This window comes from Antechinus flavipes, chromosome 5 (genome assembly GCF_016432865.1).
Source record: "Antechinus flavipes isolate AdamAnt ecotype Samford, QLD, Australia chromosome 5, AdamAnt_v2, whole genome shotgun sequence".
NCBI lineage: Eukaryota > Metazoa > Chordata > Mammalia > Dasyuromorphia > Dasyuridae > Antechinus > Antechinus flavipes.
In genome coordinates, this window is record NC_067402.1 from 128,116,765 (window position 1) to 128,241,750 (window position 124,986).

Consider the following 124,986-nt stretch of genomic DNA (forward strand, 5'->3'; position numbering starts at 1 on the left):
ACTAATATTGAAAATAAATGTCCCTGGTGGATATTGAAAATAGACATTTTTCCTTAGTCTTCTCTATCTAACTCATTCTTATTTTGTCCATATCTCTTGTCTCTGAATTCTTCAATATCCCTCCTAAAATGTGGCATCCAAAAATAAATACAATACTCTGGACAGGGTTCCATTAGGCTAGAGTTGAATGGAACTATTATACTCTATGATTTAAACACTATTATTCTATTTCTATAGGCTTAAGATATGTTTAAATCTTTTAACTAAAGCTGATATATCTTTCTCCAATCAATTGCTGGAATCCCCTCCCTCCCCCTTAATGACAGCGTCAATGTGGCTATTTAAAATTCTGCAGAAGCTGGGTATAAACCAGGTCTTTATAGCCAAAGTCAGTTCTCCCTTTCCAGTGCCACGATGTCTGTCTGTACAATTCCTCTTCTGAAGGTAGTAAAAAGGAAGGGAGAATCGGAAGAGGAACCTAGAGTGGATTTGCCCCAGGGGGTCCATCAGCCCCCTCCCTTTTCAATTTGGATGTCTTTGGTTTCATAGAATCATTTTTAAATTTTTCAATAATATTTTGTTTTTCCAAATACTTATAAAGACAGTTTCACCATTCATTGTTGTGTTCCACATTTTGTGTTCCGAATTTTCTTCCCTCCTTTTCCTCTCCCCTTCCCAGGACTGCAAGCAACCTGATATTGGTTAAATATAGACTTCAAGAAATTATTAAGAGTTGCAAGAGACTTGGGGTTTAAGCTAGTAAAAAGTCTTCATTTACAGAAAAAACCGAGACTCAGAGAGGAAATACTTTGTCCTTAATCAGAAAAGTTAGCAACAGAGCCGGTTGCAATATTTGAATCCCGGCCCTGGACTTCACCTACTCTCGCGACTTGGAGCTGTGGACTCCTGGTGCTGAGAGCTAACGGACCAGGTATATGTGCACTCACCCGTTCGTGACTTTACAGTTGGGTCCACTCTCGTGGCCCCAATCGGACAAACGCAGGCAGAGTTCAGCTCCGCCTCTCGGAGGTACCAGGGATGCAGCCCGCTCTAAGTTTCAATAGGTTATAACTATGGCTCTCTCGCAGGTCCCTGAACCTCCAGCAGCCAGTTATAGAAATTTCCCCCTTTAAATCTGGAGCGGAGCCTAGACCTCGGAGAAGGTTAAGGGGACTAAGAGAGGACTCCCCCGCGAGTTCTTCTGACGGTCCCCAAGTCTGTCCCTACGATGAGGAAATTTTTCAGCTTCCGCAGCAGGAAAGGATACTCTCGCACCTCCGCCATCCCGCGGAGAGACTGCGGGGTCTCAGAGTCCGACACCAACGCAGGATACCTTATCCGGGACAAGGATCTCAGAAAGCTCCACAAAGCTGCCTCGGTCGGCGATGTGGCAAAGGTCCAGCAGTTGCTACTGGTTGGGAAGCACGATGTGAACGGTTTGGATAAAATGAAGCGGTAAGAACAGGAGTTGGGGGATGGGGGAGAGAAGAGAAGCCCCTAACCCCCACAGAGAGGAGCCAAGACACCGCCCCCCCCCACAATCCCTGCGTGAGTGGTTATGTGGGTCCTCTCTCCCTTTGCCCTCTGTTCATCGAGCTAACCTTTGGAAAACCAATCTTCCTCAGCACCTGGGACAGGATCAGTCAGGTTTTGCACCCTGGAGATCGGGATAGCAAGTCCTGAAACTTGGATCACTTCCCAATTCCTGCCTGTCCATTTTTAATGAATGGGGAGCTCCTTCACCTTAATTTTAGCCCAAGTCCAACCAATTTATTTTTAATCCGTAGAGACATGGGAGCAAATACCATTCTGTTGAAATGTGGGACTAACCTTAACGGTAGTTGAGGTGTTTTCTTGGCAAAATTAATGGAATGGTTTGCCATTTCCTTCTCTAGCTGATTTTTATAGATAAGGAAATTGAGGCAAACATAAGTTATGTGCCCATGGTCACATAACTTTTAAGTATCTGAGGTCAAATTTGAATTCAGGAAGATGTGGGAGCAGGTATTGTCCCTGAATTCTCGGTGTTCAGTCAGACAGGGGACTTAATCAGCAAAGGAGACTGAAAAGGAGAGGAACTGATGCTTAGGAGGAGAACCAGGAGAGAGCAGTGTTACAAAACCTGAAGAGCAGGCAATATCTTAAGGAGAAAAAGGTGACAGTTTCAAAGGTTGAAAATTAAGAAAAGACCATTAGATTTGGTAATTAAGAGACCATTAGTATCTTTAAAAAATTTGGAAGCCAGACTGTAAAGTGTTAAAAGAAAATGACAAGAGAGAAAGTGGAGACACTTTTTGTCCTGGCATTTATCTACAAAAGACAGGAGAAAATCAGAACTCAGATACTTAGCATTTCCTAGCTGTGTAACCCTGGGTAAATCACTTTACCCCAATTACCTCAGGGAGAAAAAAAGACAGAAGAGATGTGGGGTGATAGTGGGGATGGATTGATCAGGTAAAGATTCTTTGGAGAATGGTGGAGAAGACATGGACATGTTTGTAAGCAAGCAGGGAAATAGCTAGGATACAGATAAAGAGTGAAATTAAATGAGAATAGGAATGAGAATGGGGACAATTTGTTGGAGGAGATAAGATAGGATGCTATCACTTATAAATGTAAAGGCATCATTGGCAAAGGGAAGGGCTACCTCTTTATGTTAGGATAGATGAAGAAAAAGATAATGGCAGAAGGCATTTAGATGATATGAGGTGAGAGGAGAAAGGGAAACCTTAGGTAATGGCCTCAGTTTTTTCTATAAAATATGAGGCAAGATTTTTTAGCTGAGAAGGTGCAGAGTAAACTATGGAAGGGAAGCAAAAGTTTGGAAGAACTGCTAGGATAAGTGGGGTAGTGAATTGTTTAGGGAGATGTAAAACGAAAGGATTGCCTTGCTTCAGTGAGAGCCCAAATGAGATTATGTAACATAAATCTGTAGTTCACCTAGTAAACAGTTACATGATTTTTTCTACTTTTATTTAGCAGCATGTGTATAATAGCATAGGCAGCAGATGCAAGAGTGAGTCAATGCTGAGTACACAATTGGCAATATAATAAGGGATGACTGAACTAGTGTTTAACAAACATATTGAATGATTCACCAATGAGTCAAGATGGGGAAAGGAGAGAAGTGTATCTTGTGCAGAAATGATGGCCTTTATTTAAAGGCCATAGTCCAGATGAAAAAGAATTTCAGTTTGCAAGGCAAAGGAAGAGGTGGAATGATAACAGATTGTGAATAGGATAAGAGAAATTTAGAATTTGAAAGTATGGTAGTACTGCATTTCTGAGCAATCAAAGGTATAGCTATTTTTGTATCAGGCTGGATGGGATGAAGAATTAGATCATATGAAATGACAAAGTTAAAGTTAATTGTGAAGCAAGGATGGTTAAGGGAGTATTGATATATATGTTGAAGAAGTATGCTTTGGAAAGGACAGTGAAAATGTAAAATAATGTGGGTGAAAACAACTATGTATAAATAATATACATATAAGCTCAGAGGGAAGGCACTAGTTTTAAGGAAGATGGAGAAAGGCTTTTTATAAAAGACAAGACTTTAGCTGAGCCTTGAAGGAAGCCAGATGGAAGTGAAGAGCATTCCAGGCATGGAGATAGTCAGTGAAGACACTTAGTGTCAGGAGATGAAGTACTATGTATAAAGAGCTCTTAGTCAACAAATATTTATTGTCTATTATATAACTGACACTGTGCTAAGAGCTGGGTATACAAAGAATGATCAGAGAGGTCCCTGCTGTGAACACACTCACATTCCAATGGGGAAGGCAACATGAAAACGGTTTAATACAAACATGATACTACAAACAGGATAAACTAAAAAATAATCAACAAAGGAAGACATCAGCATTAAGGGAGATCGGAGAAATCTTGTAGAAAGTAGGATTTTAGCTGAGATTTCAATAAGCCAAATAGGACAAGAGATGGAGAGGAGAAAGGAGAAATTTCCAAGGAGAAGGAATGGCATGCTAATATGAGCAAACAGTCATTGTCTTCTTCCTGCTTATTCTCTCAAACCAAACTACTGAAAATAATAGGCCAATCTCTTGTGTCCAATATAAAGTAGGAGATTCTAATACTCATAGAAAATGCAATTCATTCTACAATTTTCTCAAACTCTTTTATATCTACAGCACTACCAAATGACATATATTAAAAGGAGTATCATCTCTTCAACTTATTTTTTTCTTTTAAATCTAATAAGAACTCCCATCCCCCATATTAATCCTAAATTCTTGAAAAGAAATTATTTATCTTTATTTTCAATTTAAAATAAAAATTTAGAAGATGATTTCCATATAAAGACAAGTAAAAAAACAGATAGAAGTAATCACTATAATGTAAGGAGACTGATTTATAGAATTAGCTTCATTACTCTCTCAGCATACTAATTTAGGTGTCCAGTTAAATTTATATGATAATTTTTCATGGAATATAGACTGGATGTGTGTTTTCATTGATAATAAGGAATTCCTTTTACCACTCCAGGTCAGAATCTTCTCCACAATTTAGAATCTTAGAAAATTGTTTAGATCAGTGAGAAGTCAAATGACTTGCCCAGTGTCATAAACAGTCAGAATGTGTCAGAACTAGCACTTGAACCAAGTAGTCTTCAAACTGCCAGGACAGCTGTCTATCCACCATGTTGTGCTGTCTCTCTTGAGTTTATTAAATAATATACAATAGGACTTTTAAATATTAGTCATAGAAATTGTACATAGGGAATTCCAAATTTTTTTAAGGACATGTATGTTTTATTTTGTTAAATACTGAAAATCTGTGAAATCCTGGCTGGAAATTTGATGGTTTGACGTACATTATTCTCCACTTGTCCAAACTGAATTTTATATCATTTCTTAATTTGTGAAATTATACAAGTAATTATGTATGTTTTTAGAAGCAATGGAACCCTGTCTTGATGTATATTTATTTTCATGTCATTTCTAATATCTGTCATTAGTTTGGGAAATTAAAAGTGGCAGGCTATATTTTGAATGTTGCTTAATATTTTTACTTATCCAAAATCAAAAAAAAAAAAAAAGGCATAGGCATGTTACTTGTACACATATGTCCATGTATCAGTAAACTCATAGTAGGAGTGGATAGTGAGAACAGGCTTATAGGTTAAAGTAGCTAAGGTACTGGCTCACTGAAATGTTTGAAAACAAAGGCCTTCATGAATGATTGACCTTACTGACCACCTTCTAAAGCATATGCTGTGATTTGCAGATTAATTAGGTTCAGGACATATAGTCATATAATGTTTTTTTATATGATTATTCAAAATCATTTAAATATAGTAATGATAATGAAAATGAGTGTAGGTAACCCTTGGCTTAAAATCCAACTGTTTACTAAAACTAAATTCTACCGCCAATCAGTATGACAATTAAAAAAAAAAAATGAGGTTTACATGCTTTTAAATGTGTTCAATCAGAAATCAGAAAACCCTCACCAGTTGAGCCTACTAGTATGTCAAGTATTTAATTATCCTCTAATTTTAAGATTAATTGTACTTATTATATAGACACACTCAAAAATGATTGAAACATTGAAAAGAACATTGAATTTGTAAGCATCAACTACATGTAAATTCAGTGAAAACTGTCTTTAAGACTTTTCTCTTCTCTACCTTTATGGTTGTTCTCCCTGAAAATGCACAGCAACTAAGTTGCCCTTCCACCATGGTGTAACTCAACAAGCAAGATAGCTAACCCAATATTTTTCTCTTTTCCTCTAATATGAACATTTTCTGATGCTTTGTTTCCTTTCTGATTTCTTTCACTATTCATAACTTAGTCTCCTGCTTAAGCAATTTCACACATGTACATAAACCCATTTTAAAAATTCCTTTCCCTCTTTCTACCAACTCCTTCCAAGGAATATTGCTCTTTCACCCTCTCTATTTTTCTTATCCATTTATTGAGTAAAAAAATCTACCTTAATCATAACTGATAAGAATAAAGTACACTGGATTGAGAAAGAGAAAATATAAATTGAACTGAATTTTTTTAAAGTTCTCTCCATAATCTCCATAATAAAAGGCTTCATTTCATCTCTCCCAGAAAGAATCAAATAGGACTGAACAACAAAGATGATCTTTGAGATTTATCCATCAATAAAAAATTCATCTTCCTTTATTATCTTAATTAGATTGGTTTGTGGAAAGCAGACAGACCAGGCTTTTACTGCAAACCTTTCCAGCATGGTAGAACTACCAATATATACACCTTGCTGGAATAACCTTTAGCAAGAGAGAGCCACTTCCACTGTACAATGCAGCATTGCAGTAAGGCTTCAATGGAGAATGCACACATATATATATATACATGCACTTGTATAAATATGGAATATGTAAATGAGAGCTAGCTGCTTTACTAAATTGTTTCATAATTGTGAATGCTCTTAGTGGGAAAAAGTGATTAGACTTAACAGGTAGGTCTGGTAATGCACACCCATAATCCGAGTTACCAGTGAGGCTGGCAGACCACTTGAACTCATGGGTTCTGAGTTGCAGTGGGCTGTGCCAGTAGGATGTCTACACTAAGTCAGATATCAATATGGTAAGTTCCAAGGTATAAGAGGCCAGCAAGTTGCGTAAGGAGAGGTGAATAAGCTGAGATAAGAACCTGAGCAAAGTTCTCATTGCCAAGCTGTAGTGAAACTTAATCTATCTGGTGGATTTTTTTTCTCTCTCTGACAAAATCATATCCAGCAACGAGAGTGAATGCACATTTTGTATTTCTTTAGGTTGATGAGAGAGGCCAGTTTTACTTAGTTTGACAATGAATTACAGTTTGGGAATAATAATAATGCATATAATGTTAAAAATTAAACTAACATTGACACATATTTGATTGTTGTAGTACAGATTGAACAATCACATTGCTCTCATTTCCATAGGACCCCTCTCCACCTGGCCTGTGCTAAAGGATATCCAGATGTTGTGTCTGCCTTGTTAGAGGGAAACTGCAAACTAGACTTGTATGACAATGAAAATCGAACACCTTTAATTAAGGTATGCATTAGTGAACCATGCTGGTCAATGAAATGTATTTTGATTTCTCTCTTTGACTAAGAAAATATGCTTTATCTGGAATTATGCCCAAAAAGTTATCAAACTGTGCATACCCTTTGATCCAGCAGTGTTTCTACTGGGCTTATACTCCAAAGAGATACTAAAGAAGGGAAAGGGACCTGTATGTGCCAATATATTTGTGGCAGCCCTGTTCGTAGTGGCTAGAAACTGGATGCCCATCAATTGGAGAATGGCTGGGTAAATTGTGGCATATGAATGTTATGGAATATTATTGTTCTGTAAGAAATGACCAGCAGGATGAATACAGAGAGGACTGGCGAGACTTACAGGAACTGATGCTGAGTGAAATGAGCAGAACCAGGAGATCATTATATACCTCAACAATGATACTGTATGAGGATGTATTCTGTTGGAAATGGTTTTCTTCAACAAAGATATCTAGCTCAGTTTCAGTTGATCAAGGATGAACAGAAGCAGCTACACCCAAAGAAAGAACACTGGGAAATGAATGTAAACTGCTTGCATTTTTGTTTTTCTTCCCAGGTTATTTTTACCTTCTGAATCCAATTCTTCCTGTGCAACAAGAGAACTGTTCGGTACTGCACACATATATTGTATCTAAGATATACTGCGACATATTTAACATGTATAAGACTGCTTGCCATCTAGGGGAGGGGGTGGAGGGAGGGAGGGAAAAAGTCGGAACAGAAGTGAGTGCAAGGGATAATATTGTAAAGAAATTTTTTTTCAAAATAAAAAATATAAATAAAAAGAAAAGAAAAGAAAATATGCTTTACTAACTTATTTAAATATTACTAATGGTATTTTAATATACTAAATTTTATATTAAAGAATTATCTCTTTGTCTATATTATCCTGACAGGCAGTACAGTGTCAGCAAGAGGAGTGTACAACAATCCTGCTTGAACATGGTGCGGATGTTAATCGTGGGGAGTTAAACAACAACACTGCACTTCACTATGCTGCTTCTGGTCAGAACAAAGCCATAGCAGCACAGCTGCTTAAACATAAAGGTGATATTGAAGCAAAAAACAAGGTAGAAGCCCACCTCTTGTATAATAATTTATGAGCTAAAATATATAATCAGATAGTGTCCAATTCATATATTATTCATTTATTCATAGACTTTTTTTAATGAAAATAACTTAAAATGATTCTGTAATCAAAATTTATCTTTGGAATTTTCTAATGCAACTTGGAGGGATAAAGAAAGGGAAAGGGGGGCAAAACTCAAGAAGAGATTTGATTCACATTGGAACTCCTAATGAGGAAAATCACTTTACTGATTTAAACCAGTGTCTGTTGTTATATAATTTAATCTTAAGAGTAGGCATTCTTAACCTGGAGTTCATATGTTAGTTAAAAGAGAATAGTAACTTTATAGTTATTTCAACATAATTGGCTTTGTTTGTATTCTATATATTTTAGGCATTTAAAAACATTCTGGAAAATGGTCCATGACACAAAAAAAAACCTTGTTTTAGGGAGTGTCTTGGAATACATCCCTGGGTCACTCAGCCAGTATATGTGGCAGCAGTGGGCCTTCAATCTAGGTCTTATTAACTTTGAAGCTACCTTTCTATCTATTCTATCACATCTATCTCGCTAGACTCTTCTTTGCATAATATATAGTAGGTCTGCTCCCCAGAATGCAATAGTTCTGCCAGATATTGCCTTCAATGCTTTTCTACATATAGACCTTTACTTATGATAATACAATGTTAACTTGTCCTGAAAAAAATGCCATAATTTTTAAAAAATCTTTTTTAAAAAAATGTATCCTAAGTATAATTACACACAGATTTTCATAAGAATAAAGTCTTAAGTTTATATGGGTTGAAGTTTTTTCTTAGTCCTAATGATTACCCATCATTGTCTTTCTAGAAGTACTTAATTCTTGATCACTGCCACTTGAGAGTGAGGGGAAAACATATTTCTTATTAGGATAATTGGGAAGAGAGGGAAAATGTCAGGTAAATTACTCTCTTTTAGGTTTAATCTCCTCAAGGCAAGACTTTCTTTAGTTTTGGAGATTCAGTAAAGGGGAGTAGGTAAAGAGAACTGGTCATCTTTAAAACCGACAAGGGTATAGCTTTTGCTTAACAGAGTTCTGAGGAAATAAGGTTGGCTACATGTAGACAATAATTGATCATGAAACAGAGATGACAAGAAAGGAGATACCCTAATAATAAGGACATAATATGAAACAGTCTCCTATAAATCAGGGATTTCTATCTTCTGATTACAGATTAATAGCCAGAAGGAATTTGAGATACCTGGTTTCATTCTATCATTTTATATATATGAAAACTAAGGCTCAAAGAGGTGATATAATTTGCTTTATGATCACCTAGGGATTAACTAACAAAGAGAAGCAAGATTTATGCGCTAGGCTTCTCTTAAAGTTCCATTGTACCATGCTTTCTTAATTTGTCATTAGCAAATTCACAAGATATTCACAAAATGTCTTAAGTTAAATTAAGTATGTATACAATTCTTGCATACTGTAAAAATATCTTTATGATGATTTTGCAGAATGGTTATACACCGCTTTTGCTTGCAATTACAGAAGATAATCATGATATGGTAGATTTTTTCTTAAAGAATGGAGCAAGTGTGAATACCTCGGATACAGCTAAAAGGTATAGTAATTAAAGTTAAAAATTAAAAAAAGTTTCTAGAGAATAAGAACAACTTAAATCATTGGCTACTGAGTGGGAACAACAATTAAAATTGATCATTGCAAAAAAGATGAAAAATATCTTCAAATATCAATTGTGAAAAGAAAAAAATGAGGGGGCGGAGCCAAGATGGCGGAGCAGGCACAAACGACTCTCTAAGCTCCTCTCATTACTCTCATAACCAACTATTTAATCCAGCCTCAAAAATAACTCTTCACTGCTTAAATTCATGAAGATTAGAAGCACTGCATCTTACCAGCCAAAATTAATTTGGAAGATCGCCAGGAAAGGTTTGTCCTGAGGGGACAGGAACAGACTAGCACAGGCAGCGAGAGGCTGGCGTCCTGAGCAGGGTGGGGTGATCTCTGTGGCTAGAGAAGATATAAAGACGACTCTGCTATAGGCTAACTGCTCTGCCTTGATTACAAAGCAGTAAACTGGCAGAGAAATTAAAGCCTAAAACAGAGGGAACTCTAAAAAACACCAGAACCTAACGAGATCTGGCTGTAACCCCTCAAATCTGGAAGTGACTCAGGCAGACTGTAAGGCAGCCCTGCAGCCAGGTCCTGCAGTTCGGGGCTTTTCCGGGGACAGTTACAAATCTGCATGGCAGTGGGGCACAGCCTGGACAGCCTCTAATCGGCAGAGTGGGGGGCTCGCCCTGGACAGCCTCTGATCTGCAGAGTGGGGGGCTCAGCCTGGGGCAATAGAACCCCCCCAGCTGACTGCCCTTCCCGGGCAGATAACTTCCAGTCCCAGCAAATCCATTCACTGCTCAGCTGCTAATACCCATAGCCCCAGGGCAGGCTTTGGCTTGGGGCAGTGAAACTCTCACTGCTAAGTGTCTAGCCCCAGGGCAGTTGTTACCTCACACAGCCTGGGTTCTTTGAAAGGCACATTCCTAGTTGGGCCCTGCAGGCCTGAGTTACTTTCGGGTGGGGAACTCTTTCCCAGAGCACTCCAGTACCTCGCTGCTTTTTGTAGCTGGCTGGCAGGACAGCTACACGTCCATATACCTTTCACTGCTCTGCAGAGGAAGCTGGTAACCTCCTGGCTCTGAAGGCAGACCTTACAGGCTTTAACAAAATGAGTAAAAAAATCAAAAGAACGATTGATAGTTTCTACACAGAAAGAGAACAGCTTTTCAACCTGAAGAGACTAATAGCAGACAGTCTCCAGACGATTGTCGGTCTCCAATACAAAAGACTCTCCTAGAAGAGACTATTAAAAACCTCAAAAGAGAGCTAGAAGAGAAATGGGGAAAGGCACATAACTCACTAAAAGAAAAATTTGATAAAGTGGAAAAAGAAAACAACTTCCTGAAATGTGAATTGGAAAAGGTAAAAAACTCCCAAGAAGTGCCAGGAAACAGAGTTTGCAAATTGGAAAAAGAAAATGACTCACTAAAAAAAAAAAAAAAAAAAAAAAAAATTAGTGAAATGGAAAAAAATTCCATAGAGCAAATAACTCAATTGGATATATACAAAAAGAAGTAAAAAAAAAAAGCTAACGAAGAAAATAACTCACTAAAAATTAGAACTAAACAAATAGATATGACTGATTCATTGAGACATCAAGAATCAATCAAGCAAAACAAAACAAAAAAAAAAATGAAAGATTGGAAAAAAATGTCAAATATTTACTTGGAAAAACAACAGACCTGGAAAATAGATCCAGGAGAGATAACCTGAGGATCATCGGACTACCAGAAAATTATGATGAAAAAAAGAGCCTAGATAACTATTTTACAGGAAATCATCAAAGAGAACTGCCCAGAAGTAATAGAACCGGAAGAGAAAATAGGCGTTGAAAGAATTCATAGAACACCTTCTGAAAAAGATCCTAAAATAAAGACTCCAAGGAATATTGTGGCCAAACTTCAGAATTTCCAGACTAAAGAAAAAAATTAAAGCAGCCAGGAAAAAACAGTTCAAATACCGAGATGCCACAATAAGGGTCACGCAATATCTGGCTGCCTCAACATTAAAGGATCGAAGGGCCTGGAATCAGATATTCTGAAAGGCAAAAGAACTTGGAATGCAGCCAAGAATAAACTACCCAGCTAAGCTGAGTATTTTTTTCCACAGAAGAAGATGGACATTTAATGAAATAGAAGAATTCTATCTGTTTCTAAGGAAAAAACCAGACTTAAACAAAAAATTTGATCTCCAACAACAGGAATCAAGTAGAAAAAGGTAAAAGGAATTCTTGAGAACTGTATTTCTGTTGTAAATATACATAAAAACCATATGTATAATTTGATTTTACCGATATAACATAAAAAAGAGAAGTAGAAATGGAAAGGGGATAGTGTCAGAAAAAGGGAAGAAGGGAGATAAAAAGAGGGAAACTACATGCGACAATGAGGCAAAGGTAACCTATCATATATGAGGGAACTTAGAGAGGGGGAGGAACATTGTGTGAATTCTACTCTCATCAGAATTGGCTCAAAGAAGAAACAATTGACATATTTGTTTTACAGAGATTCTTCTCTCACTTCATTAAAAAGTGGGAGAGGAAAAGGGAGAAGGAAAAAGAGTAACAAGGGAAGGGTACAAGAAAGATGAAGGGATTCAAAGAGAAGAGGGAGGGATACTAAAGAGGGAGAGCTGTGCGATGTTAGCGGGAACAATAAGTTTAATACTAGGAAAGAAGGGAAGGAGGGCAAGAAAAAGAAAAGTATAATCTGGGGATATTAGGATGGCAGGAAATGCAGAATTGGTTATTTTAACCGCAAATGTGAATGGGATGAAGTCACCCATAAAGAGGAGGCGGATAGCAGACTGGATCAAAAGTCAGAACCCTACAATCTGTTGTTTACAGGAATCACATTTAAAACAGGGATATACATACAGAGTAAAGATAAAAGGCTGGAGCAGAATCTATTATGCTTCAGGTGAAGTCAAAAAAGCAGGGGTAGCCATCCTTACCTCAGATGAAGCAAAAGCAAAGATTGATCTAATTAAAAGAGATAAGGAAGGAAACTATATCTTGCTTAAGGGTACTATAGACAATGAAGCAATATCAGTATTAAACATATATGCACCAAGTGGTATAGCATCTAACTTCCTTAAAGAGAAGTTAAGAGAGTTGCGAGAAGAAATAGAGCAAAACTATAATAGTGGGAGATCTCAATCTTGCACTCTCAGATTTAGATAAATAAAATCACAAAACAAATAAAGAAATTAAAGAGGTAAATAGAATATTTTTCTAATATTAGGTATGCTAGATCTCTGGAGAAAACTGAATGGTGACAGAAAGGAGTATACTTTCTTCTCAGCAGTTCATGGAACCTACACAAAAATTGACCATATATTAGGACATAAAGACCTCAAAATTAAATGCAGGAAGGCAGAAATAGTAAATGCTTTGTTTTCAGATCACAATGCAATAAAAACTACATTCAACAAAAAGTTAGGTGTAAATAGACCAAAAAGTAATTGGAAATTAAATAATCTCATCTTAAAGAATGATTGGGTAAAACAGCAAATTATAGACACAATTAATAATTTCACTCAAGATAATGACAATGATGAGACATCATATCAAAATTTATGGGATACTGCCAAAGCAGCAATATCCTTAATAGTAAAATCCTTAGAGGCTTACTTGAATAAAATAGAAAAAGAGAAGATCAATGAATTGGGCCTGGAACTTAAAAAGTTAGAAAAAGACCAAATTAAAAACCCCTAATCAATTACTAAACTTGAAATTCTAAAATTAAAAGGAGAAATTAATAATATAGAAAGTAAAAAAAAAAAACTATTGAACTAATAAATAAAACTAAAAGTTGGTTTTATGAAAAAACCAATAAAATTGATAAGCCTTTGGTAAATCTGATTAGAAAAAGGAGAGCAGGAAATCAAATTGGCAGTCTTAAAAATGAAAAAGGAGAACTTACCACTGATGAAGAGGCAATTGAAATAATAAGGGGTTACTTTGCCCAACTTTATGCCAATAAATTTGATAACCTAAGTGAAATGGATGACTATCTCCAAAAATATAGACTTCCCAGATTATCAGAGGAGTAAGCAAATTGCTTAAATAGTCCCATTTCAGAAAAAGAAATAGAACAACCTATTAATCAACTCCCTAAAAAAAAATCCCCGGGACCAGATGGATTTACATGTGAATTCTACCAAACATTCAAAGAACAATTAGCCCCAATGCTTTATAAATTATTTGAAAAAATAGGGAATGAAGGAGTCCTACCAAACTCCTTTTATGACACAGACATGGTACTGATCCCTAAACCAGGTAGGTTGAAAACAGAGAAAGAAAATTATAGACCAATCTCCCTAATGAATATTGATGCTAAAATCTTAAATAAAATATTAGCAAAAAGATTACAGAAAATCATTCCCAGGATAATACATCATGATCAAGTAGGATTTATACCAGGAATGCAGGGCTGGTTCAATATTAGGAAATCTATCAATATAATTGGCCATATTAATAATCAAATTAACAAAAACCATATGATCATCTCAATAGATGCAGAAAAAGCATTTGATAAGTCCAACATCCATTCCTATTAAAAACTCTTGAGAGTATAGGAATAAATGGACTTTTCCTTAAAATAATCAGTAGCATCTATTTAAAACCAGCAGTAAGCATCATATGTAACGGGGACAAACTGCAACCATTCCCAATAAGATCAGGAGTAAAACAAGGTTGCCCATTATCACCGTTACTATTTAATATTGTATTAAAAATACTAGCTTTGGCAATAAGAGTTGAGAAAGAGATTAAAGGAATAAGAATAGGCAATGAGGAAACCAAATTATCACTCTTTGCTGATGATATGATGGTATACTTAGAGAACCCCAGAGATTCTACCAAAAAGTTATTAGAAACAATTCACACCTTCAGCAAAGTTGCAGGATATAAAATAAACCCACATAAGTCATCAGCATCCTTATATATCACTAAGAAACCCAACAGTTAAGAGTTACAAAAAGAAATTCCATTTAAAGTAACTACTGATTGTATAAAATATTTAGGAATCTATCTGCCAAGGGAAAATCAGAAACTTTATGAGCTGTGTAATTTCTCAAATGAGATCCAGTTGGATCTCCTTTTCCCAGTAATTTTGAGACCAGTGCTTAATTGTTCTTAAGTGATTATGAAGACAGTATGTGTGTGTGTGTATGTCTATACATATAAATACATCTACAAAGCTATAGATACACCAACCAGATGGGGAATCTAGAAAATATTTTTCATCCACTTTTTCAGAGTGGATTCTTAGACCAGTGTCTTTTTACTAAGTTTGGATTTCATCAAGGAGCCTTTTTCATGTTCCATGATTTGATGTAGTTTGCACAATGTCATAGAAAAATAGGAGCATTTGGAAATTTTTGTCACCATGTACAATCTCTATACTATTTGGACTCTGTGAAGGACATCCTGCTTAACACTGGCAAACAATCTGAGGTGAGCATATGTCTCACTATATCTAGTTTAATGTTGATACTTACTAAACAATGTTGATACTTACTGAACAAAATTATCCCTTTGGATGGCATGTGTCACAGAATCTTGTATGATTTTAATATTTACATGGGAAAATCTTGTTTGACATCATCCAAAAAAGGCCATAGAACTGACACAATCTGAACATTCAGAAATGGCTGGTTATCATTGTTGGAATAATTACATAATTAGTTATCTATGTTCATTCATATTACTAGCTAGAATAAGGGTCAAAATTAATACAAATGAGAATAAAGGATAAAGATGAAAAAAGTGATTATAATAACTATAGCCTGTATGGGAAATGGACATTTCAATCATCCAGTTAACAGGCATAAGCACTGTTATTTACTGAGCACTCTACTAGACACTGTACATATATAATTTCTCATAAGTTTAATTAATACAAAACATTGTCTCAAAGAGGAGGCCAAAATATCCCAGAAGGCATATCAGTTGGAAATGTGATCTCTACTACAAAGAAAGCTATTGTGCCTAAGATTAACTCAAGCTTATAACATAATACAATTTGTTTTGGTTTTGGTTTTGGTGAGGCATTTGGGGTTAAGTGACTTGCCCAGGGTCACACAGCTAGGAAGTATTAAGTGTCTGAGACTAGATTTGAGCTAAGGTCCTCCTGAATTCAATTGAATTGGTGCTCTATCCACTGCACCAACTAGCCGCCCCCAATATAATAAAATTTATTAAAAATTAGGGAATAAGATAAAAGATTAAGACTAGTGCCATTTCATGGAAGAATTAAAAAGCAGTTGAGAAAAGAATTATGATTGCATTTTTAATGCACATTGCTTTATGAATCATTTGGGGAGAAAGATAGTAGAACAAAAGGGGAAAACCATGCAAGAGGAGGAAAAAAAAAGTGAGCAAAGCATGTGTTAATTTACATTCAATCTCCACAATTATTTTTTCTGAATACAGATGGTGTTTTGTATCCAAAGTCTATAGGGAATGCCTTGGATCACTGAACCACTGAGAAGAACCAAGTCTTATATAGCTGATTATCACACCTTCTTACTGTTATTGTGTACAATGTATTCCTGGTTCTGCTTGTTTTACTCAGCATCAGTTCATGTAACTCTTTCTAGGCCTTTCTAAAATCAGCTTGTTCATCCTCTTTTATAGAACAATAACATTCCATTACCTTCTATACCAGAACTTGTTTCGCCATTCCCCAATTGATGGGCATCTACTCATTTTCCAGTTCTTTTTGCTACCACAAAAAGAACTGCTACAAACACTTTTGCATGTCGGTCCTTGTCGGGGGCCCTGGACCTGGACCTCCTGAAGTGAGTTGAGGACTCCTTTGTGCCAGGACTCACCCTAACCCAGGATTCCTTGATTACCACGCTGAAGTGGTGGAACCTGACCCGTGGCAGGAGAGGCACAAAAAGGATGGGCTCCTCCTTCGGGGAGGGATTGGGGAGGAGTCCCTGCCCCTCTAGATGAATTACAGGTGGAGAGAAAAGGACTATAAAAGGAATGGACTCGGGATGGATTGCGGGAGACACCGCTGACTTGTAACATCAATAAACATCGTTGCGTCTATCCACCTCTGCTCCTCTGTCTGGTATTTCCCTCCTCCCGTCTCCACGAGGAGGGCCGGAGACGTCCGAAGCCCCGTCCAGCTCGGGGAAGCTGGAAGAGGCAGTCTCTGGTAAGGTTCCCAGTGACTAGGTCTCGGCCCCTGACAGGTCCTTTTCTCTCCTTTTTGATTTTCTTAGGATACTCAATAGTGGCACTGCTAGATGAAAGAGTATACACAATTTAAAAATCCTTTGGGCAAAGTCCAAATTACTCTCGAGAATAGTTTGATCATTTCAAACTCCATCAACAATGCATCAATGTCACAGTTTTCCCACATCCCCTCCAACATTTTTCATTATCTTTCATGTCTCTTAGCCAATCTGAAAGGTGTGAGGTGACACCTAATCAGTAGTGATTTAGAGCATTTTTTCTTATGATCAAAGATAACTTTAATTTCATCTAAAAACTGTTCATATCCTTTGGCCATTTATCAATTGGAGAATGACTTTTATTATAAATTTAATACAGTTCTTTATATATTTTAGAAATGAGACTTTTATCAAAAACAATAGCTGTAAAAAATTTTCCCACATTTGTACTTCCCTTAAATTTTGTTTCTGTTGGTTTTATTTGTGCAAAACTTTTTTAATTTAATGCAATAGAAATTGTCCATTTTGTCTTTCATAATGTTCTCTAGTTTATTTGGTCACAAATTCCTCCTTTCTCCAAAGATCTGATAGATAAATTTTCTCTTGCTCTCTTAATTTGCTTATGGTATCACCCTTTATGCTTAAATCATATATTCATTTTGACCTTCTTTTGGTATGGGGTCTGAGATGTAGGTCTATGCTAAGTTTCTATTATTTTCCAGTTTTCCCACCAATTTTTGTCAAATAGTTCTTCAAAAGCTCAAGAATTTCAAGGGAAATAATGAAAAAAATACAAATGAAGGTAGTTTAGCTGTGCCAGACCTAAAACTGTATTATAAAGCAGAGGTCATCAATATAATTTTGGTACTGGCTAATAAATAGAGTAGTCCATTAGTGGAATAGGTTAGGTTCACATGATATAATAGTCAATGATTATAGTAATTTAGTGTTTGATAAATCCAAAGACCCCAGCTTCTTAGATAATAACTCACTATTTGACAAAAATTGCTGAGAATATTGAAAATTAGGATAGCAGAAATAAGGCTTTGACCCATATCTAGCTATACCAAAATAAGGTCAAAATGGGTTCATGATTTAGACATAAAGAGTGATGCTATAAGCAAATTAGCAGAACAAAGGATAGTCTACCTTTCAGATCTGTGGAGAAGGAAGGAATTTGTGGCCAAAGAAGAACTAGAGTACATTATGGAATGCAAATAATTATGATGACATAAAGTTAAAAAGAGTCTGTACAAACAAAACCAATGCAGACAAGATTAGAAGGGTAGCAATAAAATGGGAAAATGTTTTTACATTTAAGGTATAATAAAGACCTCATTTCTAAAATTCTAGAACTGACTCAAATTTATAAGAATTCAAGCCATTCTCCAATTGATAAGTGGTCAAAGAATATGAACAGACAATTTTCAGATGAAGAAATTAAAACCATTTCTACTCATATGAAAAGGTGCTCTAAATCACTAATGATCAGAGAAATGCAAATTAAGATAATTCTGAGGTGCTACTACCTGTCTCTCAGATTGGCTAAGATGACAGGAAATGATAATAGTGAAGGTTGGAGGGATGTGGATATGGAAAAACTGGGACACGAATACATTGTTGGTGGAGTTGTAAACTGACCCAACCATTCTGGAGAGCAATTTGGAACATGCCCAAAGGGCTCTCAAACTGTGCATACTCTTTAATCCAGAAGTCTCAATACTGGGCCTGTATCCCAAAGAGATCATAAAAAAGGGGAAAGGACACATGTGCAAAAATGTTTGTAGCAATCCTTTTTTTAGTGGCAAGAAACTGGAAATTGAGTGGCTGCTCCTAAGTTGGAGAATAACTGAATAAGTTATGGTATATGAATATTATGGAATATTATTGTTTATGAGAAACAATTAGCAGGATGATTTCAGAAATTAGAGAGATTTGAATGAATTGAAGCTAAGTGAAATGAGTAGAACCAGGAGAACACTGGACATAACAGCAAGATTATATGATGATCAACTCTGACAGATGTGGCTCTTTTCAATAGTGAGATGATTCAGGCCAGTTTCAATGGTCTTGTAATGAAGAGAGCCATTTGTACGCAGAGAGAAGACTGTGGGCACTGAATGTGGATTACAATATAGCATTTTTATTTTTTGTCATCGTTGTTTGCTTGAATTTTGTTTTCTTTCTCATTTTTTTCCTACTTAATCTGATTTTTATCTGGGGCATAATTGTGGAAATATGTATGGAAGAATTGCATGTATTTAATATGTATTGGATTCCTTTCTGTCTAGGGGAGAGAGTGGGAGAAAAGGTAGGAAAAAAATTTGGAACACAAGGTTTTGCCAGGATGAATGCTGAAAATTATGCATATATTTCGAAAATTTGAAAAAATATATTTTAATAATTTTTTTAAAATAGTGAGTTTTTAGCCTAGAAGCTGGAATTTGGAGATTTATCAAATACTAGATTACTAAAGGCCTTGATTATTGTGTCATGTGTATCTAATCTATTCCACTGATCTACCACTCTATTTCTTAGCCAATACCAAATGGTTTTGATGACTGTTACTTCATAATACAGTTTTAGGTTTGGTACTGCTAAGCCACCACCTTTTGTATTTTTTTCATTAATTCCCTTGATATTCTTGACCTTTTATTCTTCCAGATAAATTTTGTTATGACTTTTTCTAGTTCTATAAAATAATATTTTGGCAGTTTGATTCGAATGGCACTGAACAGTAGACCAATTTAGGTAGAATTGTCATTTTTATTATAATAACTTGGCCTACTCATGAACAATTGATATTTTTCCAATTGTTTAGATCTGTCTTTGTGTGCAAAATGTTTTGTAATTGTGTTCATATAGTTCCTGAGTTTGTCTTGGTGTAGGGCAAAATAGCTCCTAATTATTGTTTTAATTTCTTTTTAGTGGTGGTAAATTCATCCTTTTCATTTTTGATGCTAGCTATTTGTTTTTTTCTTTATTTTTTTAAATCAAATTAACCAAAGGTTTATCTATTTTGTTTTTTCATAAAAGCACCTCTTAATTTTATTATTTCAATAGTTTTCTTAGTTTTAATTTTATTAATCTCAAGGAGAAAATAATTATGCCTGTAGATTGTTTGACATGAATCTGAGAACATTTGTTTCTTGCCTTTTGGGCATAGCTCCAAATTGCTCTCCAGAATGGTTGGATCAATGTTCACAACTCTACCAACAGCGCATTAATGTCCCAGTTTTCCTGCATACTCACCAATATTTATCATTTTCCTTTTTTGACATATTTGTCCATCTGATAGGTGTGAAGTGATACTTCAAAATTGTTTTAAATTATATTTCTCTGATCAAAAGTGATTTAGAGTATTTCTTCATATGTCTATAGAGAGCTTTGATTTCTTCATCTGAAAACTTACTATACACTATAAATTGGGACCTGTTTTATATTCTCATAAATATGACTTATTTCTCTATATATTTGAGGAGTAAGACCTTTATCATAAACATTTGATATTTTCCAGCTTTCCTTCTAATCTTTGTTGCACTGGTTTTGTTTATGTAAGAGCTTTATATTATCAAAATTATATATTTTACATTTCATGATGCTTTCTATCTCTTGTTTGTTCATTAATACTTCCCTTCCTCATAGATCTGACAGGTAAACTATTTCTTATTCTTCTAATTTGTATATGGTAGTACCTTTCAAAAAAAATTGGGCATCCATTTTGACAGCATGTCAAGAAAAATCTAATTAAATGTGACATTTAAATTCTTAAATATGAATTGTTTCTTTGTTATTCTAGAACAGCAGTCATGATTGCTGTCAGTCAAAAACCAAGTGGCATAGTCAGTCTTCTTCTTCGATATGATGTTGATCTCTCTTGTCAAGATACAAGTGGATGGACAGCTGAGCAGTATGCTAATGTTAGTGGTTATCCTATGTGAGTACTAAATTAATTATTATTTTTATACAATTTAATCTAAAATAACTTTTCCTCCATACAATTGAAAATGGAGATTTCATAATTACATAATAAGGACCTGATAAGCACACTGGCACCCCAGCTCTGAGAAGTGCCACATGTTTCAACATGATCCAGGATAAACTGGCAACTTCCAGAGATCTGACCTTCACATGTTTCATACTTAAGGGTAAAAAGAAGAAATCAGGCAAATGACAAAGTTAGGTTATTGAAGTTCAGTAGGAAAGAATAGACAGGATACAAGGCAGAGTCACATAATGCAAGATCAGAATTTTCAGAAGTACCAATGATGATATTAGCTGCCATAGTGTTTTTACATACATTTTATTATTACATCTTCACAAAAGTTCTATGACTAGTAACAATAATATCTGATTTAAATAGGCAGTAATTTTTTATTATAGCTTTTTATTTACAAAATATACGCATGGGTAATTTTTCAGCATTGACAATTGTAAGACCTTTTGTTCCAACTTTTCCCCTCCTTCCTCCCACCCCTTCCCCTAGATGGCAGGTTGACCAATACATGTTAAATATGTTAAAAGTATAAGTTAAATACAATATATGCATACATATTTATACAGTTATTTTGCTATACAAAAAGAATCGGACTTTGAAATAGTGTACAATTGGCCTGTGAAGGAAATCAAAAATGTAGATGGACAAAAATAGAGATATTGGGAATTCTGTGTAATGGTTGATAGTCATCTCCCAGAGTTCTTTTGCTGGTTCAATCCATTACTGTTCTATTGAAATTGATTTGGTTATTCTCATTGTTGAAGAGAACCACATCCATCAGAATTGATCATTGTATAGCCTTGTTGTTGAAGTATATAATGATCTCCTGGTCCTGCTCATTTCACTCAGCATCAGTTCATGTAAGTCTCTCCAGTAGGCAGTAATTTTTTGTAATTTTCTTTTTAACCTTTGTTGATACCACTCAATTATAATAGACCTAAAGTTAGTTTTAGGGAAAATCACATTATGCCTTGGATTCCTTAATGAGTAATAATTAAGAAGAATCATAAATGTTGATGGTCAGAATTTGAATTTACAAAGAGGTAGTTTGGTATAGGGGTAAAGGTGTTGGAGTCAGATGACCTGAGAAGAGACCATACCTCTCACTATATATGTAACCTTGGATGTCTGTAACCTTTCTTTTGACCTATATAGATCTTTTCATATCTAAGTCTACAATTCTATAAAACTGTGACTCAGAAGACAAGTGCATTACATCTAGATTGAGTGGTTAGTTTTGCTGTACAGACCTTATTAAAACAAACATTAATCTAATTATTTAAATTTGAGATATACAAAGATTTGGTGCCTATAATTTTTATCTTGGCTTATATAGACTTATCTTTTATATTTTATTTTATATACAGTCATCGCCAACTAATTAATCAATATGCAATACAGAAGGAATATAATCAGCACCTTTCATCCCAAATCAGTTGTTCACCGAGGGCTACTGGTACTAGATTTACTTTGGGTGGACTTGCCCTGGACAAAGAAGGTAGGGCTGACAAACCCAAAGAAATAGTTAATTTAAAAGATAATGAAAGAGCAAGTTTAAGATTCATATATGTGCTATTTTTTCTATTACCATTTTATACTTTAAAGGGCTAGAAGTTGGTTTAATTTTAGTTAGTTACTCAAATATCCTTACATTCTGAAATTACCCCCCACCAAAAAAAAAAAAAATGTGTTCAAGGAAGATATCAGAATGTAGACACTGACTTTATGAATATATAGTAATCTATGACATTTCCTATACAAGACAAAATCCTAGTTTATGTATAAATAAAAGGTTAAAAAAAACTTTGTTTCCTGGAACCAACATCTTGCTTTCTTGACATTATTTCTTTGGCAGATATTAATTGTGAATAATCCCAATTTTGTTTTTTAAAATTGAGTTTTCTGATACTTTAACAAATTATTATTTTCTGGAACTGAACATTCCCCAGTTCTAATGGTTACTTTGATATTTTAATTTGCAGTTATGGGGGGAAAGCCAAAGTTTATCTAAAACATTGGATTCCAAAAGTCCTTTTTTTCCTGCCCTCTGAAAATTGATAATTAAATTTGCTTGTTGCCAATAAGTAAAATATAGCCTTCTCATCTGAGTCAGTGTTGTAGTGTATACATAAGACAGGCAGGATTTAGGAACAGATGTTCTAGTCCAGCCTCTACCATTAACTAACTCTTTCATCTCTTTGAATCTCAGTTTCCTCTTATTTCTATTTACAAAGTAAAGCATTTGAAATGCCCTCTCACATTCTATGTAGTCTAAAACATTGTAAAAATGATTAGAATATAGTTACAGAAACTTGGAATTGGAAATTACTTTAGAGGTAATCCAATCCAAATACCATCACTTGAGAAAATTCATTATTAACAGCAGGTTTACTTCTGTCTTTGCAAAGAATATGTACTTCTCATAGTTCTGTTTTGTTTTGGGTCTTATTTTTATTTAAGACATTATTTTGCAGTGGGAAAAGGACAAGCTTTGGGGTTAGAAAATCCTGGAATTCCTTAGAATATCATTTAGTGTATGAACTTTTTGTTTATCTCTAAGAAGGAATTCAATTAGATGATTTCTAAGCCTTTTAATTCTAAATTATATACTATGAAATCATTCTTTAATTTGACAGGCAGTGATTACTTATTATATGATAGCTAATGTTTTAAAATCTAATATTTACATAAATTTTAGACAGTATCATGTTAAAATCTATGGAGATGTAACCTATGTCTTTTCTGCCCAACTTAAGTAGAGAACTGTGTAGTTCCTCGGAGAATATGAAAAACCTGCACAACCAATTTTGGATATTAAAGGCAATTCAAAGGATTATCACTTTTAAGGGTTGGAGAAGACAGGAAAATAAAATGTTCTTAATTATTATCAAAGTTCATAGCTAAAGTGACTTATATTTACTTGTACTTAATTAAGCTTACTTTACCCTATTATAAATAATAGTAAATAATCAAATTTATACCATCCTTAATTTCCTGCATATCTATATTACACTGATAATTTATATCTATAATAACTTTGTAAAGGTGATTATAAATTCTCTGGAAATTAAATTTTATTCAATGTAGTTTGAGTAAAATGCATTTTAGATAAGTTTTTTGATAACTGTTAATTTAGATCTATATGTGTGTGTAGCAATTCATTATTTTTAAGCATTTCATTTAAAAGAACAGTTCATTTCTCAAGAAATGGGAAAACATGCCAGATAAAAAAATTTGTCTTTTATAGCAAAGATAAATTCTCTTAACAGTATTGATAATCATATCCCAATGGTTATGGGAAGAAAAAGAGGCCATCTTACTTGTACTGCTTGGACAAATTGATTTTTATCTTTTGCCCTGCTCTTTCTATAATAGCACATAATGACTTTCTTTGTACAAAAGCATTTACTAAAGAAGTAGTGTTTTTTAGTATTATGCTGTTAGATAAGGAACCAGACTGGAAGTAAATAAAGAGAACATTTTCGGTAGTGGAATAAATTGTATGGACAGTGATTATGTGTCTTTGAAGAGGGAACCCAATTGGTAGATTGATACATAAACTTTTGAAATGAGGAAGTAAAACACAGTGAGTGAAAAGAGAAAATGCCTTGATTCTGTCTAATTAAGGATTTAATAAAATCTATTACCTCCTTATGTACTTTCACAAATAGTAATAAAGAGAAAGAGAGAGAGAGAGAGAGAGAGAGAGAGAGAGAGAGAGAGAGAGAGAGAGAGAGAGAGAGAGAGAGAGAGAGAGAGAGAGAGAGAGAGAGAGAAGAAAAAGATTGTATTAGCAATTCCTACATTCCTTTTAGAATAAAATTGCTTGGCTTCATTTTTTTTTTTTTCTGATTTCATTGTTTCATCTATCCTTTTCATGCCTGTTCTTAAATAGATAAAAAAATGGAGAAATCTCCAGTGCAGAAATCGGGAGGAAAAATTTCAGGGAAAGGTACTGTGTGAAATAAATAAAAATATTTATGCAAATAATAATTAAACTACTCTAGTTGCTGCTCTAATTAGAATTTTATTTTTGATGTTTTTACTATTTTTGTTTAATTTAGACATTATACAGAACAAAATGAGATATGATCTATTATATTGATGTTTTCTTTATGGTATGCCATTAGAAAGTAGTATATAATTTATGAACTTGATAAGGTTTGAATATTTTATTAAGAATAATTAAGAGATGATTTCAGGGAAGAGGGAAATAGTAGTAGAAACTGTTTAGCATTTCTACTATTTTTGAAAAATAACGTTGAGTTTGAACTTTTTATCTAAAATATAAAGATCTTCATTTGAAATTTTTGATTTTAAAACTATTTTGTAGTGGTCATTTTTTGATGTTACCAATCATTGATTTTAGTTAATTTTATTCATGTTTATATTGACATATTGATTATGTTATATTGAACATATTCCTATTATAGGTACACTCCATGTTATATATAAAAAGATAATTAATTAGTTTTGCCAGCTATCTTATTCTGTGTGTGTGTGTATGTGTGTGTGTGTGTGTATGTGTGTGTGTAGTTCAAGTTAATTGCTTATATATACTACAAAAAGAAAAGAATATTACTTAGCTATTACTATGATCTTAATAAAATTTTCAGTGTGCCCATGTAATTGATAACTATACTGAAGTTTTGTTTCAGTCATTCTATAGTAGATTAACTACTTTCTAATTATTAAAACAAACAAAAAAAAAAGTATGAGATTCTAAATCATGGGACTTAAGTTGCTTGAGATTCTTTCCCACAAGAGACTCTGGAGAAGTAGTGATGTACAAGCCCACAAAGCATGAAAATTCTTCTTTGCTTTATTATGTGAATTTCACTTCACCACACAGTATAAAACTGCCTTTCTGAATCATGTTTATGATATGAAATGAGACTGGAAACAAGTCTCTCTAGCTTTGAGAGGCTTAGAGCTTTTATGCTTTTAAAAAACACCAGAGTGAGATCTTTTCTGATTATATCTAACTAACTAGGGAAGAGAACTGTATACTTTGTTCTGTGTTAATTTAGCTGACTTCTGACCTTCCTCCCTTTGGGAAAGGGTTTAGGAATACTTTTTTTAGTGATACTTTTATCCTGCACAATAAAGCATAACATTTTTAGCTTAATTACATTTTAATAGAAACAATATTTGTCACTCATTAAGTAGTTACTAAGTATCCCCAGGTTTATTATGTTCTATACTGAAATGCACTGAAGCTTTATTCTAAAATTCATCAAGTGCAGATAGTGAACACTCTTGTAGGTGCTAGCCAGTGGGAAAGACTGTATAGAGGGTTGGTTTGTACAATAAGTCATGGGCTTAAAACCCACTTCAATACATTCTGACTGGTTGATTTTTACACAAGTTGCTTAATCTTTCAGTTCCTCAAGTCACAAACTCACTAAGACTATAATTTGCAGAGAAATTGCTTGTATCAATGGAGGTAATTTTTGTCACTGAGTTCCATACAATTGAAATTGAAATTGTATCTTATATCTAGTTGAACATAATTAGTTCAAAAGAAATCTGGCAGCATCTTGTTGGACAGATTGGAGAAAGTAAAGTTTGGAGAATAGTTAGGAATCAAATAATAAAATAATGTACCCACTGAAATGAACAAATGATCACCTCTTAGTTGTTTCTTTTAGACCAGTGTGATGGTTGATAGAAAAAAAAAGTGCTTATTTCATGTTCATCTAACTAACTTTAGACTAGATTTGGAAGGAGAAAGTCAGAAAAAATAATAGATGTGCATCATAGATCATATGTTTTTAATTTTGTTTTTAGCTTCCCTCCCCAGGAAGGCTTGTAAAGACAAAATATATTGGTTTGCAACTCATCAATCCCTTTCTTTTAGGGATTGTAGAGGTCTGTACATTCTTTCTGGATCACTTGCTTATTAGAAGAGCTAGAAGTATGTTATGTCATACTAAACACAGAGCATTCTCTGGATCTGCCCTGATTTACAGAATAGACCAAACAGGTCCTGCCATGTGGTGGTGGTACTATATCTCCAAACATTCCATCTATGAGGAGTGTAACGAGAAAGGTAAAACAAAAAAGGCTTTTCTCAATGTACCTACATAAAAAGCCCAGATTAATCATGTTATGTCAGCTTATTCCTTCTATTTATGATATCTGCTAGTAATGTTATGCTCTCAGTGTGCAGAAGCCGGTAGATGAAATGGTTAATGTAAACAAATCAGAAACAGATATCTAATACTTTAAGAAGATCTCTTTCCACCCATAAAACCTTGATACTTAAGACATTTATCTATATTATAAGTCATTGTCACATTCCACCAGACACATTGTAACCAAGTTTCACAAATTATACTTTTCATATTTATATTCATAATTTCATTTATTGATATTTATGTTTTAATTGTATTTTACTTCTTTCTACAATAGAGGAGAGAAGTTTTGCTGAGGAATCTCTAAGCAGGTATGTTTCATAGCAGTTTGAGATTTCTTTTAATTAATTGATCCTCATCGCCCATTCTCTAAAAAGTTTTTCTATCCAAAGCAAAGTAGATTCTCATGCTCCCCAAAATGACATATCTTCAGTTTAACCAATTCCCACTATCATATAAATCTATGTTTTTACTTTAATATCTTGAACAGAATTAGGTTTACTAAATATCTGATATATACACACACACACACACACACAGACACACATAATAATTATAAAGTAATTATAAATACAAAGCAAAGGTTGTACAAATAAACAAACATGTACACATGTTTATGTGTTTTTATGTGTGCATATGTACACACACATATAATATACAAATAATAAACAAATTAGAGTTCACATCATTCCCTCCTCTTTCAATTCTTAAAGAAATCTTTTTGAAAGGTCAAATCCAGAGATAACAAGTAGAAGATAGATGTTGAATACAGTAGCTTGTAGAGAAGAAGTATAACAGGAACCAGAAAGAAACGCAGGTCAATATTTAGTTGCCCTATAGTACTACCAGGTGGTATTGGTGACCAGGCTGCAACAGTGAGCATCAGTACAGGTTAGCTCACTTTGGCATTATCATGTAGAGTACAAAATAATTCTAGCTTGCTCTTTATTAGGGCTCATCAAATACCGGGTAGTATTTTGCTAGAGTCTATTTACTTCATTATCTTGTTCCCCTTCTTAAACAACTAGGTCCCACAGTCTTTTGGAATATGGGGCAATTATCTCATCTTCTAAAGCTGTTTCCTGCTGGGAATGGAATAGATCTGAGTCTGCCTTACAGAGTCTCATTTGGAGGGGTGGGTGAACTTCAGGATCCAGGAGAAGCTGGTCGAATCAGGATCAAGATTCCTGAAGTTGGTCCACATTCAGTATTCAGTGCTAGTCATTTGAAGGTGAATTGACCAAAGCCCAGAAGAAATAATTCAAGTAGGGGTTTAGGCATGATATCATTAAAAAGGTGTTAAGCATTGGGTAGAGAAGATAATTGACTAAGGGGTCTCTGATAGAAGACATTTCTTTTGATAGGCTAGTCTTCAGAAATGTTTAGGGAAGACTCATCTTAGAAAGCATATGCTTTAGCCTGACCAAAAAATTATGCAGAGAGGGGAAGAGAGAGAACACTAAAAGCAGAGCATTCATCCTTGAGATGTTAAAGGAGTCAAGAAGTATGAGAGAAATCATTTGACCTGAAGAGAGTTAAGATTAATTTTCTCTACCTTCTATAAAGGAGGATAACAGGCAAAGTGAAAATAATTTAAGTGCCTTAGCCATAGTTTGGGTTATTTGTGATGTGAAAGCTAGGACACTGTCACTCTAACTGGGACACTTAAAAATCTCTTTTAGTAGAGACTTGACTAACTGCAGGAAAAGACTTCAACTTAGTTGGCAAAGGTGTCAACAAAAGAAACCCCTAAGTAATGTGAAAGGTAGAGGAGACGAACCTTCAGAATTCATTTGGGCACAAATTGGACAGTTCTGACAATTCTGTCTAATAATTTTTTCTAGTTTGTGATCAGTGAAAATAATTTCAAAGGGGACTGAAAGGTCTTCGATGAAGTTTGGTGTAGGTTTAAGAGAAGTTTCCACTGTCTTGCCTCTGGGATTAGAATGTGGCTTGAAGGTATTTGGAATGACTGAGATGGGAAAAAGAGTATATTCTATGAAACATAAGAACTGGAGAGCTGGGGGAGTAAGGAGGCCAGTGTAATAGGTTGGCCAGTAGCCCCTCTCTTTTGGCTTGGTCTGTAAATTGTTCATTTAAAAAAATGTTTCTAGCACAGGATACACAGATATTATTCCCACAATAGCAATAAATTTAAATAAAATTGAAATTTCCATTGATATAACACAAAATATTCCATAAGTTATATCTTCTAAGGAAGCCAATTACATTAAAATTCTCTTTATCCAAACCATACCAAAGATGTTTCGGGTTTAGTTTTAATAATCAATTGAATAACAATTGGATCTCACAAACGGTTATATCAGTAGCCTATTGTTCTTAAATCATTCAGAAACATTTCAGGACCTTATTTCATACATACATATACATGCACATACACATATAATATATATACACATATACATATACCAATACACACAAATAAATATGCATATACATATTCATATGTGTATGGAGGGAGGGGTATCCCTATAACAGTTCAGGATCAAATGAATTCAAAACTTCAGACAATGTCAGTTACTGCCTCAGGAGATTTTATCTCAAATAAGAGTTTCAGATTTGGTTCTAAATAACAATTGACTATAATCTTATACTGTTAGCAGAAACTTATTTTGATATCTAAGTAGATTATCTTAAGTCCAACATAACAGAAGTGTTTTTACTTTATAAAATGTTCAATAGCAAATAAACAAAGACATAAGATGTAGAATATAAAAATTCAAAAGTATATTAAAAACAAATGTACAGTTGTTAACCATGTTCAAAGGGACTTATCACTTTTCTTTTTCTTTAAACTCTACCTGTTATAAAAAGATTATTAGAAATAATTTCTATATAATAAACAGACATGTAAATTCTCACTAAATTCATTTCTTTTGTGGGAATTTCATCACCCATACCAAGCTTTTTTCCTATCCTGCATGATAGTTTAAAGAAACCTTACTAGTTTATAAATTAGGGAATTTAGCAGGAACCCAGAAAGAGCTGTACCTACCATTCCAGCCTGTGGGGCTAACATGCATTTTCTTTTCTTTCACCTCTAGCACCCCCTTTCCTCCTCACCACGGGAGGAAAAAGATACTCTCAAATCCCAAGGCAAAGGGATCTAAAAAAATCTTAGCAAAACCCATCTAGATAAGGTTTTCACCTTAAACCTTCCTTTCTATATACCATAATTTAGGTTTAAAATTGTGACAATACTTTCAAACAACTTAGTTAACAATCATACAATTTCCAATTACCAATTTTAGATTTTATCATCAAAAAAATGACTGCCAATAACTTAATTGACTATTATGACAATGTTAAAATTTTTGTGATTGGTGAATTGTGACTTCCTCCTAAAATTTCCTAAAAACCAAATGAGACAGTCTTCCTAGAGTTGTCCATTCAGTAGATCCAAACGAGTAGGCACCTAGTGAAACATTAGTTTCCAAAGAGCATCTTGCAGAATTTCTGGGCTTCCTAAGGAGACTTATTAAATCAGAGTAACCTTACTTGTGTCTATGATAAAGCCATATGGGTTTGACACTTTATGAAAAAGTATCAGAGGAATGAAGTACTCAATTACCAGGAGAAAGAGTGATTCAAAATGTCATAAATTCACATGGCATTTCTCAAACCCACGAAGGATGCCATTTATTAATGTGAAACAGCTTTTGGGCTATATCAAATAAGAATAAGCTAGGCTAAATCATATATGATTAAGCATGATGGTTTCAGTGACATGGCTTTTTAAAGGCAGAGTAGGAGGGAAGTGAGGGCCAGGTCTAGGGATTAAGGGAGGAATTAGGAAGTTAAGGAGGGGAGTGGAAGGGGCCCGGGCTAGAAAAGACAAGCATGCACATTGTGAATAGTTGCACTAAGCATAACAAAGTGGATTGAGTCTGTAGTAGATATGCTAACCAGATCTTTTGAATGCAATTATGGTTGATAATGGGAATAGGATAGTCTTGTTTCTACATTTATATTATTCCTGATAATCTGGACTGAATGAGTTCTTTGAGTTCATATTAATGAGATTGTGTGAAAAAGCAAGAGAAGGATCTGAACTCAAGAAGGAATTTGAAAAGGATTTGGAAGTCTTTAAAATTTTGCAAAAGGTTAGAGATTGAAAGTTAATAAATCCAGGAGGCCTTAAAAAAATGAAGTGAGTTGAGATAGAGAAAGACTCCATCTAAAGGAGGAAAAAGTGAGATCAAAGAGAAGGATTTGAAGAGATGGAGGACATAACAAGAGATGGGAAGGTTATGAGAAGGAGGAGGAGATGGAATCAAAGCGAAAAGAATTTAAAAGATCAAATAACTAAAATTGCAAGTTTAAGGAGAAGGAAAAGGAAATTAAGTGTGTCTTTCAAAGAATTAAGAAATTAAAAAGAAGGAAAAAGCTGCCTGAGAAAAGATGTTAGGTTAGTGAATAGGGAAGGATTCTGGAAGTAGAGATAAACAGTGTTCAGTTTCCCCTTTTGTCACATAATCCATTTGTGATCCCAAGCGGGTCATCAAATCCTGAGTATCCCCAGGGAATTCTCTGACACAGAACAGTTGCCAAACCTCATTATTTCCTCTGGAAGTTCTTGGCATCAATGGATTACAATACTCCAAGCTTCTTGAATTCTAAACCCTTCCTTCCTCCAATCACTTCCCCTCCATATGAATAGATAAATCTGGAGTTGACCTTCCTAAAAGCAGATTACTACAGCAATTGTAGAAAAATAATGCTAACAGCAAAGAAAGACTAATAATTTTACCATTTGCATGTATGGAGAACAAGTAAATTTTTTAGTGACCTAAAATTGACTTCTGATTTTGTGATTCATGGAAGATTTCTATAATGAGGTAAGTCTTAAATTAGGTCCTGAAGGGAAGCGGTATTCATGGATTTGTATTAGATATTCAGATGGACATTCCAAACCAAAAAGTTATCATGAATGTTTAATTTATAAATTGTTTCTATTCTCTTTCTCTCTCTCTCTCTCTCTCTCATATATATATATATATAAAATCTGATTCTTCAGTGATTATATCTAGGAAGAATTGCACTTGTATTAAATACTTTTATGAGATTGGAATATATGACCTACCCACCTATCTGAATGGCAGCTACTCAAAGCAGTGGATAGAGAGAGCCCTGGCCTTGGAAGCAGGAAGACTTATCTTTATTAGTTCTACTCTGGCTCAGACACTTACTAGCTTAGTCCTGTTTGCCTCAGTTTCCTCATATGTAAAATGAGCTGGGGAAAGAAATGGCAAACCATTCTGATGAGGTTCGGTGCAGGGCTGAGAGTTATAGGAACCCCTTCTGATCAGCACAGGGCCCTCATAAAAGAATTTATGAACCCAAAAAGTTAGACTGGCAAAAAATTTATTGTTGGCCTTTGCTAGGAAGAGGAAGACTGACTCCCTCAGTGGCAAGGTAAAGTTCCTAGCAGAGAAATTCCGACAAAGAGAAGTAGTCCTGTTAGGGAAATAGGTGAGAGAGATAAAGAGGGATTAATACTGAGAGAGAATGCCTTCTCAGGGGACAGGGGATCCTCGCAGGTAGTTATGTCAAGGGAGGTCCCTTGGTCTGGCATGATTCCAGCTTTGGGCCTCTGCAAGGTCCTGTTAGGGAAATGAAGGCTGACACTGAGAAGAGAATGCTTTCTCAGGGGGCAGAGGGTCCTCGCAGGCAGCTTTACCAAGTTGAGAAGAGAGGTTCCTTGGCATGGCATGTTCCTGTTTTTAGGTCCTCTGTGAAGAATTGAGCTCTCAAATAACTATTTTATCTTGATTGAGAGCTGGAGGCAGTTTGAATTGAAATCAGACTGCAATCTTCCAATTGAATAGATTTTCAATTGAATGAGTATCCCTGGACTAATCTTCAATTCAATAAAGGGTGTAATCAATGGGGGGTGTGCTGGTCTTCTCCAGGATAACAGAATGAAATCACTTTATCTTGATTCCCTGAGGCAGGACTCTCCCAGAATTCAAGGAGTTTTTCCCCTTCAAGGAGTTCTCAAGCATTTATCCCAAAGTCAGGACAGTTTAGGGTTCCCCCCCAAAGTCAGAGATAGTTTCAGGGTTCCTCCCATCAATTCCACTTTTGCCAAGAAAACACCAAATAGGGTCACAGCCAAAAACTTACAAAATAATCAATAAAAAATACAACTCAAATCTAGAGTTGAAATTTCTAAAGGGTAACTTCAAGAAAAAAAGAGACTCAGTGAAAATATTCATAAGACTCTAATAAGGAAGACACAGAGAATGACATGCAACAGAAAAATTGCAAGGTTTTAGTGATTCTATGATTACCCCTTGTGTTCATTTTTCAACTTTGGAGTATAAAAAAATAAGAAAGATTATTTTGCAGGATAGGCTCATAACTTCTACAGAAATATTTTCTTCTTTGACAAATTGAATCTTGGAGTAGGAATAGTTGACATACCCTGCTCTAAAGTCATTCTTATAATGTATCATTTGGTGGTAAAGCACCGTGCAACAACTAAAAAGCCTTGATTGTCTTCTGGAAATCTACTAATTTTTGCTTTCTTTTTAAAAGACTCTCTGACAAACCAGGGATTGGTGATTTCTGGCCAGCCAAAAATAAGCAAGAATTAGATTTTACTAAGAAGGTAAAGTTTCTTTATGGAATTTTTTTTATGCTTAAATTTCAGTTTGGAGGATGCTTTTGATGAGTTCCTGTGTTTCTAGGTGGGATTGACATGGAGAGCCTGAAGTATTGATAAAATTATTCCCTGAGGCAAACAGGAAAGGACACTGATGTTTACTTTTATAGTCTCACCCTCTGTAGGACCCACTTTACCTTCAGGCAGAAATCCAAGTTATATCAAAAATCCCCTGAAGGTAAAATTTTCTCTATACATTTGTCTATGGCTGATGCTACAGCTTCTGTTTCATGGTCTTTCATCTCCCTTATCTCCCACCATGCCTCATGCTGTCTTTCTTCCCTTTATATTTAATTCTTTTAGGGTGCTAAACTCTTCCATGAATTTAGTCTGTCAATTAATGGGATAATCTCACCTCATGGAATATACTCTTTTCTTCTGGTTAGTTGTGAGTTCCACATTATTTCTCAAAACCACTTTGATGTCTCGCAATATTCTCCTAACTCTTATCTTATCTTAACTTTTTATCTGAAAAATATAATTTACTTTGAGCTGATATGTCTGTATCATTCTCCATATTTCCTTGTAGTTTTGTATTTATTTGTGCACTGGAAAAAGTATCATATCCCATGACTGCTACTCTCAACTAAAGATGACCTTTGGGGAAAAAATCTTTATATCATAGATGATATTTAATGTTTCTTGTAGTTCTAAATCTATGAGCCATTCCATAATATTTTTCAAATGTTATATATAGAGGTTGCTTCCAATTTTTTGCTGCTACAAATAGAACTCTATAAAATACTTTTGTATGGCTAGTTCCTTTTTTTCCCCTGTGCTCTTTTTAGGATGAATTCTTGCCAATGGAATGATAGCAATGAAACTAAAAGATAATAATGTATGTTGTCCTCCAAAACACCTGTACTAATGTGCAGTCCTGCCAGTGGCATATCAAAATTTCCCACAGTCCCACTAATTTAATTTTTTTTTTTTTTTTTGCAATTTTTGACAACCTAGTTGATAAACTTGCATTGATTTACATTTTTCTATTGGGAAATTGGTACATTTTTCCACAAAGTTCTTAATATTTTTTATTTAGTCACTGCTTTATTTTGAGGCATTTTTACTACATTTAGAGATATGTATCAGGTATTTTTTGAATGTCATTCTTAGAAAATGACATGAAGGCCAAAAGCTTGAACACAACGAAAAATGGGGGTTAAGTTCCCAAGACTACCATAATCTGCAAGCTTTCCCTAGCTAGAGATGACTCTTCATACCACTCTAACACAGCATAAACCCCTTACTCTATTTAGACTAATTTCCACCATCTCCCACCCACCTCAGCCAGATAAATCCCTTCCCCAACTTCCTTTTATGTAGTATTTTCTCATTAGAATTTAAGCTCTTTGAGGAGAGGATTGTCTTTGCTTTTTCTTATATTTATTTTCCCAGTACTTAGCACAGTATCTGAAATATATTAATCCTTAATAAGTATTTTCTAAACTATAGAATCTTGTGATCACAGTATTGTTGCACAATACCTTATGCTGTCCTAGTTATTTCGTAGTCCTTAAACTACAGCCTGCGGGCCAAATGAGGCAGCCAAGGATGTTTATCCCCCTCACTCAGGGCTATGAAGTTTCTTTATTTAAAGGCCCACAAAACAAAGTTTTTGTTTTTACTATATTCCGGCCCTCCAACAGTTTGAGGGACAGTGAACTGGCCCCCTATTTAAAAAGTTTGAGGACCCCTGGAACTTTACAGTTTTATTGTTGTATGATTTGTAAAATTTTTGTTTAAAATGTCTCCCTTTAAAAAAAAAACTTCTCATTTCATGGTGTCATCATCAACTTTCTTAAAGGTTCTATAATGAGACATATTTATACAATGTTGTTGTTCAGAGGACCCCATGAGACTTGCACTACAAAACCTGAGTTTAAAGGCAGATAATAAAAATATGTAAAGAAATGGATAGGGACTTCTTTAGTCTACAGAAATAGAGTGAGCAAGCCCAATGAAGTACCTAGTACATACCAGATGCTACACAAATTTGCAACATTTTGCCTCTCCTTTTTTTTCTCTGTTGTGCATACTAGTTGTCAACATGAAAGTGAAAATTAAGTTACTAATTAAATTATGCAAATGCATGAAGCTGCAAAAGTTAAAGCACATGAATGTTGAGGAATGAAAGTATATATTACATATTGTCATTATCCAACTTCATTTATACAGTAATTTAAAATATTTTTCCAAACCTTTTCTATACTTTTAATTTTAGAAGCGCAACTATTTTTGTTATACAAATCTCTATATAATTAAACCTGCTGATTTTGTCTTCAATAATTCTTTTTGATAAAAGGTATCCTTCATAGTTGATGAGTAGCTCTTAAGAAGCTTACAATCTAATGGAGGAAGATAATACACAGTATAAAAGGAAATTAAGCTTTTTGGAGTTGTAGGAATCTACCTAGTGATGGGACATAATGGAGATCAGAGTCACAAAGAGTGTAGCAGAGTAAGAAATGAAATGTCTATGATGAGTCCTCTCCTTCAGTGGAGACTTTAAAATTCTTGGCACTTCCTCCAATCAAAGGGAAGTTTGTCTTCCCTCTTAGAGTATTACTTGAAGATAAGAACTTTGTATTCTATTATTTTTCTCAGTTCCTCCTATTTGAAGTAATAATTAAAAGTCATCAGCATATGTGCTATTGTAATTGAATATTTCTACTTGTTTGAGAAAAGTTTTTCTATACATTAAATGTCTAAAAATTTAATTTTTTGCATGACTTGATTTTTAGATCCATCAGCTTATAATCAACAGTTATGATATGGTGGACAGATTTGTATTTGTGCTGGCAATAGATTGAAGTAAATTTTTAGAGGACATGTCATTCTCATTAATTATAGGAAGAAATAATAATAGACTTGAAGAAGGAAGAAAAGGAAGATAGTGTATTAGTCAAAAAAGAAACTAGAAAACAAACACCTCATGAAACACCAAGTATTCCCAAAGAACACAGTATATCAGCAAGAAGTATTGCTAGAAAAGGTAAGTTATTGTTTTGACAAGAATTCTGATTTCAACATGGTAGGAAATTCCTAATGAGGAAGTTTCTAGCAATGTAGATTTGCTGCTGTTCTACAATTTATAATACTCTTACCAGTAGCCTGGGACACTAAAATGTTCAATGTCTTGACTATGGTAATACAGCCAATATATCAGAAATGGGACTTCCTAATCCCAAATTGGCCTTGTGTCCACTATGCTGTAGAATATGCTTACAAAATTTTTTTTTTGAAAAATGCCATTAATCTGTAAATTTAATGTGTATAACCTAACTCTGGACTATTTCAAATATAAGCAATCTTTCTCTCCTTTTTATCCATAATAGGTGTGTTTTAGAACAAAAGAATCGTTGTATACCACTTAGCCCCTAACTTCTTTCTTTGAAGGACCCTACCTTGCTCATAATCCCTAATCCAAATGTTGCTCTCAATCTATTTTTGATTCCTGGAATTTTTTTCTGTTGCCGTTTTCATTTAATTTTTCTTGAAGTGACTGTGAATAGACATAGTTGAACAGTTTTCATGTGCTTAGCAGCACATCTTCTAATTATTAATGTAGTTATTTACCTATATTTTACAGATAAATGGCAAAAATTGGCAAATGATGCACTATTACCTTGGAATTTAAAGGTATTTTTATTAATTTAGAAAATTAAAAAACTTTGAAACTTTGATTATTACATTTTAGATTTACTTGTTTACTAATCACTGCAGTTGCCTGGGTGGAATTAGAATCAGAACTTTAGAGTCGGAAGGGACCTTAAAGATAATCTAATCCAACTACTCATTTAACACATGAGGAAACCAAACCCAGGGAAGTCAGTTACTTTGCCTCTGGTCTTAGAACTAGTTTACTGAGGACAGAGCCAAGAATAAAATCTAAGGATTCTAGCTTTCAGGACCCCATACTTTCCATTCTACCCTTATTACCACATCAATTTCAAAACGTCATTCAGTTTAGTCAATCATTCAATGAACAAATAACAATACCTTATGCTGTCCTAGTTATTAAGATTTATTCCAGGGGCAGCTGATAGAGCACCAGCCCTGAAGTCAGGAGGATCTGAATTCAAATTTGGTCAGACATTTAATACTTCCTAGCTGTATGATCCTGGGCAAGTGATTTAACTCCAATTGCCTCAGCAAATATATATAAATGTGTGTATGTGTGTGTGTGTGTATATATATATTCTAATAAAGAAACTTAAAGCAAAAACCAAAGCTGCTTCCCTACTACATGAATAGTTTAAATGAAGGCATAGGACATAGGTACATATATAAGTAGATTTTATGGCTAATAGTCAGAAGATTTTTGTGCAACTTGAATATAAAATTCCTGAAATCAGCACAAAGGAAATGATCGAGTAGATTATGACTAATCAGGAAAGACTTCACAAAAGAGATAATAATAAGGGCATTATTGACAGGGCCAGATTGTGACTGGCGGAGGGGAAGGAAGAAAACATTTCAGGAGAAAGGATAGGCAGAAAGAAGTAAGGATATTTGCAAGGAATGTAAATTATAGGGTTTAGTTATAACAGAGCTTATAATAGAAAGCACAAAGTATTTCCTATAAGTAAGATAGTAAGAGTTGAGGTCTTGAAAGTTAGTTTTAAGATTTTGAGTTTGATATGTATCAAGGAGTCATTGTTATTTATTATGCAGTACAATAATATTTAGAAATACATTTTGGGAAAACTTTTTATGATCAGTATAGAAAATTAACTGGAACAGAGGTATATTATAGGCAAAAAAGATGTACTTTCAATAGATATTAGATGATAAAATAAACTGGAGTGATTGTGAAAATAGGAAGGTTTAAATAATAGCTTGTTTATTTTATAGGAAGATTCAGCAATATGTAGTGGTTACTTGGCTATAAAGAGCAAAGGAAGTAATTGAGTTTTTAAGACTGAGGACCTGGAAAATTGTAGATATCACTAAGTTGTAAAAGGTTGGAGGACTTATATGATGACAGACAAAAGATAATTTTTAACATATTAGTTCTCAGGAAACATTTATGTGGACTTATCTCATAGATTGTTTGAATTTAAGAGCTTGAGAGTAAAATCTGATGGTTTTCCATGTCTTCTGGCAAAAGGGAATGATTTGAAATCCAGGTCTCTTGTAATTGAGATCGTCAAAGTTGAAGAATTTGACTCATCTTTATGTTGGAAATAACCAAAGTCAGAGAAAGGAAAGATGAATATGTGTATTAGTGTATAGAAAATGTAGTATGGAGACTGTTTTTACCAGATATCACCAAGTAGATTAAAAAAACCATGATCCCCAGAAGGTTTAGAGACCTTTATATGTAGTAAAGACATAACAAATGGGGATAGGAATTTAGATGAAGAGAAAATACATAATCTAAGTGAGAGAGACCTCTAGAGAAGGTGGTAATTGTACTGAATACTCAACTGTCATCAAAGAATTAATTGTTTAGGATATGGATGATGTAATTAAACTAAAATTTTCTACTTGTGTGAGGTTTGGAGAAATGTCATTGAGGAGTTTACAGAAGGCTAAATCTTTTTTTTCCCCCAAAGTTTACACGTGTGTGTGTGTGTGTGTGTGTGTGTGTGTGTGTGTGCGTGTGTGTGCATATATATGTATAAAATCTAACTACATAGATATTTATTTATGATAAATCTAGATTAATTTCCACTGTTCAAGGCTTTGTTGCTATTCAGTAGTTTTAGTCACATCTGACTCTTGGGATTTTCTGGACAAAGTGCCTGAAGTGGCTTGCCATTTCCTTCTTAGTAAGGAAATAAGGAAAACAGAGTTTAGTGAATTGCCCAGAGCCATACAAGTCTCTGAGGCTAGATTTGAACTCAATAAGATTAGTTTTCCTGACTTCAAGCCCAGAGCTCTGTGGAAACAACTTCTAAGGGGATTATGTGCTATACATTCAGACCCAAATATTTTCTTCTCCCATATTACTAGCATGTGGAAAATAGTATTTTATGTGCTATATTGTTAGAACTATTATAGAATAATAACCTGATGATGACTTTTATCAAGTCAGCCATTTCTGAATGATAAAGTATTCTCCAACCCACAGTACTAAATTTAGCAGAGTAATATCATCTAAAGACAAAAGATAATAGTTTAAATTTGAAAAGTGTAAGCATTAGGTTGTTCTTTTGAAGAAAATGTTTTAACATTTCATTTTCCATAGACCTGTCATTTCTAAGTGGAAATTCTTCACAATTTTCCAGAAAAAAAGCATTCAGGACTCTTTTATCAGTGGGCTTACTATTTATTTTGTTGATTTTTTTCATTTGATAAGTGTACCTCTGAAAGTGTCCCCAAAGGATCTGCCAGTTACATATTTGCAGCTACAAATCAAACAATAAAAGGTAGTATTTCAATGGGACAACTTAAAGGTAAGCTGATATTATATAGCTAGTTAAGTTTGTTTAAAATAAAGAGAAAAGTACTACCCTGGAGCAGGGGAAAAAGGGTTTTGTGGGTGGGGGAGCTGGATGAGACTCTATCTCCAAATATGAAAAAGATAAGAAGGTGTATGATGTCTTTAGTGCTAGTAACAGGATTAAGTAGTCACTAAAGGCTTCCTTGAGTAAAAGAGATAAAAATGAAGTAGTCTCTCTCATCTCCAGATTCTGAACCTTCAGTTTATTTCCTATGTCTGTCAGATAGAATACAAACTAAAGAAAATATGTCATAAGCTTCTAAAAAATCTAAAGTATCTGCTTATTAAAAGCTAGATTATTTAGTTTATGTTCATATACTTGTAAGACAAGTGATTCTGTAGATTGATGACAATAATGGTGACAGAAAAAAAAATAGGCAAAAGAAATTGAGAAAAATAGACAGCTGAAGATGGCTGCATTGGAACCAGAAAGAGAAAGCAATCAAAGACTCCTTTGCTTTCATATATATTGGGAGTTCTTTTTTGGCCCATCTTGCTGCCTGTCAGACAGTCCAAAGATTTTTTTTTTTTTTTTGAGGGGGATTATGGGATTTTTTTTTATAATTTTTTTTCCCTCTTTTCTTCTTTTTAAAACAAAACATGTACCCAGCAGAACCTCAGGAAGGATTCAAAATATATAACATTAAATTTCAGAAATTTGGTAATACTATTTCTATGAGTCTTCCACAAAGGATCTCTTTGATCCTTTTTGGATTTTTTTCTATTTCTGCTTTCCCTTCATGTTCTATTTTCTTGGATTATTTCTTGCATTGTTGTGTCAAGGTTTTTCTATTTGTTTCTTTGGTCACAGCTTTCAGGTAGTCCAATTATTCTTATATTATCTCTTCTGGATTTGTTGTTTTTCTTATAAGCTGTTTCAAATTCTGTTCTTTTTAAAATTCTTTATATTTTCTTTTGTTATTTCTTGGTCTCTTACTGCATCACTGGCTTCCCCTTACTCAATTCTAGTTTTCAAAGAATTATTTTCTTCTTTAAGACTCTGGATTTCCTTTTTTTAGTTGGTTAACTTTTTTTTTTCCAAAATCATCTTGTTTTTCTTGAATTAAAAAAAAAAAAATTTCCTCAATCTCTCTCATTTTAAGTCTTTTTTGAGTTCTTTTATAAATTCTCTCTAGGCAGGGAGTTACTCTTTATGGTTGTGTCCTCCTTTGAAGATGGACCCCAGTTTTCCCTATTCCCATAGTAACTTTCTATGATTGTGTTCTTTCTTCTTTGCCAATTCAGTTTTTTAAAAATGAGAAGTATTTGTTTAAGCACCTCTAATTGTGAGGTGGGTCAATAGTGCCTGTAGTTTCACTTCAGCTCTGCCCTATGACTGGAACCCCAATTCAAGGGCTCTACCCTCCCACAAATGCTCATAATCTCTACCCCACTGCCTCTGCAATCCCCCCTCCCCACAGTGTGCTGGTTCCTTCTTCTCTAGGGCCAGGACTCAGCCACACAGATGGCCTTAGTGTTCCTAATCAGTAAGGTTCCCTCAGTCTTCCTGCACTCAGACCTCACATCCCTAAGCGGTCTTGGAGGTGAAAGTTCCTCAGAGGAACCCAGCTAGCCCCAGGACTCTTCCCTGCTGTTTCTGTGGAGTTAGCCTGGAAGTATATGCACTTCACAAGACAGGTTAATCCCTGTCCTTAGATCTTTAATTGAGTTCTCTCCCATTATCCCAGTTCTGTCCTGTTGTGTCCCAAGGTGGCTTTGGTTTTCACCACTCTGTTCTCCCTGAGGTGCAAATTTATGCCATTTGTGGGGGGAAATCTGGAGAAGTTGACATTTCCTGACCACTTAAGCCATCTTCCCCAAATCCTTCCACTAAAGATGCTAAAAGAAGATGGCTATAGAATAAAATACAAAATGAAAAAAAAAATTTACAAAAAATTTTCAAAATAGCTAAGGAGCAAAGAATTACTTGCCAATAAACATTTAAAGATGAAAAAGGATTAGTATCTAAGGTCCTTGACAGTAGGAATCTAATCTACCTTTCCAGCCTTAGTCCATCTCTCTATCTTTTTCAGCCAAACTATTCTGTTTTTTCTGTATATTTTCCTGCTCTGTATCTATTTAGACCATCTGTTGAAATCTTGCTCTTCCTTCAGAAACTTTTTCATGTTTAAACTCCATAAAGCTTTCCTGGATTTTACTAGTCTTCCTGACAATTATTTACCAACATAATGACTTATTAGTTTCTTTTAAAGATATACTAACTATAAACATTATCAACTAATATTATGGAGTACCTACTGTTATGTACATGACATTATAATCCATCTCAAGATTTACTTTATTTAGACACAATAACCATTGTTCTTTTTTAATTTTTCCTAAAGGGAAACATAGAACAAATGTAAAACAATGACAAAAAGAATTATATGTAAATATTTATTTATCCCTAAGAAGTCCTGAGTTCATTGTTCTAGAAACTTGGGAAACTTGATAAAATTGAGGGTGACTTCTCCTCCCCACCTTGTCTGAATTATATACAGTCTTCCTCATTATTTGTGAGATGTAAAAACACAACAAAACAAACAAACAAACAAAAAACATTTTATTGCCATGTTTTCAAATGCCCACACAGGATACACACAAAAGGACAAGTATTGTTCATCTCTAGCAGCATAGGCTACATGTGTTCCAGCTGTCTATAGCAATTGGAGTATTTTCTGCCCCATTCATAAAGTATTGCCAGCATGATTGAGGAAAAAGAGAGCCAAGGTCAGAAAGTACTAGGCAATTTATCTATCCTTTCTCTATCTAGAAAGAGGATAATTAACATCTATTTTAGCTTCCTTGAGTGAGTAAAAATATTTACACAGATGCTAGCTTAAATGCATATATTACTGATGCATATGGAACAAGAAGTAAAGCAATGTGCTTTGTGCTATTTTGGAAGTACCTATTTTAAAACTTCTTGCAATTTCTTAATTATGTGGATTGACATGCTAAAACTAATTTCATAATTTAGTATAATAAACAATTTCTAAATACTTTTTTGGACTGATTTAATATTATAAAATAATGTTTCTCCCGACTTTAATTTTTATCTTCCAAGATTCAGTGTCAATATGTAACTAGTTTTATTTTCCATTAATGTTAAATTACATATGTTAAAAGGGTTGTTATATATTAATAATATTGAATTAGCAATTGAGATAATTAAAAACAATTTTGCTTTTTTTTAAATTATTTGCAAAATTGACATGTTGTATACATCATTTCTTATATGTATTTTATATTCTTTCATGAATGGATCAAGAAATTTTAAGATTTAGGCCACAAAAAATATAGGTATGCCAGTGAGTAATGTGGCTATGGGCAGAAATGAAAATATATTAACTGTTCTACAAATATACATTTAAATGAATGAATTCAGAACATTTGTTTCTAGCCATTAATTCTGTGAGAGGAATGTGGTTTTTTCTCTTTACTGTTTACATAATATCTGATTTTGCAAATTATGTGTTTAAGAAATCACCCAAACTGTAATCACTTATAGTATAATTACATTAAATATTCTCATTGCTTGGAAGACATGCACTAAAACATCAGTTTTATAATTTACCCCTTATAGAATATGATCATTCATCTCTTAAAAAAGAAAACTTTTATTTGTGTCATTGATGAGAAATTATCTATTGGTATATGTACACTTATGTTTTTGAGTCCTTTGAAATCTTTTATATTTGAAATATAAATTGTACTTTGGGTCAATACTATATTCTTATGTTTATTTCAAGTACGGCTTACTAATTGATTATAATTATTCTCATGTAAATGCCATAATAAGAATTTTATCAAATTGAATATTCATTCTTTAGATCCTATGATGGGAGACAACAAACCTATTCATTTTGCATGAAGTTGTGATTGTTATAATTGATAATAAAACTTATTTTTTTTTTCAGATCATTCTCAGAGAAAACCTATTTGGAAGGTAATAACATTGATAGTTTTAATTTATTATGATATGTACTTGAAAACTTAAAATATAACTATCTTGTTATGTAATTATCTTGTTCCATAGGCCATTCAACCCACTTTTCTCATGAAAGATTCTTTGACAAATCAAAAAATTGAAATTGGAGCTAAGAAAAAACAAACGTTTCGTAAGTTTTATAATTCTATAATTTAGGAAGAAAAGTATATTTAAAGACTATTAAATATTCATATTTCTTTTTCCCTTCCCTTGTTTATATTACAGATTTCATGGAAGAATTCGGTTTAGATGATATTGATGACATTGATGGTATTTTTCTTTTTCTTTTCATTACAAGTATGAGAATAAGTAAATTTTATACTACCTAGTTCTTTTCTACATTGCCTGAAGGAGTATAATTCCAATAAATAATCTATGTACACTCCCATTTCAAATTAATGTGTGCTAATCAACTATTATGTCTCATGTGCATCTCAAGTATGTGCTATTTGACTCCAGGATACAAAGATAAAAAGAAATAGTTCTTTGCCTCAAGGCAAAGATAATTATGTTACAATTAGATAATTATATTACAAGAGAATGGCCAAGTTAAATCCCTTAAAATTACTTGAGAGCTTTGTGTAGAATGGATCAGAGAAGATAGGAATCAAACATAAAAAGACCTGTTAATAATTTACTGCAAAAATCTGAGTAAAAGTTGATGAGATCAGGAAGTAAGAGGGTGAATTTGAGGATGAACAAAAGAGAAATGATGACAGATGTTGTGAAGGTAAAATCATTGGGATTTAGCAACTTTTGAATAATTGTGTTTCTACACATACACACACACTTTGGGATAAGAAAAAAAGTGTCAAAGATGTAGACTCAGATGATTGAGAAGATGGCCTGTTTTTAACAAAGATAAAAAACATTAAAAAACTGATGATTAGGCAGATAGAAGATGTGTGGAGAAAGAAAATGATGAATTCAGGTTAATGTTGTATTTGAAGACTTGGGAGGATCTACAAGTTGGGAAAGATCCAGGAGCCATTCCTAAAATATGGTGTCCAAAACTAAGCACAATGTTCAGCTGTTGTCTGACCAAGGCATTGGTCAGGCAGACTAACATCATCCTTCCTATGGATATGATATCTCTTTTAATATAAAATTCCTCTAGCTTTTATGGCAGCTATATAAGCTAATACTGAACACATAATTCAATAGAATCTATCAAATTCTGATGAACATTTATATATCTATACTTCTGTTTTGTGTTTATGCTTGTGTTTGGTATTTTATCCACAAAGATGGCATGAGGGAATGTGTCAAATGCTTTGCTGAAATTTAAGTAAATTATAATGACTATAATCTCCTAATCAGTCAGTATAGTAACTCTATCAAAAGATAGTCTGGTATGATTTATTTCTACCATTTCCCAATAAAATAATGAAAGTATAAAAAGATTTTGATGAGGCACTGAGTCTATAAAAGATCAAGAAAAATGAAGGCTGAAAAAAATATCAGATTTAGCAATTAGATACCACTGATGGAGTAAGTGGTTTCAGTAGAATGTTAGGCCCAAAGTCAGATAAGGTTTGAGGAATGACTATAAATAGTTCTAGTAATTAGACAGTGAAAAGAAGAGGAGATATTGGCAATAACTTGGTCATTGGGAGAAACTTTAAAGACCAGGAAATTAAATGTTTATAGTTTATTCTAATGTGTTTATCTTTTTTATACATCATTGTCCTTTATTTGCACTTTTTGAGACTAGTATAAATGTAGATACTAAAATAAATGTAGTTTTGTTTTAAAAGGGAATACTTAAACTGTAAGCTGTCATTTTCATGCTGAATTTGTAAAACATATTGAAAGTTAAAAGATAACAAGCAGGATTATTCTGAAAAAAAAACCTTATAATCATAAAGTAGTTTATATTTGAAAATAAATTATGAAATCATTTCCAAAAGAAGTTGCAGTTCTTTTAAAAAATATAAAGGCACTGAAAGGATCCTAACTATAAGCATTTTGGTAAGCATTTAGCATAATGGATAGATTGGATTGTTCTCATAGCCAAAAAGACATGGTTTCACATCTTATTTATGATTCATTCTGATTATGTGATCCTGGACAAGTCATTTAACTTCTAAGTGTCATAGGCAACTCATTTAAGACTAGAAGTTACAGAAAAGGTACTAGCCTACATTATTAGAGGGAGCTTCCTTATCTGAGAGTTCTCTATAAATAAATCACAGGTTAAAAGTCACTGGTTCAGACTCTTATTGACTAATGAAAAGTCAAATTCATATGTTATTTGTAAAAGGTTTTTACTGAAGAAAAACCTTTACCCAAGGATTTTACTAATAAATTCTTTGGAACCACTCATGGAAATAGACTTTGATGAAGACATTAGAGCTGAAGGAAAATAGTTGGTGGTGCTTTTTTCCTCATATTACCTAAAAAATAAAATGTAGGATTCATAAATAAACAAAATAAAATCATGAAGCTTGGTGGTATTTTAAGTGACACCTTGTGAAAATATTAAAGAATATGTCAGATGGATAAAATTGACGTATTTTTTTAACCGTATTTGACGTATTTATTTTTCAGATGATTCCGATTGGGATTCTGCCAGCATTTCTCAGAAAAATGACACTTCCACAGATTTGAATTTTAATTATGCTTGCAAATCAGTGGCACTGACCAAAAATCATTCAGGATCCACTGAATTTGGAAAAATTACATTTAAAAAAGATGAAACAGTTGAAGCAGCTGCTGAAGCTGGAAGTAGGCCTGAGATTGGCTTTAAGGTTTTAACTCTGGTAGAAAAACTAGGCCCCCAGAAGCAGAAGTTAGAAAGTGAACAATTTCTAGAAAAAGAGGATGGTAAAAAAGGTAAGAAAGAAAGGTATATGGTTAATATTATGAATTTTCCATATATAAATTAGTGCTCAATTTGTTACATTCCAATTTTTATTAATATAGTTAAGCAAAATAAATGGTAAAATCATGTGCTAACAAAATTCACTCTCTGTTTTTAATCTTCTCAGCAGACAAGAATCTAACAGATGTCTTAACAGGTATTTTGATTTTCTCCTCTAATCAGGGTAATATATTCTACAAACACTGAAGGGGGGTTTAAACTTGTGTCCTAAATTAGTCTTCTCCTCTCTAATTTGCTATTTCCTACTTAATTTATTTTTTATATTTTTTAAATAAATGTTTCAAATCTTAAAACCACTAAGTATTTACATTCAGATATAAAATCCACACGTGAATGATTTTTCTTTTTTTCTGTCATTTTGGATTATTTATAGCTATTTTCCCCAAAGCTAAATTTAATCAATTTAACTTTACCTCTTTATTAAATTACCTAATTAGGTGATGTTTCCCTGTCATTGTTTTAATAGCATTAATATGACTGGAATGCAATTGCCCCATACCATGGATTTTTTAAAAAATACTATCATTAATCCATAAATTAAGATGATTGTGTCACATTCAGATTTAACTGTTTACATTATATTGAAATAAAATTTCAATAGATTTATTTGACTGTGGCAAATATAATTATCTCTCCCTGATGTTAATCTTTTCACCTCTGAATTTCTCTCCATGTTATCATACTCTGTCTAGTTCTGAGATAACTAAAAGTTTTACAGTGAATTTCTAATTGCTGAATATTATCTGCCTATCTTGTTTTCCACATTTGCTTGGCTTAATCAAAGAGTCTTATAAATTTACTGAAGGATACAGATCTCATTTATTTTTATTTCCCTATTTCTTTTCAGATAGTCCTGGCCAGTGGTTTGTCATATTAAAATTTACATTTTGTTCTCTCTGTGTTTGAAATAATCAAATTGATTCTGTATTTTTAAAACTGAGAATTTTGTCCTCTTTCTGCCTAAGTTATCATTTTTTTGTCTCTGAACTTAGTTCAAAGATTCATCTGTTCTGTCATGAATTACATTTAGAAACCCAATTCTCTTGCTAATCATGTTTGTATTCTTATGTCAAGGAAATCTGTTACCTTTGAAGGAGGTAAATGGACACCAGACAATGTGGTCTATTAATCTTCTTACCACTAAGCTATCTTTCAAGAATATCTGACTTGAAATGTAGTCCACTCTCTCTAATCTTACAAATGGACTAAACAATGAACATTTTTTAGTCACAAAAGAAGAGAAAGAGGTTGTTGCTAACCCCTCATTCCTAATTTCTAGTTCCCATTCCCATGAGGCTGTCTACTCTTTAATCTATCTCATTATTTTCCCTACTTCCCCAACTCTGTTCTTTATTCTCTTATTTATGCTTTATTCTCAAAACTATATTAAGGCTAATAATCCTTACCTCATGGTTTTAAGGTCATTGAGAAAGACCATTGATCAAATTAGTAACTGCTAGCCTAACTAATGAATTGATCATGCATAGATATTTATGTCTGTTTACCTTTAATTTTCAAATGTAATAGTTTCAGCTAGGTTATATATATTAATCTTTATAATTATTTGTGATTTGCTCCTGTGAAATGAGTATTTCATAAGAAACTTAGAATGTAAATTAAAATTGTAATGTAACTTAGAATTGAAATTACAAAATAATCATCTAAATGCATAATCAGTAAAATAGCCATTTCTTACATTTTATATATTAAAATAGATTACACTTGATAAATTATAGCTGTCATAAGTGCCATTACTCTTAATGGGGTGGAATTTCATATAAAAAAGTAATTTTAAATCAAACAATTTTTTATTTAAATATTAATTTAGATTTAACACAAGAATTGGAATTTAAAAACTCATCAGTGAAAGGCCAAGAAAGTTTTGTTAAAAGTGACCAAAAACAGGTATGGAAAAATGATATTGAAGTTTCTGATATTTTATTTCAGTAAAAGTGCCTTTAATGCTCTTTTTATTAGAAGTTTTTTCTGAACTTGGTGTACTTTTAAATGCATTTTTGTCTTATTTCAGGAATTAAAATTTTCTTTGGAGGTACAGGGATCAGTAGCAAAACTTCAGACCTAGTAGTATAGTAAAAGAAGAATCCCTGAACAGTGTTTTTGGTGGTGTTATTTATAAATTTCTTACATGATAACCTAATTGAACATATAATTGTGATAACAGAATTTAACCTAATTGAACATATAATTGTGATAACAGAATTAACATAGATCTAAATTTGGAAAGATCATAATCTGGCATGTCAAAATCCATAAATGTATGTCATTTTAGACAAGTACACTAAATTTTATCAATGTATTAAAATATTGTATGACATTAAAAATGCCATGATAATAAAATCTTAGCAGTGATGATTCAAATTAATTTAATCTAACCTTATCCCAAATAATGAATTCTATCTGAAGTGTCCCATAAAAGTAGTTCTTCTGTGACCAAACTACCCAAATGAAGCAGCCCATTCTATATTTGGACACCTCAAACTACTGGGGATGTCTTCTTTATGTCTAGCTATATTACCTTTTTAAACTATACAACCAAAACTCATTATTCTGACTTTAAAATCAAGCATTCCTTCTGCATTCTAAAACCCTATTTGATGACTATCATCCTGGCATCTCTAAATCTTCTTTCCAAGACCTTCCTGTGATTGGTTTCTAAGGTCTTTTTTTTTTTTTTTTTAATGTCTCTGAACTTCATTTCTCTAGTGTTCTATCTAAACATAATAATACAGATGTGGTCTTACCAGAACAGAGTAAAGGAGTGTCCTGTCTCACTAAGGACAATGTGTCCTTGCTGCAAAGATCATGGTCACATAATTTTAAACTATGGCTCACTAACAAATACTTTTAAGTCTTTCTGTCATGATTTCTATGAAAAACTGTTTTTCCCCATTGTATACATATGCAACTGATTTTTTTTTTAATCCATGTCCAGAATTTTATATTTAGCCCCTTTCCATTGTATCTTAAGTATCAGCACTTTGTTCTAATCTAACAAGATCTTTTGAATCTGTTCTGTAACTTAATTTATCAGCAATCTCTATCAATTCAATGCCATCTACAAATAACATTCTTTCACTTCATCCTGATTTTCAGTTTAAAAAGTTGAATGTAACAAGTCCTAAAGATAAAGCTACCCGCTTCCTTCCAGATTGAATTAATGTTCCTTGGTTCTTCCCACTGAAGCTATTACTCCACTGCTACCAAATTTTCCTTACAATCCACATTTTTCTTATAGTCCATGACTTTAAAAAATCCAGACTCACTGTTTCTTTGACATTTCTTGAATCTAGTCTTGTGATTTCTAGTGTACTGACAAATTTTAAAAAGGAAATTTAAAAGTTGTCTAGCATAACTTGTTTTTAATGAACTTATATAAATTCTTAATTATCAGTACACACATACTATTACTTTGATAACTCAGAATTTTTCAGGAATCAACATTCACCTTTTTCTAGTCTCAAGGCAAATCCTTATTAAACTATAACTAAGCAGAGATTTCAGATGATTCTTCAGTCCAATATGCAAATTATTTTCAGTGTCTTGTGGTACTAACTTTAATCATATCAACTTTAACTCACTGCTGGTGGTGACAAGATGTTCCATACCCTAGAGTATCCCATAAATGTCTGTCTTCCTTTACAGAAATTAGAGAAATTCTAAAGTCTATGATTCAGATATTTTATGCAAGATAAAATCTGATTTTTAAACAGTCTTTTGATCATGTTTCACTTAGTTGTCATAACCTGCACAATCAAAAGGCAAGAGAAAAACAAATGAGGTCACACAATTGTACTCTTTGTGAATACTTTGTGATACTAAATTCTAGTTCATAACTAGGGCCTTGAATCCTATATTTTGTCTAGTCTACACAGTTTTATTCAATAGATCATTGCCACATCACCAACAAAACCCAACAGCAAGAGATACAAAGAGAAATTCCATTCAGAATAACTGTTGATACCATAAAATATTTGGGAATCTATCTACCAAAGGAAAGTCAGGAATTATATGAGCAAAATTATAAAAAAGTCTCCACACAAATAAAGTCAGACTTAAATAATTGGAAAAATATTAAGTGCTCTTGGATCGGCCGAGCGAACATAATAAAGATGACAATACTCCCTAAACTAATCTATTTATTTAGTGCTATACCAATCAGACTTCCAAGAAAATATTTTATTGATCTAGAAAAAATAACAACAAAATTCATATGGAACAATAAAAAGTCAAGAATCTCAAGGGAATTAATGAAAAAAAAAATCAAATGAAGGTGGCCTAGCTGTACCTGATCTAAAATTATATTATAAAGCAGCAGTCACCAAAACCATTTGGTATTGGCTAAGAAATAGATTAGTGGATCAGTGGAAAAGGCTAGGTTCACAAGACAGAATAGTCAATTATAGCAATCTAGTGTTTGACAAACCCAAAGCCCCTAACTTCTGGGAAAAGAATTCATTATTTGATAAAAACTGCTGGGATAATTGGAAATTAGTATGGCAGAAATTAGGCATGGACCCACACTTAACACCATATACCAAGATAAGATCAAAATGGGTCTATGACCTAGGCATAAAGAACGAGATTATAAATAAATTAGAGGAACATAGAATAGTTTATCTCTCAGACTTGTGGAGGAGAAAGAAATTTGTGACCAAAGATGAACTAGAGACCATTACTGATCACAAAATAGAAAATTTCGATTACATCAAATTAAAAAGCCTTTGTACAAATAAAACTAATGCAAACAAGATTAGAAGGGAAAACATTTTCACAGTTAAAGGTTCTGATAAAGGCCTCATTTCCAAAATATATAGAGAACTGACTCAAATTTATAAGAAATCAAGCCATTCTCCAATTGATAAATGGTCAAAGGATATGAACAGACAATTTTCAGAGGATGAAATTGAAACTATTACCACTCATATGAAAGAGTGTTCCAAATCATTATTGACCAGAGAAATGCAAATTAAGACAACTCTGAGATACCACTATACACCTGTCAGATTGGCTAAGATGACAGGAAAAAATAATGATGAATGTTGGAGGGGATGCGGGAAAACTGGGACACTAATGCATTGTTGGTGGAGTTGTGAACGACTCCAACCATTCTGGAGAGCAATCTGGAATTATGCCCAAAAAATTATCAAATTGTGCATACCCTTCGATCCAGCAGTGTTTCTATTGGGCTTATATCCCAAAGAAATACTAAAGAAGGGAAAGGGACCTGTATGTGCCAAAATGTTTGTAGCAGCCCTGTTTGTAGTGGCTAGAAACTGGAAAATGAATGGATGCCCATCAATTGGAGAATGGCTGGGTAAATTGTGGTATATGAATGTTATGGAATATTATTGTTCTGTAAGAAATGACCAGCAGGATGAATACAGAGAGGACTGGCGAGACTTACATGAACTGATGCTAAGTGAAATGAGCAGAACCAGGAGATCATTATACACTTTGACAACGATATTGTATGAGGACATATTTTGATGGAAGTGGATTTCTTTGACAAAGAGACCTGAGTTTCAATTGATAAATGACGGACAAAAGCAGCTACACCCAAAGAAAGAACACTGGGAAACGAATGTGAACTATCTGCATTTTTGTTTTTCTTCCCGGGTTATTTATACCTTCTGAATCCAATTCTCCCTATGCAACAAGAGAACTGTTCGGTTCTGCAAACATATATTGTATCTAGGATATACTGCAACATATCCAACATATAAAGGACTGCTTGCCATCTAGGGGAGGGGGTGGAGGGAGGGAGGGAAAAAAAAATCGGAACAGAAACGAGTGTCAATATAAAGTAATTATTAAATAAAAATTAAAAAATAAAGTCAAAAAAAAAAAAAACAATAGATCATTGCCCGATAAAAATAATCAAAATTGCCATTCCACTATGATTTCTTAAAAAATCAAAAACTTGTTAATGGCATAACTTATCTTTATAAATTAATTATAGAACTTTAATCTGAGTTTTTTCCCAAATAATACTATGGTCATCAACAAGTCAGTTATTTGAATGTTTTCTTAGAATGCATAGGTTTCAACTCAAGGAATAACCACAACAGGCAATCTAAAGTTGTACTAAAAAGTGTACTAATATATAATAATCTTTTGAACCCTTCTGTTACATGAAATGATTTTATTGCTTCATTTGCATTCATTAAAGAAAAGTGCTTCACTATCTTTAATTAATAGATCAATGAATTCTGGCTAGGAGCTTCCTCACAATTTGTTAGGGATATTGTTGATGAGATTTCTTTCCATATTTAATGAACTCATTTTCTGAGTAGATCTGTATATTTGGAATATAGTGAAAAGCAGTCAAATAAAATGTTGCCATCTCATTTAAATTATGACTTTTAAAATGTTCACTTGTGGGGAAATTATACTTAATTATATTTAAAAATAGTTTATTTTGGAATGGTAAGCCAAGTGGCACAAAGGATAGAGGGCCAGGCAGGGAGTCAGGAAGATTCATCTTCATAAATTCAAATCTGCTCACACACAATTACTCACTTAACCCTGTTTGCCTCTGTTTGTTCTGAGTTGGAGAAGGAAATGACAAATCACTCTAGCATCTTTGCCAAGAGAATTCCAAATAGTGTCATGAAAAGTCAGACATTACTAAACAATAAATAGTTTATTGTCATTTATAAATGATAGAATGGAATTACATAATATAAATATTTAAATAGAATTTATTCAAGAATACCTATTTTTAGACTATCAATACAATGGTTTATCCCATGCAAAATAATTGTGGAACTACAATTCCAACATATCTAAACATTTGAAGAATATTATTTTTAGACTTGGATCCATTGTTCTTACCTGTATTAGAGTCAGAGAATCATATTTTTACTTGGCTGTTTTGTAGCAGTCACCTCTTACCTTATAATCATCGATTCTGTTAATATGTCTAAAATATATATAGTAATCATTTTTGATTTCTTGCTATGAATTATATGCTAAAGTTATTGGCTTCTCTTGTTAATTCCTAACCTCAAATTAGCAAAATAAATATTGGAGTGTTTTGTATTGGAAATATCTCAGAAGGAGACAATATTTACAGGTAAATATTTTGACAATATGTGGCTTAAATCACCTTCTAGTTTCCCATAGATTTGTAAAATTTAGAGTTGCTATTTTTACACTTATATTTGGACTTCCATTTAAGAAAATTTTAAAGTGAGCAACAGATAATAATAGATAAATGTAGTAAAGAATCTTACTACTTAAAAAGGAGTTGTGAGATAAGCTTTGTATCCAATCTCAAGTTTATATTTTATTTGGTGTGCTTTTTTCCATTAGGCAGAACATAACGGTATTATAATTTTGACCATTTAAAATTATATCTTTTTAATTCACTTTGAAAAGTATTATCCTATTAGAGAAAAAAAATTAAGATATGAAATCAGAAATTGTTCCTGTTTGTTTTGTTATGAATATAGAGTGTGGTACATGATGCATAATGCATTCACTCTGAATTCAGAATACCCTGGATAAAATTTATTTGTGCTATCATTTAGGGAAAGTTAAGTAATTTTTTTAAACATTCCTTTAAGATAAAATGATTTGGGACCAGATAAGATCCTAAATTTAAGAGATTAATTTTAACTGTTTATTTCTCAATTTTCTTTTATTACCTAAGGATAAAGTTATTTTAGAAGAAACCAACATACCAGAACAAACAGCATCTAAGAAACAAGTTAAGCCAATGAGTTTTCCAGTTTTGCATCTGAAAAGAAAATCCCAAGGACCAGAACCCAATAAGGGATGTAATGTCGATGACATGCATTTAGATGAAGATCCAGATTGGGAAGAAAAATATGAAAAAATGTGGGTGGAAGAAGAGAAAATGGAAGTCAAAAAGAATTTTAAAATCATTACAACTGAGTTAAAGCAGATGTTTGGTGAAATTTGTGAAAAAGTTACAATTGCTGATCAGCCAACAGAGAAACTACAAGAAGTGGTACTACAAGATGTCTCTGAAGAGGAATTAAAGCAATTACAGGAAGTATCGCTTACTTTGGCAAATGATTCTGAGGAAAAGGAGAAATATGGAGGCCCTCTCAATGTAGGAGTTCAGTCATTTCCTGGACAAATGGAATATGGCCTAAAAAATGCTGCTTTACAGGATTTAAAGCCCACTTTCATGGGAAATGTTCTTCAGTCATCTTGTAATCTATATTCAGAAAGTAGCAACTTACATCCTAACAATGATAATAAGCCAGAAACTGAATGTATCTATAATATAAATGACGAAGTTGCTCATGATGCAGAAAATACAAAAAAAGCTGACTCAAAAATAACTGTATATGAAATAAAGGAAGATAGAGCATTTGGCATGCAAATGGAAGAAAATCTCAACAGAAATGACACAAACTTGGAATCAGGTTCAGGATGTTTAATACAATCAAGGGGTCTAGGAAGCCATTCTGATGTCCAGCTTACTAGCTTTGATGATAGGAAATCAATCCAAGAAAAAAAGCCTACACTTATTACTGCAACAAAATTTAATGAGAAAACAAAACTAAATGAAACTTTATTCCAGAATAGTGATGATCACAAGACTAGTAATATTACAACTGAATTAAGACGTTGGAGACACTCCTTTCCATTTAGTGACAAATTATCAAAAATTCACCTGGAAAAGGAATTAAATAAAGATTTGCAAAGATTTAAAAGTGAGTTAGGAATGTTGCAAGTAGAGCTCCAGACTTTAGAGAGAGAAAAAGCACAACTACAAAAAGAGGTAAATTCACCTCCTAGCATCTACATATTGATTTTTCCTCTTCAATAAGCATCCTGTGGAATTGACTTTCCACACAGTGAAAATGCCATGCTTAAATGCTTGCTATTTGTAAAAAGTATATTGAAAGCTGAATTAATGAAAATATCCAGAAAGTCTTTTTTTAGCTCTTATTTCGTTCATTTAAATTAGTCCATCTGATTCCAAAATATTTGACATGTAAAATAGAAACTTTCTAAAGTAGATATGCAAATTGGAATATTAGACTAGGAAGTCAAAAGGATAAGCCTAAAGATAATTAGATCACAGGGCCTGAAAGAAATGTAATAAACACAGATGCTCTTTTTTGCAATATTGTAATATTTGTAATATTTTACATTTGAAAGAATTTTGCTTTCTGTGAACTTTTTTTTAGCCAAGTATAAGATATATGGCTTAAAATATTGAAAATATAAACTAACATTGGGAAATTTCTAAAAATAAATCCATCTGATTGGACTAATAATTATATTGTAATCCGGGTATGTTCATCATTACTGACTTTACTAAAATCATTGAAACAGTTTTACTAATTCATTTAACATCAGTTTTCAAAAAGGCATTAATATAATACTTCTCTATCCCACAAATAATAAACCACCGAATTGGGACTTGAACCTAAATCTTCTGACTATAATTCAGTGCCCTGCTTCTTAAATTTAAATTTTTAAAATATATTCATATGCCATAGATTTATCCTTTTAGCACAAAGAAATAATGTAAAATATGAGAAAAAAATGGAAAAATATTGGCAAATAATAATGGCAAAATTTGTGATATATTTGCATAATTGACTAGCTTTAGATACTATAGAAGTAGCAAATTCATTTAATCATTGAATTTCATTTTTGGAAGAGTCTTTGGCAATCATCAAGTCAAAATCTATTATCTTATGAATGGGGAAAGGTTAGGCTCCAGGAAGTTAAATTACATAGCAGGATCTCTTGGCTCATTCATACATTTACATGTCTGCCTAATAATTATATTTTCACAGTAATAACTCAAGATACAGCAGAGGATAGTAAATAAAGAATCAAATTCATTCAATTAGATCTAGATTCAAGTTCTGTTTCTGACACATACTATCTCTGTTAGCCTGGGCAAGTCCATTGACATTATCGGGCAATCCTGAGAAGCAGGGCTGATCTGCACTTATAGAAGGAGTTTCTTCATTTGGAGTTACTACAGTGATTAAATCACAGGTTCTGACCATTTTATATAACTGAAATCTCATTTGATCTTCATTACTGTTCCCATAAAGAAAGTTTGATCCATAGTATTGATCTCACAAAATTATTGTGAGGATGCCATGGGAAAATTATATGTAAAGTATACTTAAAATCCTTAAAGCATTACATCAATGTTAGCCAATATTCTTAGTTTTAAATTTATATTATTTTAAAGTACTTTTATGTATTTTTAGGACAAAGTACAGATGGATACAGATGATCTTGATGATCTCACTCAGTCATCTGACACAGTTACAGAGGATTATGATTTGTCTCCTTCAAATTATAAGAATGTTATGTTATTAATCGAACATCTTAATGTTGATTGCAAAGGTAAGAATTTTTAAATTTTGTAACAGAATACCGCTATTAAACAGAATCTAAAGATGGGTGTGTATATCCAAGAAGATACTACCAAAGTCCTTCTCCAATGACTCCATTGACAGCAGAATAGAGGTGATTTGGGGTTCTTAGAATTTAATCTGTGGCAGACTTTGCCAAGCTGAAAAGGAGCATGTTGGATTCATGGTGATGAATTTTTCAACCACAGAAGTTTTCAAAGATTACGTATTTGATTCAATTTTTAAAGAATTATATTAAGTGCCTTCCATGTGCCAAATACACTAATTTTAGATAAGACACAGCCTTTGTCCTCATTGAATGTGTAATCTGCTAGGAAGAGAAAGCCTACACAGATAATTATATTATTAAAAAATACATATATTTTAAGAGTATTATATCTATGTGAGGTATGAAGTAGGAAAGACCATTAGCTATCAAGAATTTTTAAAAGATACCTGTGAAGGTAGTATTTGAGTTGAGTTTTAAGGGATGGGTATGAATTCAATAGATCATGAAATTATAAGGGGAATGGATTGAACATTTCAAACGTGAGAATTGTGAGCAAAGAAGCAGGAAGATGACAGTGAAAAAACGGATAGTATATAGCAATAAGAAGTAAATATAGAAAAGTAGGTTATTAGAACATTGTAACTGTGTGGACTATGTTTGGACAAATCATTTAAATTTGGCGCTTTGTTTTCTATAAAACACCTTATTTCATAGGATTGTTGTGGAGAAGGTATTTTGTATTCCTATATGTGCTATATCATTACTTAATGTGAGTTATCTATATTGAATACTAGAATAAAGTGTGTGATTTTTACCTGGTTAATAATAGAAAAGCATTGAAGAGATTGACATGACTAATTGCATATGATCTTTTTCATGAAAAATATGTCCAAAATATTAAAATCTTTCACTGAGTGGTCAAAAATGTCACCAATCTCACAAATTTCCTGTGTAGTTTTTGTAATTCTTTTGTCAACATGGCATATAGGATAATGTATTGGACATGATGTCTCAATACCTAGTTTCAAATTTTGCCTTATATACCAACTAACTGTCCAAATCTCAAGAAGTCCTTTAACTTTTGACTGTTTTTCTTCTTTTACTTTGGATCTTTGATCTTATGATTTCCCTTACTGTCAACTTCATTACCCATTTCAATTCAGTGTGTCTACCTCTAACAGGCCCTGTTCTCCCCATGTCCTTGCTGCTTCAATTCTGCTAAACACTGAAATGTATGAAGAATTGAAAATTGGCAAAGGAAACCAGATAACCAAGTCTTGATATAACACACAATTTTAATTCTGGACTAGGTCTAAATTTAGCTATGTATCTTTTTGCAGAATAAAGAGCTTGGGTTTTGTGGCAGCTATTTTTCTTAAAGCTCAGAAGATTTTTTTTTTCCCTTTATGATATCTCAGCTATATTTTGGTTAAAGTTTCTAGAAGTCTGGACAATGAATAAATGAGAAAGGATGCTACTGTATGAATGTTGTATTCTGATTTATATTATGTCTCTAAAGAACAAGCAGTGTTTATATGTAACTATTTGGGATAAAACATTTAAGACATGTAAAATGATTCACTATATTTATAATATATAGTTATTAAATATAGAATCTATGTCATTAATTTTATACATCCCACTTGCAGTATAAATCAGAATGTTTACTTTTCACATATATTTTTCTAATATTGTGAATAATTCTAAGGTTTCAAATAATTTTTTAAATAAAGTAATGTGTAACTTAAAGACTCTTCAATTGTCTAGAGTGTCCATAAGAAAAAGGTTATTTTCAAATTCTGTTTAAATCTATTGACAAAATATTTTTGGCATATCCTTTAGGATATATGGATACTATTTTATCTGTGTCAAAGAATCTGAATTCTAAATATACTGCTAATGTCCTGCAGATTTTAAAATCCTAATATTTTTATTGTGTTTTTCTCTTTACAGATTCTGTTCACCTTCTGAAAATTCAGGATGCAGTTCTTACATATGAACGATCAATAGAACTTAAAAAAGCTCAATGTTCAGAACTTGAAAGAAAAGTTAAGACTTTAGAAAAAAAGATTATTGGACTGCAGGAAAAATTATCAGAAACAAGAAAAATGAAATCCCAGTTTGAGCATCAAAAAGTAGAATGGGATAGAGAACTCTATAGAGTCCGGTATGGAACTCCTAATTTTAAATAAAGACTTGAATGTATTCCTATTACATTAAAGCATTGTGACAGGGTATTTGAAGTTAGGAAGCCAAAAATGATACATCTTTAAAATAATATTGCCGTCAGCTCTATTTAATCTTACTTATTCTATGGGGTGTGATGCATTCTCTTCTTTGAAATAATTTCCAATGAGTGCCCTTTATTACTACCTGATTTTATTTTTTGAAAGACAGAGTAGTGTCTTCTGTGTGGTAAGTAATGTTCTAGGGCCCTGGGGTTCTCAAACTACTGCCCTTGAGCCAGATGAGGCAGCTGAGGACCATTATCCCCCTCACCCAGGGCTATGAAGTTTCTTTATTTAAAGGCCCATAAAACAAAGTTTTTGTTTTTACTATACTCCGGCCCTCCAACAGTCTGAGGGACAGTGAACTGGCCCCCTATTTAAAAAGTTTGAGGACCCCTAGCACTGAAGCTACAAAGACAAAAATCAGATGCTATCAGGAAATTCATACAATATGAGACTATAATATATAAATGCAAAGGTAAATTCAATAAAGTCACAGAAATTAGAGCAGGGAGCAGGGGTGTGGTTTTCAGAGGAAAGTACTCTAGCTGCTGCTGGAGGAAAGAGTCAGGAAGCCTTTATCTAGTAGGAAATTCTTAAGCAGAGTTTTAAAAGAAACAAGAAATTCTAAGACATGGGGAGGTTAGGAGAATAGGAGTACATTCCAGGCATAGAGGACACCAGGCCAAAAGGTAGGAAATGAAGTTCTATGTTAGCCTGTGTAGAAGACTGCAGAATACAAGAAAGGGCATACAATATAATAAGTTTAGAAAGGTAATTTCTATTTCTAATATACAGTAAACACCTGCTTATTCAAATTATTCAACAAATTTTTTATTGTCCAATTATATGCAAAATACTTCATGAAACTCTAGGGGAGTTGAGAGATAAATGACTTGGTCTCAGTTGTTATGGATGTTAGAATCTTGTAAGCTGTAGTATTTCTCTTGGTGAGTTCATCTGCCCCTCATGAGGTCATTTAACATCCCCATGAAGAAATGATTTCCAGGTCCTAGTCCTCTCCCCTCATCCCCTCTATCTCTGTGTCTCTCTCTCTGTCTCTGTGTCTCTGTCTGTCTCTATCTCTCTGTCTCTCTGTCTAGCTCTCTCTGTCTTTGTGTATCTCTGTGTCTCTGTCTTTTTCTCTCACTACATCCATACATTACTAATGTTTTTATGGAATTCTCAAACTGGATCTCCCATATGTGTCTTGAACTTATCAATTATCTTTCTCCCTAAGTCCTTTCCTCTTCTGAATGTACTCATTACTATTAATGACTTCATCTTCCTCTTATTGACCCAGGTCTGGAATTTAATAACATCTTATATTCCTCATATTCAATCTGATGACAAATTTTCTACCTTTGTTCCATCTCTTTGTTTCCACCGCTTTAATTCATTACTTCTTGCTTATATAATTAAAGTAGATTTCTTCTTGCTTTGTGTGACTCAAGTCTTTCCATACACCAATCCATTCTTCACTAACTGACAAAGTGATTTTCCTAAGAATATATTTAATCCTCTTCCTCAATAAGCTGTAGTGATCCCCTATTACCTTCAAGATCAAATAGAAACTTCTCTTTTTGACATCCAAAAGCTCTTTTAATGTAGTTCTTTTTTGCCTTATCCAGTTTTCTCATACTTTATTCCTCTCCCTTAATTTTGTGATCCAGTTATACTAGCCTATTTACTAATTTTTCTTTTTTTAGTAGTATTTTCCCAATTCTATGTAAAGACTATTTAGAATTTTTTTTTTATTTGAATTCCAAATTTTTTCTCTTCTTCCTTCCCCTCCTTCTTCCCTAAAAGACTAAGCAATTTGATATGGGTTACATATGTGCAAGCATGTAAAACGTCATTACCTTTTGCATCAGTCATATTGTGAGAAAAGAAACCAAAAGAAAAAAAATGAAAAAAAATTAAAGAGAAAATCAAATACTACTACTTGATTCAGACTGCATTAGTTCTTTCTCCGCATGTGAATAGCATTTTTCACCATGAGTACTTTGGAATTGTCTTAGATAATTGTATTGCTGAGAAGTGCTAAGTTATTGATAGATGATTATCATACAATGTTTCTGTCATCGTGGACAATGTTTTTCGCGTTCTGCTCCCTTAATTTTTCATTGGTTCATGTAAGTCTAAGTTTCTCTGAAATTAACCTGCTCATCAATTTTCAGTCCCCTTAGCTACTAATGTCTTCTTTTCAGATACTACTTCCAAGATATTCTGTCTGTAACTTGGCATGCATCTATTGTTGTTTCCCCCATTTAGAAAGTAAGCACCTAAAGAGCAGAAATTGGTATTTTTGCCTTTGTTTATATCTTCAGTGCTTAACAAAATAACTTGGCACATAGGAAGCACTTAATAAATGTTTGTAACTAATAGTGATTAATATAGAGTGATTTATATATATGTATATATATATGACTTATAAACAGCATTTAGAATCTCTTTACATTCCTAAGAGTGTATTTGGGGATGATTTCTCTGCCTCTATATAACCTGTCTTTTATATTTACTATAACAGAATGATTCTGAATGATTCTAATCCAACATTATTTAAAGTTAACAGTTTTCTTAATTTTAATTATTTCTCATTCATCACTGATTTTTAAAATTAAATTTAATTTTTTATGTCTTTTTAAAATAGATTTTATTTTCCCAAATACAGATAAAGATAGTTTTCACCATTCATCCTTGCAAAACCTCATGTTCCAATTTTTTCTCCCTCTCTACAACCCTTAATTTAGGTTAGGTGTGCAGTTCTTTTAAACATACTTCCATATTCATCATGCTGCGTAAAAAAAACAAATCAAAAAGGAAAATAACCTTAGAAAGGAAAATAACAATAACTAAAAAGCTGAAAATACTATGCTTTGATCCACATTCAGTCTCTATAGTTCACTCTCTCTGGGTACTTTCCACCACAAGTCTATAGAAATTTCTTCGAATCAACTCATTGTTGAAGAAGAGTCAAGTCCATCATAGTTGATCATCACATACTCTTGTTGTTGATGTGTACAATGTTCTCTTGGTTCTGATCATTAACATCAGTTCACGTAAGCCTCCCCAGGCCTTTCTGAAATGAGCTTGCTCATCATTTCTTGTACAACAATACCATTCTATTACATTCATTTACCATAACTTATTCAGCCATTTGCCAACTGATGGGCATCCACTCAATTTCCAATTCCTTGCTATTATAAAAAGGGCTGCTAAAAACATTTTTTGCACATATAGGTCCTTTTTTCTCTCTTATGATTTCTTTGGGATAGACATAATAGAAATACTGCCGGATCAAAGGATATGCACAATTTGGTAGTCCTTTGGGCTTAGTTCCAAATTGCTCTCCAGTATGATTGGATCATTTCACAAATCCACTAAAAATGCTTTAGTATTCCAGTTTCCCTATATCCTCACCAATATTTATCATTATCTTTTCCTTTCATCTTAGCTAGTCTGAGAGATGTGAAGGAGTACCTCAGAACCATTGTTGAATCTAAAACATTGCCTCAGTACTTCAAACCTGGAGGATTATGAAGTACTGAACATAATAAGAAGAAAATAAGTCTGTAATGAAACTGTTAGTCTCCTTAGTTTTTTCCTGTAAATCACTACAAGTTGATTGCCATGCTAGAGAATTGTCTTCTTGACTATGAATTATTTAGATAGAATTGCTGACTACTTGGTGTTTCAGGCACTACTATTTAATATAAAGTCTACATCAGAAATGCTATCTTCAAACCCTAAGGAAGGGTTTGGTAAAATGGTAAAAAGCAGACTGTAGGCAGACTCTTAAACTACTGTTGGATTTGAAATATTGGAAGCTATTTTAAAAAGTAAAAATAATCAAATTTTCAGTTTCTCCCTCACACAGTTCACTCCAACATTCCCTCTTGAATATTTTAAAATTGTATCCATTTTAGTGAATTTTCAAAATTAACACAATTGCTTGAAATTTTTTTTTCAAAAATGAAGTAAAAAGTCATTTCTGAATAATCGATAGTAATGGGAAAATGTATGAAGGAAATGTCAATTCCAATATCATTGCCACTCCTAATTTTAGTCAGGAATTTTATCAACATCCCCCCTCCAAGCGTTTTACCAGTCATGTATCAAAATTTGGGAACTTTGAAAAAGTCACTTCCTCTAACTCCTTTCTAATGCAGTTCAGTAAACAATTTAAAGCCCAGAAGTCAAGAAGGGCAAGGCAGGAAGTAAATAATATATGTATTCAATTTATAGAATTTCTATCCATTGACAACAAAAAGTCAAAGCGCTCCAAAAACTGTATGATATATTTTTGAGAAAAGTTTAATGCCCTGGAATAGCCTGGAGTGAGAAATGTGTTGTCTCATTTTTGATATAACCTGATTGTATGAGGCTGACCAAGTTCCATAACTCTTCAATGTTCCCAGTGTTCATCTTAAGGCTTACAAGGACCAATCTGCATCAATAAAAAGGGTTTCCTGATGTTGAGTTACCTACAAGAATCCATTTTCTCCCAAATTAATTGTTAATCTTTTTTTTTTTTTTAGAGGTTTTGGTAAATATACTTAAATTCTACTGACCTGTGATTTTAATCTAGGTTTACACTAAAACAAGAGAAAGAAAAGCAATCAAGTATAGAAATGCTATTTGAAAAAACTAAGGAGCAATTAAGAAGAACAGAACAACAATATAATAAAGAAGTACATCTAAAACAGCAACTGGAATTCAAGCTTAGAACTTTGGATCGAGAACTGACAAGCGTAAGAAATAATTTTAGACAGGTAAATTGGAATTTAAAAGTCACAATTTCCATCTTTTTTTTTTTTTTTAAGTGTGTGTGTTTAGGTTTCCTGGAAATAGGGTGGTCATTATTGTAGTCTTTTTAATCCTAAAAAAAGGATTTGTAGTATTTGTGTGTACTAAAAGTAAGTTTGGTGCATTCATAAATAAAAGAAAGATTTTTAAATTGCCTTTTTTTTTTTTTAGCATTTTTAATGTAAAGTTACAACCTAAATAGTAAAGGTAAGATGGAGCTAATACTTAAATATTAAAATTTGTCTTCCAGTAGAGAATTAGTATGATATAATAGATGAGAAAACTGACAGGGAAGAATTGGCACTGATCTATCTTGACAGTGTGACTTGGATAAGCCATTTCACTCACCCCACCCAGAGGTGTCAAATTTCCCAAATGCTGTCCACAAAATTCAGCGATGGAGGGGAATCTATTGACACTACTCCTCTAAGCAATTCTCTTATAATTATAATTTCCAGTGGAGGTATCAAACTACATTGGTAGAGAGAGTTTCCTTACCTGAAAGATCTCTAGGTCAATGAAATTGCAAGTTCATTCCCTTTTCTCTGTTCCTTATATTCCACACATATGTAACACACATTTTTCAGTCTTTCAAAACAGTTTATCATTCTCTAGCATATTTAGCATTTATTTACACAATTAAAATTATCTAAGCCATTCTTAAAATAAGAATGGCAAAGTCTGCATAGGTCAGAGCCCTGGACTGAACCTATTAAGAAGATGAAATTGGGTTAGAATGAATGTAAGGTTTTATACTTAGTTACAAAGAAATCACAAATATGGGTGGCTGAGATTTTAACTAGCAATGCAAAGCCTACCCCTGCTTCACAAGCTGAAGAGACTAATAGGATTAAGAGGATTATGGATATTGAGAATATGTGGAAGTGGGTAATTAGGAGAGTTATGAAGATGAATAGGGACAACATAAGTTGGGGAAAATATATCTAAAAAGATGTAGGAGTTTTAATGAATTCTAAACTTAATTTGAATCAATGCTATTATTTGGCAACCAAAAAGTTAATTTAATTTTGGATTACATTAAGAGAAGCATAGCTTCCAGAAGTAAGGAGGTGAAAATATATCTGTACTCTGAACCAATCTGACATTATCTGTACTATTTTATTTGTGGCTACCACAGAATTATGTTCACTAGAAGCAAGATTACAAAGAGGATGAGGAAGTGCCTTGTATCCATGACATATGAGGATCTATTAAAGAAATTAATAAGTGTTTATCCTGGGGGAAAGAAAACTAGAAACTTCTTCTATTTCAGCCTAAGAGACAGAACTAAGAGCAATGGATAGTAATTGCAAACATATACATTTTTAGGGTTATTGTCAGGAAGATTTGCTAACAAATAGAACCATCCATAAAGAGAATTAATTGCTTTGAAATATGGTGTTCTTCTACCTGCAAAGATTTCAAGCTGAGACTAAGTCTACTAAGGGTCAAGTACATAATAGGGGATATGGATTGAACTAAATAATTATTGAAATCACTTTAGAATTCTGAAATTTCTTCTTGTTGTTTTATTTTCAATAGTCTATTTAAATTTTTTTCAGCTTTCCATTATTTTTCATATTCTATATTCAACTTAAAATTATTAATTTTATGGTTCTAAAGAAAAATATGATTAAAAATGTTATGGAATTGTTGTTTCCAGGTTGAGGAAGAGCGAAATGATGTTCAAAGACAACTTTCTCAGGAGCAGAGTGCCAGAGCTTTGCAATATGAGATTTTGAATAATCATCTTTGGAAACAGAAAGAAATAGAAGCAGCTACTTCCAAAATGATTCAGAGTTCTGAGGTATTCACTTTGGTCATTTTCAAATCTACCTGCATATTTTAAAAGTTAGAATTTTTCATCTTCATGTTTGGTCATATTTGTCATCTGTCCATGATGTTAATGGAAATCAGTCTGTAACAAACAAGCAGTGACACATATGGTGACCAAAATCAGCACAGGTTGTTGAGTTTGCTTTGTTGCTTCTGTTTTTATTTATCAATTTAATTATCAATTAAATGATTCCTCCAAAGATCCATTCATACCCCTACTGAAAATATTCCTGGTTCTCAGTAGTGCCCCTGCCCTTTCTGGCCATAGGAAGGGGGCAGCTCATCAGTTTCTCTATTCCCTAAGTAGAAAAAGGAATGCAGCCAGGTAGGAGAGACCTAGAACAACTAAAACACAAACCACTTTTCTTCTTTAATTAAGTGATTTCATCTGTTTTCCCTTTATTATGTCATACACATATGATAAAATTTTAGTCTCTTTCACACTGTTGTCTTTCCCATGTTTTATAAAAGAGAAGGGATGAAAGCATTTGCAAAAGAATAAATTTCATTTAGATTTCTCAAATAAAGTTGTGTACATTACAAGGATTCATTCATTCACATTCATCATTGCTCAACATGATAAAAACACAAGTTCATTAAATGCCAAATTTAGAATTTTTCATTTAACAGTAGTCTGAAGTATCAAGGTGCTGGGCATTTAGTAATCATTTGGTTCCTGCAGATTGGAGTGCTTTTAACCCAGCTGTCACCTATTCTACCTTCCTCCTGGATTTATAAAAGGGATCTCATAGAATGGAGCCTCTAAGATACAGCAGTTTCCACCCATTCTCAAAGCGGCCAAATGCTTCTGAACAGTTTTACTATGATGGGAGAGCAACATCAACATTTTCTACTTTAGTCTCAATGATTCTTTCATTATTCCTTTAAAATATGATGGTTAGGGTTAGGTTTTCATTTACTGATTGCACTCTGAATTTCACTTTTCTCAAACATGAGAGGTTTAGACTAGGTAACCTCTGAAAGTTTCAAATCAGCTATTCTTATGATAATACTTATGATCATAAGTATCTTATGATGCTACTACAGATTTATGAGAGAACAGCTTGTTTTAAAGATGTATACTAAGAAATTTGAAGACAATTACCACTCATTGCTCTGCAGTGAAAATAATTGTGCCAGGACAATGACTCTACACGTAGGACAGTTGCATATCTTCAGCACCTAATAGGAAATTAGTTATTGCAAAAATTAGAATTGGAGTCTTGAAGAGACCTGGTTTCAAATACTGCTTCTTAAATTTGCTAGTTGTGTGACAATGAGCAGGTTGTTTAATTCTCCTACCAGATATCCTCATCTGTAATATCAAAAGCAATCAAACTTTAAAAGTCCTATAAAATATAATACTTATTATTATTTTTATCATAACATTATGAAAAGTCAGTGTGAGAGAGAATGGATATAGAAAAACAAATAATATAAAATGCTGGAGGACAGACAGATTTGGGTGCCTAAAAAATACATGATTTGTAATATTTGCTCTATAATCATAAACTGAGATAACCATCTGTTTTTAAAGAGTGAATTTCATTTTGGAGACTTAAGTTCATCTCTTCTGATTGATGTGGCACTTTTAAGGCTCGTTCTTTGGAAAAATCGAATCTGATAGAAATGTGAATACATTATAATTCTGGGGACCTTGTTTGTAATTACTAAAGAAAAATCAGAATGCATAATTTTATTTTGAGGAGCAAATTTTTTTTTTCTATTTATTGTGTCTAGGTTCCTGATAGCCATGAAAAAGAAAAACATCTATTGCTTGAAAATCAAGCCCTACAGGATGAAGTTGTGAGGCTCAAACTTGAACTGGAAACATTAAAAATTAAGAATCTGGAAAAAGAAAATCGATATGTTGAAGAAAATGAAATTTTTAAAAAAAACAATGATGAGCTTCGAAAGGAATTAAAACTGAAAGAAGCCTCATTAAGAGAAACAATATTGCAGTACAATGGACAAGTAAATGTTCTGACTACTGAGAATGCAATGTTGAACTCTGGGTTGGAGGATGAAAAACAAAATAGAGACAAACTAGAGAGAGAAATTGAATCATACCAAATGCGTCTAAGTTCTGCTATTCTTGACAATGAACGAAGTCAAACATCGAAACTAGACCTTGAACATAACTTCCAGCGAGAACGCGATGAATGGCTTCATGTACAGGCCAAATTAAATGATAACTGTGGTGTCCTTTCTCAGGAACTTTCTAAAGCAGAAAGTAAAGTTAATAGATTAGAAAATGAGTCATGTCAACTACGTGATTCCCTCAGAGAAAAGATAGCAATTTTAGAAAGTGTACAGAGAGAATTAAAACAAGCCCAATATAAAACAACAGAACTTAGGCATAGAAATCAAATGGATAGTGAAAAGCTGGAGAGATGTATTGTCCAACAAGAATCCATTCAAGAAAGATTAGTTGAAATCCAGAGTGAAAATATGTTGCTTCGAAAACAGCTTGAAGATGCTCAAAACAAAGATGTGATTGAAGAAGATGTGTTAAAGACTGTCCAGGTACAATTTAGGGATTTCTTCAATCAACTTCATGCTGACAATGAAAAACATGTTGTTGTGGTAGAAGAAAGAAATCAAGAGTTAATCAATGAATGTAACCACTTAAGAGAACAAATGTGCAAATATGAAAATGAGAAAGCAGAAAGGGAGGTATGTCTTTAAATAATATTTGATTAAGCATCTAACTTTTTGAAATGATTTTCAAAGTTATTTTGATCAAGATAAATTAGAAATTTGAATGTTCAACAGGTAGATGATATTAACTTTCATTGTAAAAATCCTGGCATGAATTTTAAATTAAATTAAAGTTTAAGTCCATGAAATTTTAAAAGCAGGAGTATTGGTTAATAAATTTAGAATTAATCATTTGTAAATAAATAAGTTTATAATTCTAATATGCTTGATAGTTCATTTTAATGCTGCAATGCAATAAATCATTTAAAATGGTAAAACTTAAACTAAGTCCTGAAAAAATCCTGGAGCAATATAACAATTCAAATTAGAACTCTCAATTGAGACACTGTGAGATTCTAATTACTCTTTTTTTGTAACCATTTAAATATGTTTATTAATCTAATTTTAATTCAAAATTCTTTGAGCTTATTTTAGAAATATTAAGCATTAACTCATATTTTTAATGAAATTGCAAAAATCAGAAACTACTTTCCTTTCAAAATTTAGGACAGATATTCTGTTCAAAGAGAATAATTATTCATTAAACATTAATTTTTTTTAATGAAGTCATTTTTAAAAAAAAAATGTTTCTAATTCCTCACTGTATATTTTTTTATTTATCTTGGTATTTTTTTTACTATTTTACTAACACTTCTTGCTTAATGTCCAGAATTGTAATTTTTGGGATCACTGTCTTTCATTTGTTGAAGATTTTTTTTACATTCTAGTAGTAGTTCTTATTATCTGTGATTTCTTTGCTATATGCAATGGCAGACCTGCCAATTATTATACTGGGTAACAATTTCACATAAAATATTTTTAAATTTTATTCTTAGTCTTAGTCTTTATGATCACGTGTTTGACTATATTCATTTCATGATGGAATTTAGCTTATTTGTAGTAATTCAATTGATTATGACAATTTTTCTTTTCCCAATTTTACACTGGCTTTTGGGGGCTTATTACCTTTTAAAAGGTTATTATACTTTAGTTGAATTTATTTTTATAAGATATTTAATTTTATTTAATAATATAGAAAATTTTATATATTTTTTGCTTTTTTAACTTCATTTGCTATTATTTATGCAGTAATTTTCTTTCTGCAGAGTGAAAATGCACAGAACTTTTTTTATAGCATATCAATACAGGTTCATATAAATATATAACATACAAGTATGTATTTTTATCTGTATATGTGCATATACATAGGTGCTTAAGTTTACATACATACAATGTATGTTATTGTTGGTATTCCTATTAGGTTACAGGATGAAATGAAATGACTTCCTTTTAGCAGTGACCTTGTATCACACTGTGTATTCATGAATGGAAGAGCTGCCATATTTTTTATGGTTTCCCCTTTTTTCTATTCCTTAACTATGAGTATAATTGCTCTCCTTGCAAAGAAAAAAAAAAAGGAACTATTTTGAAGGCTTGGCAAGGACAGTTGAAGCTATGACTAGTAGCTAACAATCACTCCAAACACATCAAAACAAAGACTTGAAGTACTTTTATCAAGCCTGACAAACATATCGATGTATATGATTATTCTCCAAGGCAAACTATAAGAGGAAAGAAAATGCATCTTTTTTTTAAGCTGTCCTCATTCTTGAAAGGCCAGGTATAAAGAAATACGGTAGTAATAACTTTTCTGAAAAATACAAGGGACAAACCCCTACTGTTTCTCTCAGGTATAAGAAGCTATATATTTTTCTCTTTACCATTCCCCCACCTTCCATGTAAATTGCACATAAAGTTTTATCTCCATGTGGATTTGGAAGTGTTATATAATTCTCAAAAAGGTGGAAAGGGAAAATTAGACTGAATGTAATGCTTTATGATGAGAATACTGAGCAAGCAGGAAGAGAGCAGAAACTTAAGCTCAAATACTTTTCCCTATTATATTACCTTTATAACTTTAAGTTATATTAAGATTTAATCTCTTTGAGGTTTAGTTGCCTTATCTTCAAAATGAAGTAGTTGAATTATTGTCCCTCAAAAAAATTCTAAATCTATGATAAGCATAAATATATTCCTGAAATTAACTTGCTTATGAAAATAAATCAATTATTTTTGAAGGTATATTATTTCATAAAAGCTAATATTGATTTATGAAATTAGTAGCAGAAATAATATGAATATATTTCCATCAGGATACCATAAAGCAGCTTCAACAAGAACTAGCCGATTCCTTAAAAAAACAACCCATGACTGAAGCTTCACTTGAGGCTACATCACATTTTCAAAATAATTTGGAAGATAAGAGAAAACTACAGAAAGAAGTAAACCATATCAAAAGTAAAGTATGTATGCAAAAAATCAGTAATTTGTTATTGATTAAGGGAGAGTGTTTTCAGTGTTAACATTTCTTTTTTACCAATATTATATGATTCTTGAGCACTGTGCCTTCATTTAAATGAACAGAATAAGGCCTATAACATCTACCCTTTGTACCCTGAAATTGGGATGCTTATATATTCACACAGAAGGAGTGAGGTATTTTTCAAGAATAAAAATAAATAATTTGTTTCATACTTTATTATTGGAAAATCCTTTACATACATTATCTCATTGAATTGCTATAACAGTTCTTAACAAGTAGAAGTAGCTACTTAAGTACTAACTAAATGTTTATTTGCTGACTTTGCCATTACTTTAAAAATTATATAAAAAATCCATTTGGATTCATTCATATGATTTACTCCAAAGTAATATTTGGACTAAATGACTTTGAGTTGCTTTCTAGTCTGATTTTTTTAATAAATATTTAATTTTCCATAACCCTCTGATAGGAAAATAGGAATTCAATATAAAATTATTTTTATCACTTTTATTATCATTTAAAACTATAATAAAGAAGTTAAGCCATAGAATACAGTTTTACAGTCAAATTTCCCAAAAGTGTTTCTTTTAAATACCCTTTCCCTATATAAATTTCCTATAAAATGCATTCCTTTATGCTAGGCTGCTTTCCTACATTTATAAGCAGTTATGGGTATGTTGTTCATCATGGCAGCCAAAAGCTATAGATATGGTTATTTCTGATATCCTTCAAAACACATTTTCAGCCTGATAACTATTATCAGTGGTAAAGTAATAGAAATCTTTGCCAAAGCAACCAAACATAAGAGTTTTTGATGGTGATGGATTTCTCTGCTTAAAGGCAGCTTGGTAAAAATCGGGATAGAACTTTGGGTGTAGAGTTAGAAAGACCTGGGTTCAAATGTGGCCTCAGATGCTATTGCTGTTATTCTGGACAAGTCACTTAATCTTTTTCAGCTTCCACAACTGTAAAATGGGAATAACAATAGCACCTACCTCTCAAGGTTGTTTTGAGAATCAAATGAGACAATAATTGTAAAGCTCTTAGCACAGAGACAAAAAGTGGACACTTAATAAATGCTTTTTTCTCTGCTTCAGAAATGTAAAGGCCAATATAGTTAGTAATAAATGAAAATAATCAGTGTCTCCTCCATTTTGATAAGCACCACTTGATGCTGAAAAAGAGAACTTCTACATTGTTACATTCTGTATAATGGTTTTAACTAAGAAATAGTATATATTATTAGTGACAGTTTCATTCTTTTGAAAACATCTTTCAAATTTTTATGCTTGAAAAATATTTCTAGGTTTCAGAAATCAGTATTGGAACAAAATAAGTTCTTTCCCAAGTAATCCCCCATCACTCATTGTCATCATTTCTTTTCCATTCTTTTTCCACATTGACTAAAATGTCAACTTTGAAAAAAGCATTTGGCTTCAGGCTGCAGTTTAGGAAATAAGTGTGGACTAAACCATACAAGATATAGCAAGGAAGCAATAAATTATAGTTTATCTTTAGCAATATGAATTAGCTCAGTTAATTGGTATTTGGGCAAACTGGCACCATTTTTCATTTTTCTTTTTTTCATGGTCATGCAAGTAACTACGTTTTTTACTATGCAAGAATTAGATGAAAGTATTATTTCTTCCTTTTTCAACATTTAATCTATCAATTAATGAATGTCACTTAAATGAATTAATATTATAATGAGGTTCTGACTACATTAAAAAGAATATGTGTAAGCTATGCTCTCTGTCATTGAAGAATTTGCAGTCTCACTTGTAAGCCAATACAAAATAGGGAAAGTTAGCATTAAAAAATACCAAGTACACAGTATGTAAGTAAGTAGCATAAGTATTTATAAAAGAGGAAGATCACTGTGGTTGGAGATTAGATCAGATGTTACTTACTCCAATTTTTTTCTTCCCAATATGAAAACAATATTCAATGCAAATTTCCTGAGTTACAACTTTTGTTGGAAGAACAAGTGCTAAATAATTAAATTTAATAACATGAATCCTAGTTAATTGCATAAATATAAATGTTTGAATACTACATTTGAAGTTCTAAGGGTACAAGACTTTCAATATGCAACTTCATAATCACCAAGCAGAACTTTGATCATTTTACATGAGACAACTTTAGTGTGCAATGTATTGGTTTGGAATTAAGAAAATTAAGTTCAATTCATGTTCTGAGGTTTACTAACTACAACACCCCAGGAAAGTTTCTTAAATCTATTTGCCTCAGGCAACTCTCTAACATTTATAGTTATAGATGGCTATGATCTATATTGATGAATTTTCTTATGGTACTGAAATAATCAAATCTTTACATACTTAAGATATGGTGTATATGCCCATGTAAAATGAAAGTTGACATTTGGAATATAAAAATGCATAGATTTATCTATACAATTGGCTACTACTTCATGGACTAGTGAAAGATTTGGTAAAATTTAATACTTATGAACAAGCATCATTAATTAAGAGTTAAGTATGAGACTGAAGTTTTATTTCTAAAGTTACAAAACTTGAGACATTTTGGAATTTTTATAGCTGCAAGAATCTCGGGAACAGCAGAAACAGTCACAGAAATTTATTAAGGAGTTAGAAGAACATAAAGAAAAGTAAGAGTAAAAATATTTTTCTTTAATTTAATGCTATGACTAGTTGTAAAACAAATAAAATGATAAGCATAATATATCAGAATATAGCATTATGCAATCATTTGTTTTTAATTGAAAGTTTTTTATTCAGTAGATGAGAGGAATAGTCTACTTAACAATGGCTTATTTTGAGATTTTGTGGATATCAAATGTGAATGTGGATATCAATGCCAAAAACAAAGTATTTCTGCCATCAAAGAAAATTTACATCTTAATGGTGGCCAGTGAAGGAGATTTGAGCCCCTAAAAATGCCCTTCAAAAAGTGTTGACTATTTGTGCCTTAGCAGGGTTTTTTTTTCCTTTTCAAAAATAATGTTTTTCTTTCATATCCAATTGGTAGTATGGTATAGATTGAAATTAAGAAAGTATATCTAAAAAATTATCAAAATTCCTGTAAAACAGAAAAGTGATTGGCTTTATAATCTCCAGAAACAATCATAAGACAACCAAGTCCAATAGGAGAATAACATTGGAGTCAGGAAGAACTGGATTCAAATCCTGGGTCTGACATGTACTAAGTATGTGATCCTGGTCAAGTCACAGAATCTCTCAGTGCTGACATGCAACTTTGGAAAACTTCAAGTTGCAGGTTTGAATAGGTGGAGAATATTTTCCTACAAGTAGGAAATCATAGCTCCAAAATACTGACTTTACATGTTGATCATGTACATAATGAGAATGTATTAAAATATATTTATCTAAATGTTTCATGTCATGAAGATAGGAATGGATACAAGCAAATTTAATGTAAGTTCCTTAAAAAGGAAGTATTGGTTTTCTTTATTTTTGTATCCCAGATTCCACCTACTGCCTATCTTCAGCCTCTATGACTTCTTATGGATTGACTCCTTATTCTACAAATGCTCCCACCTCCACTTCTTGTAGTCCCTAACTCCTAATCTCAAAACTCAACCCAAAAAAGCACTTTTCTGGATTAATTCTTTTAATTCCTTTCTTAAATTACTTTATCTTTACTTCAAATATACATCACACATTTATTTGCCTCTAGATGTTGTTTTCATTCTAGTAAGATAAAATCTCTTTGAAGACTGAAACCATTTTTACTTTTATCTTTCTATTGATAGATAAAAGTCTTGCAAGTAAGTCCCTGAACCTTAAGAAGAACTTGTTGGATTAAACTGTTGACAATATATTTATCTTTTTTAGGCTTGAAATTGAAAATGCCAGGTTAGAAGCTACAATAAAACACCAAGTGGACAAAATTGAGCACATGCAAACTAATGTTCTGGATGCTACTTTAATAAGTAAGGTCTGGGATTTAGTTTTTCTCATTTTATAAACACCTTTTCCTTTTTTAAGCAATAGAATATGGTAAGAGTTTTTCATTGTAAATTTAAATTTTAACGTAATTTATAAAAACCCAGTCATTTGATATCTACCTATATTCAAATTGATTAAAGATGCTATTAGTGTTAATCATTATATTATAGAGGGGATGAACTTTTTTCATATAAAATTAAAATTTTATTAGCATTACATTGTCAGATTAAAAAGTTATAATGAGGTTGCAAGCGACTATTCATATTTTGCAAAGAATTAAAGAACAGTCCAATGTTGATCATGATTATGGTTCAGTTGTCTTGCTCGAAAGCATTTTGGTGAATGTTTGACATCAAATAGTTGTCACATTTGTACTTCTTACAAATGATGTCTATATTACTAATAAATAACATTTTATTGAGTATTTGTTGGAATTAATTAGAACAATGAATCAAATTAAAACATACTAGGTGCTCAATGTGGGCAGATCTCAATAGCCGACCAGCTGCCTGGTCCTAATGTGTAGCACTAATTTGTAGGAGACTTTTTTTTTGGCATTTGTTACTCTTTTGTCTTTTCTGTTTAAGTCTTCATAGAAAACCTAGAAAGTAGAATCATTGGCTGATGATTCAAAAGCTACTATTACCAGGCATGAAATGGAGTTCATTTTTTATATTCATGAAACAAAGATTTTTCATATATTGAACTCCTAAAAAAGGAAGTAACAACCCCCAAAGCCTGAAAATTAATCTTAATTCTATGATACTATTATTCAATATTAAAGGAGAATAGTCACAGGTTGAAGACTGAATCTTGGCTCAGCCCCTTGCTGTCCATATAACTTGACAAATGGTTTTCTGTCTTTATAATGTTAACTCATTATAAAATGATGTAGTAACTCATCACTAGGGTCTCATTTTCTTCTAATAGTGTACAATTCTAAATGAGTGTTCTCCAGTTGCTTATTCTCATATCAAGTCAGCTCTCCCAAATGTAGCATTAAAAATATATTTATTATGTGCCTGCTATGTTCCTATATAATATAGCAGCATAGATACTGAAATAATAAAGAACTAAAGTGGGTAATAGTACAAAAATTAGAAAGTAACTGGAATGGCATGCTTAATGTATACCACAGACAAAAATAACAAAAGAATATAGTGAAGGAAGAGCTCATTGTTGCAAGATAACAAGAAAAGCTATATCAAAAAAATAGAACTTTGAGTTGCTTTTGAGGTTTGAGAAGGTGTCAGTAGTGAGAGGACAGAATAAGAACAATGCAGTCTAGGATAATTGCATGAGCAAAAGCACAGTAGTATGAGGAGTGTTGTAAAGAAAATTTAAGTAAAAGTTGGAAAAATAGATTGAGGTTAGATTTTAGAAAAGGAAAGGTAGATAAGAAAAGTTTAGCCTCGGCATGATAAACTATAGCAATCTCATCGTAAGTTCTTGAGTAGGAAATTAATATGATTTAAACAGTGTTTTGTGAAGACTAATTTAGCATCTTGTAGTAAGGATTGGTATAAGAGTAAAACTAAAATAACAGACTCTTTAAGGGGTTGTTTTCTTGTTTGTTTATTTTTATCAAACCATTGGATTATGGTTTATCTTAATACCTTAATATCACTTAATGTCACTATGCCAGTTTCCAAATCTGCAAAATTAGAAAGTTGGACAAAGGTGTTCACACCTCAATTTATGATCCTCTGCTTAAAGTTATGAATCTGGACTAAGCTAGTAGCTGTGGGATAAAAATGCAAAGAAAAATATTGTAAAGAGTAAATTAACAGGAATAATAAATGACTAAATTATAGAAGAGAAACATTTTTTATGATGCAAAAAAGTCAAGGAATAAGAAGGTTTTGAGGTACAGGCAGAACATTGAGAATGCAGTTTCAGGAGACTAGTAGAAAGGTAATACAGATTTCATGGAAATAAACAAAAGTACTATGTTGGAAAGCCAGCTTCAGAGTCAAAAGAACATGGATTCAAATTCTACCTCTGACATGAATGGCTTTGTGATCTTGGGCAAGCCTTGTAAGCTCTTGGTGCCTTATGCCATTCCCTAAAATTCCTACAATTGCAGATTCTAAATTGAAGGCTAGGCGCAGGGCCTACTTTCTAAATGAAGAGGACTATATATTTGTTTTTTAAGATAGAGAAGACCACTGAGAAGGAAAAAGTTGAAAACCTTTAAAGGAAAATAAAAAGAGGGCAGCTCATAATAAGTCATAAACTCATAATCTAGAGCAATAGATGCCATTCAAGGAGAATAACAAAATATGAGTTTATACAGATAATATCTCAGGCAAAAGAGATTTAGAGAACAGTTTTATAGCCTAACATAAGAAGATATCTGTAGACATTTCAACATAGGAATGCTTAGAGTTAGGTCTGGTGTGTCAAAATAGTAGAAATGTATTACTTATCTTAATAATATTACTGTTGGCTGTAGAAAATAAGAAATAGGAAAGACTAGTTCTTCTTCAAGTTGTGCATGCATTCCTATCCATTTGAACTATTTTAAACTTTATTAATATTATTAAGATAAGTAATACTTAAATTGAAATTTTTCATTGGTCTAAATTTCTTTTTTTTTTTTTTTGGTTGTCATAATAAACTGTTTTTTTAATATTTTATTTTATTTTATTTAATAATAACTTTATATTGACAGAATCCATGCCAGGGTAATTTTTTTTACAATATTATCCCTTGCACTCGTTTCTGTTCCGATTTTTCCCCTCTCTCCTTCCACCCCCTCCCCTAGATGGCAAGCAGTCCTATATATGTTAGATATGTTGCAGTATATTCTAGATACAGTATATGTTTGCAGAACTGAACGGTTCTCTTGTTGCACAGGGAGAATTGGATTCAGAAGGTATAAATAACCCGGGAAGAAAAACAAAAATACAAATAGTTCCCATTCGTTTCCCAGTGTTCTTTCTTTGGGTGTAGCTGCTTCTGTCCGTCATTTATCAATTGAAACTCAGTTAGGTCTCTTTGTCAAAGAAATCCACTTCCATCAGAATACATCCTCATACAATATCGTTGTCAAGTGTATAATGAAATCCTGGTTCTGCTCATTTCACTCAGCATCAGTTCATGTAAGTCTTTCCAAGCCTCTCTGTATTCATCCTGCTGGTCATTTCTTACCGAACAATAATATTTCATAACATTCATGTAACCACAATTTACTCAACCATTCTCCAATTGATGGGCATCCATTCAATTTCCAGTTTCTGGCCACTACAAACAGGGCTGCCACAAACATTTTGGCACATACAGGTCCCTTTCCCTTCTTTAGTATCTCTTTGGGGTATAAGCCCAGTAGTAGCACTGCTGGATCAAAGGGTATGCACAGTTTGATATCATTGGTCTAAATTTCAAAAGAAAAAAACAGTTTATATTGAAATCAGAGGAAAGCTATGTCATTTTAAGAACAATCATTTTCAAACATCACCAAGAGATATTCAAATTAGCATTAATTTATTTGCTTTCTCAGTAATGTCTATCACCATAGAATCAGTGTTCTCATTTGAATGATGAAAAGGTATCCCATTTCTTCCCAAATTCCTCATTGCTGCTTTAGGCCTCACATAACTTAAGAAGCATTTGTTGATATCCATTTACTATGAATTTTCTTGATGTATGCTCAATGTACTAAAAACTGAGATATGTGATCAAATCCTAATATAGATTATACAGACTATCAAGCTAGTAATGTAATTTCATGGTTTCTCCTTTTAATCTTAACTTCATTTTGGATTTGTAAATTTACCTAAATGAGGTAACTTAAGGATATACTTTTTGTAGCTGTATTATAAGGATAATCCATTTCATTACAACTGAATTTAAAATAATTTAACCCTAATAATCTTAAATTAGTATTAAAGTTAGAAGATTTTTATTTTACTTGTGTAAGTTGCTAAACTGATATTTTATACAGGTTGAAGAACTTAAACAGCATTTGGAAGCAACAGCTTTAAAATGTAAACAATTGGAATCAATAAATAAAAATCTTCAAGAAAAGTTACTTTATTTGAAATATCTGCAAAAGAAATATGACCTGCTGGAAAGAAATAATAAAGAATTGGAAGAACTCATATTTTATCTTAAGCATCAATTAGAAATTACTAAATTAGAACACAGTCAAGTAGAGCAATTTAAACAGGAGATTAAAGAAGAAGCAAAACAAGAGATTATAGAAAAACTAAGAGAAGTCAACTTATTCTTACAGGTTACTTTATTTATCACTGTTATGCTTTTAAAATATTCCAAGGCAAATTAAAGTTTGGCATTTCCACCTCCCCTATTCTAAATCCAGAATTTTGTTTGATTTTTTTCCCCTCTACCTTCTTTTCTGTTGGTCTTCATAAGCTTGATATCACCATAAAAAAAGAGAATAGTCTTTGAAATCATATGTGAAAATAACTATATATAGTGGTATGTTTTTAAAATAATTGACACAATTTTTTAAATTGAAAATTTGAATTGAATAATTTTTAAAAATTATTCAACAAATATTCTAATTGTAACAAAACATTCTGGAAGATTCTGAAGGTAAAAAAATTTTTTCAGAATTATACTTGTCTTTACAATCTAATATATTAGCATAAGGATAAGAACTAGTAAACTCACATACAATACAAATAGCTTTTTTTTACTTCCAATTTAATTCAGCTGACCTTGATAATGAATCCTCTCAAAGTAAGAATCTATTTTGGAGGATTCAGAATTACTCTCTGAATCTGTGACTGAAATTTAAATGAAAGCTAAGAGAATATAGCTACATTTTATAATTTTCAGGATAGAGTCAGGCATTTTTGGTTAACTTTGTTCTTTGCTTTCTGTTTTCATTTCCAGGCACAAGCAGCATCACAAGAGAACTTAGAACATAACAATATGTCAATAAGAAACCAAATGGAGTGTCGTATTCAAGAACTGGAGGCTGAAATCTCCAAAATGAAAAATTCACACCAAACCTATAAGGCAGCACTAGAAAGTTATAACAAGCCTTACTGTGAAGAAGTAAAAATCAAAGAAGCATTGTCAAAGAAATTAGACAGGTAAGTCCAAACACAGACTCTAAGAAAAAAGCACTTAAACATAGATTGATTTTAATGTTTTACCTATTGAATATAACAAATCCTTAATGGACAGATCTATGACTTCATTGTGAAATGGGGGTCAGTTTTACAGATTATACTTGTATAAATATTAGCAAACCAATTTTTAAAAAAAATATTAACTAGGTACAAAGGAATGCAGAGGATTACATTGGAAAGATAATACTCTGCCTATAGAGTCAAAGGAGCTGGCTTCAAATCTTGTGTCTGATGATTATTACTCTATGACTTTGGACAAGATCCCCTCCTGGGGCCTCAGTTTCCTCATCTTTAAAATCAGGATGTTTGATTAGGTAGTTTCTAAGATCCCTTTCAGTCCTTAATCTATAATCCTATGAAAACTATTTTTATGTGTTTTATTTATATGCCTTATTATTTCTTTTCGCAATAGCTACAGATTAGTCCTGCCAGGATAATGTTAAATATCTTGAACATTTGAATGACTTTATTAGCATTTCACTAAATGACAATAACAAAAGATTTAAAGTGTTGAGTGAAATATATAACAGGGATCATAAAATATATAAAACATTATAACTATTTTTTTTTAATGGTGACAACAAGAACTACCAGACTCAGGGCCATCCTAATGACCTACACAGCAAGTTGTACCATGCCCCTCCATCCTCCCCTCTTGCACCCTTCAATTTTCTATACAGGTTAAAGCTTATTGATGAAATAATTATATATGTATGTAATTATATCAGGGTTTAGATTAGAGAGTTAGATAGCCAAAAGATACACATTTGTTAAAGAAAAGGGGATGGGTCAATCTTCCTTGCTATATATTTTTGTTGATTTGTTGGGTAGGTTATATGGGATAGCTTTCCATTTGAGATTCTCAGGACTTTTATTGTATTTTTTAAATTTTTATCTATTTAATTTTCCCCCATTTTTTATTAAAACTTTTTATTTACAAAATATATGCATGGGTAATTTTTTCAACATTGACCCTTGCACAACCTTTTGTTCCAAATTTCCCCTTCCTTCCCTCTACTCTCTCTCCTAGCTGGCAGGTAAGGACTTTTTTTTTTTTTAATGCCTCCTTTTCTCCCTGCAGCCCTGAGTCTTTTTGCTGCTACCTGATACCCTTAAAACAGCTCTAGTAATTTTAGTATGAATTTATAGAATATAAGTGCTTTTAATGGCATCTTTAAAGATCATATTAGTAAGGAATTCCAGATTTGCAAGTGTCTTTTGTGGTTTGTTTTGTGTTTTTTAATTTTCCCAGAACATTCTGAAAACGTTTTTCTTCAATCAATTTCTTTATACCACTTGTTAGGAAATGGCCTTAATGGAAGTAACTCAATTATGTAAAAGCTTTAATAAGTTACATTAATTTTTTTCAGAATGAACTATTCAGTGAAAAGTCACAATTATGATAGTACCAACATAGTACCAAAAATTCTAACTACTTATGTCCTTTGAAATGTTCACAGAAATAATGAGAGACTGGCTGAGTTGAGTTCCAGACCACAAAAACAAAAGAGTAAAACTTTAACCAGCAGTTTTACTGGATGTCCAATTCAGGAGATGCCTCTTATTGAGAATCTTCATTCTCCTAGTGTCCTCAATAGAAGTTTTATTCCAAGAGGAGATTTAGGATATCCCATGGGAAACCCAGTGTCTTCTCCAACAAGTATGGCCTACTTGACAAAGGTTAGTCAGGTAGAATACTTTTTCTTTGTTAAAATATATATATTTGTATAAAATATAATGTGAAATTTTCTACTTATGTATGTTTGAATGTTGTACTGTTTTTTTGTGATATAAAATAAAGGTGATTCTTTTACCTAATGATAATTTAAAATACCTGATAAGTTTTTAAATGTTTTTTTTAAATCCACAACTATTTTATGTACTTGTCACACCTGGTTTTACATAATTTTTGTAAACTTGACAAGTTGTATTAATATAAGAATTCTATAAATTTAATGCTATTTTTGCACCATCCAAAACTAAGAGACTTTATCTCCTGATTTATTTTCTCCTTATAATAGCACCTTAACATTTAAATTAAAATATAGTCTTTCTGTGATTCTTTCTGTTTCTTTTTTCAGAATTTCTTAAAAGAAATATGTGTATAATAAACATAAAAACCTATACACATATAAACACATCATTTTTAAGAGTTCTAGAGAAATCTTTTGCAAAGCAATCTGATGCAATATGAATAATTATCTCCTATATTAGTTTTTTAATTAATATTTGTACATAGGTTTTCTTAAACTAGGTATAAAACCTTAAGAGGCAGTGTAGGTCTATGGCATCTTTTTCCCACCTTATAAAATGTGCCCATTTCTAAGGACCTACCAGCATCCCTGACACAGTATGTAATGTAATCAACATTAAGTTCAGCAACTATTTAGATTTTTTAAAGACTTTGCTAAGGGCCCCCCAAAATGTATTAATGAATTAGTCAGTCAATTGATGAATTAATCAGTCAAGATGAAAGGATTAACCTTATGGGTCTATATCTTGTAAGCATCTGGGTGATGTATGATAAATATGAATGTTAATATATCTTTCTTCTGAAGCATTTAATTAAAATGTTTTAAAAACAGATTGCAACTTTTGAGAAAAATATACTGTATGAAAGTCTCTTTATTATTTCTTGGTTATCGCTTCATTTTACTTTAATTGACACATAAATTAAATTCATTCTTTGCCTTTTCAGAACCAGTTTACTTTCACTACTTTTCCTTTCTTTCAATTGATTTTTTTCCTGTAAGATATATAAATATATATCTATCTGTTTCTCCCTTATCTGAAACCAGATTGTTAAAAAGATGTGCAGTCAACATTGCTTAATATTGTTTTTTGCTCTCTCTTTGTGACTTGAATCCCTTAATGGTCTAATATCTGATTTTTAAAAAAAATGTATTCTCCATATTGAAACATTTTTTGTATTCCTAGTTTATTCCAATGGTACGAAACTGATGGAAAGAAAAATGTAGTTTACACAATTTCAGGTTAGAAAGAAAGAACTTGGGCAAACCAATTTTTCTATATTTTTTCTTTTACAATAGATTTAATAATTTAGCTTCTTAAAATTGTTTTCTTATTTTAATGTATTTTTTAATTTCAAATTTAAATGCAAAATAAGAAAAAACAAAATAGAAAAATACAGGAAAAAAAAACATTTTTCATGTTTCCTAGTAGAACATTAGGAAAGCTTCAAAATAGGTAAATGAAGAATTTTCATTTCAACAAAATATATATATATAAGAACAAAAGACATTGTATTCATAACTGTCCATCTTTTCTTTACTTCCTTGTAGGTTTTCTTTTGTTCTCTGTGTATACACACACACACACACACACACACACACACACACACACACACATATATATATACACACACATACATATATATATACACACTTACATACTTATATATACATGTGCATATTCACAAATATGACTGACACAAAATGTAGATTTCTCTCTTGCTTGATCTTTTTTACATTGTACTTTAAATGAAATTAATGATTACTAACTACTCTTTTTTTCCTAATACTATTTCTGATCATTGGTATTATATTTGTGTGTATCTCTTATTTCCCAGCCCTGATAACTCATTTACTTTATTTATACTAGTTGACTTGCCTTGCTTAACCTTAATTAACCTCCCAAAGGTACCTCTTTCCTTGGATCCCTTCCCTATGTTCTTTCCCAACCCTTCCTCTTCCACTTTATACCATTCCTATTAATCTACACAACTTCCCATTCATCTAAGCACATTCTGTATCCCACTTTATCATATTCTCTTCTCCCTTTATTTATATTTTTGGAGGGTGCTGCCACACACACATACATAAATACATGTACATGTATATATGTTTATATGCATATATCTGTATATTTGTGTGTATGTGTATATATATATACATAAATATACATGTATGTATGTATTCTTCCCTCTTTAATTCATTCCTGATACAAGTAGGTTTTCAGAACTTCCAATCTTTCTCTCCCATCTAATTTTTATGTATTATTGGTTCTTTCTATTGCACCTCATTTCTATTATTATTTTTACCTTTTCTTAGATGGTTTTGCTTTTTAGAAGTCACATTATACTCAACTCTACTACAATCTTTCTTTTGAACTACCCAGTTACTAATGTCAATTTTAGACATTAAAGTTAGTCTTTGATTTTGGCTCTTAAATTTTTTCTATGGAGTTCAAGTTTTTTTGAAATTAAATCCTGAAAATCTGATAGTTCATTGAAAGTCCTTTTGTTTTTATATACAGTATTATACTTAATTTTGCTGAGTATAATATTTTCACCTATAACCCTAGATCTTTTGTGTATGTGTGGAATATTGATTTTATTTTTCCCCACTTATTTATCTGAGTTACATGAAAAAAAATTTACATTTGTTTTTAAAACTTTGAATTTAGAACTTTGATTCTTTACTTTCTTCCTTCCCCACTCAAAACCCCCATAATGAGAAAACACTTGTGAAGTTATGGATAAAACTACACCTCTCACCATCTTCAAAAAAAAATAAAACCCTCAAGAAAAATAGAAAATAAGTATTCTTAAATCTATTTTCAGACACAATCAATTATTTCTCTGGGAATAAATATCATTTTTCATTATAAGTGTTTCAGAGTACTCTTGGATCATTGTATTGTTAATACTGAAAAGTCACAGTATCATCTCACAACATTGCTATTACTTGGTATACAGAACATTTCACTGTGCGTGATCTCATGGACAACTTTCCATGTTTTTCTTAGAGCATCCTACTCATTATTTCTTATAGAATATTAGTATTTCAACATAATCACAGACCACAGTTTATTCAATTCCCCAATTGATGGGCATTGTATCAAGTGCCAATTCTTTGTCCTGAGAAAAGAACTTCTATAAATATTTTTGTACACATAAAATTTTTCCTTTAAAAAAAATCTTTCTTGAGATATGCCTTGTAGTAGTATTGTTGGGTCAAAACAAGATTTTTATAGCACTTTTTAGAGCAGAATTTCAAATTGTTTGGTAAAATGGTTGTATCAGTTCACAATTCTGCTGACAATGCATTAATGTCTCATTTTTTCCCTACATTCACTTCAATATTTATCATTTTCTTTTTCTGGCCCATTAGCCAATTTAAAAGATAATAAGGTAGTGCCTAAGAAATTGTTTTTTAAATTTCTCCAATCAATAGTGAAAATACATTTTTAAAATAAGGCTATAAATCACTTAATTAATTTATCTGAAAACTGTTCATATTCTTTGATTACTTATCAACTGGGGAAATGGCTCTTAATTTTTTTTATAAATTTGACTCAGTTCTCTATATGTTTGAGAAATAGGCCTTCATCAAAGAAACTTCCTACAAAATTATTTTCACAATTACTATTGCTATGTTCTCCTCCCCATTTATTCTTTTCTCTCTCTTCTTTCACTATTTCTTCAAAAGTGTTTGACTTGTGACCACTCCTTTCCCCAGCATTTCTCTTCCTTTTGTCCTTTCCACCTTCTTATGTCCCTGTAAGATAGTTTTCTATACCAATATTAAGTGTGTATGTTATTTCCTTTATGAGCCAATTCTGATGAGAATAAGATTCATCACTATCTCCCTTTTTCCCTCCAAAAGCTTTCTTTTTTGCCTTTTATAGGGCAGATAATTTACACTACTCCATCTTTGCCTTTCTCTTTCTCCCAGTACATTTCTCTCTTCACCCTTTAATTTTTTTTAGATATTTTTAGATATTATCCCTTTATATTCAACTCATAACTATACCTTTTGTCTATCGAAACTCCTAATTGCCTTAATAATGAGAAAGTTCTTACGAGTTAGAATATGTGTGTGTGTGTGTGTGTGTGTGTGTGTGTGTGTGTGGTGTGTGTGTGTGTGTGTGTGTGTGTGTGTACATAGAGAAGTATAGTTTAACCTTACTGAGTCCCTTATGAAATTTCTCTTTCCTTATTTAATTTTCTTAAATTACTCCTTTAGGCTTCTCCTGAGACCTGTATTTTGCAAGTCAAATTTTCTATTCAACTTTGGTCTTCTTTCTTTGAATGTCCACCTTTCTATTTTTTCATTCTTTTGTTTGTTTGTCTTATTTTTTTTTTCATGTTTTTTCATAAAGTCATTATTTCCTGTTAGCTCAAATCTTAATTTTTAAGGAATTATTTTGCTCAGTGAGGTTTTGTTGTATCTCCTTTCCCTTTGGCCAATTTACTTTAAACATTCTTTTCCTCATTAGTTTTTTTATACTTCCTTTTGCATCATTCTTATTTTTCTTCCCATTTTTTTCTCTACCTCACTCACTTGATTTTCAAAATCCATTTTGACCTCTTCAGCGGCCTTATTTTTCTTGGAAACTTTTGATGTTTGAGCTTTGACTTTATCTTCTTTTGAAGGTGTGTTTACCATGGCGACCTTCTATAGTCAGAAGCTTTTTCTGTTGTTTGTTCATTTTTCCAAACTATTACTCAACTTTTAACTCTTTGTTAAAGTAGGGCTCTGTTTCCAGGGTGAAGTGTGCAATGTCCCAAGCTTCAGGAATTTTATATAACTATTTTCTTGTCCCATTGAGGGGAGTCTATAAGTTGTCAATTCTTCCAAGTTGGTGTGATCCAAGGAGAAGTATATTTTACCTCTCCTAGTGACCACAAGCACACTTTTCTGCCCTGGAACTGTAAATTCTAGTGAACCAGCCTTAGGTCATCGGTCTGAATATGGGTAAAACAACAGAGTCCTGCATCAGTGCTATAGTAGACAACTATAATCTCCTGTTGCCCAGATGTTCAACCCCTTAGTGTGAGCTTGCTATGGCCTGAAATCTCCAGAAGCTGCTGCCTCTGCCATCACCACCTCCGTTACCCTGGCTCCTGATTCAGTGTCTCCCAACAGCCACTCCTAGTTTGCTGGTTTCCCCAAGGCCTCTTGCCTAGTAAGATAAATCTTTCTTGCTGACCTTCTGAGTTATATTTGGTGTCTCATATTAATACTAGGGACTTTCTATAAACATGAAATCGCAGGCCAGATTAGAAATAAAATAAATGCTAAGCTGTATACATAATCATTTTAAAGAATAAAAGCAGACAGGATATAATATTGCAGAGTACATGTATATCTATACTTTTATTTATTCAACTATCTAATTTAAGTAGGGAGTTGATCATGGAAAAGGGTGTTTTATCTGACTTATCTAAACATACCTACAAGTATGTTTCAGAGATAATATTTATACCCTCCCCAGTTCTGAGGTCATCCTGTCTATTAACTGTCATATTGCATTTTAAATCCAAATTCTGTTTCATGAAAAAATAGTATTTAAAAATAAAGACTCAGAATAGCCCTTGCTTTATAAACTCCCTTTTTTATTTATTAGTTGTTACCTGATTATATTTTGGCTGTTTAATTTTATTTGAAAAAAAAACTTTTTATTTATTTAAAACTAAATACAACATAACAAAAAATTAAAAAAATAAAGACAGAAAAGGAAATTTTTTAAAAAATCCATAACATTCTAATATGCCCAGTAGAACATCAGAGAAAATCCAAAATATGTAATAATAAATTTCCTTTTCAAGAAAGCACATATAATAATAGAATAAATTATATTCTTGACAGTCTATCTTTTATTTGCTTCCTTTTCCTTTGGTTCTCTTATTCTCTACTTTGTACCTTTTTTTTCCCCTTCCATCTCCCCCCCCCCCAATTCCTGTAAGTAGAGTACAGTTAAGTATGATTGATATTACTAGCACTACTTTTTTTTCTAATAAATTCTATTCCTGATCCAAATTGTATTGTGTATACCTTTTATTTCTTATAGCTGCTAATTCTATTACTTTAATTCTGCTCCTTAACTTGCCTTGTTTTATTTAAGTTCCATCCACCCATGAATCTTAACTTCTCCCTCCACCTTTTCCTTCCCTCTTTATTCCATTCCCATTAATCAACACATCTTATACCATTCTCCTGTCTAAACACCATCTGTATCCCAACTTATCTTTTATCCCTTGACCATTAATAAACACATCTTATCTCACTGTCATGAATCTATACATCCCTATCTTATCTGTTCCCTTCTCCTAAAGAAAGATATTTCTTTGTATATTTTTCAGGCTTTTATACTCTTTATGGGGTGTGTGTTGTGTGTGTGTGTGTGTGTGTGTGTGTGTGTGTAGTTAGCCCATTCGGGATAGAAATAGGTTTTCAGAACTGTGCGTTCCTCCTTCTCCCTCAGATACTTCTATTTCTATTTTTCCTCTACCCCTCATTTATATAACATAATTACTATTTTTACCTTTTCCTAGACAATTTTGTTTTTTACAGTCAGAGCATAATGAACTGAGCCCCAAATTTGAGCTGCCCAATTATTGTCAATCTTAAACATGTGGAATGCAGTTTCATGCAAAAAAACAATTTGTCCATCTTAAGTCCTTTGAAATTAATCTTTGGTATTGATACTTTTATTTATTCAACTATCTAATTTAAGTAGGGAGTTGATCATGGAAAAGGGTGTTTTATCTGACTTATCTAAACATACCTACAAGTATGTTTCAGAGATAATATTTATACCCTCCCCAGTTCTGAGGTCATCCTGTCTATTAACTGTCATATTGCATTTTAAATCCAAATTCTGTTTCATGAAAAAATAGTATTTAAAAATAAAGACTCAGAATAGCCCTTGCTTTATAAACTCCCTTTTTTATTTATTAGTTGTTACCTGATTATATTTTGGCTGTTTAATTTTATTTGAAAAAAAAACTTTTTATTTATTTAAAACTAAATACAACATAACAAAAAATTAAAAAAATAAAGACAGAAAAGGAAATTTTTAAAAAATCCATAACATTCTAATATGCCCAGTAGAACATCAGAGAAAATCCAAAATATGTAATAATAAATTTCCTTTTCAAGAAAGCACATATAATAATAGAATAAATTATATTCTTGACAGTCTATCTTTTATTTGCTTCCTTTTCCTTTGGTTCTCTTATTCTCTACTTTGTACCTTTTTTTTCCCCTTCCATCTCCCCCCCCCCAATTCCTGTAAGTAGAGTACAGTTAAGTATGATTGATATTACTAGCACTACTTTTTTTTCTAATAAATTCTATTCCTGATCCAAATTGTATTGTGTATACCTTTTATTTCTTATAGCTGCTAATTCTATTACTTTAATTCTGCTCCTTAACTTGCCTTGTTTTATTTAAGTTCCATCCACCCATGAATCTTAACTTCTCCCTCCACCTTTTCCTTCCCTCTTTATTCCATTCCCATTAATCAACACATCTTATACCATTCTCCTGTCTAAACACCATCTGTATCCCAACTTATCTTTTATCCCTTGACCATTAATAAACACATCTTATCTCACTGTCATGAATCTATACATCCCTATCTTATCTGTTCCCTTCTCCTAAAGAAAGATATTTCTTTGTATATTTTTCAGGCTTTTATACTCTTTATGGGGTGTGTGTGTGTGTGTGTGTGTGTGTGTGTGTGTGTGTGTAGTTAGCCCATTCGGGATAGAAATAGGTTTTCAGAACTGTGCGTTCCTCCTTCTCCCTCAGATACTTCTATTTCTATTTTTCCTCTACCCCTCATTTATATAACATAATTACTATTTTTACCTTTTCCTAGACAATTTTGTTTTTTACAGTCAGAGCATAATGAACTGAGCCCCAAATTTGAGCTGCCCAATTATTGTCAATCTTAAACATGTGGAATGCAGTTTCATGCAAAAAAACAATTTGTCCATCTTAAGTCCTTTGAAATTAATCTTTGGTATTGATTCTTATATTGTAATTTTCTATTAAGTTTAGGTTTGGTTGAGAGAAAGTCCTGAAAATCTGCAATTCCATTAAATGTCCATTTTTTTTTGTGTTCAATATTATACTTAGTTTTACTACAATGATATTTTTGGCTACAATCCTAGTTATTTTGATTGCTGATATATCTTGTTTAAGGATCTGCAAACTTTTGATATAGCTGTGGATAAATCTTGTACAATTCTATTTGTAGCTCCAACATATTTGAATTGTTTTTTCTTTGTCTGTTTCTTTTTTTAAATTGTAAATTTATTTATTTTTAAAACACATTGCTTTATGAATCATGCTGAAAACAAAAATCAGAAAAGGGAAAACTGTGGGAGAGATTTTTTTTTTAAAACAGAAAAAAGAAGTGAACATAGCATATGTTGATTTATATTCAAGTCTCCTTAGTTATTTTCTGGATGTAAATGGCATTTTGGGAACAAAGTCTATTAGGATTGCTCTGAATCAGTGAACTACTGAGAAGAGCCAAGTCTTTCATAGTTGATTATCACACATTCTTTCTGCTAATTGTGTACAATGTATTCCTGGTTTTGCAGTTTCTGTATAAACTCACTCAGCATCAGTTTATATAAATCTTTCCAGGCTTTTCTGTAATCAGCTTATTCATTAAGATGAATCTTCATAAACCTTCATATGTTTACATATGAACCTGTTCAGCCACTTTGCAGTTGATGGCCATCTTCTAATTTTCCTATTTTTTTGCTAGCACACACACAAAAAAAGTTGCTATAAACATTTTTGCACTCCTTTTGCCTTCTTTATAATTACCTTGGGATACAGACCAAGTAATGGCACTGTTTGGTCAAAGGGAATGCACAGTTTTATAGCTCTTTGGGCATAGTTCCAGATTGCTCTTCAGAATGGCTGGATCATTTCACAACTTTACCAATCAATTAATATATTATTAATATATACTAGAAATATATATTAGTGTTAACATATAGTTAGATGACTAATAGTCATTTAATAGTCACTAAATTAATGTCTAAGTTTATTAGCAATTTCTTTGAATGTCTACAATTCTTTAAAAGATTTTTTGAGTTCTGTACATTATTTATAATTCCTTTATTCCTCATTTACCCCCTTTTAATGTTATTTCAGATGAGACGGGAGTTGGAAAAAAATATAACTAGGGAACTTCATGCAGGTATGTCCAAATGGTTCATAAATAAAATGTCATACTTTAATGCTATACCTAATTTTTTTTTAAATATACTACAAAAACTTACATAAAGCTGCTATTTTCTCTTTTTCACCACTATCAAGTGATCATGAATTCTTCTAGGCAGGCATCCTTCAAATATGAGCAATATCCCAAATGTGGTATTACACATGAATATATTCACATGCTCTTTAGAGATACAGCTTCAAAGTCACAATAAATGTCCAATTTCAACACTATCAGGTAATTAAGGCTTTTGTTATAGATTTAACAAAAAAAAATAGAGGAAAGTCACAGTTAAATGAAAATGTAGCTCACATTTTTCTCAGACCAAAAAAAAAAATTGTGGCAATAATATAATTAAAAAGGAAATAGAGCTCAATAGGAACATAAGTAAGCAAACCACCATGAATGTAATTATACTTGGTATATATGTTTATATGCCAACTTCTACTACAGAAGATGAAAAAATATTACAAAATGCTCCAAAATCAATATATATCTTAAATGTAAACATAGTGACTGATATTTATATAACACAAACTTTGCAAAATATTTTATTTTCTTTTTAAAATTTTTATTTTTCTTCAGTTACATTCAAAAAATTTTTTTCATTTGTTTTTTGATTTTTGATTTTTGAATTCTAGCTTCTCTTCCTTATTCCCACCCACAATTAAGAAATCACATATAAAGTTATGCAAGATATTTCCAAAAAAGTCAAGTTGTGAAAGAAAATGCAGATCTCTCACCCTAATGAAAATAAAAACCCTCAAGAAAAATTAAATTAAAAAGAGAGATAGGGAAAAAGAGAATGCTTCAATCTGTATTCAGACACAATTCCTTTTCTGGATATGGATAAGATTTTTCATAATAAGTCCTTTGAGTAGCCATACATGATTGTACTATTGAGAATAGCAAAGTCATTTACAGCTGATCATCCCAGAACATTATTATTACTTTGTTAATGGAGGACTTTACAGGATTGTTTTTTTCTGAGAACATGCTGCTCAACATTTCCCAAGGAATGACAATATTCCATCACAAATACATACCACAGTTTATTGAGCCATTCCCCAATTCATGGGTAATTCCCCTCAATTTCCATTTTTTTCGCCCTAAAAAGAGAGCTGCTATCAATTTTTTTTAATAGATCATTGTCCTTTTTTCCCTTTTTTTTTTCTGAATCTTTTGATATTCATGCCTAATAGTGATGCTAGGTCAAACAATATGCATGAATTTATAGCCCTTTGGGCAGAGATCGTATCTTTTGATCATTTATCAATTGGAGCATGGCTCTCATTTTTTATAAGTTTGACTCAATGTTTGATCTATAAAGGCTTATCAAAGAAACTTGCTTCAAAAAATTTTTTTACAATGATTATTTCTAATTGTATTTCCCCATTTATTTCCTCTCTCCTTCCATTCTCTCCCTCCTCAAAAACATTTCTTTGCAAAACAGTTTGTGTACATTGTCTGATTTGAACTTCAAACCATACCCAGTGTGGTAGATAACTTCCAGGAAAAACTGAGTTCAAGCCTTACCTCTGATACCTATTATGTATGAGACCACTTAACTTCAAATGCTTAGGAAACTCAGTTGGATCAATGACCATTTTCATGATTCTCATATCTAAAATTCCTTGAGATGATGTCCCAATTATATATATTATATGTGTGTGTGAATATGTGTGTATATATATGATGTAAATTGTTTTTCTTTTTTTTTTCCTCCAGATAATGCTGAGCTTGAATCTGGACCATGCTGGGCTTCTCCCATAGTACCTACTTATCAGCCCACAGCAACACCAAATCTGAATCAGGATCCAGTTTCCAGAGCAAAACAAGAATACTTAGAGATTTTAAATAAAAAATATATGCTTTAAATAAAGAAAGAAATAAAGTATAATTATGAAATGAGGCGTGAGAAATAATTTATTTGGACCTTTATTGTATTTCAATTAATATTAATCAATTTGACAGCATTATATCAAAATTCTATATATAAGGCCCCAGAGCTGTAGCCTGCAGATTCTAAATTCATTTGCTTAATCATAGAAAGTAAACTAGAGGCCCTCCAACATTGTTTTTCCTTGTCATGATGACCAAGCCAAGTGTGATAGACATGAGCACTACATGGAAAATCCCCAAAATATTCCCATACCTCCAGACCAATCACCTGACCCTCTTATGACCATTTAGGTGACCGAACTTATGAGAGCTTGTTCCATTTCCTCCTGCCCAACCTAAGAAGAAACCTATTCAGCTTGTGTGGAGATATCTTGAATCTCCAGAACATCTAGCCTCATAAAAATAGGACCTGGGAGGATAAGACATCTCCAGCTGTGAAGAAGTTCTGAGGTCCCATTTCATTAGAGGGAAACATGGACTTTATTATAATAAAGTGCCATTACTTAGAACTCTGCCTCAGTCTCTTTTATTGTAGGTGGGATAATTTTGATTCCCACAATGATGGCGACTCTGGTGGGATAACAATAAGTGGATCCCAGCCTCAGACCCAAAAAGAAAGATCACAGTGGCCGGTGTTTTCACCAATGGCTCCCCCAGGGACACCAGTTGTGGGAGGCTGGAGCCCTTCCCTATCTGCACTCAAATTCTCTGAGCTGAGATCTCTCTACAGTTAGTGAGTCTGCCTTGATTAACACTAAATGCATTTTTCTTTAAGAAGGATCCCTGAATGGGGACTATTTCAATTTGTGATTAATTTACTAAACTTATAAACTCCAGATAAAAAAATGTAAATTTATAAACTTAAATTTTATTTTATAAAAAATTATATGGCCCTAATTTTAACTTTTCAGACATAAAAGTACTTGAAATGTACTTAAAGTTGGGATAAGTTTATCAGGAATGTTACTAGAAAGCAGAATAAGGAAATATTAGACAATCTTCAGAAAAGGATAATAGTAGCCCTCCTCTGTTAGTTATCCTTCCTCTTTCTAGAATGTAAGCTCCTTTGGGACAAGGACTGGCTATGTAAAGAGAGATGGAAATTCATTTCCTGTAACTTCTGTAACATCCAATATAATCAGGAATCAGGGGAGGGATAGGAAATAAAATAATACCTTTGGAGTTAAAAAAAAAAAGATAAAAAGGAGTAGAATTGGAGTTTATTTGCCTTTTTGTTATTGTTACTTTTCAACAAACAACTTGTGTAATGGGCTATTGAATAAATTTCTCCATTTTTCAAACTTTCATTTTGTTAAGTCCAGGGAGATTCAACAATGGAATTCTTATCCTCATTAGCTAGCTCACCACCTAGTTGATTCTAAAACTTTATTTTATTTTATTTTTTGCATTTAAATTATTTTACAAGGATTAATTACATCATTCTTGTCATCAAAAGAGAACTCTCAAATTGGTTGAGGGGGAACTTTCAGCTGCTCAAAGTATATCAAGAAATCTCTCTTAAGATCAGGCTCTTGATTTGTAGGGTTTAAGGGAACAAATTTCCCACTCCATTGCTCTGCTGACACCTTCAGAGAGCAATCATTTGAAGTAGAAACATTACTCACCACCACAGTAAGCTGTCCAAGCATGTGACCATCCTGGGAGCAATCCCACTCTCTTCTGATCTAAGAAGGCTCATTTTAATTTTATAAAAATGAGAAAAGAAAAAGGTTATTTTCACTTTTATTTATTTAGGATTATCAGTTATTGACAATCAAAGCTAAATTTTCAGGAAGTTTTAAAGGAAAGTGGGTATAAATTTTGCTGAATGTTTCATTATAAAAAAATCTTTGGATCCTAATCGACCAGTTGGTTTTGTTGTTGTTTTTAGCACAGGAATTGGAAATAGGAAAAAAATATTATGTTAACTGTAAAAAAAAGATGGCCATGTAGGCAGGTCTCAGGTGGATAGGAAATTGCTCCCCTTACTTTCATATTCAAGGTAATGTCTAGTGCTTTCAATTGGGGAACTTCTCAAAGGAATAGCCAATAAGACAGGCACTCAGGAATCTAGTTCAATTCTTTTATGGGAATTTCCTCTGAAGAAGGTTGGGAATGTCCTCAGGAAAAATGGGGTCAGGCATAAAGTTGAAAATGCATCCTACCAGATCTCATTTAGGATGGGGCTGAATTCCATACCAGGGAGATGACTAAAGAAAGAGCTATTAAGCTGAGTCAAGATTGGTTTCAGAATGTAGAGGATTGTTTTGGACAAATTATGAAACTTTCAATTATTTAGAAAGTTATAAAATTTTATTGAATGCCCTGTCCCAAATCAGCTTAAAACAAATGAACTGTTGATATTACTAAATTCTTTATGATTCTGTTTTTTCTTCCTATAGTGATAATTTGAAAGGAAAAAAAAGTCTTGAAAAATGGAACTTCAACCAGTTCTTCTATATTTTAATCAAACTACTATTAAGGTCTAAACTAAAGTACTGGGTGAATGAATGAATCCAATTGGCAAATGAGACTAAAGCAATATTATATTACATTTTTGATAAGATTTGAAAAGTATTAATATTATTAGGAAACAGAAAGATTATCCTAGGTAGTCAACTTAAAGGTTGGCCTTATATTTAATAGAGGAGATAGGTAGATATGTTTAGGAGAGATAAAATGAAAAAGGAAGTCAGAGAAGTATTAAAATAAGAAAACCTTAGGAAATAATTATAGAAAAAATGAGATTAAAAATATTGTGAGTTTAAATAATTCCACAACTCAATTTAAAAAACAAACACATTTTCTTAGCCTAGAGAAATTTCAACTAGTCAATTTCTCATTTTGGGGTATTAATTTGTAAAAGTGGTTTTAATATTAGAGTAGAATAAATATATACTTTAAAATGTACTTAAAGTTGGGATAAGTTTATCAGGAATATTACTAGAAAGCAGAATAAGGAAATATTAGACCATCTTCAGAAAAGGATAATAGTAGCCCTCCTCTGTTAGTTATCCTTCCTCTTTCTAGAATGTAAGCTCCTCTGGGACAAGGACTGGCTATGCAAAGAGAGATGGAAATTCATGAGAGATGGAAATTCATTTCCTGTAACTTCTGTAACATCCAATATAATCAGGAATCAGGGGAGGGATAGGAAATAAAATAATACCTTTGGAGTTAAAAAAAAAAAGATAAAAAGGAGTAGAATTGGAGTTTATTTGCCTTTTTGTTATTGTTACTTTTCAACAAACAACTTGTGTAATGGGCTGAGGCTTGAGTTGATGCACTGAGGTCCCAAGCACATGAAGCTAAATAGTAATTGGACCATACTCTATTAATATATAAGCTTGGAGAAATAATGGGCCCCACCCACTCTTTGTGCAAGTCCTGATGTGTTGTATAGGAAATGATGATTTTGGTGGGTGGAGACAGGGGAGTGGAAAGGGAAGCGGAAAGAGAGACTGCTGGCATTACTATCATGACCTCCCTTCACCTGCAATCCCCCTTCACCTCAAAAAGAATAAAGATTGAAGATTTTTCCCTTAATCTAAATTTCTGACTCTGGCTGATTTTAAATACGCGGTCATCACAAATTTGAGGTCACCTGATTGAAACAAGTCCTAATAGAATGTAAATCCCAAAGTGCTCCCAGAAAATGAAAACTCTGATTTCAAAGATCAGAAGGCAACTGAAATTAAGTGAGGCTTAATGATACCACCATAGCTTAAGTCAATTGTTTAGGTAAATTAAAAATATAGTAAAATGTGTTGAAACCAATTGGTTAGTGAAAAAATATTCAAAATGTATAATTAGGTGAGTTATTATAAATAAGTTAGAGAAAGAATTATTAAAAAGAGAATTGAATATGTATAGAAAGATAGATATAGAAATAAAATAAGTGCATGTACAACTCATAATGTGTTTAGATAAGAAATAATCAAATTAAATTGAGCATATGGCTTATGAAGATATAAAATACTGAAATTTTGAGAGGGGGAAAAAGAACTTGAAAATTATTTAAAAACAAAAAAAATTAAGTTAATTTTTAGTGATAGAGAAATAGATTACATCCTGGGCCCTTCAGAAAAGTGCAATATCTGTCAAGTAGTACAATTACTGTAACTTTCTTGTGTCATAATTAGGTTTTGGTTAAATCCCTTGGGCATTGTTGAAATAGCTGGATGAATACTTTTTCCAGCATAAAATAGGCTAATTTTTATTAAAGAGAGATAATTTCTTCTCAAAAAATCATCTTGCTTGCTTATCAATGCCACCCTAATAAATGAGAAACTTTTCATGCTGACTTGTTTTAAGTATTTGTCAATCACTTATAAAAACTTATAAAACTATGTCACTTTAACTGAAAGTGCAAACAATGTCCAATTGAACATTGTAGAGTCAGGTAAAGCAGATAGAATGTAAATGCATATACCTATATGCAGTTACTTGATTCTCTTTGTTGTGACCTTATCAATTTTGGATAGAAATTGCACAATTTCATAGTTAAAGGAAACAGAATATATCGCTGCACTTTTAGGTTTTCAGAACAGTGTTTAAAAATTGCATTGTTTTTATTATTTTTTTAAACTATCAGTTTCTTTCAAAAGAGGCGTCTAAATGTGTTCCTAATTTTTGTATATGGGCTTAGGTTTTGTAACCAATAAAAAGCTGTTATCAAATACTAAAAAAAAAAAAAAAAAGAAAAGAATAAATTGGTATGAATTGTACATTTGCAACCATTAAAGAGCTAAAAAGGGGTTTATTATGGACATTAAGTAGAAGAAAGAGCATTGTTACTAATGTAAATAAGAAAAGTTAAGGATGATTGGATGGGTAAAGAAAGTTGAAGTCTGCATTTTCAGCATAGATTCAAGATTTGAAAATAAAGGATTTCAGAGTTTTGAAAAGGAAATTTCAGAGGGTCTTAATCCAGTGAAATAGAAAAGAGAAACACACAGTTGTGAAATGCTTAGCGCAGTGCCTGGCTTGTATAAGGAATGAGCATTTTACTATTCAGATTTTGTGGGAATACAATTGAGTGAAATGCTATCCTATCCCATTTAGGTACCTTTTCTAGTTGGCATGGAATATTAACAAAATTGAGGGAAAAAATTATAAACAAAGTTTTAAAGTATTACAAAAAACAGGTTTATGCAACTTTCAAGAAAGAAAAAGCTTGGCACTTGATAGGCACTTCCTAAACTATTGTGATTACCATGAAAATGCCACGGGGTAAAAAGATATATGATTTTCCATAAATTTATGTTTCAAAGATAATAAACTAAATTGTTATATGGTTGGTGATGCTTTAAGTGCAAGAAAGCTAAGAGAAACTTAAATATTTCTTCCTCTTTTCAATTTGAATGCTGTAGCATTATAAAATAGATCTATTATATAAATATTGAAGCATATGTTTAAAAAAACTAGAAAATGATAGGAAATAACTTACCATTGGGGAAAAAAAACAGCTAAAATGCTCTTAGTAAATATTTGTGAGGTTCACTGGTTTGAATCCTGCTAACAGGGATGTGAAACTCAGCAGCACTACTATTTTAGGAAGTAGGGCCTTTACCACCCGAAGCGGAGAAATAATACTTTTGAATAATTGTATGTCATTTGGGATCAACTCCTCTGTTTTTTAATGTTATTATTGAATCAAATATTCACTGTGTATGAACTTGTGGTGAAAAAGTAGAAAGAGCAGTACAATGCTAAAGAGGTCTCCTCTTACTGAAGAAGGTAAGACATTCCTCAGAACTTCTGTCACCAAATAGTTTTTTAGTACATAAGGAGGAACACAGAAAAAATAATTAAGATTCAATTAAGCAAGAGTGTGTTATTTCAGATGCCATCCCAACAACAACTTGCATGGCAGCTACTTGTCTTATTTGTGGAGCTTTTTCACATTTTTCAGATTGCCTTTCAAGTCACATTGGCCATTTGCTAAATTGCACCCCTCTTTGAACATTTAAAAGAAAAAAAAATTATGTGCAAGTTAGTCTTTGACCAAGATTGAACTATTCCTTAGTAATAAAACCAGAGTTCCTCCTGATACCATAACTTTCACCAAGAAAATTTCACCAAGACCAGTTATGGCCTACTTGTCTACATGGACTCTTATTCTCTTTCACTGATATTTTAGAACAAGCCTGATGTTCTCCCATTTGCTATATCTGCGGACAAGGGAGTGGGAGAATAGTTGGAATGATCATAGCAAATAGATGAAATTTGTAAATAGTTTTTTTTTTTAATTCTAGGTGAGATTTTGAGGATATAGAGAAAAACAATTATCTAGCCCTAAGCTATAATTAATAGAATTTTGCTGCCAGAAGAAGAGTGTTTGGTACTTCCTAAATCTTAAATCGAGGTATAAGTGTTTTGACCTTGTATAAGGCTTGATCCCTGTAGTCTGAGGATTACCACAGGTAGTTGTCTATCTCTGTGAAAGTTGAGAGAATGGCCTTGTAAAGATGAAGGTATGATTCTCTTGACCTATCCTCATCTTAGTAAATATTAGTAAATTGTCATTTGAATCACAGATAATAAACATCATAAAGTTTTGCAATTGGGTTATTTCATTTATAAGATACTGCCCTACAAAATTCTTTCATCAAGATAATATGAATAGTATTAGATTTAAGAATTTTATATGTAAAAATTCGTTTGAACCGTCTAATAATAAGAGACATAAAGATTCATTTTGCAATTCAGACCCTCATGATGCAACAATCAAAATTGTCAGGTCTATTGTGTACTTTAAACATACTCATTCTTAATATAGATCTATTTTTACTTTGAGTTAAGTCTTGGATCTAGAAGAAGCCCATTTTAGCGCTTATCTAAGTGCATGACTTGTTTTAGAAATCTAAAATTAAATACCTTGCATGTGACTCTTAATAATTGAATCTACCTCAAGCTAAAAAGGCATGATTATTGGAACTTGGAGTTAGACTTCATGGGACTATAATTGATGATTCTCTGTCTGATTCCATGTATACTCATCAATGAATCCTATTAGGCCAATGATCCTTGATGTCAGTAACCATACTGAGTTGATAATTCATGAATTTAAGGTAGAATAGATGGGGAGTATGGAATGATTTGATTTACCCAATATGATTTTCTTCTTAGATGGAAAATATTCCACCTTTTTAGACTGGCTCAGTAAAATTGGCTCTCTCTGTGACTCTAGCCTGAAACTGACAGGAAGTTAGGGAAGCATTTTTCTCTTACTTCATAATGTCACTATTTTCGTTCCATAGAAAATTTCTTTAATCATGGCACATTATCAAAATAAATATGATATTAAATGTTTATTTTGAAGGTTAATATCAGAGCATACCTGGATTTCTTGTAATAAGATAGGCATAAGATTTGAGCTATTTAATCTAAAATTTTAGTCCTTCCTAAAATTAGTATGAGGATAGTTGAGTATTAATGGAACAGTTATGCTATCAACTTGTTGTTCTATTAGTCAATTAGGAGGAGACGTCTCATTTTCATGAGGAAGCTCTGAGGTCCATTTCATTAGAGGGAACCATGGACTTTTAATAATGTGTCATTGCTCAGAGTTCTGTCTTAGTCCCTTATATTGCAAGCAGGAAAATTTAGTCCTTATAGAGCTGTTATGTAATATTTAATGGTTTCCTATTAAGTATGTAAATGTGAAAAAAACTAATGTATTAGAAAATAAGTTGTCTTAAGTTTTAACATATGCTGTCTGGATATAGATATAAATCTAAATATAGATATTTGGATAGTTCTTTATTTAAAAAAAAGTTTATAAATTAATTGTGGCAGTCTAGAAACCACTAAATTAACTGTAACAGTTTAGTTATTTATCTTTGAAGACTGTACATTATTTTCTATATAATATCATCATACATACATAGAAAGGCCTGGAAAGATTTATATGAACTGATGGTGAGCAAAACAAGCAGAACTAGGAATACATTGTATGCAATAACAGCAAGAATCTGGGATGATCAACTATTTTATTCTTTCCCTTTCTTCCTCTATATTCCTCTTACCCTGTAATTTTATTTTTAAAATATTATCCCTTCACATTCAATTAATACCTGTATCCTCTAAATAGATTCCTTCTAACTGCCCAATAATAAGAAAGCTCTTATGAGTTACAAATATCATTTTCCCCATAAAGGAATGTAAACAGCTTGACCTTATTAATCTCTTTATGATTATCCTTTCTGTTTACCTTTTTATGCTTGTATTTGAAAGTCACATTTTCAATTCAAATCTGGTCTTTTTATCAAGAATGCTTGAAGATCTTTTATTTCATTGAATATCCAGGTTTTGTTTTGTTTTGTTTTGTTTTTTTCCTGAAGGAGTATACTCAATTTTTCTAGCTAGGTGATTTTTGGTTGTAATTCTAGCTGTTTTGCTCTCTGGAATATCATTTTCTAAACCCTCTCATTTTTTAATGTAGAAACTGCTAAATCTTGCATGATTCTAATTCTGGTTCCATGATCCTTGAATTGTTTCTTTCTGTTTCTATATTTTCTCCTTGACCTGGGAATTTGACTGTGATATTCCTATGAGTTCTCAATTTGGAATATCTTTCAGGGGATGATCAGTGAATTCTTTTAGTTTCTATTTTCCCCTTTGTTTCTAGAATATCAAGGCATTTCTCCTTGACAATTTCTTGAAAGATGAAATGTAGACTCTTTTTCTGTTCATGAAACATGTAAATGATTTTTTCTGGATTTATTTTAAAGGTCAGTTGTTTTTCCAATGAAAACCCTAAATGGTTTTTTGGATTTATTATATCATTCATTAGCTTTTACTTGCTCAGTTCTAATTTTAAAGGAATTATTTTCTTTAGTGGGTGTTTGTACCTCTTTTTCCATTTGTACAATCCTACTTTTAAAAGAGTTGTTTTCTTCAGTGGATTTTTTCTCCATTTGTCTAAATTCTGCTTTTTAAGGTATTGGCTTTTTGTACCTTTTTAAATCATTTGACCCAATTTGTTTTTTAAGATATTATTTTCTTCGTTTTTTTTTTTTTTTAACCAAATTTTTGGCTCATTTTTCATGATTTTCTTTCATCACTCTCATTTCTTTTCCTAATTTTCCCTCTACTACTTCCTCGATCTTCAAAATCCTTAGTGAGCTTTTCCATGGCCCGGTAACAATTCATATTTTTCTTGGAGACTTTGGATGTAGGAACTTTGATTTTGTTATCTTCTATGCAAGTATTTTGATCTTTTTTGTCACCATAGTAACTTTCTATGATTAAAATATTTTTCTGTTAGACTTACATGAACTGATGCTGAGTGAAACGGGCAGGACCAGGAGATCATTATATATGTCAATAACAATACTATATGATGATCAATTCTGATGGACGTGGCCACCTTCAGCAATGAGATGAACCAAATCAGTTCCAAGAGAGCAGTAATAAACTGAACCAGCTACATCCAGAGAAAGAACTCTGGGAGATGACTAAGAAATATTACATAGAATTCACAATCCCTATATTTTTGTTTGCCTGCATCTTTGATTTCCTTCACAGGCTAATTGTACACTATTTCAGAGTCGGGTTCTTTTTGTTCAGCAAAATAACTGTTTGGACATGTATACCATATATACTCGAGTATAAGCCGACCCAAATATAAGCCTAATTTTAACCCCAAAATAGCGCTCTATACTACACAGCAGGGGGGCATTCAAAGGGATATTTACACATGTTTTATCTAGTGACTCGAGTATAAGCCGAGGAGGGGATTTTCTGCCCAAAAATTGGGCAGAAAAACTTGGCTTATACTTGAGTATATACGGTAGTTATTTTGTATTTAATTTATACTTTAACATATTTAACATGTATTGATCAACCTGCCATCTGGGCAAGGGGATAGGGGGAAGGAGGGGAAAAATTACAAGGGATTCTTTTGTTAGCATTGAGGCAGGACTCTGTTGCTTTACCCATACTTAAATCTGGGTCATGGTGACAGGTGGTAGTCCCAGGGTGAAGGGGAACACCAGCATACTAGAGCTCATAGCCACAGGTTTGGTAATTGTCAATGCTGTAAAATTACCCATGCATATAACTTATAAATAAAAAACGATAATAAAAAAATAATTTAAAAAAAATAGACTTTTCTGTTGTTTGCTCATTTTCCCAGTCTATTAATTGACTTTTAACTCTTTGTAAAAGTACAACTCTGCTTCCAAGGTGGAGGGTGCATTATCCCAAGCTTCAGAGGTTTTGTGCAGTTTTCAGAAATATATCTAGGGACCTGTAGGTTTGTCTGATCTAAGGAGAGGTGTGTTTACTACTCTCCTGGCCTATGCTCTGGTCTGGTAGTGATTGCAAGCACTCTTTTCTGTCCTGGAACTGTGAGGATGGTCCTCTCTCCTGTGGCTGTGAGCTCTAGTGTGCTGGTGTTCCCCTTCACCCTGGGACTACCACCCGTCCCTGTGACCCAGATTTAAGTATGGGTAAAGCAACAGAGTCCTGCCTCAATGCGAACAAAAAGTCCCTTGTAATCTCCATTTGACCAGTTGTTTGAGAAACCTCTCCCCTTCCCATCTATGAGTTAAGAGCTCTAAAAGTGGCCACTACTGCTGATTCAATGGATCCCAAGACCAGCTCCTGTTTTCTGGGGACTGTGCTAATGCAACCTGCACTGGACTGTGTTCCACTTTCACCCAAGTGTGCTTTCCTTCTAATTTTGGCTATGTTAATTTTATTTGTGCAAAATCTTTTAATTAATGTAATAAAAATTATACATTTTACATTTCACAGTGCTCTCTCCTTTTTTTTCTATTCATAAATCTGATAAATATGTTCCATATTCTTCTAATTTACGTGTATATCTGCCTTTATGTCTAGATCATATGTCCATTTTGACCTTATCTTGGCAAATAGTGTAAGATACTAGACTATACCAAGTTTCTACCAGCCTCCCTTCTAGGTTTCTCAATTTTTAAAAAGTGAATTTTATACTGAAAGCTTAAATCATACATTTATTAAATATAAGGTTATTATAATCACTTACCACTATATTTGCTGTGTATTGTATAGCTACTCTATTCCATTGATCCACAAGATTATTTTTTAGTCAATACCATATAGTTTTGATGACCATCACCTTATAATAGAGTTTAAGATCTAGTACTGCTGGATCTCACTTTTTTACAATTGTTATTAATTTCTTTGATATTCTTAATCTTTTTGCCTTCAAAATGAATTTTGTTAATTTTCTTTATTCAATTAAAAATGGGTAAATTAATTGGGATAGTACTGAATAAGTAGATTAATTTAGGCAGAATTGTTATTTTTATTATTTTCAACTCACCATGAATGATTAATATTTTTTCAATTATTCAAGTTTGACTTTATTTGCATAGAAAGTGTTTTTGCTCTTTCAAATTTCATAGTGATTTGGTTTTTTTTCTCTTTTTAAAAAGCATATTAACCAATGGTTTGTCTATTTTATTAGTTTTTCTTCACAAAAACAACTTCATGTTTTTCTATGCTGTTATTTTTTTGAGCTTGAAATAGGGTTCTCTTCTTCTACTGTTCTATAATCCAAGGCCAGGTGTGGTCACTGTTTCTCCAGTTTATGCCTTGTTCTGTAAGTGACACAGTACTACTCTCTACTCCTGAGCCTTGATCCAGATCCCCAGAAATGCTGATACTCCAAATGCTTTTGCTTCTTGCAGTCTCTCAGTCATCTGTAAGAGTTAGCTCACCCCTCTACTCTACAACCAAAATCAGAGACTTCACTCCTTCAAATTACCAAAAACAGCAGGATCCCATTCATTTGCAATCACATGTCCTTGCTCCTCTTCACTTGCAGGGATCTCATCTAGTCAGCACCCTGGGTTGATCAATTTCTCTGATCAATAGTGATTTTGGAGCACCTTTACATATGACTAGAAATAGTTTCAATTTCTTCATCTGAAAATTGTCTGTTCATTTCCTTTGACCATTTATCAATTGAAGAATGGCATGAATTCTTTTTTTTCCCCTGAGCTTTTCAGTTAAGTGACTTGTCCAGGGTTACACAGCCAGGATGGCTGGAATTCTTATAAATTTGAGATAATTCTCTATATATTTTAGAAATGAGGCATTTATCAGAACCTATGAATGTAAAGATGAAATGTAAAAATGCTTCCCTTTTAATCTTTTCTGCATTAGTTTTGTTTGTACTGAAACTTTTTGACTTAATATAATCAAAATTATCTATTTTGTGATTAATATTGATTTCTAGTTCTTTGGTCACAAATTCCTTCCTCCCCCACAGATTTGAGAGCTAGCATTTCTAACACAATATTGAATAATGATGGTGATAGTGGGCAACCTTGTTTCACCCCTGATCTTATTGGGAATGGTTCAAATTTATCACCATTACACATGATGCTTGCTGATGTTTTTAAATATATGCTACTGACTATTTTAAGGAAAAGTCCATTTATTCCTATACTATCTAGTGTTTTTAATAGGAATGGATGTTGGAATTCATCAAATGCTTTTTATGCATCTATTGAAATAATGATTTTTTGTTAATTTGGTTATTGATATAGTCAATTATGCTAATAGTTTTCCTAATAATGAACCAGCCCTGCATTCCTGATATAAATCCTACTTGGTCAAGGTGTATTATCTTGGTGATAATTTTCTGTACTCTTTTTGCTAATAGTTTATTTAAGATTTTTGCATCAGTATTCCTTACAGAGACTGGCCTATAATTTTCTTTCTCTATTTTTTTCCTACTTGGTTTAGGTATCAGTACCATGTCTGTGTCATAAAAGGAATTTGGTAGGACTCCTTCATTCCCTATTTTTTCAAATAGTTTAATATAGTATTGGATTTAATTGTTCTTTAAATGTTTGGTGGAATTCACATGTAACTCAATTTGGTTCTGATGATATTTTCTTAGGGAATTGATTAATAGCTTGTCCTATTTCTTTTTCTAAAATGGTACTATTTAACTAATTTATTTCCTCTTCTATTAATTTGGAAAATCTATATTTTTGTAGGTATTCCTCCATTTCACTTAGGATGTCAAATTTATTGGCACAAAGTTGGATAAAGTAACTCTTAATTATTGCTCTAATTTCTTCTTCATTGGGTTCTTTTTCATTTTTGAGACTAATAATTTGATTTTCCTCTTTCCTTTTTCTAATCAAATTAACTAAATGTTTATCTATTTTGTTGGTTTTTTCATAAAACCAATTTTTAGTTTTATTTATTAATTAAATAGTTTATTATTATTATTTTTTACTTTCAATCTTATTAATCTCTCCTTTTATTTTTAGAATTTCAAGTTTGGTATTTGATTAGAGTTTTTTAATTTGTTCTTTTTCTAGCTTTTTTTAATTGCAAGCCCAATTCATCGATTTTCTCTTTCTCTATTTTATGCAAGTAAGTATCTAGAGATATAAAATTTCCTCTTATTATCCCTTTGGCTGCATCCCACAAATTTTGGTGTGTTGCCTCATTATTATCATTCTCTTGGATGAAATTATTGTGTCTATGATTTGCTGTTTCACCCATTTATTCTTGAGGATGAGATTATTTAGTTTCCAATTACTTTTGGGTCTATTTTCTCCTGGCCTTATATTGCATGTAATTTTTATTGCATCACAATCTGAAAAAAATACATTTACTATTTCTACCTTTCTGCATTTGATTTTGAGGTTTTTATGCCCTAAATGGTCAATTTTTATATAAGTTCCATGAATCACTGAGAAGAAAGTAAAACTCCTTTCTGTTTCTATTTAATTTTTTCCAAAGATCTATCATACCTAACTTTTCTAACATTTTGTTTACCTCCTTAACTTCCTTCTTATTTATATATTTTATGGTTCAATTTACCTAGTTCTGAGAGAGCAAGATTAAGATCCCTCAGTAGTATAGTTTTGCTGTCTATTTCTTCTTGGATGTCTCTTAACTTCTAGGAATTTCCATAATATACCATTTGGTTCATACATGTTTAGTCTTGATATTGCTTCATTATCTATAGTACCTTTTAGTAAGATATAGTTTCCTTCCTTATCTCTTTTAATTAGCTCTAATTTTGCTTTTACTTGATCTGAGATCAGGATTGCTACCCCTGCTTTTTTTTTCTTCAGCTGAAGCATAATATATTTTGCTCCAGCCCTTTACCTTCACTCTGTATGTATTCCTATGCTTTAAATGTGTTTCTTATAAACAACATATTGTAGAATTCTGGCATTTAATCCAGTCTGCTATTTGCTTATGTTTTATGGGAGAGTTCATCCCATTCACGTTCACAGTTAAAATAACTAATTTGTATTTCCTGCCATCTTATTTACCCTGGGTTATGCTTTTCTCTTTCCTATCTCCCTTCCTTCCTCCCCAGTATTTTGCTTTTGATGATCACCTCCCTCAAACAGTCCTCTCCCTTTAAAGCCCCTCCCCTCTTTTTTACATCTTTCCCCTAATTCTTCGGTGTCCCCTTCTACTAGTCTTTACTTTTCTTTCCCCCCTTTCTCTCCTACTTCACTGTATGGTGACACAACTTTCTTTGTGATATCAAATATGTCTATTATTCTCTCTTAGAGCTAAATCTGACGAGAGTAAGATGCACACAATGCTTGTCCCCCTCCGTTCTTTCCCTCAACTATAATAGGTTTTCTTTGCTTCTTTGTGAGATGTAATTTCCCCTATTTTATCTTCTTTTTCCTCTTTTGCCAGTACTATTCCCTTTCCACCTCTAGTTTTTTTTCATATTTTTATAATAAAATCAAATTATACTTGCATTTTCTAAGTATATTCATAACAGAAATATAATTCTCAGGAGTTCTTTTCTGTTTACCTTTTTATGGTTCTCTTGAGTTCTGTGTTTGGAGATCAAATTTTTTGTTCAGTTCTGGTCTTTTAATTAGAAATAGATGAAATTCACCTATATCATTGAATATCCATTTTCTTTCCTGAAATATAATGCTCATTTTAGCCAGATAGCTTATTCTTGGCTGTAATCCAAGTTCCTTTGTTTTTTGGAATATCAGATTCCAGGTCCTCTTATCCTTTAAGGCAAAGTGGCTAAATCCTCAGCAAACTTAATTGTAGTGCCTTGGTATTTGAATTGTTTCTTTCTGACTGCTTGCAATATCTTTTCCTTGGTAAAATAGCTCTGAAATAAAGCCATGATATTTCTTGGGGATTTAATTTTGAGGTCTCTTTCAGGAAGTGATTGGTGGATTCTTTCAATGGTTATTTTACCTTCTGATTGTAAAATATCAGGGCAGTTTTCGTTTATGTTTTCCTGTAAGATAATGTCTAGGTTCATTTTTCATCATGGCTTTCAGGAAGCCCAATAATCCTTAGATTGTCTCTGCTAAATCTATTTTCCAGGTCAGTTGTTTTTCCTAAGAGATATTTCATATTTTCTTCGATTTTTTTTCATTTTTTTTTGTTTGACTAATTCTTGAATTCTTATTGAGTCATTCACTTCCATTTGCCCAATCCTAATTTTTAGTGTGTTATTTTCTTCAGTTAACTTTTTTAGATCCTTTTGCAATTGACCAATTAAATTTTTTTGTTCATTGCATTCTTTTTCTAATTTTTCCATTCCTTCTTGCAATTCCATTTGATTTTCCCATTTTTCTTCTAATTCTCTTTTAAGATCCTTCATGCAATCTTTGAAGAAAGCCTTGTGAAATGGGGACCAGCTTATGTCTCTGGGGTTTCTTCTGGAGTTGCTTTGCCTTTAGGAACCTCAGGATTTGAGGTCTGTTCTTCTCTCTCTCCAAAATTGTCTATCGTGAGAGTTCTTTTTTGTTTTTTATTCATTTTTTCAAGGTTTGAGGTCTGTTCAATTCAAAGGAGCCACAGCTGCTTTAATTTGCCCTGGGGCAGTTCTGCTGATTGATTTCCAGTGCTAGGTAACGGTGGCTAGATCCAGTGTTCTGGGGCTCAGTGGGTTTACAATTTGTCTTTTTCAAAATGCAAATCTGCCACTAGGACAGAATGGTCTAAGAGGCTCACAGAAGATTCCCAGGTGCACGGAAGCTACAGCATGCTGCCTCTCCACTCTAGCTTCTTGCCCTGGTCTCCTTGTCTTGTAGTCTGGGCTCGGCAGACTGCCCCCCTGCCTATTTGAAACAGACCTGTTCTGAAGTTCTTTCAAGGTAACTTCTTCTAGAAATGTGTTATACTCAAAATATTTGTGGATTCTTTGACTTCAAAACCAGTTTAGAGGCTTAATCTACTATTGGTTTGAGGGAAGATTAGATGAGATTACAGAGTCATGTCTACTTTCTGCCATCTTGGCTTGCACCCCTCCCCCCAAGTCCCCACATTCATTTTCTAAATGAATGTTTCCATAAATAAATTCATAAATGTTTCTAAATGCCATATGTCCCAACTGCTATGCTATTGATCTTCAGTTACTCTATATTAGCTGTGACTTCACTTCAGCTCCATCTTGGATAATTTAAGACATTTGACATTGGCTTCCAACTTTTATCTTTAGACTATGGATCAAACTTTTGTAGAATTAAATTTCATATACAGTCCTCATTTTTTTTTTTGGAGAGGTAGGCAGATAAGGATATTTGGAAACATGTTTGTTGAGTTCTTTTTTTGAAAAAGAACGTAAAATTAAAAATAAATTTGTACTAATTTTTTTTTAAATGTGATCTAAGAAGAATCTGAGAGTTGTCTTGGGAGATCTTAAAAAGTCTAAGAAAAACTACAAGAACATACTGAAGAACAAATGCCGTCTCCTATAACTTAAAAGAAAAAGATAAATTAAGCTTGAAGTTATTATTTCATAAGAAAATACAATTGAGAGTTCCCAGGTTGTTATTCAGGAAAATGTGATTATATAATTAATTTTAAAGATTGAAATACTGTGTATGTTTGTGTGAACATTTCTTTCTGTATATGTATTTATATACATATTATCTTTGCTTCTACACAGAGAAATTCATACCATCTTTCAATGCCTCACTCAAAAACTCTGAACCCTGAACTAGAAGTTATCATTCCTTCTCTGAATTTGCATAAATAATTCTTTGTGCTTCTCTTATTTCAGACTTTTTATTTTATTTTCCGAGATCATAGATTATAGATTTATAAGGAACATCAGAGAGGTCAACTATTCCAATCACCTCACTTTACAGATAAGGAAAATAAGGAAAACCATATAAACACAATTACAAAACAGTTTCCACACAAAGTTAGAGCTAAACAAGTGGAAGAATAACAAGGGAATTAATGAAAAAAATGCAAATGAAGGGGACCTAACTGTTCTAGAACTAAAACTATATTATAAACATCAGTCATCAAAACTTTTTGGTACTGGCTAAGAAATAGAGTAGTTGATCAATGGAATGAGTTAGGTTCATAAGACATGATAGTCAATGACTATAGCATTCTATTGTTTGATAAATCTAAAGACCCCACCTTCTGGGATGAGAACTCACTTTTTGACAAAAATTTCTGGGAAAATTAGAAAATAGTATGGCAGAAACTAGACATTGACCAACACCTAACGGCTTATTCCAAGATAAGGTAGAAATGGGTTCATGATTTAGACATAAAAGGGGATACTATAAACAAATTAGGAGAACAAAGAATAGTCTACTTTTCAGATCTGTGGAGAAGGAAGGAATTTATGGCCAAAAAAGTAGAGAACATTATGAGATGCAAAATGGATGATTTTGATTATATTAAATCAAAAGGGTTTTTGTAGAAACAAAACTAATGCAAACAAATTTAGAAGTGAAGCAAAAAACTGGGGAAAATTTTTTTTTTACATTCAAATGTTTTGATAAAGGTTTTATTTCTAAAAAATATATAATTATTTCAAATGTATACAAGACATTCTCCAATTGATAAATGATCAAAAGAAATGAACAATTTTCAGATGAAAAAATTAATACCATTTATTGTCATATGAAAAAATTCTGTAAATCACTATTGATCAGAAAAATGCAAATTAAGACAACTCTGAGGTTTCACTACTCACCTCTCAGATTGGCTAATATGACAGGAAAAGATAATGATGAATATTGGAGGGGATCTGGGAAAACTGGGACATTAATACATTGTTGATGGATTTGTGAACTGATCCAACTATTCTCGAGAGCAATTTAGAACTATGCCCACATATACTTAAATGTTTGTGGCAGCCCTTTTTGTTGTGGCAAGAAACTGGAAACTGAGTGGATGCCCATCAATTAGAGAATGGCTAAAAAAGTTAGGACATATGAATTTTATGAAATATTATTGTTGTATTAGAAACGATCAGCAAGATGATTTCAGAAAGGCTTGGAGACACATGATCTGATGCTAAGTGAAACATGTAAAACAAAGAGAACATTGTACATGACAACATCAAGATTATACGATGATCAATTCTGATGGACATGGATCTTTTCAATAATGAGATGATTCAGACCAGTACCAATATATTTGTGATGAAGAGAGCTACCTGCCCCCAGAGAGAGGACTGTGGAGACTGAATGTGGATCACAACATAGTATTTTTCACTTTATTTGTTATTTGCTTGCTTTTTGCTTTCTTTCTCAATTTTTTTTTCTTTTTTGATCTGATTTTTCTTATGCAGCATGATAAATATGGCAATATATAGAGAAGAATTGTTTAATGTTTATTGGATTACTTGCTGTCTAAGAGAGGGGGTGGGGAGAAAGGAGGGAGAAAAACTTGGAATACAAAATTTTATCAGGGTGAATGCTGAAAAGTATCTTTGCATATCTTTTGAAAATAAATGCTATTACAAAAAAAAAAAAAAGAAAGAAAGAAAGAAAAGAATGAGACTCAAAGTGATCAAGCCTAATGTCTCATAAGTCAGAAGCAAAGTTTGAAACCAGGTCCTCTATCACTCTTGCCAATCATGTAAACATTTCTTAATTATTCTTATAAATGAGCCTTTCAAAAAAGCAAAATGAGTCATTCATCTTATATCCTTCATATATACTTTCATTAGTAGGCACTCAATAAGAAATTGTTAATTGAGTGACTTAGCAAAATGAACTATATGAATAATATAGATTGCATTTTCCTTCTTCTTTCTCCTACTAGCACCCTACTATCAACAATGAAAAAAATTTAGATATGAAACAATCTCTGTTTACATTCAGTTTATAAAAATTGTTTTCAGACATCTCATAAATTGTGTTCATATTCTATTTTACATGATTTTTTTCTATCTTTGTAGCTATGAGCTATATATTTCAATCTATTATACTTTCCATTCTATTTTCTAACTATAATCTCTCCTTTATTAATTCATTGAAAATAAATTTATTCTTACCTGAAGATCTTTAGTGCAGTTGGAAACTTTCTTAAATCTTTTCATGCAAAAAAGGAAGAGTTTTCTGCTTTTTTCCAAAATAAATAACCAACTACAACTAAAGATCACATTTGGGACTTTTAAAAAGGGAATTAAAAATATTTAAAGAAAATAGAATAAAAAGAGAGTTGGTAACATTATTTTATATTTCCATATGTATATGCAAAGAGTTTATAACACCTGAGATAAGAGATATTCTAAAGAAAATTCATGGGTTTAATTCTATATTAGAAAATAATCTCCATTTTTTATGCTCCATTTTTCTATCTTTAGAAAATTTCTTCTTTTTGTCTAAATTAAAGATTAAATGTGGTATGACATTCCTTTTCAAAAACAAAACACAAAAAAATTACTATCAAGTAACCAGAATAAGTTGATTTTCAAAGTCAGTTACTTATTTCAGTTGTGAGTAGCAAACATTTTCCTCACTAGTCTGGCACTAGTTTTCATCAAGTGACTGCCATGCCTACCAGCCTATCAACTAAGGTAAGAGGAAAAAATATATGGAGTTATGCATATATTTCTAATGCATATTATTCTCATCTGATTAAAAAAAAAGAAAGTATACAAGTTTGAGCAGGCAAACTTTTTTTTCTATCCCCAATTCAGGAAGATCTTGATCATATAAATACTTATGTGACCCTGGGTAAATTAATGAACAAAGTCTTTGATCATGATTTTGGCAAAAACAAAGAAATATACTTGTTTTATCTACTCTCTATAACAAAGGTATAACAATAAATCTTAATTCAGGAAAAGCATTTTCCATGGGACGCTGAAATAAGATGGTTCAGGTAATTCTGACTTTTGTCTCTCTCACTACAAGGACAGAATTGAGAGAATCTAGAGAAATATATAGTGAATATGTCCATTAAATTTCTTTCTCAAATAGCAGGATTTTTAAGAAACCATTTGGTAAGTAGCACAAATTTCATGTTTAAATTCTTTGACAAGTGCCTAAAGTGCCACTATTTTGTGTTGTTGATTAGAGTCTCTATGCTCTAGGTACCAAACATCCTGCTATAAATTTTAAAAGCCACCCTCTTATTTATTTTACCTAGATGGAGGCAGAGTCCATTTCTGCATTGAGATGAAGTATAGATATATCTGAAGACAACACAAATATTTATCTCAAGAAGAAGCTTGTAAATATATATAACTCAATACTTTGATAGAAATCTGAGAATTCATTATGTACATCAATATTTCAATACTTTGTATGCATTGCAGAGAAGAGACATATTTGGGATCTGAATGATTTAATGACAGATGCTACCAATCAATCACCTGAACTATTAAAAAAAAATCCCAAGATGGCCCCTTTAGAACACTTAAAAAAAATAGAATTACAATCTATCAGGCTTGCAACATGTAACTCCAAAAGCTAATCTTTATTTATTGTAATGACCAATCTTCATTCTGCAGAACAGAACAAACACATTTCTCTCCTCTCATTAGAGAGCAGGAGGGCTATAAGAGTGGAATGTTGCACATGCTAACAAACTGTCAAATTCATTTTGTTTCATTTAGTAACTTGAGATCAAGGGCTGCCTTTTATCTTTTTTTGTACTCTCTGTGCTTAGCATGATGCTTATTACCTAGTAGATATGAAATAGATGCTTTTGAACTGAATGGATACAATAAAAAGATAAGGGGTGTATACTTAGAAATTATATAAAAGACATAATTTTTAAGACATTAACATAAACCCAAGTATCTGAATGAATTGATCTAGTGAATGGTATTTAATACTTTCCTTTGAAATTAAAAAAAAAAAATCTGTAGGTAGAGGGCATAGTGGATAGAATGGATAGCCCTGGAATCAAAGAGACTTGAATTTAAATGGAACTTCAGAAGTTTACTTGGACAAGTAACTTAATCACTCTGCCTCAGTTGCCTCAAGTTGCGATTAGACAATGTGATATTTTGCAAACTTAAAGCACTGCATAAAGGTTAATTGTGTGTTATTTTTGTTGCATTCTGGATAAGTTGGTGTTCAATGGGGATCCCCAAAAGATTGGGATTTCAGACCAGTGTCACGAGGTGTCTCAACAGAATTTGCAGGCTCAGACACATCTCCAAACAAGAGGCAAAGTTTGTTATGATTGCAATTCCAATTAAAGTGGGTGAGGCAAAAAGACAAATTTGTATGGAAAATTAAAGAGAACAGGTACTTCTTATCACTGATATGCTAATTTTATAGTTTGGAGGTAAAGTTAAAGAGTAGTCTGGTAGTGATTTTGTGTGCAAATGCAATACCCATAATTCTCTGAGCAGCACTGGTGGAGGAGAAAGAAACTCCTGGAGGTAGGTTTTTAGGCCTGAAACATCACTAAGTCAAGTGGCAGACACCTAATTTTGTTCTGCACCTGTGTCAACTTTAAGCACTTCATTATTGTTGCTTATTATTCTCAGAAACTCTATTTTCATTAACCAATATGGTTAACTGACAGCTAGCAATATTTGTGGGTTCAGCATCCTGATCATATAGAATAAACTAGGGCAGGATAACCCAGAGGGAGAAATATATCATTTCCAATTACATCTCTCCCAAGGCCAGGTGGCTTCAGGGTCACTGCTATGTCTTTCCTAGGAACTACACCACATCAGATCCATAGAGTGGCCCATGGATCAGTGTTTGGCAACGACTCTGTTAAGAACAGAAATATCATACTTTTCAAATTCACATATAACATAAAGCTAGAGGACAGGACCAGGATACCAAGAAAGTTCTTGATGGGTTAAAACATTGGACCAAATATGAAATGAAAAGTAATAGTGATAAATATCAAATCTGAAACACGTTCAAAAATCCATTTCTAGCTGGGGGAAGGATAATCGGAGAGCATTTTATCTAAAAAATATCTAAATTTTTACTGCAGGCAAACTCAAAACAGTCAACAATGTAAAATGGCAGCCAACATAAAAAGCTAATGAGAACTTGGATTGTAATAAAAGCAGCAAAAATATAAAAATATTATACTCTTTCTAAATGCTGCCCTGCTCAGTTCATATCTATTGCTTTGCATTCAGTTCTGGATGACATTTTAAAATTGTTGCATCGGCTTCTCTGCTTGATCTCAACTTCACAGAATAAGATGGCTCTCCAAGGACAAGTTCATCATTTCTAAACTCTCTATCAGGCTGCTGTCAAGCCTTGATTAATTCCACCTCTTTTAGCCTCCTCTCTTCTCTTATTGGAGGGTTTGAAAATGGAAAGCTATACTTCTCCATCTGCCCTCTTTTATGGAGGACAGAACCTGGTCTCTCATATCATTCCACTTTCTATCGGATGCCCTACCTAGTTTCAGCTCCATGGAGCAAAATGTGCCCATACATGGTATTCCTAATGTCTCTTCTCCTTGTCTCCTGAAACCACCCCCCCCTGCCATTTTCATGCCTCCATTTTTGCACTGTCTTCCCTTTTAGATTGTAAATTCATTGAGGACAGGGACTGTTTTTATTTATTGTATCCTCAGAGCTAAATAGAGTGCATTGCATATCATAGGCATATCAATAAACATTGAATTAATTCTGAATTAATGCTTTACTGAAAAAAAAACATACAATTAGTTACCAAGAGAAACCATCCTTGAGACTCGTCAAGAAAGGTCTGTTTTTGCGGGAGGGCGGGGACGGTTATTAGATCGGAAGCAGTCTGCGGGCAGCAGCTGCAGCGAGAGCACGGAAGGTGGCTCAGAGCCGAGCAGAGCGGAGAGGGGATGGGGCATGATTACAGCTGTCTCTGCGGGGAGAGCTTTGCTACAGGATTAGATACTTTGCTCCAGCAGCAAGTCAGCAGCCCAGCAGAGAAGTTAAAACACCGGGGCTGAAGAATACAACCCCAAACAGCTGGAGTCTCTCAGGACCTGGCCACCCCTCCCCCACAGTGTCTCAGCATGCTCTCGGATCTCAGAGCGCAGACGCAGCACAGTAGGGCCAGTGCCTCACGGCTACCCTGCCCCTCCCCCAAAGAAAGCAGCCTCCATTCAAGGGTTTTTTTCTTCTATTTCTTTGATAGTTTGTCTTTGATTATTAGACAGAATGAGCAAGAAACTGAAAAAGACTTTAACCCTTGACAGCTTCTATACAGATAAAGAGCAGACTCCAAATCCTGAGGAGACTAAAAACAAACAGTCCCACGTGAATCCCCAAAGGAGGAGATCATATGTTCCTCAGCACAGATGAACCTCATAGAAGTAATTAAAAAGGCTCTCACAAGGGAGCTAGAAGAAAAATGGGAAAAGGAGAGGGAGGCTTGGGAAAAGGAGAGGGAGGCTTGGCAAAAGAGCCTGGAGAAGTCAGTTAAAGAGAGAGTGGATAAAGAAGTAAAATCCTTGAAAAATAGGATTGGTGAACTGGAAAACAAAATTGGCGAAATGGAAAAAAATTCCACAGAACAAAAGAACTCAATGGACAATTAGAAAAAGATCTTAAAAAAGTGAGTGAAGAAAATACTTCACTGAAAATCAGGGTTGAACAAATGGAATTGAATGACTCGAGGAGACAAGAAGAATCAGTCAAGCAAATCCAAAAAAATCAAACAATGGAAAAGAATGTGAAATACCTTCTGGGGAAGACAACAGACCTGGAAAACAGATCCAGGAGAGACAATCTGAGAATCATTGGACTTCCAGAAAAACATGATGAAAAAAAGAGCCTGGACACTATTTTCCAGGAAATTATCAAAGAGAACTGCCCAGAAGTCATAGGAACAGAGGAAAAAATAAACATTGAAAGGATTCATCGATCACCCACTGAAAGGGATCCTAAAATCAAAACACCAAGGAATATAGTGGCCAAATGCCAGAACCCTCAGACGAAGGAAAAAATATTGCAAGCGGCTAGAAAAACCCAATTCAAGTATCAAGGAGCCACAATAAGGATCACCCAGGATCTGGAAGCATCCACATTAAAAGACTGAAGGGCCTAGAATATGATATTCCGAAAGGCTAAGGAACTTCGTATGCAACCAAAAATAACTTACCCAGCGAGAATGAGCATCTTTTTCCAGGGAAGAAGATGGACATTCAACGAAGTAAGCGAATTTCATCTATTTCTGATGAAAAAGCCAGAACTTAACAAAAAGTTTGATCTACAAATATAGAACTCAAGAGAAATCTAAAAAGGTAAAGATTAATCTTGGGAACTATATTTCGACTATATAGATGTATAAAGAATACATGTATACCTTGTTCTAGAAATTGATGTGGAAAGGACATTGTACCAGAAAAAGGGTAAAGTGGGGGTACTACATCTCATGAAGAGGCATAGGAAACCTATTATATCTGAGAGAAAGAATGGAGGGGGATGAATATAGTGGGTATCTTACTGCCTTCAGAATTGGCTTTAAGTGAAAAATCTTAAGACATATTCAATCTATGGTGAAACTTCTCCCACCTCATTGAAAAGTGAGAAGGGAAAAGTGAAAAGGGAAGGAATAAGCTAAGCGGAAGGGAATACGGGAACTGGGAGGGAAAGGGGTAAGATAGGGGGAGGAACTCTAAAGTAGGGGGAGGGATACTAAAAAGGGAGGGCTGTGAGAAGCAAGTGGTGCTCACAAGCTTAATACTGGGAAGGGGGGGAAAGGGGAAAGAAGGGAGAAAAGCATAAACGGGGTTAACAAGATGGCAAGTAATACAGAATTGGTCATTCTAACCATAAATGTGAACGGGGTAAACTCCCCCATAAAGAGGAAGCAGTTAGCAGAATGGATTAAAAGCCAGAATCCTACAATATGTTGTTTACAGGAAACACACCTGAAGCGGGGAGATACATGCAGGTTAAAGGTAAAAGGTTGGAGCAAAATCTACTATGCTTCAGGTGAAGTCAAAAAAGCAGGGGTAGCCATCCTGATCTCAGATCAAGCTAAAGCAAAAATTGATCTAATTAAAAGAGATAAGGAAGGGCACTATATCTTGCTAAAGGGTAGCATGGATAATGAAGCATTATCTATATTATGCTATATTAAGCATATATGCACCAAGTGTTGCAGCATCTAAATTCTTAAAAGAGAAATTAAGAGAGCTGCAAGAAGAAATAGACAGTAAAACTATAATAGTGGGAGATCTTAACCTTGCACTCTCAGAATTAGATAAATCAAACCACAAAATAAATAAGAAAGAAGTCAAAGAGGTAAATAGAATACTAGAAAAGTTAGATATGATAGATCTCTGGAGAAAATGTAATGGGGACAGAAAGGAGTACACCTTCTTTTCAGCAGTTCATGGAACTTATACAAAAACTGACCATATATTAGGACATAAAAACCTCAAACTCAAATGCAGTAAGGCAGAAATAGTGAATGCATCCTTTTCAGACCACGATGCAATGAAAATTACATTCAACAAAAAACCAGGGGGAAGTAGACCAAAAAAATAATTGGAAACTAAATAATCTCATACTAAAGAATGATTGGGTGAAACAGCAAATTATAGACATAATTAATAACTTCATCCAAGAAAACGATAATAATGAGACATCATACCAAAATGTATGGGATGCAGCCAAAGCGGTAATAAGGGGAAATCTCATATCTCTAGAGGCCTATTTGTATAAAATAGAGAAAGAGAAGGTCAATGAATTGGGCTTGCAACTAAAAATGCTAGAAAAGGAACAAATTAAAAACCCCCAGTCAAACACTAAACTTGAAATTCTAAAAATAAAAGGAGAGATCAATAAAATTGAAAGTAAAAAAAAAACTATTGAATTAATTAATAAAACTAAGAGTTGGTTCTATGAAAAAACCAACAAAATAGACAAACCCTTAGTAAATCTGATTAAAAAAAGGAAAGAGGAAAATCAAATTGTTAGTCTTAAAAATGAAAAGGGAGAACTCACCACTAACGAAGAGGAAATTAGAGCAATAATTAGGAGTTACTTTGCCCAACTTTACGCCAATAAATTCGACAACTTAAATGAAATAGAAGAATACCTCCAAAAATATAGCTTGCCTAAACTCAACAGAGGAAGAAGTAAATATCCTAAACAGTCCCATCTCAGAAAAAGAAATAGAACAAACTATCAATCAACTCCCTAAGAAAAAATCCCCAGGACCAGATGGATTTACATCTGAATTCTATCAAACATTTAAAGATCAATTAACTCCAATGCTAAATAAACTATTTGAAAAAGTAGGGATTGAAGGAGTCCTACCAAACTCCTTTTATGACACAGACATGGTACTGATACCTAAACCAGGTAGGCTGAAAACAGAGAAAGAAAAGTATAGACCAATCTCCCTAATGAATATTGATGCTAAAATCTTAAATAAAATATTAGCAAAAAGATTACAGAAAATCATCCCCAGGATAATATACTATGACCAAGTAGGATTTATACCATGAATGCAGGGCTGGTTCAATATTAGGAAAACTATTAACATAATTGACTATATCAATAACCAACCAAACAAAAACCATATGATCATCTCAATAGATGCAGAAAAAGCATTTGATAAAATCCAACATCCATTCCTAATAAAAACACTTGAGAGCATAGGAATAAAAGGACTTTTCCTTAAAATAGTCAGGAGCATATATTTAATACCTTCAGTAAGCATCATATGCAATGGGGAAAAACTGGAACCTTTCCCAGTAAGATCTGGAGTGAAGCAAGGTTGCCCACTATCACCATTATTATTCAATATTGTATTAGAAACACTAGCCTCTGCAATAAGAGTCGAGAAAGAGATTAAAGGAATTAGAGTAGGCAATGAGGAAACCAAACTATCACTCTTTGCAGATGATATGATGGTATACCTAGAGAACCCCAGAGATTCTACTAAAAAGCTATTAGAAATAATTCATAATTTTAGCAAAGTAGCAGGATACAAAATAAATCCCCATAAATCCTCAGTATTTTTATACACCACCAACAAAATCCAAGAGCAAGAGATACAAAGAGAAATTCCATTCAAAATAACTGTTGATAGCATAAAATATTAGGGAATCTACCTACCAAAGGAAAGTCAGGAATTATTTGAGCAAAATTACAAAAAAGTTTCCACACAAATAAAGTCAGACTTAAATAATTGGAAAAATATTAAGTGCTCTTGGATAGGCTGAGCGAATATAATAAAAATGACAATACTCCCTAAACTAATCTATTTATTTAGTGCTATACCAATCAGACTTCCAAGAAAATATTTTAATGATTTAGAAAAAAATAACAACAAAATTCATATGGAACAATAAAAAGTCAAGAATCTCAAGGGAATTAATGAAAAAAAAATCAAATGAAGGTGGTCTAGCTGTACCTGATCTAAAATTATATTATAAAGCAGCAGTTACCAAAACCATTTGGTATTGGCTAATAAATAGATTAGTTGATCAGTGGAAAAGGTTAGGTTCACAAGACAGAATAGTCAACTATAGCAATCTAGTGTTTGACAAACCCAAAGATTCTAACTTTTGGGATAAGATTTCATTATTTGATAAAAACTGCTGGGATAACTGGAAATTAGTATGGCAGAAATTAGGCAAGGACCCACACTTAACCATATACCAAGATAAGATCAAAATGGGTCTATGACCTAGACATAAAGAACGAGATTATAAATAAATTAGAGGAACATAGGATAGTTTCTCTGTCAGACTTGTGGAGGAGAAAGAAATTTGTGACCAAAGATGAACTAGAGACCATTACTGATCACAAAATAGAAAATTTTGTTTATATCAAATTAAAAAGCCTTTGTACAAACAGAACGAATGCAAACAAGATTAGTAGGGAAGCAACAAACTGGGAAAACATCTTTACAATTAAAGGTTCTGATAAAGGCCTCATTTCCAAAATATATAGAGAACTGACTCAAATTTATAAGAAATCAAGCCATTCTCCAAATGATAAATGGTCAAAGGATATGAACAGACAATTTTCAGATGATGAAATTGAAACTATTACCACTCACATGAGTGTTCCAAATCACTATTGATCAGAGAAATGCAAATTAAGACAACTCTGAGATATCACTACACACTTGTCAGATTGGCTAAGATGACAGGAAAAAATAATGATGAATGTTGGAGGGGATGCGGGAAAAAGGGGAAACAGATGCATTGTTGGTGGAGTTGTGAACGAATCCAACCATTCTGGAGAGCAATCTGGAATTATGCCCAAAAAGTTATCAAATTGTGCATATCCTTTGATCCAGCAGTGTTTCTATTGGGCTTATACCCCAAAGAGATACTAAAAAAGGGAAAGGGACCTGTATGTGCCAAAATGTTTGTAGCAGCCCTGTTTGTAGTGGCTAGAAACTGGAAAATGAATGGATGCCCATCAATTGGAGAATGGCTGGGTAAATTGTGGTATATGAATGTTATGGAATATTATTGCTCTGTAAGGAATGACCAGCAGGATGAATACAGAGAGGCTTGGAGAGACCTACATGGACTGATGCTAAGTGAGATGAGCAGAACCAGGAGATCATTATACACTTCGACAATGATATTGTATGAGGATGTATTCTGATGGAAGTGGATTTCTATGACAAAGAGACCTAACTGAGTTTCAATGGATAAATGATGGACAGAAACAACTACACCCAAAGAAGGAACACTGGGAAATGAATGTGAACTATTTGCATTTTTTATTTTCTTCCCGAGTTATTTTTACCTTCTGAATCCAATTCTCCCTTTGCAACAGGAGAACTGTTTGGTTCTGCAAATATGTATTGTATCTAGGATATACTGCAACATATTTAACATATATAGGACTGCTTGCCATCTTGGGGGGAGTGGAGGGAGGGAGGGGAAAAAACGAAACATAAGCGAGTGCAAGGGATAATGTTGTAAAAAATTACCCTGGCATAGATTCTGTCAATACAAAGTTATTATTAAATAAAATAAAATTTAAATTAAAAAAAAGAATTATTGTAATACTATTGGACTATTGTAATATTAGTATCCATATAAGAGCAAACAAAATTGTAATTGCCCAAAGGCTATGAACAGACAATTTTCAGATGAAGATCCAACCATTCTGGAGAGCGATTTAGAACTATGCTCAAAGAGTTATCAAACTGTGCATACCCTTTGATCCAGCAGGGTTACTACTGGCTTATATCCCAAAGAGACCCTAAAGGAGGAAAAAGGATCCACATGTGCAAAAATGTTTGTGGCAGCCCTTTTCATAGTGTCTACAAATTGGAAACTGATTGGATGCCCATCAATTAAAAAATGGTTGAATAAATTATGGTATCTGAATGTTATGGAATATTATTGTTCTGTAAGAAATGACTAGCAGGATGATTTCAGAGAGGCTTGAAGAGACTTACATGAATTGATGCTGAGTGAAATGAGCAGAATCAGGAGATTATACATGGCAATAACAAGACTATATATGACGATCAATTTTGATGGACATGGCTCTCTTCGACAATGAGATGATTCAAACCAGTTCCAATTGTTCAGTAATGAAGAGAGCCATCTACACCCAGAGAGAGGACTATGGGAACTGAGTGTGGACCACAACATAGCATTTTCACTGTTTCTGTTATTGTTTGCCTGCATTTTTGTTTCCTTCTCATTTTTTTTTTCTTTCTAGATCCTATTTAACTTGTGCAGTAAGATAACTGTATAAATATGTGTATATATATTGCATTTAACATGTATTTTAATGTATTTAACATGTATTGGACTATCTGCCATTTAGGGGAGGGGGTGGGGGTAAGGAGGGGAAAATTTGGAATAGAAGGTTTTGCAAGAACCAAGGTTGAAAAAATTACCCATGCTCATGTTTTGTAAATAAAAAGCTATTTAACTGAAAGATCTGAGAACTTACATTCTACTAGGAATCAAAAGTGGATTCCTAGGGCTTTTGAACTACTAAAGAGACAATTTTTAATGCAAGCCACTGATTAGCCAAAGTCAGCAATCTGATAAGATTTGAAAAGCAGTTTTCCATATCTAATCCATAATTTTTTCCATTTTTATCTGTATATGATTATTTATAAATATTTAAACACTAATCTGTCTTTTCTTAAAATTTCAATACACAAAAAATGCAAGTATACAAAGATACAAAGACTCAATAAATCAGAGAAATCACTAGCAAGCCATTGACATGTTTGTATACATATGTGCCTATATATAAATATATACATATTTATACACAAACACACACGCATAGATGATTAAGGATAAAATAAAGATGTATTTAACTTTTTTTGCCCTGAATTTTAGCATCATTTGGGGTACTACTTTATCATGAAAGTTCAGTAAAATAATTCTAATGATTTATGCATGAAAACTTAATGTGAAAACAAAGAAGACTTTTGTGCATTTTAATCTTCACAAAGGATTAGTAAACTTAAACATATTCTTGAGTGAAGAAAAGGTTTTTTTTTTTTAAATTAAGTAAATTTTCCTTTTTACTTTCTTGCCAGTTAGTTAAAAGGATAGGGAAAATTCGCTTAGGCTAAGAAAAATCTTAGAGGATGTGAAGCAAGATCCTTTACATTTAGGATTTTCTTTTGTACTGTCTTTGAAATATTCAGTTCTAAGAAAAAGAAATTTTGGCCACTAGAGGACTAATTCTTTGATTGTGGCAATCCATGAAAATGAGATCAAATAAAATAGCAAATACTAAATAGAATAATATGTAGGTGAATGAATATGCAAATGAATAATATATGTGAAAACACATCAAAAATTTCATAGTTGCAAGATCTAAACATGTCTTCTTCAATCAGGTCTATAAAGCACCAAAGACACTGCTATTGATAGCTAATGATGCTAACTAACCCACATGCTCCTAGAATTTCCAACAGCTTTCTTTGCAATATTGATTATACAGTCTAATATGTAAAAGTGTTGTCTCTAAATTCTTAATCTTTATGTTCTATTGCACATAATTCCTATTAATTTGATAGCATTTTCAACATTAAATGTTTGATTAGAAAAATTTAATATACAAAATTTAGTGAACACAATATATTTGTCTATAGATTATAAATATAAAATATTAAATTGTAATTGCTTAAAATAACAAATTGCAAAAGATGATTAAGGTTTTGAAGCTATCATCCTTAGCTGGAATAAGAAAGATAACTTCCATTTAAGGATTTTCTGTATCTCTGTAAGGAGAAAAACAAAACCTATTCCCCTATTTCTTTCTTTTCTTTTTCTTTTCTTTCACTGCCCATATCAAGAGAAAGAATGACTATAGTACTAAAGGAACCAATCGTAATATGTTGTCCAAAAAAATTTTATTCTCATTCTGGAAGAAGGAGAAAAAAATCATCTTTCAAGTACCATTGGCTCCCAGGTACCTTATTTAAGTTTAACAAAATTACCTCTGAAATTTATCTGAAGCATTCACATCAGCTCATTTCTTCAAGAGAGTGGTCACCACTTCTGAGTTATTT

General features: G+C 32.7%; 1 protein-coding gene across 1 annotated transcript; it reads left to right on the forward strand.

Annotated features, from left to right (window-relative positions):
• The first annotated feature begins 1,050 nt into the window (after positions 1-1,050).
• Positions 1,051-93,631, forward strand: LOC127537992 (ankyrin repeat domain-containing protein 26-like). Its single transcript, XM_051961439.1, has 32 exons — positions 1,051-1,455; positions 6,919-7,033; positions 7,938-8,111; positions 9,611-9,717; positions 20,725-20,862; positions 22,290-22,420; positions 24,818-24,874; positions 27,337-27,370; positions 33,621-33,693; positions 36,598-36,739; positions 37,337-37,386; positions 40,052-40,148; positions 44,116-44,144; positions 44,235-44,316; positions 44,412-44,483; positions 46,737-47,021; positions 47,177-47,206; positions 48,899-48,975; positions 54,746-55,849; positions 57,309-57,447; positions 59,419-59,632; positions 64,285-64,468; positions 66,166-66,309; positions 68,079-69,014; positions 71,192-71,341; positions 73,920-73,990; positions 75,198-75,300; positions 79,258-79,548; positions 80,175-80,377; positions 81,877-82,096; positions 91,342-91,387; positions 93,137-93,631. Exons 1-32 carry the CDS (start codon positions 1,229-1,231, stop codon positions 93,283-93,285), a joined length of 5,874 nt encoding a protein of 1,957 aa, XP_051817399.1. The 5' UTR covers positions 1,051-1,228; the 3' UTR covers positions 93,286-93,631.
• The last annotated feature ends 31,355 nt before the right edge of the window (positions 93,632-124,986 follow it).

Coding starts and splice junctions, on each gene's coding strand:
- LOC127537992 (XM_051961439.1), top strand. CDS start 1,229: ATGAGGAAATTTTTCAGCTTCCGCAGCAGGAAAGGATACTCTCGCACC. Junction 27,371..33,620: donor GCTGAGGAATCTCTAAGCAG/GTATGTTTCATA, acceptor TCTTTTTAAAAG/ACTCTCTGACAAACCAGGGA. Junction 36,740..37,336: donor AAGAAGTATTGCTAGAAAAG/GTAAGTTATTGT, acceptor TATATTTTACAG/ATAAATGGCAAAAATTGGCA.